Source organism: Vulpes lagopus, chromosome 1 (assembly GCF_018345385.1).
Source record: "Vulpes lagopus strain Blue_001 chromosome 1, ASM1834538v1, whole genome shotgun sequence".
Taxonomy (NCBI): Eukaryota; Metazoa; Chordata; class Mammalia; order Carnivora; family Canidae; genus Vulpes; species Vulpes lagopus.
In genome coordinates, this window is record NC_054824.1 from 170,291,815 (window position 1) to 170,417,424 (window position 125,610).

General features: G+C 39.0%; 3 protein-coding genes across 3 annotated transcripts; 1 reads left to right on the plus strand and 2 right to left on the minus strand.

Moving 5' to 3' along the window:
- Positions 1-5,111: 5,111 nt before the first annotated feature.
- Positions 5,112-77,866, minus strand: RGSL1 (regulator of G protein signaling like 1). Its single transcript, XM_041725526.1, has 22 exons — positions 77,854-77,866; positions 75,459-75,541; positions 72,052-72,126; positions 67,311-67,440; positions 64,037-64,198; positions 62,027-62,997; positions 54,909-54,971; positions 54,733-54,738; positions 54,274-54,490; positions 50,195-50,302; positions 30,546-30,651; positions 25,528-25,721; positions 24,680-24,797; positions 24,129-24,237; positions 21,966-22,095; positions 18,174-18,348; positions 14,188-14,326; positions 13,824-13,948; positions 9,697-9,806; positions 7,179-7,271; positions 6,065-6,131; positions 5,112-5,148 (listed from the first exon to the last, which is right to left on the minus strand). The coding sequence occupies exons 1-22, from the start codon at positions 77,864-77,866 to the stop codon at positions 5,112-5,114; spliced, it is 3,231 nt and encodes a 1,076-aa protein (XP_041581460.1).
- Positions 77,867-81,268: 3,402 nt separating this feature from the next.
- Positions 81,269-86,593, minus strand: LOC121487826 (transmembrane epididymal protein 1-like). Its single transcript, XM_041749861.1, has 2 exons — positions 85,819-86,593; positions 81,269-81,387 (listed from the first exon to the last, which is right to left on the minus strand). The coding sequence occupies exons 1-2, from the start codon at positions 86,591-86,593 to the stop codon at positions 81,269-81,271; spliced, it is 894 nt and encodes a 297-aa protein (XP_041605795.1).
- A 29,302-nt stretch (positions 86,594-115,895) lies between these two features.
- On the plus strand, positions 115,896-116,801 carry LOC121487831 (transmembrane epididymal protein 1-like). Its single transcript, XM_041749872.1, has one exon. It carries the CDS (start codon positions 115,896-115,898, stop codon positions 116,799-116,801), a length of 906 nt encoding a protein of 301 aa, XP_041605806.1.
- Positions 116,802-125,610: the final 8,809 nt, after the last annotated feature.

Consider the following 125,610-nt stretch of genomic DNA (forward strand, 5'->3'; position numbering starts at 1 on the left):
AACTATACTTAAGTACATTATATCCAAGTTACAGAATATCAAAGATACAGAAAAAAAATCTTGAAAGAAGTCAGAGGAATAAAATGCTTTATCTATAGAGGAGGAAAGATAAGAGTTACATCTTACCTCTCAGTAACCATCCAAACAAAAGGCAAAAAGAGACTTCTCTACAGACCTCCATTAGCTCACCTGTGAAATGTCTTGTGATTCATATCCTACCTGTCACATAGTAAATGCTCAATGAAGGGTCTTGAATGTTTTAAAGTATCTGTTAGGGGCTCAGTAGAAAATCTTTTTATCTCCTATTAATAGTAGATTCATGGAACATAAAGAAATCCTCCAAATGACTCTGTAGAAATTGCACATTAGAAATTAATGACTTTGTGGATGTCCTAGCTACTCAAAGCTCATGAATCATGTGTCTTGGTGGAAGAAAAGCATTCAGAATTTTTTTTAGAATTTAATTCTTCAACTATGTCACTCCTGGTCAATCATTTCCTTCATGTTCCAGGAAATTGAGGGAAAAGGTGGAAAGAGGGGGAGCAACTAATGTCCTCACTGCCAGCTCTGTGCCTGGCCCCATACAGTCAGTGCATTTGGCCCACAGTGTTCCAAGTTGGTCTCCAAACAACCCTAGGAGGTGGACATTAACATCTTTATTTTACACATAAAGTTTTTGGGACTAAACAAGTTTAAGTAATTTGCTAATGATCACTAAGGAGTGGGGATGGGATTTAAAACCAGCCTGCCTCACGGAAAAACAGGAGCTCATAGGGAAGGCAGGAGACCTTCTGGCCTGGGCTCTTGGTCAAGGGAGGGCCCATGTGTCAGAGCTTCTGGATGAGACTGTCTGGTCCATGGTCTTAATCCAGAATGGGAAGTAATATTTCCATTATTTCTTGACTTGAAAATGATCTTAAGAACCTCTGGAGAGCAACATATTGTTTTCCTGTGCCCTTTCCTTTAAGAAGAGGATGGGAGGCCCATCAATTGTGAATATGGACATCTTTTATTCTGGTAAATGATTTGTAGCTCTGGTTGAAATTAGTAGTGAGGACTGGCACCTCGAGGTGCTGCACACAAGTGGCCCCTTCCTCTGCAGCAACACTTGGATCAGTTGGAGGCTTTCAAAATGAAGTATCTTTTCATAGTTCTGTAAAAAGAGGGAAGATTTTATGTCATTTCCTGACACACAGAACTGGAAGGCTTCTGAAGGTGGAAGGTGGATCTCTCTATCTCTCTTGCTGTTTTCTCTTGCCTCTTTCCATCACTATTTAATCTGAATGGCTTATATGAACTTTCTTTTTTTTAGATTTATTTTTATTTTTATTTATTCATGACAGACACAGAGAGAGAGAGAGAGAGAGAGAGAGAGAGGCAGAGACACAGGCAGAGGGAGAAGCAGGCTCCATGCAGGGAACCCAACATGGGACTCGATCCTGGGTCTCCGGGATCACACCCTGGGCTGAAGGCGGTGCTAAACCGCTGAGCCACCGGGGCTGCCCTTATATGAACTTTCTAAAAAAAAAAAAAATAGAGTGTTCTTAAAGCATCAGGAGTTATTAGAATATAAAAAATTCATAAGGAAAATTTGTTATTTCTTCTTTAATGTGCTAGTCATAATTAGATTTGATTACTGATTTGACTTTTCTGGTAAACATCATGGTCTACTCCAATTGTAAAGTCAGCATAATTAACTGTAAGGTTAGGGCAGGCATAAACTGCACATTCTGATTTGTCCCCTACATTCCCAAACCTAGCACGGTTCATTTACTAATGCATCCAACATGTTTTTATGGGGCAACTATTATCCGCATGTCACTGTGCTAGGTATTGGGAGCATAAAGAAAAGCAGGATGTGGTCTCTGTCCTACAAAGATTTATAGTCTAGTAGGTAAAGGGTATATATATATGTGTGTATATACATGTATACACGTATATATATATACATATACATATGGATCTCTAAAGGGGAAAATTGTCGCAGAAACAGAGAGGAAATTGTGGGAAGAGAGAGGAGACAATCAGGAGGTGTCATTGTTGTGATATCTCTTATCACCAGGTGGAGGAAAAGGGAAAGGCATTTTACACGATCTTGTTGCTGGGGAATGGAGTGCATGAGGAAGAGAGGCAACAGATGAATCTGGAAATCCAGGTTGGGGTCAATTTGTCAGTGGTCTTGTATAATATGTCCCTAAGGAGTTGAGGCTTTTTTCGACGTGGATGGAACTGGAGGGTATTATGCTGAGTGAAATAAGTCAATCGGTAAAGGACAAACCTATGGTCTCATTCATTTGGGGAATATAAAAATTAGCGAAAGGGAATAAAGGGAAAGGAGAGAAAATTAGTGAAAATATCAGTGAGGGTGACAAAACATGAGAGACACCTAACTCTGGGAAATGAACAAGGGGTAGTGGAAGGGGAGGTGGGCTGGGGGTTGGGGTGACTGGGTGATGGGCACTGAGGGGGCACTTGGGATAGCACTGGGTGTATGCTAAGTGTTGGCAAACCATACTCTAATAAAAAAAATTTTTTTTAAAAAGGAGTCGAGGCTTTTTCTCTCAGGGAAAGAAAGTTGACAGCCAGCAAGGAAACAAAATCTCAGTGCTACAACTACAGGGACAGAATTATGTCAACCACCTGAATGAGCAAGGGAATGGATCTACCCTTAGAGCCTCCAGAAAGCAATGCACTTCTGCACACCTGACATGAACCTGATGAGTCCCAAGTCAGACTTCTGACCTACAGCGCTGTAAGCTAGTAATTTTGTGTTGTTTTAAGCCAAAAAGTATCTGGTAATTTGTTATGTTATCAATAGAACACCAGTACAGAGACTAGAGGAGGCCAGCTTCTTTCCCTGGCCTTTTCCTTTGATGCCAGTGACTCTCATGGGTCTATTGTTTGAACTTCTCTTCCTCCCTTTTAACATTTTCTTAGATCCAGGACCCAAATATAATTACAAGGGGAAAGAAAAAGTTTAAAGCAAAGATTGCAATTTGTTGGGCTGTGGGCCAATGTTGCCTACTGCCAAGTTTTGTTTGACTTGCATAGTATTATAAAAACTTTCAATTTCCTGTTCTTGTTCTCCTTTTCTTTTTACCTTTTTTTCTCTCTCTCTTCCTCTCCCCCACTTTTCTTCCTTTCTTTCTTTCCAGCTGAGTGTTACTCTCCCCTTTAAGAGGTGTTCACCAGTTCATCACAGTTTCTACCATTCCTTGTTATCTCTCATGGGTTGCTTACTCATTTATATTATCTGCTTGCATGGTAACTGATTGCCTTTGTGATGCTAGCCTAAATCTAGAGTAAGAAGATACTAGATCTGGGATCTCTGAAGTGAGAGGATCTGAAAGCAAAGGAAGTGATAAACAAGCCTCAATAAATAAGCAGGATCACTTTTTCTATTCAGGTGGTCCTAATATGTATTGTGAGATATTTTGAATAACATGCTTGTGTGTGCTTGCTTATCTGCACATGACTATACTCATGGATGAGCATAATACAGGTAGAGAATTATGAAATGGGCAAAGGTCACAGTTTCAAATGAGTTCTTTTAGTGATCTTTTTTTTCTTCAGTGGGACCTATCTACTGCCAATCTGTAGTTTCAGCTTTGCCGCAGTCCAGTGTGAGGGTATTTAGGCATATGGCCCTGAGTCAATATTTTACTAGATTCTCATAAATTGCTTTGTTGCTGGCCTGATAACCTCTCTGGTTCCATATGTTTCGACTTGTTCATCTTTGACCAAGATCATTCCTGCTACCTGATTCCAATAATAGGGCTCTTCTCCATTCTTATCCTGGTATCTTGCTTTAGTTTCTTGCCTATTTTAAAAAACTCTAATTCTGTCTCTTGCCCTCTACTCCATCTGTTAATTCAAATTCTATTTTGGGTTAGCTCCTAGCTTAGCCCATTAGGGAAGGAAATTCTCACTCCTTTCTTCTGGGCCTTCCTTAGGCTGAATGCTTGCTTCCCTGGACCCTCTCCCAGTGGCCTGAGGCTCTCTGTACCTCATTTACATTGAGAACTTTTCTAGTCACATCTGCCTATAGGCTTCCTGGCCTGTCACAATCAAAGCTCCATCCAGATGATCTCACAGTCCCAAGTATTTGTGAGCCCTGTCCTGACATCACATTTTTTAGTCTTGATAAAATTTAGGAAATAAAGGGCATCAACATAGCAGGAAACTTCATGGAAATTTGAGAGACTTCTCCAACAAGCTTTCTAGTCTTTCCTTCTGCAATTCACAGAGTTGAGCCAGTCAGTCTTTTCTCCATTATCTTAAATGGAAGATATTTAACATTTGGTCATTTATTTTACTCCTGATTTTCTTCAAAGAAAAGAAAATGGGCCTAGTGACTCTATAACTATGACCATAATTTAGGTCTTTAGGTCAAAGAGTCTCTTTATCTATTAATTGGCAAACAAACAGAACTCCAGGGAAGAACTATTCCTTTTGTATGTGAAAAGTTGTGTAGAAGGTGACCATGGAATGAGAACTAGGCAAAGATTAAGAAGTGATGTGTTCTAGTTCAGATTCTCCCTTCTGAAGATGATCTCGAGAAAGCCACTTACCTTCTCTGTGTGTCAGTTTCTTTATTTAAAAATAATTAATTTTTAACATGGTTACTTGCAGAGTTGTGAGGATTTCCTAAGATAATGGATGTGAGTTATTGTCCAAATGGGAGATGCTAGCATTAAGATCCCATCTGTTCACTGTTGATAAAAATAGTAACTTGTTTACTAGAATGTTTAATGCCATCTACACACATTTGTCATGAGATTCTTTGACAACCATAAGTCAGAGATTTGCTCAAGGCCATGCAGCACCAGAGTGAATTAAGAAGTCTGGTCTCTTGACCCCAAGAGATAGATGATTTGTTACATGTCCATTGTGGAAAGACCATCTCTGACAGAACCCCCAGGATCAAGGGGCGCAGAGGTACTTCTGTTCATGTTACCCACCGCAGTCCCATCCTACCATGTCTGGGCTGTCATTCCATTGATAATTCCAGGGCAGATGACACAGGGCATTTAATTTCTGACCAGAAATGTTTCTGTCAATGTTAGGAGGCTTCTAAGAGATGACATGCCTCTGTTAGGAGCCTGACTTGATTACTTTTTCTCCTTTTTGGTGCCAGGTAATTTTGGTCTGTAGGAAGAGAGAAGAGTGGCTAGTTATCAGAATGGCAATGAGGTAACTGGCATATTCTACTGGTTTGTTACTGTCATTCCCTTTAGGAATGGCAGTAGTCCAAACCAAAACCCTTTGACTTCAGGACAGGGAGCCTTGCATTCTTATTCTCACCTTCCTCCTCAAAACTTAAAACCTCTGAATCTTTGCATTGCCTTTCTGTGAAAAGAGATCCAAAGGTCTTGTCTTCCAGGCATCAGCATAAGCAAGTGATACTGGGGCAGCTCTAAACCCCTGTTGAACCTGTAGAAGGTCTGAGAAGGTGGGATGGCTGGTGAGGAAACTAGGCCTTCCATTTACAGAGCCTGCTATCAAGCCTCCCAGACTTTCAAGCAGCTCTTTGGCTCAGTTATGTTTTCATGACCCCATGGGGTTTTCTCAGAGCCCTAATTTAGCATTAATTCCACTTTGTTGCTTATACAAAAGTGAGTTAGGCTGAATCAGATTTTAACAGGCTCAAGTCCTTTATACTTTTATTGCCAATATCCTGCCAAGTAGAATAACTTTTCTTCTTTCCATTTTATGTACCTTATCTTGAAAGGCTGGATTATTAAGGAGACTGGTAATAAAAGACCATCTGGGACATTCTTTCTCCAGCAATAGTGCTCTCCTAGAAGGTGGGTCAGGGGATCCAACTTCCTAAAAGTGCCTGTCCTAGTTGGAGGCATGCAAGGATATCCACAGAGAAATCCTTTCCCTAACTATCTTGACTACAGGACTCTCTGGAAGAAGCAAGCTCAACTTCCTGGTTTACACATGCTAAGGAGTGTTAGGATGTGGAACTAAGTTTCTGGGAAGTTTCTCCCCTATCTCCCACTGTACACTTGGACAAAACAGCTCTGAACTAAAGAAGAATAATTCCGACTTTGCCTACCCTGGGACAGGACACAGCTGCACAGTGGAGAGCACATGTCTTGATAGCGTAAAGTTGCTAGATGAAGCTAAAGACAAATATAGAGAAAAACTGCATCATAACTCAGAGCACAGACACTCACTGGAGGGCCTCCAACCCAGGAAGGCTATCCCAGAGCAGCTTCCAGGGGAGTTGGAAATAGAAGGTGAAGCAGTGATGCTTCGGGGCCATTAGGGAGACCTGGTTTGAATGTTGCAGTTCCTTTTGTCTTAGGAGACATTTTGTCTGGATTCAAAGGTTATGCCATCCCCATAGACCCAGGGAAGATAAGGAGATTAGACCAAATGAACACTAGAATCACAAAATTTTAGGGCTGTTTGGACCCTTTGGATCATGGGCACTGTTCCATAGTAGCTCTCCCATTGAGTAACTAGGGGACATATGCAAATAGCAGAATAGGCAAGCTGGCATTTTATGCCCATAAGCAGCAGAGAGAAACAGTATCCCCAACTTGGAAATAGAAGTGAATAAATGGTACAGAAAAATAAAAAGGGCTTGTCGGGGAGACCATGTGGAAACCAAGGCAACTTTAATACTTGGGAGTGGGATTACTCCTTGAAGCTGAAGATGGGGGAGAAAAAGAATATAACATGGCTCAAATGCAGGAGGCTAGGACCAGAGTGTTTATTACAGGGATAAGATCAGTAGCAGGCACTTCCAGGAAGCAGGAAGTATGGGATGGAGGCCCTGTTCAAGCCAGCAGGTGCTATCACAGGGAGGGGAAAATAACAATTGGGATGTTATGATTGTCTCTTAATAAAAATCACACACCACACCTAGAAATGGCAGAGGAGCCAGCAGAGATACAGAGAAGTTTAAAGCACTTGTCTTCAAGGGGCTATAAAAGAATTAAGAAGATACAATTATTCAGATGAGAGCTGAGACCCAGAAAGACAGTCAGGAGACCTGCTTCTCATCCCATCCCTGCCACTCACATGATGCTGTGTGGTTTGGAGCAAATTGCTTCACAGTTTGGGTACCTCAGTCTCCTTGTGGTCAATAAGGAGATTGGCCAAATTGGGATTAGAGTCACCCTCTGAGTAATTAGATCAGTGGGATTCCAACTCCAACTCACAATTTTGGACTGGACTTGTCGTTACTTCCCGCTGTTGAGGCCGAAACCACTCAATACCTCTGAGCAAGGTGAATCTTAAGATGGCATGGTCTCCTGGAGAAGAAGGAGAGGGAGTATTAAAATCCCTTTAACATCTGACAAAATAAATCTTTATATGCAAGCAAGGAAATTCTTTTTTTTTTTTAAAGATTTTATTTATTTATTAATGAGAGACCCAGAGAGAGAGAGAGAGAGAAGCAGAGACACAGGCAGAGGGAGAAGCAGGCTCCATGCAGGGAGCCCGACGTGGGACTTGATCTCAGGTCTCCAGGATCAGGCCTTGGGTCGAAGGCGGCGCTAAACTGCTGAGCCACCTGGGCTCCCCAATATGCAAGCAAGGAAGTTCTTGATAACATTCCTTGGAGTGTACAATGTTAATGATCGACATTATCTAAATCCAAACCTCTGTATTTGAGATCAAGGGCCTGGGGTAGAAAGAAGAGAAGCAAGATGCTCCAGGTCTCTCAACTCATACACATGGACTCTTCAGGACAGGAACCCAAGTGCCCTGAACACTTAGTTTAGGGCATCCTGTTACTCTCTTCCAATTTAAGACACCAGAAAAGATTTAGGGATTTACTTCCCTAGAGCTCAGCTATAGGAAATGAGCCAAAGATGGAAGCTCTTTGGTTGCCACTAAGGGGAATGTTCTTGCTCCTTCTGAGTATCATTTGCCCACCCTGCCTGCTCACCTCCCTTTCTTTTCCCTCTTACTGTCCCCTACCGCCACCCCTCCACCCTCACCCCAAATAAGCCCTTGCACCCACAGGGACACTTTGTCCCACATATTGAAAAGATTGCTGATTTCTTTCTACTGATGTGACATTTTACAAGGCAGAGACAAGGATAATGAACAACAGTCATTGGCCATTAGGGCTGCTGCAGCCAGGGAGGTAGAGGTGACTTATTTCCTACTTAGTTGAGGAACCTCTTGGGGGGCAGGAACTGTGCTCTACAACCAGCCAGAGCTGGTTCTCCCACTGTTCACACAAGCTAGGGATAAGTTAAGTTTCAAAGGCTTCATTTGTACTCCACAAAGGGGTGGGGATGCTTGTTTGTGAGGAGGCTGGAAGGGGGGCTGGATTAAGTATCTGGGGAAAAAGATGAGAACTGCATAGGTTTGAGCTGAAACCATGGAATGCCCAGCTCTTCCACAAGACAGTTTGCTGCTGTCTTTAAGACTCCTGTCCTAACTCCATAATTTATTCTGATGTTGCTACTGTTTTCAGACTCACAGACCTGTTCTCTGGTTCCCAGAACTTTCCACTGCAGAGACATCCAGCCTTGTCCTCTCCAGGCACTTCTCAATATACCCTCCCCCCTCTCTTTAAAAATTTCCTTCTGCTTAAGTATTGATCTCAGTGCAGATATTAAGAAAAGGACTGAGTTTAACTGATCTGCTAAGAAAGCATATACGTCTGCATGTTTTCAAACACATCTATTTGCTTATTTATAAATGTATTAATATAGAACATATGAATAGCACGTATTAAGAATATATTAATATGTAAATATCTCATAATCACACCATGCAGAGATAATCTTATTAACACTTTATTGCTGAGTTTTTCCCATGCTTTCATAAAAATTTTTCTTATGCATAAAATATAGATATATATGTATATTTACCACATTAAAATCATACCCTACATCCACTTTTTAATTTTCTTTTTTTTTTTTTTTTTTTTTTTTTTTTTTTTTTTTTTAATTTTTTTTTTTAAATTTTATTTATTTATGATAGGCACACAGTGAGAGAGAGAGAGAGGCAGAGACATAGGCAGAGGGAGAAGCAGGCTCCATGCACCGGGAGCCCGACGTGGGATTCGATCCCGGGTCTCCAGGATCGCGCCCTGGGCCAAAGGCAGGCGCCAAACCGCTGCGCCACCCAGGGATCCCACTTTTTAATTTTCTTATTCAAAACTATAAAATATATGCTTTTCAAATGATAGGGTTTCTGGAGATAGTTGGAGCAGGGGGCTTCTTTTTTTTTTTAATTTTTTATTTATTTATGATAGTCACAGAGAGAGAGAGAGAGAGGCAGAGACATAGGCAGAGGGAGAAGCAGGCTCCATGCACCGGGAGCCTGATGTGGGATTCGATCCCGGGTCTCCAGGATCGCGCCCCGGGCCAAAGGCAAGCGCCAAACCACTGCGCCACCCAGGATCCCCAGGGGGCTTCTTAAATAGCAGTAAAGCAGGTCACCACTTCCATTTACCCACCACATGGGCCATGACCTACCTCCTAAGGCTACTGGGAGGTACTGCTGGGGAGTGGTACATGGGTGAGGTACTCTTTGGCTGGTACTGATATCAATAGACAAAATATACTTTAATGTTTCTCTGAGAGCCAAGTTTATAAGATGCACACCCCTCTAGCAAATACCCCCTGTGGAGTCTTATGTTGGTCCTTTGGACCCTGGCTTTCCCTTCATGAGTCTCACTTGCTAAAGAATGGGGCTATAGATCATGGTATAGCTTACCTCCACTCCAAAGAGGGTACTTAGCCATGGGCTTAGGAGAAGATTTTTTATCCTTATATGTCTTGCCCCTGTACTGGAAGTAAGAGCGGGTTGCCTTCCAGGAACAAAACCTGTGAGAAGAATGCTTCTGGTCACATGGAGAAAGATACCACCAGTTGAAGAGGCTGGAATGCTGAGCACAGGGCAACTGGATTAGGACCAGTCCTCACAGAGAGTGGAGTGTCAATAGAGAAGAGGAAAGACTTGGGCCTTGGACTGCTGCCCATCAGAGGCCCTTCTTCTGAGCCTTCTCTGTGTCCAGGCTTAGCTCCAGTGAGAACCTGGCATGAACAGTATGTTCGGATTCCCTTCTGGAACCGGTAAATGGAATCTGTAAAGAATCTGCTATATCCAGGTGTGAGGAGGGGTCAATCATTCTGATGCATGCTTGAGCTTCAGACTATGAGGTTCCCACTTAACTACACCTGCTGTAGCCAGAGCATCTGACTGGTTTCCTCTCAAGTTCCAATCCCTGGTTTCATCCTGTCCCTTACTGTAGGTCGTGACCTTGTCATCATATCCCCAGCAGTCCTTTCCCTGGAGTAGACCACTGCTCCTCACATGAAATTGGACTTATAATAGGCACAGCAATCTGAGACCTGGAATCCCTTACACCACTCTTCATCTCTCCCTGGCCAACTCCTTGCTGTTCCTCAGTCTATCCTTGCATTGGACCCCCTCAGAGTTGGTCTTGGCTAAGACTGGATTTTTTTATCCTGCCTTTGCTCTGATGGTCTTAACTGGTGTCCTCTTTCCCTGTCACAAGGGGCACTCTATTTGATCACATTCGTTTTCTCTTGTTCCACTTGCTAAAATGAGTCTCCCTCCCATTGTGGAGCTCCCAGTGAGCCACAATGCATTCTTTATGGTGCTTAAGAAAATAAGAGATCTGGTTTTTAATCCTGGTTTTACTACTCATCTATAAAATAGGGATAATAACTCTTTGTCCCACCCACCTCATAGGGCTATTGAGAGGTTCATCTGGGATAACATATGTAAACACAAGTTGTGCAATATAAAACTCTTTATGTAAGAGTATAGATGTTTCTAGCAGCAATGGCCACAATAGCCAAACTGTGGAAGGAGCCTCGGTGTCCATCGAAAGATGAATGGATAAAGAAGATGTGGTCTATGTATACAATGGAATATTACTCAGCCATTAGAAACGACAAATACCCACCATTTGCTTCAACGTGGATGGAACTGGAGGGTATTATGCTGAGTGAAGTAAGTCAATCGGAGAAGGACAAACAGTGTATGTTCTCATTCATTTGGGGAATATAAATAATAGTGAAAGGGAATATAAGGGAAGGGAGAAGAAATGTGTGGGAAATATCAGAAAGGGAGACAGAACATAAAGACTCCTAACTCTGGGAAATGAACTAGGGGTGGTGGAGGGGGAGGAGGGCAGGGGGTGGGGGTGAATGGGTGACGGGCACTGAGGTGGACACTTGACGGGATGAGCACTGGGTGTTATTCTGTATGTTGGTAAATTGAACACCAATAAAAATTAATTTATTAAAAAAAAATAAAACCTCCATTACAAAAAAAAAAAAAAAAAAAAAGAGTATATAGGAAAGCAAGGGAAGAACCAGCTGCATAAGGATTAGGGATTAAAAGCCTCCCTGAAGCACTACTCTACTTCCCGATTAGTATGAGGGAGTGCTGAGCACTGACTTAAGCCATGCATTTCCCAGGTGTTTCTGATCCTAAAGAAAGTTTCAGGACAAATTTCTATTTAATCCTGCTTAGCAGAACTAGGATCAAGTCTAGCCTTGGTGCTAGATAATAATTGGTGTTCAAAGGATAAACTGGTTATCTTGAACTTCGGTTTTTAATTCTTTCAATCCTGTATTAAGTAATTTAGTATCATAGAGATTTTATTTTTTTGATTGAACTGAATGATACTTATTTTTTCCCTAATTTTTATTTAAATTCTAATTAGTTAACATATATTGTAATATTGGTTTCAGGAGTGGAATTTAGTGATTTATCACTTACATATAATACCCAGTGCTCATCTAACAAGTGCTCTCCTTAATACCCATCACTCTCTTCGCCTATCCCCCCATCTCCCTCCATCAACCCTCAGTTTTTTTCCTATCATTAAGAGTCTCTTATGGTTTACCTCCCTCTCCTTCTCTCTTTTTCCCTCTTCCCACCATTCATCTGTTTTGTTTTCTAAATTCCACATATGAGTGAAATCACATGGTATTTGTCTTTCTCTGACTTATTTCACTTAGCATAAGGCACTCTAGATCCATCCACATCACTGCAAATGACATGATTTCATTCTTTTTGATGACTTAGTAATGGTCCAGTGTGTGTGTGTGTGTGTGTGTGTGTGTGTGTGTGCATGTGTATTACATCTTTATCCATTCGTTAGATGAGGGATACTTGGGCTCTTTCCATAGTTTGGCTGTTGTTGATAATGCTATTAATGTCGGGGTGCATGTACCCCTTTGCATCTATATTTTCATATCCTTTGGGTAAAGACTAGTAATGCAATTTCTGGAATGTAGGGTAATTCTATTTATCATAGAGATTTTAAGATAAAAGGTTGGAGATTGGTAAGCAATCCTGACACTTCTAAAAAGTAACTTTTATGTGTGTGTGTAGGGGACCCCTAAGAGCTGGAATCACATAATCTATCCTAATTAGACCTGTCTTGTAACATTTCAGCCCGTTGTCCTCTGGTCACTGTCACCCAGGGCACATGCCATTTGCTACATGGAAGGTATAGGGTGAAGCTACAATGTACCACAGGAGTAAATAACCAGCTGGGAGGACCTGGGCCAGTGTCTCAGCCCAAACCTTGACAGGCTAGGTTAGAAACCAGTGGGCCACAGGTTGCATTTGTCCTGCAGATATTTCATTTGCTTCATTTTTGTTTTTGGCCTTCGTAATTTCCTTACTATGTTTCAAATTTGAGTTAGTTGCCACATTTGCCATTTTAACTTTGGGATATATGACCTAAAAACCTAAATTTTGGAGGCACCTGGGTGGCTCTGTTGGTTGAGTGACTGACTCTTGGTTTTTGGCTCAAGTCATGATCTCATGGGTCATGAGATGGAGCCCTGTGTCAGACTCTGGGCTCAGCAGGGAGTCTGCTTGAAGATTCTCTCCCTCTCTTTGCACTCTCTCTCTCTCAAGTAAATAAGTCTTTAACAACAACAACAAAAACCCCTAAATTTCTAAGCTCCTCTTGGAAATGGAAATATCTAGCAACTGTGCCTCTACTGGTAATTATAGGATTTGGGCACAACAGGGTAAAATTCTTTTGTCCTACTGTCTCAGTGAAGCTCCTAAAAGCACAAGTACAATTGTATTAATTTTGACTTCCCAGGTAGCTATAGTACATACTCACACTTTGGTGAGGAATCTATCCTAAGAAAACTAACATCCCCCCCCCCCCAAAAAAAAGAAAGAAAAAAAAAGAAAACTAACATCCCTTTTCCTTTTTTTTTTTAAAAAAAGATTTTATTTATTTATTCATGAGAGACACACAGAGAGAGGCAGAGACAGAGGGAGAAGTAGGCTCCGTGCAGAGAGCCTGATGTGGGACTCCATCCCCGGACCAGGATCACGTCCTGAGCCAAAGGCAGATGCTCAGCCACTGAGCTACCCAGGCATCCCTAACATCCCTTTTCCAAGCAAGTACAGGGGAAATAGAAGCCAAGCACTCTGATCCCCTCCCATCCTCTGATTCAGTTTCATTGTGAGAGTGTGAGGGATGGAGTGTATCAATTAGGATAAGAATATACCATTGTAGGGATCCCTGGGTGGCGCAGCGGTTTGGCGCCTGCCTTTGGCCCAGGGCGCGATCCTGGAGACCCGGGATAGAATCCCATGTCAGGCTCCCGGTGCATGGAGCCTGCTTCTCCCTCCGCCTGTGTCTCTGCCTCTCTCTCTGTCTGTGACTATCATAAATAAATAAAAAATTAAAAAAAAAAAAAAAGAATATACCATTGTAGTTCCCAAGAGACTGGAAAGCTGTGAAGCAGAGGACTAGAGGAAACAGAAAACTCTCTAGAAAATAAAATGTGTTTTCCTGCCCTCACAGTCCTCGGGCAAAGGGAAATAGTTACCTTTTCCAGAAGTACATAATGACAGGGAAGAGAGACATGATAGGCCCGTGGAAGATGTTCCGATCTAGGTGGCCCTCTGAAATGGCAGCAAGGATGGCATCCTTCTGGGATTCAGAGATGTTTACCTACCCATAGAGTGGGAGCCTGTTACTGGGAGAGGCTCCAGGGAAGACAGAAAACCTCTTTTGATCCCCAGGACCTATAAGACCACCTCCTCCCCAGAAGGCAGCAGCTTTTCATGCAACTGCTAGGTAAAGTTTATCTGGTTGATCCAAGACTTAACAGGTGCATATCAACTTTCAGAGTTCTTGTGGAAGAAATGCTTCTTGGCAAAAGCCCAAGGAGGAGTGGGAGTCCCCTTTACCCTCAGCCTTGGAGGGATTTCAGAATGCAGGAAGAGCTTTAGGATGATGTTAATTTTGGACCTCATTAGGATCACATCATTCTCATTGTATGCCCGGTTGACTTGCAGCATGTGAGCTGAACTCACCAAATCATTAAACCTAAAAAGAAGCAGTAAGTAGGAAGTCAGCGAGGAGAAGATAAATACAGCAACTAAATAGGGCAGCCAGCTTAGACCCATTTCTGGCCTAAATAAGACAGGGCCCAATCCTGGCCAGGTTGCAACTTAATTCATTCAATCATAATGCTTCCATTGGCAAATACTAACTAATTGAGCACCTACCATATGTCAGGTGATATGCTAAGTGCTTTTTCAAGTGTATTTCTTTACCACAAACTCCCTTATGTATTTCATCTTGTCTCCATCCTGGCCTCTGTACCAGTGTTGCCTCTGAAGACTTCAAGGGCTAAGGGCTGTCTTGCTCTTTCTTTCCCCTTCTGTGCTGATGCTCTTATAATTACTACCACTCTATGAGCAACATATTCTTTTCCTTAATTTTTTTATTATAGTAAAATATATGTAACATAAAATTCACCAGTGTAATTGCTTTTATTTTTATTTATTTATTTATTTATTTTTAAATTATTATTATTTTTTTAGTGTAACTGTTTTTAAATGTACAGTCAGTGGCATTAAGTACACTGACTTTGTTGTGGAGAATGCATCTCCAGAACTTTTTTAATCTTCCTCAGCTGGAACTCTATGCCATTAAACAATAACTCCCCATTCTTCCCTTCCCCAGCCCCTGGCAACTACTTTCTATCTCCTAGGAAATATATTCTTTTACTAACCACCAAATATATCAGTTATACCTTATCTTGCTTTAAGTACACAGTTTATTTTTCTCAGGCCTCTTTAAATTTTAACCATTTAAAATTTTCCTAAGAGTAGAATACCAAGATTTTCCCATTAGAATCTTGTTTTGCATACCTATTCATTTATTTAACCAGTGGACATTTATAAAGGCTTACTCTATGCCAGGTGCAGTTCCAAGAGGCAGGGATTCAGCAGTGAACATGGTAAACAAAGTCCTGTTTTTCTTTTTAGTTGTCCAAATGCACTTCTTTCACCTACCATCCTATTTCTTAACTCTTATTTGTGTTTTGTCTGCCATCCAGATTAGTTTCTAAGATCTTAGAGAATAGAGAGCACGTCTTAATTTTCTTTTGTATCTCTAATTCCAAATCCAGTGCCCAAGAACAAGGTGCGATCAGAAAGCAATTGTGGAACTGAGTGAATGCCTTATGGGGGTGCAGTGGAAGATCTTTTAACCAAAGTACCCTAACTAGTGTGCTGAATTATCAGGCGCTCTGCACTTCTGAAAATACATTGAGTGATGCCTATGACATGCTCACTATATACACTGGTGTACCTTCTGTGATACACTCACATTTTCTCAATGAGTTGAGGCGATATATACTGAGAATTACTCATGTTTCTTTTCAAATATTTTTGCTATTGTACTTGTTACTATAATTTGAATGCATAAAGATCGATAAAATATGAACATAAAAGGAAAAAGTATTTGTTGTTTCTGTGAAAATAAATTTGAATGTGTTGGAATGTTCCAGTAAAGACAAGCTACTTTTTAAAAAGTTACTATCAAGCTAGATGTGACATAGCAATTTAAGACTTTGAAAAAACAAGTATAAAAATCCAGAAGGATTAAATTTCCTCTAAATTCTCACTCTACTTTAAAGAGAGAAAAATTAGAATTAGCAGATAGCATTTTGGATATAGTTTATGCAAGAAATATATGTGGATTTCCAACTAGAGGAATGGCTTTGACTTTATATTTGACTTTATATCAAAAGTTTGATGGTGAGTGAAAATATATTAGTATAATTTAACATAATATCTATTTAAGTATGGATGTTCTTCATAAAATTAAAAATAGATTTACCATATGATCCAGGAATCCCACTACTGGATATTACCCGAAGAATACAAAAATTCAGAAAAATATATGTACCCCTATGTTTGTTGCAGCATTATTTATAATAGCCAAATTAATGGAAGCAGCCCATGTGTCCATTGACAGATTAATGGATAAAGAAAGGTGTGGTATATTTATACAATAGAATATTGCTCAGACATAAAAAAAATGAAATCTTACCATTTTTAACAACATGGATGGAGATAGACGGTATAATGCTAAGTGAAGTAAGTCAGTCAGAGAAAGACAAATACCACATGATTTCACTCATATTTGGACTTTAAGAAACAAAACAAACAAACAAAAAAGAGACAAACTAAGAAACAGACTCTTAGCTATAAAGAACAAACTAATGGTTACCAGAGGGGAAGTGTGGGGAATGAGTTAAATAGGTGATAAGAATATACTTATCATGATGAACACTGAATGATGTATAGAATTGTTTCATCAATATATCCTAAACCTGAAACTAATATAACACTGTATGTCAACTCTACTGGAATTAAAAATTTTTTAAAAGCTAATCAATCAGAGGCAAGCAAAAACAATAATAATAATGATACACAATGAGTGAAGTAATATAGAAGATTGAGTAACCTGTATGTATGTATGTACAGGAGACTTCCAACTTACATCCATTTAAAAATCATTTATGCATTTCCATCTTTATTTCAAAATTAGTTTAGAACTTCTTATAGTTCTCAAAAAAAAAAAAAAAAACACCTACCACATTCTAAAACAAAGACTCATAAGGCTATCGAGTCATTCTACTTTATATAAGATACCTAATCATGTAGTACATTATTTCTACAGGTGAAATGTATTCCAGATTTCAAATCAGTATTCCAGGAACATGCCATTTCTGATAGTGGCAAAGATGTTCCCATTGATGAGGATGGAGAAAGAAGTGGAGACTCATTTCTCTGATAGTCACTTGTTTCTATATGCAAATATTCAAGAGAAATTTTAAGTCAATTCTTTCGGAGGGGCTAGATCCAGGTTCTCAACTGTGCTGCACATTAGAATCACATGAGCAGTTTATGAAAATACCAGTTCCCAGGCTCCATACTGGACCAGTGAAATCCAAGTCTCAGGGATGTTGGCATTGGCAGTATTCACAAGTCCCCAGTGATCCTGTACCAGGGTTGAGAACATTGACTAACTCCTCTACTCCGGTATGGTTGTTTTGCAAATTCAGGCCCTGGGCTCAGAAATTGGAGAACTGTACACATGAGACACACTTGGTTAAGAATATTTCTAAGTAGAGGGGTGCCTGGGTGGCTCCATCACTTAAGCTTTAGACTCTTGATTTTGGCTCAGGTCATGATCTCAGGGTGGTGAGATCGAGTCCCATGTTGGGCTCTGTATTGTGTGTTGAGCCTGCTCCGGATTCTCTCTCTTCCTCTTCTTCTACCCCTCCATCCCCCTCAAAAAGAAATATTTCTAAGTAGAAACCACACTGAACAACAGTAAGAATTATATGACCCAGACCAGAAAGATGTTTTGCTTCATATATTTCACCAAAAGCTGAAACAGAATGATCTCCAATTTTTTCCTACTACTTGCTTTTTCATAAGATGGATGAATAAAGCAAGGAATTTTATATAGATATAGTTATCTGTTTAATGTCATGCATACACACAGACACACACAATTTTTATTATTATAATTCTTTGCTCTAACTAAAGAACTATTGGCCCTACGGTGCTACGTAAGAGGATTTCTATCATATTAACAAATAATAGGGGGGAAATGCTCCAGTTCCTGAGTATAAGTATCATTTCAATAGTTCAATCACTTCAATATTGGCAACTCCAGGATACTGAAGAGCTTCTAGGACCTAAAGGGAAGAATGGGAGAAAGTGATACAGTGACGGAATTCAGTGAGATTTTCAGTTGGATATTCCTGCCTGGCAGGGCTGAAATCACTGCTCCACTTACAGGCCCCTCCAGTCTTTGCTGGATGGTACTAACCAGGGAAAGTCATGATCAGGAGAGATGGGAAACTTACTTCTCCATTTCAGAAAAAAAATATAAATCATTGATTGCAAAGTTGACAGTGATAATTCTGTGGCCAAATATACGGCGCTTCATAAGGATTATATCACCATTCTCAAGGTCTGCACTCCGGACATTTGTGGCATATGTGGTTGGACGTCCTGATGAATTTGGTGATGTGGAGAAATCTGAGAGAGAAAGAGGAAGGAATTAAAATCTAGTTTGAGCAAGTCCCTCTTAAACTTGAAGGCTTTGGCATGGGCATAACAAAATGAAGAAAGGAAACTATGGACCAATCTTTGGACCTATGGAAATAGTGATTTCTTACCCTTGGGCTCAACCTTTACTTTGACTTGAAGGACTGCTGAAAAAGCCGTTTGCTCAGATGGTATGACCACATACATACCAAAAAAAAAAAAAAAAAAGAAAAGAAAAAGAAAAAAATCAAATGAGTGCTGAAAAGTGTTTTCCTGGTACTTGTCTCATAGGAATATAATTGCACCGTTATGCTAATCCCTAACATTTCTGCAGAAACTGAATATGCAGATGTGACCTTCAAAATGGAGTCTGTGGTTCTGACAACACTTGTTCTAGGTTTATCAAGGTAAGTAATTTAGAAGGAAACTGGGAAAGCAGCACAACAAAAAGCCAAAACATCAAGAGTATAGAAGTTTATTAAAGAAAAAGAAAGTAGGGTGCTAGAGTAGAAAACAGACAGAAATGAGCAAAGAAAAACATTGAAGATTCAAGAAGGTTTGGATTGTGCCTCAGAAAAATATGACACTTTAGAAAGGTTCTTGACTAGGATATATATATAAAGAAATCCATTCATAGGGATTTAGGGCTAAGAAGATAAGAGTTTTGCACTGTATCAGGCAAGTAGATCCTGGTTAATTGCCTGGCCAGGTTAAGAAAATTGTCTAATTCAGCTCTAGAATTTACTATTCTTCCTATAAAATCCATTTTTCTGGATATCTGTTCAGGAATCATTGATGTGGGTGTGGTGCTTCCTGTGGTGTAAGTGGCATTCCTTTTGGAGCAGTGTTATATATTGGGTGGGAGGGTACTACAACATTGTATAAATAGCTAGAACCTATTTTATGTCCCAGACCCCATACTAGGTCCTAGGGTTACAGCATCAAATAAAGCAAAGGCTTCTTCTTTTTATCTTGCAATCTCACTTTATCTCTTAGACTTGAGTTTGAAGGGGGGAAAAAAAAGTTTGCATAGTAGTGGAAGTTGGTATGATAGGGATTTTAGGAAAACGGTGTGCTAAATCCACTCAAGAAATCTGGGAGCAGTGATACACTTGTAAACCAGCTATGACAGGGGAGCGGGAGACTTGATTTGTAGTATTTGCTGATTTCTGTAATAAATACTCCCACCATAGTTGATTTCAAGCTATCAATGGCTCACAAAATGTCCTGAATATTTAACAGTTCATTCTCAATTGGGTTAAGATTGTCAGGTTGGATTATTTTTTTAAACTAAGACCCAACTCCATGCTAGTTACAAGAGGAGCACTTTAAATGTATGTCATAAATAGGTTATAAGTAAAGGAAATGAAAAAGATAATACATACTAACATTACTAAAAAAAAGCTGGAGTGGTTATTTTAATATCAGACAAAGTAGATTTCAGAGAAAAGAATACTATCAAGGATAAACAAAGTGGGTTTTTTTTTTTTTTGTAATGATAAGTGGATTAATTGATTGAAGGACAGAAAAGTCTAAATGATAGTGATAGAAAGCAGACCACTGGTAGGTAGATCTCCCACCGAGTTACAGAAGCATTCTTCTTGGGCTATTCTCATACAATGCTAAGGATGTGGGAAGTTGAATTATGTCTGAAATTGGACTTTGTACCATTCTGGGGAATAAGGGTTTGAACTAATTTTATTTAAAAAAGGAAAAAAAAAGAGCTAGAACTATTCTAAAATCCTAAATGTTTGTGAAGCAGTTCGTAAAACAAATTAGAATTTGTTTTTACATTTTACATTTTATATTATAAAATATATTATTTATATTATATATTTTGCAAAAATATATGTAATTTTGAAAATTAGAAAATATACTATTAAAATTAAAATTCCAATAGAAAAATAGACAAAAGACATAAGCAATTCAAAAAGGAATACAACTGACCAACAAATAAAGGAGTTCAATTACTAAAGAAATATACATAAGAACAGCACATTAGTTTTCACTTACCAGATTGACAGTTTTTAAAAAGTGCATAATACTCCATGTTGGTGACCATGTGGCACTTATATTGTTGGTGAAAGTTTAATTAGTGTAGTCTTCTTGAAGGACTGAAATGTAACTTTTTAACCATTTACCCATTTCTCCCATTTTAAAGGATTTATCTCCTAGAAATACATGATTGCAAAATCTGTATGTTTTGTAGCATTATTTTTTTTAAGGATTTTATTTACTTATTTGACAGAGAGAGAGAGAGAGAGAGAGAGCTCAAGCAGGGGGAGTGCAGGCAGAGGGAGAGGGAGAAGCAGGCTCCGCGCAGAGCAGAGACCAGATGTGGGGCTCCATCCTAGGATCCTGGGATCATGACCTGAGCCGAAGGCAGACCCTTAATGGACCCAACCACTCAGGCACCTTAAGCATTATTTGTTATGGTGACAATTGGAACAACTTAAAAGTCATCAAAAGAGATGAAGGTGATGGGCATTAGGAGGGCACTTGATGTAATGAGTACTGGGTATTAAATGCAACTGATGAATCACTAAACTGTACCTCTGAAACTAACATTACATTATATGTTAATTTAAATTTAAAAGATTCAAAAAAAAGAGAGATGAGATTTATCATTATCAATTCCTTCAGTATTGTCTCAGATACTTTCACCATCTCATTAATCTTTTTTTTTTTTTCATCTCATTAATCTTAATGAATCATAATCATTAATCTCCAGTCCAACTGGCCTGATTGCAGTTCCTGGAATGTGCCACACTCTTTGTTATTTTTAGCATTCAATGCAGACTTAGAAATTGCTCCCTGCCTATTTTGCCTGTCTAACTTGCTCATTCCTGAAGGCAAATTTATGTCATTTTCTAGAAGTCTTCCCTGATCCTTCTCCTTGACTAACTAGGGTCTCCCTACAATTATCATTGGGATCACTCACCACATAATAATAGCAATAACACTGGCTAACCCTTTTATAGCAATGGGTAAAGATACTTTGTGTGTATGAACTCACTTAATCCTCACAATCTATGACATGAGCACCCATCCCATTATTATTACCATTCTACAGAGGAAAAAACTGAGGCACAAAATCACTTTGACAAAGTCCTTTAGTTCAAAAATGGCATATTCAACCCAGGAAATTTGGCTTCAACATCTGTGGCTCTTACTTTCTGTCCTGCCCTCAAAACTTAAGTGCCATGAGGACATGTCCTGTACTACATGTTTACTACTGTATCCCCAGCGCCTGGCAAAGTTCCTGCCACATAGTGGATTCTCAAAAAGTGTGTTGAATGAATAAACTGATAAGCGAGGTAGTTGAATAAATCTATACAATGGACAATAGTTTTGTGAAATGTAAGATTTTGCTGCGCTTTAGATTAGTCATTCTCTACCCTTTGCTGGTTCTGTGAGCAGAAGCCACTGGACTTACATCCTGTCTAAGCAGTCTTGAGCTTGATTTTGTACCCAGGACCTGGAGTTCTTGGTAGACCCCAGGCTAACACAGGCATGACATAAAGCAAGAGCTCTGCAGCTTCTTATGTGGACTAACCCCTGTGTCCAAAGTATCAACAGGAAAGACAGTGAATAGTGAAGTGACTTACTTTCCTTGTTATTTTGCACTTCTAGGTGAAGATATTCTTCAAATTCGTGGCACTTCCTGGGATCAGACATAAATCTGCGGTACTTGCAAAAGCTCTTAATAAAGCTAATCATTTTTATCCAGCCTCTCTTCTGGGGAAAGAGAGAGGGGTATGCCCCAATCATTAGTATAGCTGCTATTTGCTGAAAGTCTACTATATGCCATAAACTTGACATTCATTATATTTCATCCTCACCACACCTGCTCTATACGGAATAATCTTTAGTTCCAATTTAAAGGTGAGGAAAAACAGGTCAGGGAATTATATGCCTTCCCCAAATGAAGCAACTAGTGAGCAGAAGATTCTGGCTTTACCCAGGCATGGGGCCATTGGCAATGCTGTCTACCACAGTTTTTCAACAATAAGATTTAAGATGCCAAAATTAGAAAAGAGAATGTGAAAGCTAAAAATAGGGAGAAACAGAGGTAGGAGAAAAGCATAATTCACAAGAAGGGAATAATGGTTGGGGAAAATTGGAAATGTTGAAGAAATAAAGGAATGAATAATATCATTTCTAATGATTAAAAAAGTATAATTATGTGCACATACACCACACACCCACACACACATCTTATAAGTTCCTCATCTGTTTCTTAATACCCAGTGACTATTCTGTACTTCATTTATCCCTTGACAAATTGATATTTAGACTCAGAAAGAATCTTAGTGATCAACTAGTTCAGTTGTCTTATTCTACAAAGAGGGATCCTCAATGCAAGCATGAATTTAGAGAGCCAGTAGTGAAATACAAGAGTCACTGGATTTGGGATCAAAAACTTTGAGTCTGGAGTCTAGCTTCTCCCTAATTGTGTAATTTGGGTCAGTTTACTTAATCTATGTCTTGTTTTCTCCATGTGTAAGATAGAAACAACAACCTTCAGGGTTGTGGTGAGGGTTAGTGATTTTATATGTAAACTCCAATGCAGGGTTTGGTACAAAGTAGGCACTAAGTACATATAGGTTTCTTTTTATCTTTTCTTATCTAAGAGCAACTCGAAGACCTGAAATTAAAATGAAGTCTCTTGGTTCTGGGTGCAATATTCTTTTTAATGTCCCACAAGAGCATTCATGGTACCCCAACACAGAGTTGACTTAGGCATGGAGGGGAAAAGACAGGAGAAAAGAGGAAGGCATAGGCATTGTTTTCAGAAAAAGCATGATTTTTGGAGTCAGAGATGGGCTCAAATTTTTCTGATACTAACCAACTCTACAACACATTGAGCAAGTGATTATTTAAAGGAGCATGTATTTTTTTTCTCAAATCATATAAGGAGACTTTCCTAAGTAAAATTCCTATCTGAGAGAGCATGTGTCTTAGTGGATAGGGGTCTGAAGTACACTGTACCTTACTGAGAATCTTTTTTGTAAAGATGGTATTTAATTATTGCCATTTTCTTATAAAACTATATTTTGGAAAATTGTACACTATCAGTTAAAATGCTTTTCCAAGCTGGAAAAGAATTCTATCTCTTTCTTCTTTCTTCTTTCTTTCTTTTCTTTCTTTCTTTCTTTCTTTCTTTCTTTCTTTCTTTCTTTCTTTCTTTCTTTTTTTACTGTTTGCGTGGAGAAAGAAGGAGTTAAATAATTGATAAGTTTGGAAGAAGAAAATGGATGTGTTCTACTCTAAGCCCTCTATATTCCCTCTTTGGGAATGGCTTGTTTGTAGGATACCTGTGTTTAGGCCTACCCTTCGTCATTCAGTAAGGGGTTCACCCAGGTAAGTGGAGGCCTAAGTTGTTATGTTATGGCAGTGGCTGCACATGTAACTAAGTTTAATTTGGATGCAGGGAAGATTATCAAACCCATTGGGCTTTATGGCCAAATCCATGTCCTTCAAGCTAGCTTTTAGCAGTAAAAAAAAAACCTGACCTTTTGATCTCCTTGTATCTGACCCGGTGTCTATCCCTCAATGGGTTCTCATTACAGAGGAATGAAGATAAAGATTTTTCTTAAATTCCAACTGTAACAATTTTCTTTGAGCCTAAGAGTCCTTTGTAAAATGTGAGTTAAGAAGCATACCCAAAAAGCAGTTGTTTTGTGAATAAATACGCTAACAACGAAACTCTGCCTATACAGCACTTTTCCTATCCCCCATGTCATGTCTTCATTGTCTTCCTCACTGACCTGGGATTCCTGCAGGTGAGTTGTGGTTTTTGAGGGCTTCTTATAAGTTTGTACGTCAGTAAATCCTTCCTGAGGATGAGGTGGGAACAGCTCTTGGTAATCTTTAAACCTGCCAGAAGGAGATCAAGAATATCAAAGAAGGCAAACACCTGGTACATAAAAAGTAACCGTTAAGGCAAACCTATCTCAGCTTTTGGAGGTCAAAGTGGGAATTGGGGAATGGCGAAACACAAATACTCTTCTTAACATTTCAGTCCTTGGCTAATGTCCTTCCTGATCAATACTGTATTGTTCCTTGTTCAGGTAAATGAACTAAAGTGTGTATGTGTGTGTGTGTGTGTGTTTGTACATGTACACACACGCATGTATGTGCATGCACATGCATGTGCACAGGTAAGTAGGTAGAGGATTCAAGATAAATTTGGCTTTTCTCTTGTAGGGAAGCTCTGGCAGTGAACTATAACAATAAATTCGAAACTCCCTAGAGTACTATGGCTCTAAGAAGCCAATGAGCAGCTCCAGAATCATCACCTTCGCTGAGCAATACTCACCACTTTTCTTCCAGAGATTTCATGACAAAGCCCTGTAGCATAAACAATGTGGTTGTGCTGACATGACGCATGTGAGAGATTTCTTTGATAATAGGAGCATCACACTGCAGTATTTCTTCTAAAAAATGCAAGAGAGAGGAAAAAAGTCATCATTTTCTTGTCTACCTTTTCTGAGGTAGCTGGTATGTTTTTCATGGGATTATGCTTACCTCCCTTTTCCCCCTCTAGGATTATAGATTAACAATTTATTTGCAAATTCGGTTTCTGGCCATGGGTCAGATTGCTCCCCCCCCCCCCCCCCCCCCCGCCTTCACAGACAAGTAAACAAAATTTAGGACACAAAGATTTTCAAGGAGACTGTTCTTCCCAGTACAACTCTCTCTACAACCCACTCCAGGTGACCACTCCAACTTTACATACAGCTAACTTTTGCTTTTGTATTTAAATTACTGTCTAGTTGATTTAAGGGTCAAATGAATTAAGTTTGAATTCAAGTTTTCTGTGTTTCATCTTCCTCATTAGTAAAATGGAGCTATTCATTCCTACCTCTCAGAGATTAAATAAAATTCTATTTTCAGTACAAAATATAATTAAATGAGAGGATGGATATATTTCACATATAAGTACAAGTGTCTTGCACTTGGCTTCTCATACTAGTATTTATTTTAGATTTATAATTGTTGCTCTCTGCTTTTACTGACCCTCTTAATCTTTGTCTCAGTTCTGCCCATGTGGTCACTGCTCTGTTCCTATCTTACAGGGGGCACATGAGACAGGTTCTCTGCCAAACACTTCTCCTAAGAGGCTAAAGGGAAAAGGAAACCATATCTGGAGAAGAGGATGCATACCAGCAGAGACTTTGCCATGGAAGAAAGTCTTGATTATATTTTCAAAGAGAGACTTGTACGTTTTTTCATTTGTCTCAATACTGATCTTATGTATGGCTACCAGGAATTGCAAGGGGCTTTCAGCCTTCCGTTCTTTGAGAAACTCCCTGAAGAACTCCAAGTGGTGTGTATTTAGGAGGACTTCTGTTAAGTTTCTGGAAAATAAAAAAGCATCATTGTTGAAGAGAAAAGGACGGTGACCCTAGATTCTGCTACAGTTAGGGAATGGGGAAGGGCATCTCCAAGACTTTAGCCATGCGTGAAAAAGAGAGTGAATAAATTGGTTACTATGCCTGTTTCCTTGGAGATAAATTTAAACTTTTATATATCTACCCTGAGCTTTGTCCAATCATTTGACAACCCTAGTGGAAAAGAAGGAGAGGTATTTTAAAGGAGATAATGTCCCCCCACCCTGCCCCACCCAAGGAAACCCTCTTTTTACACAGCAGATTCCAAGCAAACTTTAAATGGCACTCATATCAGTGAGTCAGAGCATGAATGATCAGTTGTTACTGATAAATATTTCTAAATTTCTTTTGCTGACTTATTCTTTCACATTTCCTTAATTATAGGTGCTCCTAATGTTTTATCCTCAATCTTGTTTATTTTTGCTTTTTGACTTTTTTTTCCCTAGGTAATATCTGCATCCTCTGGGTTTCCAGTTTTCATTGATATGAAGAAGTGGTGTCATTTCATTTTGATTTTCGTTGATACCATATCTCTAATTCTCATGACCTCCCCTTCAAAATTTCAACTTCCTATTCAACCTCATCCTTGTCATAGTTATTATTTAAACCTTTATACCTACATCCACATGTTGTCCAACTTATTCTCCCTCCTTTATATAACTACCTCATTAAATATGACGTTAGCTCTAAGTTTTTTTTTAATAAATGACCTTTATTCAAATAAGAGGGTACCCTTCTATTTTAATTTTACTGAAAATTTTTATCATGAATGGGTGATGGATTTTGTAAAATGATTTTTATTCATCAATTGAAATAATCATGTGGAGTTCCCCCCTTATTTTATTAATATGGCATATTGTACTAATTGATTTTTGGGTGTTTGAGCAACTGTGCATTCCTGGGATAAATCCCACTTAGTAATGCTATAATACATTTTTTATATCTTGCTGGATACACATTCTTTTTGAGTACACATGGAACACTCTCCAGGACAGATCACACACTGGGTCACAAATCAGCTCTCAACAAGAACAAAGAGATGAGACCATACCATGAATATTTTCGGACCACAGTGCTATGAAACTTGAAGTCAACCACAAGAAAAAATTTGGAAAAAACTCAAATACGTGGAAGTTAAAGAACATCCTACTAAAGAATGAATGGGTTAACCAGAAAATTAAAGAAGAAGTAAAAAAAAATACATGGAAACAAATTAAAATGAAAACATGACAGTCCATAACCTCTGGGATTCAGGAAAGGCAGTCCTAAGAGGGGGAAATATATTGCCATATGGGCCTACCTCAAGAAGCAAGAAAAGTCTCAAATGCACATCATAACCTTACACCTAAAGGATCTAGAAAAGAAACAGCAAATAAAGCCTAAAACTAGCAGGACAAGGGAAATTATAAAGATTAGAACAGAAATAAATAATATAGAAACAAACAAAAACCCAGTAGAATGGATTAATGAAATTATGACCTGGTTCTTCAAAAGAATTAGTAATACTAATTGATAAGCCCCTAGCCAGACCTATCAGAAGGAAAAGAGAAAGGATTTAAATAGATAAAATCATGAATGAAAGAGAAGAGAGATCACAACCAATATCACAGAAATACAAACAATTATAAGACAAAACTATGAAAAATTATATGTCAACAGATGAGTCAACTTGGAAGGAATGGGCAAATTCTTAGAAACCTACAAACTACCAAAACTGAAGCAGGAAGAAATAGGAAATTTGGATAGACCCATAACCAGTAAAGAAATTGAATCGATAATCAAAAATCTCCCAACAAACAAAAGTCCTGGGTCAGATGGATTCCCAGGGGAAGTCTACCAGATATTTAAAGAAGAGTTAATACATATTTTCAAACTGTTCCAAAAAAATAGAAATGTAAGAAAAACTTCCAAACTCATTCTATGAAGCCAGCATTACCTTGATTCCAAAATCAGACAAGGACCCCACTAAAAAAGGAGAATTACAGGCCAATATCCTTGCTGAACATGGATGCAAAAATTCTCAATAAAATACTAGCCAATATAATTCAACAATACATTAAAAAATTATTCACCACAATCAAGTGGGAATTATTCCTGGGCTGCAAAGGTGGTTCAATATTCATAAGTCAATCAATGTGATACACCACATTAATAACAGAAAGGATAAGAACCATATGATCCTGTCAATAGATGCAGAAATATTTGACATAACATCCATTCTTGATAAAAACCCTCAAGAAAGTTCGGATAGATGGAACATACCTCAACATCATAAGTTCATATAAAAAGATTCACAGCTAATATAATTCTCAATGGGGAAAAACTCTGAGACTTTGCCTTATGGTCAGGTACATGACAAGGATGTCCACTCTCACCATTACTATTTAACATAGTATTGGAAATCTTAGCCTCAGTAATCAGACAACAGAAAGAAATAAAAGGCACCCAAATTAGGGAGAAAGAATTCAGACTTTTTTTTAAATGCATATGACATCATACTCTATGTAGAAAACCCAAAAGACTCCACCAAAAAAATTTCTAGAACTAATACATGAATTCAGCAATATTGTAGGATACAAGATCAAAGTACAGAAATCTGTTGTATTTCTATACACCAATAATGAAGTGGTAGAAAAAGAAATCAAGGAATCAATACCATTGCAATTGTATCAAAAACAGTAAGATACCTAGGAATAAACCTAATTAAAGAGATAAAAGATCTGTACTCTGAAAACTACAGATCACTTATAAAAGAAATTGAAAAGGACACAAAAAAATGGAAAAAAATTCCATGCTCATTGATTAGAACAAACATCGCCAAAAGGTCTATACTACCCAAAGCAGTCTACATATTTAATACAATCCTTATAAAAATATCACCAATATTTTCCACAGGGATAGAACAAACAATCCTAAAATTTGTATGGAACCACAAAACCCCAAATAGCAAAAGCAATCCTGAAAAAGAAAAACAAAACTAGAAGCATCACAATTCCAGATTTCAAGCTATATTACAAAGCTGTATGGTAGATAGTATGGTACTGGCACAAAAACGGACACATAGATCAAGGGAACTGAATAGAAAACCCAGAAATGGATCCACAACTATATGGTCACCTAATCTTTGACAATGCATGTCACCTAATCCATTGACAATATCCAATGGAAAAACACAGTCTGCTCAACAAATAGTGTTGGGAAAACTGGACAGCAACATGAAGAAGAATGAAGCTGGACCATTTCTTACACCATACATAAAGATAAATTCAAAATGGATGAAAGATCTAAATATGAGACAGGAAACCATCACAATCCTAGAGGTGAACACAGGCAGCAGCCTCTTTGACCTCAGACATAGTAATGTTTTACTAGACAAGTTGCCAGAGGCAAGGGAAACAAAATCAAAATTGAACTATTGGGACTTCATCAAGATTGTTTCCTTTTGCACTGCAAAGGAAACAATCAACAAAACTAAAAGGCAGCCTACGGAATGGTAGAAGATATTTGCAAATGACATATCTGATAAAGCGTTAGTATCCAAAAATCTATAAAGAACTTATCAAACTCAACACCCAAAAAAACAAATAATCTAGTTAAGAAATGGGAAGAAGACATAAATAGACACTTTTCCAAAGAAGACAAACAAAGGGTGGTGGAAAGGGAGGTGGGCGGGGGGTTGGGGTGACTGGGGATGGGCATTGAGGGGGGCACTTGACAGGATGAGCACTGGCTGTTATGCTATATGTTGGCAAATTTAACTCCAATAAAAAAATATACAAAAAAAAAAAAAAAGACATCCAATGGCTGACAGACACAAAAAGATGCTCAACATCAGTCATCATCAGGGAAATACATCAGGGAAATACAAATCAAAACCATGATGCGATACCACCTCACAGCTGTAGAATGGCTAAAACGAACAACATAAGAAATAACAGGTATTGGTGAGGATGAAGAGAAATGGGAATCCTCTTACACTTTTGTTGGGAACGCAAACTGGTACAGCCACTCTGGAAAACAGTATGGAGGTTCTTCAAAAAGTTAAAAATAGAGCTACCCTATGATCCAGCAATTGTAGTAGTAGGTATTTACCCAAAGGATACAGAAATACAGATTCAAATGGGATATATGCACCCTGATATGTATAGCAGCATTATTAACAACTGCCAAACTATGGAGAGAGCCCATATGTCCATCAAGTAATAAATGGATAAAGATGTGAGTATATATATATATATATATATATATATATATATATATATATTGCTTAGCATCAAAAAAAATCTTGCCTTTCACAATGATGTGGATAGAACTAGAGAGTATAATATACTCAGCGAAATAAGTCAGAGAAGGACAAATATCATATGATCTCACTCATATGTGGAATTTAAGAAAGAAAACAGATAAACAATGGGAAGGGGAAAAATAAGAGGAGAAAGGGGAAAAATAAGAGGAGAAAGAGGAGAAAGGAATCAACCCTTTGATGGAGGGAGGTGGGTGGGGGATAGGCTAGATGGGTGATGGATATTAAAGAGAGCACTTGTGATGAACACACTTATGTAAGTGATGAATCACTGAATTCTACTCCAGAAACCAATATTGCACACTATATATTCACTAAAATTAAAATAATTAAAAATAAAATACAAAGTGTGCCTGTGTGTATGTATGTGATATACGGAAAGAAGTAAAAAGCCCAAACACAGAAAGATAATTTCAGCATTAAACATGTTGAGATTAAAAAGAGCTTGTGTCTAGAGACCATTGCTGTAGCTAGATCCTATGTCTTACCTGGGTCTTAACGAGGGCTTCCTTATACCAGTCTTTCTGAAGAAAGACATTTTCCTATATGAGGGTGAAAGCACCTTTGGTTCTCTGACAATTTCCACTGCAAAATCTAATGAAAAATCATGAAGTTAACACCCTGTTATAAAGAACATTTCAGAGAATAAAAAGGCAGAAATTAAAAAGGATATTTATCAGGGGATCCCTGGGTGGCTCAGCTGTTAGGTGCCTGCCTTCGGCCTGGGGCGTGATCCTGGAGTCCCGGGATTGGGTCCCGCATTGGGGCTCCTGCATGGAGCCTGCTTCTCCCTCTGCCTGTGTCCCTGCCTCTCTCTCTCTCTCTCTCTCTCATGAATAAATGAATAAAATCTTTAAAAAAAAAGGATATTTATCAGACACTGCATGCATGTGGAAAAACCCCACAGTCCCCACAACTGCCAGCATCTTAGGCCATTACTGCTGAAAAGAGACTTAGGGATGATTTTTACCCCTGACTTCAGTCCACATTGTGTTTTTTTAAGTCTGTTGACCATTAGGCCAAGAACTCACCCTCCTCAGAAGACACCTAAGACCGAATCTATTTTATTTCTCATTTTAACACCAAATGTCATCTATCCTTCCCCTAACCAACCATTTTGACCAGATCATACTAGTCAAGTATGACATTCAGTCTGCCTTGACACCTCTAATATCCTATCCTAAGCCCTTTCACTTGCCCTCTGGAACTCCTGCTCTGTAATCAGCAAGCTCTCACATAGTTTTTAGCTCTTTGTTAAATGTTCCCTCTATCTTCTTGCTTTAACTGGAATCATTCTCTTTTTTTTTTCTTTTTTTTTTCATTCTCTTTTCTGAGAACACTGCTTCCACTGCAAGCTTCTTAAAAGATAGTCTATCACACCATATATAGTTTAGAGTGCATGTTTGGCTCCCTATTGCCATATAAAAACCATTATTTTAAAAAGTATATTCAAATAATTCTATTGAAGAATAATAGATTCCAAGGATCTCAGTATCTTCGGAAAGTCCTTTGAGATGAATATTGTAGAAGAAAATATACAACTCTCAACTAACTAAGGGAAGGATGACATATTACTTATATTACTCCTAGAAATTAGAAGATGTCCCAGTTATATAGTCAATGCTTTAAAATGTTTATTAAATAGTATATAGTCCCACAGAAAATATTTGTATGGTTTGGTAACACCTTCAGTGATAGCACACAAAAAAGATAGAAAGCTATGAAAGTAAAGTATATTCTGGTTCTAAATAAATGCAGTTGAATAGGTGAAAAAATAAAATCCAGACTATGGAAGACTAGATACTAAAAAAATATCCACACAAAAGAAACTCAAAAACTTTCCAATACAAAAACATATAAATGCTGGATAAAAAATCACACGGCTTTATTTATCTCTTTAAAAATATTTTATTTATTTATTTATTTACTTAATAAATAAATAGAAAGAGGCAGAGACATAGGCAGAGGGAGAAGTAGGCTCCACGCAAAGAGCCTGATGTGGGACTTACTCACAAGACTCCAGGATCACGCCCTGAGGTGAAGGCAGATGCTCAACCGCTGAGCCACCCAGGGATCCCAAAATAACACGTTTTTAAACTCATATGTAAACTTGTAGAAAATTATAACAAAACAAAATAAAAACATAGAAATTAGAAACAAAGAGGATATTAGAAACCAGAAAGTTGAACTGACACCAGAGGTATTTGTAGTGTTAAAACCACAATAGGGGGAAGCCTGGGTGGCACAGTGGTTTAGCACCACCTTCAGCCCAGAGTGTGATCCTGGGGACCGAGGATTGAGTCCCGCGTCGCCTGATTATCCCTCTGCCTGTGTCTCTGCCTCTCTGTGTGTGTGTCTCTCCTGAATTAAAAAAAAAAAAAAAAAAAAAAAAAAACTTAAAAAAACCCCACAACGCAATAGGTCAGAAGACAAAAGCCCTGGCCTTTAGAAAATGGACACAAAAAACTTGGCACTGCATGTATTCTCAAGACACTTGCCAATTATGACAGTTGCTACTGAAAAATTTAACAAGGCTTTTGGCAGAGTCTTGGGGCAGAAGAAGACAGAATCGCAAAACAGCAAAGTAGAAAGGGTTCTGATAAGTACCTCAGTCTTTCAGTTGTGATCCCAAAAAGTAAGGGAAACCAGAAATAGCTCATCCATCAAAAGGAATAAAAGCCAGCTATGAACCAACTCAATCCCTAAATGAATTTAAGTTATTTGGATGCTACTAACTTAGTGAACAAGATGTAAGATAAAACCCTCTCTGGAGGAAAATAACATTACCTAGAGACTCAAACTATTGCTACAATTTTTTTTAAACCAGCAATGTGACACATAAAACAGAAATAACAAGGGATTTAAAAAGACCTGACCAAAAAACAAAGGGAAAAAAATGGTAGTTGAAATAGACATAGGGAATCCAAATATGGACTTTAAAATTACAATTATTCATATAGTTCAAGGAATTAAAAGGAGGAAAATATCAACATAGACTGAATATCATACAAAGAAAAATTGAAAAATTAAAAAAATAAATTGGTTTAATGACAAATTATACACAACAAAGAATTACTGAACTAAGAGTTAGATCAAAATAAATTATGCAGGGGATCCCTGGGTGGCTCAGCACTTGGGTGCCTGTCTTTGGCCCAGGGCATGATCCTGGAGTCCCAGGATCAAATCCCACATTGGGCTCCCTGCATAGAGCCTGCTTCTCCCTCTGCCTGTGTCTCTGCCTCTCCCTCTCTCGCTCTGTGTCTCCCATGAATAAATAAATAAAATATTTTAAAAAAGAAATTATGCAGACTGAAACATATGGAGAAAAATATGGAAATAAAAAAACTCATATAAGACATAAGCATATGACTATGTTTAATGTGTAATAAAATCATTAGAAAGAGGGAAGAAATAAAATAAATGGAGCAGAACAAATATTTGAAGAGATAATTACTGAAATTTTTCTAAAACTGACAAATGATATCAAGTCAGAAATGAAAGAAGTCCTGAAACCACAAATAGCATAAATACTGAGATCCATCTTAGTAAAATCCCATAAAAGTAAAGAAAAAAAATGGGGGGAAGAGGAATGAATAAAAGAAGTATTTCCTTCTACTAAACAATGCCACTGAAGACTTCAGACTGACTCCACAAGATGAACTAAGGAAGCTAAGAGATGGTAAAATAATATCTGTAAAGTGCTAAAAGAACATAATTCCAACAAGAACTCTACAACCTAAGACTATTCTTAACAAATAAAACCAAAATAAAGATACTTTCAAAATTCACACTAAAAGAAATGCCAAAAGGCATTCTTAGAGGCAACTAAGAGGAGCAGGAAATGATGAAAAAGAAAGAAAAAATGAATATGTGTCTAATGCTATAAACATCGGGGTGCAGGTGTCCCGGCGTTTCATTGCATCTGTATCTTTGGGGTAAATCCCCAGCAGTGCTGAGTGAAATAAGTCAATTGGAGAAGGCAAACATTATATGGTCTCATTCATTTGGGGAATATAAAAAATAGTGAAAGGGAATAAAGGGGAAAGGAGAAAAAATGAGTGGGAAATATCAGAAAGGGAGACAGAACATGAGAGACTCCTAACTCTGGGAAACGAACTAGGGGTGATGGAAGGGGAGGTGGGCGGGGGGGTGGGGGTGACTGGGTGACGGGCACTGAGGGGGGCACTTGATGGGATGAACACTGGGTGTTATTTTATATGCTGGCAAATTGAACACCAATAAAAAATAAATTTATAAAAAAATGAATTTGTGAGTAAGCCCACCTAAATATCGATATATAAAACAGTAATATATATGCAATAAAAGTAGTAACTTACATTAAACTTTAATATGTCAAGGATGCATTTTGAAATCTATATGGTAACCACTGAAGGAAGAAAACATGTAAAAACAACACATTAGCAAAAAGAATATATAGAATTATTAACCAAAAAAAAATTGTTATCTTAAAGAAAGCCAAGAGGAGAGGAAAGAGAACATACAGCAAAAGGAACAAATAGAAAATAGTAAGGTAGCACTTAAAACCTAAAATATGAGAAGTTACAGTGAATGTAATCATACTAAATAATTAAAAGGCAATTCTCAAATTGAATTTAACAAAAAATGCAAATACCCCAAAAAAGAGAGATTCTGCTTAAAAGAGGTTCACCTTAGATATAAAAGAAGATGTTAAAAAAAAAAAAGAATGGAAAAGGATATAACAAGCAAACACTAGCCAGAAAGAAAGGTGATGACTATAATAATATCAGACAAAGCAAACAATAAAGTAAGAAGCATTATTAGAAATAATGATTTGCTCTACCAGGAGCTATATGATTCCAAATTTGCTTGCACCTAGAGATGTAGCCTCAAATAATGTAAAGAAAAAACTGCAAGTCTTTATTTTTTTTTTAAGAACTATTTATTTGAGGGAGACAGAGAGAGTAAGTAGGGGGAGGGACAGAGGAAGAGGGAGAGAGAATCTCAAGCAGACTTCCCGCTACATGTGGAGACCATCAGGGCTCAATGTCATGACCCTGAGATCATGATCTGAGCCAAATTGAAGAATTGAATGCTTAACTGAGTGAGCCATGCAGGGGTCCCAGAAACTACAAGTCTTAAAAAAGAAGGGAAAATCCAGAGTAGGGATTTAAAAATTTAATAAAAGATATTGAAAATTTGGGGCCTGGGTGGCTCAGCTGATTAAGGATATGTCTTCGGCTCAGGTCATGATCCCAGGGTCCTGGGATAGAGCCCCACATCAAGCTCCTGCTCAGTGGGAAACCTGCTTCTCCCTCCCTGCCACTTATGTTCTCTCTCTCTCTCTCTCTCGAATAAATAAAATCTTTAAAAAAAGTTATAGAAAATCTGAACATAGTCAAATATACCTACTTGCATATACAGAATATTGGATCCAACATTACATGCCTTATAGATAATTAATTATAATAAAGAGAGTATCACAACTTAACAAAATATTTGAAATTTCAAATGAAATAATAAATTTGTAGAAAAATAACAGCGTATTAAAATGACACAAGAATAAATACAAAGTCTGAAAAGTCCTATATATTTTAAAGAAGTTAAGTTTGTAATTAAACCTCTCCCTGAGATTGAGACAAGTGTGCTTGCCCAAACTATTTGTGGGCAAGGGGAATGGAGGACCTAGTAAGATGAAGAAATGAAAATAAATAAAAGGTATAAGTATTTTAGCACAGTAAATAAAACTTTTTATCGGCAGGGAGCACAATTTTTATTCACACAACGTTTGTATAAAAATCAAATAAATTTGTAGACAAATTATTAGAATTTATAATTTAGGAAAGTGGTGGAATACATGACCAATATGTGAAAATCAACTATATTTCTAAATGCCAAATACAATTTAAAAATGGAACTTTAAAAATTATACCATTTACAAGTGTATTAGGAAACATCAAAGGCCTAGAAACAAATGTGATGGAAGCTATAAAATAATATATAGAAAAACATAAAACATTTTTGAAAGAAATTAAACTTAAATAAGTGGAAAAATACACTAAATTCATTAATTAAAAAGTATAATAGGGAATGGCATCACAGAAAATTATAAGTAGAGAGCTCCGGGGTCCCACCCTCCATAAAAGCAGCTAAAGATGTGGCAAAAATGTTCAGAATCAGGGTTTTACAGAACTCTGGAATCTGGAACTTACAGTAACCAGGGGAAGGCTTAGTGAAGAAATAAGAGGCTGAATCTGGTAAGAAAGTATTGTGGTATTTTATTTTATTTTAATTTTTATTTATTTATGATAGTCACAGAGAGAGAGAGAGAGAGAGGCAGAGACATAGGCAGAGGGAGAAGCAGGCTCCATGCACCGGGAGCCTGATGTGGGATTCGATCCCGGGTCTCCAGGATCGCGCCCTGGGCCAAAGGCAGGCGCTAAACCACTGCACCACCCAGGATCCCTATTGTGGTATTTTAAATTGTTCACCTACCATTGCCCCATCGACATCAGTGGTGGCCATATGAAAGCAGCCTACATACAGAGGTAGCAGTATGGATCTAATTTTCAAAGAACGTGTTTGCCTCTTTTTAAATGAAGTTGTCTCTTGGCTTCCTGAAAGACTGGTACAAGGACTAGCCTTTGTTTTGCCCTATTTAGAGTGTTTTCAGGGAATGTGTGGATGGCTCAGTAGTTGAGCATCTGCCTTTGGCTCGGGTTGTCATCCTGGGGTCCTGGGATTGAATCCCACATTGGGCTCCCTGCAGGGAGCCTGCTTCTCCCTCTGCCTATGTCTCTGCCACTCTATCTGTGTCCCTCATGAATAAATAAATAAAATCTTAAAAAAAAAATAGATTGTTTTCAGGGCTGAGAGGCATCCTATGTGACATTTGTTGAGAGCATTTATAGGCACAGGTACTGGCTATAGTAGCCTGGGCCAACAGCTGGGACATCAGACAATATAAAGCTGAGGAAAGGTGAGGTTGTAAAAGTAGATACATGAGGTAATAAGGGCTTTTAAAGCTTCCACATATCCTGGGGAATCAAGAAAGCTATTCACATGCCCAGAACTGGATGTGTGCTCAGAAAAACCATGAGAAGATCCAAAACTTCCACCTCTGGCTGAAATTCAGGGTCCAGGCAAATGGAAATGAAGGTTAAGGCAGAGTTGTAAATAGCCTGGCTGAGCAATGAAAGAGTATTCTAAAACAGCGAATCTGCCAAGACCAGTAGAATAATTTTTGTTTTGTTTTGTTTTCTTTCTTTCTGCCATTTAAGGAAACTATCAAAACACTAGTTGGCCACAAGCTAACAGAACACAGACTTCAGTGGTCGCACATAACAAAGAATACAGACTTTACAAAAATAGTTGAGAAAAGTCACCAAAGGAAAAAACAACACTTACAAAAGCAGCAGCAGCAAACTTGAAGGAAAGGGGTAATCTGATTTTCAGAGTTGTCATATTATAACATCCAAAATGTCCAGTCTTCAACAACAAAAAAAATTGATAAGGCATGCCAAAAGCCATATATGGCCCATTCACAGTAAAAAAGAAATCAATAGAAACTGTCCATGAGAAGTCCAGTCATTGTACTTACTAGACAAAAATTTTAAATCAACAGTCTTAAATATGCTCAAAGAGCTAAAAGAAAGCATGGATAAAGAACTAAAGGAAGTCAAGAGAATGGAGTCTCAACAAATAGAGTATCAATAAAAGGATAGAAACGACAAAAAGAAATCAAATAGCAATTCTGGAGCTGAAAAGTACAATAATTTTGAGCTAAATGAAATAAAGAACATTACATACCAAAACGTATGAAATGTAGCAAAAGCACTGCTCAAAGAGAAATTTATTCTTATAAATGCAGATATTGAAGAAAAAACTGTCAAATCAGTAAATGAAACTTATACTTCTAGGAACTAGATAAAGAATAGTAAGCTGAACCCAAAGTTAGCAGAAAAACAGAATAAAAAAGATTAGAATGAGTGTAAACAAAATAGGGAATAGAAAACCAATGTAAAAAAAAATCACTAAGACCAACAGCTCTTTTTTGAAAAGATAAAAAAAAAAAAACCTGATATTTAGTTAGACTAGGAAATAAAAGACTTAAATGACTAAAATCAGAAATGAAAGTAGAGACATTACTACCAACCTTACAGAAATAAAAAAGAGAACATTATAAGCAATTGTATGCTGATAAATTAAATAATCTAGATAAATTGAAAAAGTCTTAAAAATGAACAACTATCAAATGGAGTCAAGAAGAAATAAAAAAATTTGAACATACTATTACAAGAGACTGAATCAGTAGTGACAAACCTCTCAACAAAAAAATCAAGGACCACATGGTTTCACTGGTGAATTCTATATTATAACAGTAAGACTGTAGATCTTAACATTAAAGATAATGCAAAGAAGCTTACAGTTTAAAAAAATGAGTATCTTTATGGAGTAAAGATACTTAAAGCAATAAATGAAATCAATTTTAATTGGATTATAATTAAAAGCTCTGTTTGTTAGAGATACCATTGAGAGAGAGAATATAATCCTTATAATACATATGGCTGATAGGTGGCTCATGTATAGAATATATAAATAACCCATACAAATCAATAAAAAAGACAGAAACCAGAAAAGTAGGCAAGAGACTTAAATAGGACTGTCATGTACACAGACACACATACAATATCCAATTGAATATTAAATGAAAAGGCACTCAACATTATTATTCTATAGGGAAATAGATGTCAAAACAACAAATGAGACATCACTATATATCCACAAGAATAGCTAAGAATAAAAATTTGGCACATCAAATATTGGTGAAGTTGTGGAGCAACTGGAATTCTCATGCCCTGTTGATAAGAGCATAAACATGTGCAAACGCTTTGCAAAAGTATTGAGAATTTTTATAAAAGTTGAATATATGCAGATATTATGACCCAGAAATTCTAGATACATGTTCAACAGAAATGTATTCATAGTGTGCATCAAATAATATGTACAAAGATGTTCATTAGGAGTATTAAAAAACTGAAACAACTCAAACATTCATCATTTTTTAAAGAATTAAAGATGATATATTCATATATTAGAATACTCTATAGCATGTACTCTCAATGGATGATATTATTTCCAACAGGTGAAAATTAGATTTTGAGGGTCAGAAAAATTGTACTCTTTTGTATGCCATGCATATATATAGTATTTCAGTGGCACCGAAATTCATGTCTAAAGAGGCTCCTTGGGGGAACAAGAAAAAAATTGAGGTGAGGGTTACACAGCTGCTCTGCATTACTAAAAATAAGTAAACAATTGCTGCCTTCAACATGACTAAATTCATAAACATAACGTTGAGTTAAAGAAGCCAGTCACGAGAGTATATTCTGCATGACTCAATTTATAAAATATCAAAAAATTATGTAAATTTTAAAAACCAGATAAAGCCAAATTACCATTACCCTTGGAAAATAGGAAAGGATTAAAAATTGGGAGGTAATATAAAAGCAACCTTTGTCCAAAAGAGCAGTTGATCAGACATATTCTTCCTTTTCCTATTCTTCTCAATTATTAGTAATTACTAGAAAAGAGGAAATGGGGATTTAGAAGAGAGCAAAGAACAGAGGCTGGGTCATTTGAAATAGAAACTTTTTAATACCATATTGGGAAAAATTTAAAAATGCCATCATGCCTTGGCTCTTCATTCCCTTCTGTCAGGGAGAGCAGAGCTGAGATATTGGGATGGGGGCAGGCTAACTGCATCAGGTCACAAGATCTGTTAAGGGACTACAAGGTATACATAGAATAAAGCTATATAAACTGTACACAGGAGTAGAGCTGGAGAAACACACTTAGAATAGACATAGAAGTTCTCCCTGTGACTGTACTAATTTAATCATGCTCATTACTGTATCCTAAGCTTTTTCTGGGTCTAGAATACTGCAGTTAATGCTATAGGATTGCAGCTCAGATCCCACTCTGCCTATCCAAGTTGAAGCACTCGTTCTCCTAACCTGCTGTGAATTTTGCCTTCTGATTGTGCACAGTTGGCCCTCAGCTGGAAGAGCTGCTCAATCGAGGGTGTGAGCCTTTCATAGGAGCAGTGAACCCAGCTAACATGTATTGGCAGAAGCTAGGAGACAATGTATGGGAATAATTCTGAGGATGCTGGCTCAAAAGGGACAGAATATAAACTTGATTAAGGGAGAGTTGATTAATATGGGAGCATTCTCCTAGGATATAGGAATTAAGAGCCTGAGAGGGATCCCGGGAAGGAGTGCAACACTGCTAGGCTGACTCTTAGAAGTTTGGGGAAAGCAATGGCTCATACTAAGTAGAAATTTTAGTGGCCAAAACAAACAGGTGAGGAAGACATCAAATGGCTCATAGAACTGAGCCTGCTACAGAAGATAAACTACATAAGACTAAAAACCCCACAGGGTAACAATGTGCCACAGAGGGCTCAATCCTTTGACTAAAGTCAAGGTGGGGGCGGAAAGTCAGAAGTGCTGATAAGAGCAGCATTAGTATCACTGAGGAGCTTTTTGGTGACTTTCTGTGATGAGAAAACATCCATTTTGAGTAGCTGCCTAACATTTTGCAGTGCAACAACTCAGAGTCTGGATGTTTAGATAAGAATCCAAGCTTAGGATTTTCACCCCAAGTTCCTGCTTTGCTTTTCCTGGGGCATCTTTTAAAATGGTCATTCAAATTTGGGTCCATGAAAAATTAGTGACAGTTGCCCTAACCTCCTTATAAGTAATAGGTAATAAGTAATTTGCTCCCCTGCTTGTGCTTTCTCTCTTGCTCACTGGTGACCTCAGATGTCAGGAATGCTTTTTCCCTGGCTCATTGCACCTCATTTTGGGACTTGAAAGTAATAAATTTTGTGACTTTACTTCTTCTGTGTGAATATATAGTGCTTTTAATCAAAATGGCCCTAGAGTTTTCTCTTTCCAAAGTGGGATCTCAGATGCCAAGGGAATTACCTGCTAACCTGTGGTAGTGGCTTGTGCCTTCTCACTCATAGTCTGCATATTCTTAACACACCAACTCTGTGTTTTCCAACACATTTTTCTCTGTAGGTCAGGGCCAACTATTATTAAATTGAGGTCTCTGATAGAAATAGAAATCAAATCCCAAAATCATAGAGATAAGGTGGGAGCACTTTGCTGCCAGAAGTAAAGAAGGTGCTACTTTTATAATGAACAATAAAGTGGCAGTAGAACAACAGAGTGGCAGCTAGGAGGACCTGATCCTCAGAAAGTTGTAGGTATGGTTAATAGAACATAGTATTCCTAGAGGCTAAATAGGCAGCCAAAAAAGTTCCTGCTTAATATATACAACTAAAAGACACCAAGGAAAAATGACTGAGAGCACTTGCACCAAAGAAAGTCACAATCTCTTGCTCAGTTTCTTTTTTTTTTTTTTATGATAGTCACAGAGAGAGAGGCAGAGACACAGGCGGAGGGAGAAGCAGGCTCCATGCACCGGGAGCCTGACGTGGGATTCGATCCCGGGTCTCCAGGATCACGCCCTGGGCCAAAGGCAGGCGCCAAACCGCTGCGCCACCCAGGGATCCCCTCTTGCTCAGTTTCTAAACCTGAGTCAATTTTTAGACTTGAGATGCACTGACTGAAGAAAGGTCTTCCATGAAGGAAGACCCTACAACATTATAGAAAGTGAATTCTAATCATACTCATAGTCCCTCTCCAATGGGGCCTTTATTTTAAAGACTATTGAACACAAGGTCCTCGTTAACACTATTTGGATCCCCAGAACGTCATCATGGAAGCCACTAGAGAAGAGACTTATGAAAATTAGGTAATAAGTGGAGTCCTGGCCCAGGTACATCTCACAGTAGGAACAGTGTGGGTCCACTGGGTCCACAGATCCATTAAGTAGTCATTTCTCCAATCTCTAAATGTGTATTGGAATGGAATTACTTGGTAGTTGACAGGATCTCCATATTATTTCCTTGGTCTAAGGAGTAAGAGCTATTATGGTGAGAAAAATCAAGTGGAAGTCTCTGAAACTCTTTCCATGCTCCTAGTCAAGATAATAAAAAACAATATCATATTCTGGGGATAATGGCAGAGATTAAAGCCACCCTTAAAAACTGAAAAGATGACTTCATATCCTAAATAATTAAGTTATAAAACCATTACTAAGGGCAGAATAAGACATTTGTCAGCATGAAAATGGAGAAAGCCACAAATTGCAGGTAGGGTAAGGGGGACTTCCCCACAGAAGTACTGCCCTACACTTGGTGCTGAAGCTCAAGCTGAGTGAGGAGAACATTCACATGAAGGGCAACTTGGATTGGAGAATTCAGAACTCAGGCAGGATGAGGAGGCATCCACATAAAGGGAGGCCCAGCATTTGGGGTTCAACTAGGGTGAGAAGGGCACCCACATTGGGGCACAAAGGAGCAGATCAGGATGAAGTGTGGAAACTTGAATAGAATGAGAAAGACAGGGACACCTGAGTGGCTCAGTCAGTTGAGAATCTGACTCTTGATTTTGGCTCAGGTTGTGATTTTGAGGTCATGGGATCAAGCCTGGCATCTACTCCATGCTCAGTGGGGAGTCTATGGCCTCTCTGTCTCTCCCCCCATGTGCACTCTCTCTCTCTCTAAAATAAATAAATAAATAAATAAATAAATAAATAAATAAATAAATCTAAAAAAATAAATGAGGAAGATATTCTCATTAGGTGTGGCCTACCACAGGGTATCAGAACCTGAGCAGATTGGAGGATGTCCATGTTAAGGGGTCACCTGGTATGGGGTGACAGAGTCCAAGCAAGATGAAGAGAGAGTCTACATAGAAAATGGGTGCAGCCTGGTATGGAGCATCAGAGCCTGAGAAAAATAAGACCAACCTCTCCATGGAAGAAGGATGGCCACGTGTAGGAAATCAGAGCCCCAGTGGCAATGAGGAATGACTACATGTAGTAGTATCCTGGCACAGGTCATCAGAACAGAGTGAGGAGATTTTCCTCAAGAAGAAGCATCCTAAAAATGGTATTACAATTCAAGCAAGGTGAGGAGGGTGCTATGCATGAAAAGGGCCTGGTGTAAGGTGCTGGGCCCAGGTAAGGGGAAGAGGGCATCAGCAAGAATGGCAGTGTAGACAAGGTATTAGTTACATAGAAAGAATTAATCAAATACGTAAATACATTTAAGGCAAAGGGAGTCAATTTTCTCATTGTCAGAGGAGACGTAAAATTATGGAAAAGGAAAAAACTAGAATAAACTCAAATGTATTGAAGTATAGATATTGGTGGGGTTTCATGGTTTTCTATATGTAGATATGGAGAAATATAGCTATAAATGTGTCTCTGTGTATACATACACACATATATTCAAACACAATGTTCTCGAGTTCTGTCCATTAAGAAGATTTGATTGCAGTGATCTCAATAGCAATGAACTAACCTAAATATCATTCTCTAAGAGAAGGAACCACACTCTTTAGAGAAATGGCTGATTCTGGGCTAGAGTAGGGAGAGTACAAGATGAGCTTGGAACAGATATCTCATATAAGAAAGTAAGACAATGCTCAAGAGACCTGTCAAGAGGAGACAGATGCTAGCTTTGAATGGTATGCCACTGACCAAATAGGAGACAATTTTAACATCAAAGTAAGTAACCATAGTAATAGATTGAAATCCATTAAATAATATCAGTAAACAATGAATCTCTCTGCCTATCTATCTATCACCTATCATTTATATATCTAAATGAATAAATTAAAAGTGTGGTAGAAAATGGGGTATTTATATAATTTCAAAGTATCCTCTCTCCTCCACACACATAATGTTTATTAATTACAAAAGGGAAAAACTAATTTACAGGGGAAGATCCTAGGAGGCACCATATAATTAAGTGATTAAAGGAAATATTACCAGTAATGGAAAAAAGCAAAATGGTGCACCACCTACTGCACTGAGAAGGACTGCAATGATATTTCTGAATGGATAATCCAAGTTTAAACATGAGAAAACACCAGACAAATTTATTGAGAGACATCTATAAAAATAACCTTGCAATTTTTAAAAATGTCAAGGATATAAGAATCAGAAAATTTGAGGAACTGTTCCAGATAATAGACATTTGGTGAGACTTGAACATAGCCTGAAAATTAAATGTAGTAATACATCATTGTTAATTTCCTGATTTTTCTTAAGTTCACAGTCTAGAGGCATAGGCTTACTAAAAGACTGAGACCCAGGACTATAGAATGCTTGCCCTCCCCCACACCTCACCACCACAGTACTAATGGCCCATTTACAGCAGTTCCTTTTACCTTGTACATCATGTCCTGATATTAGGACAAAAAAATATGAGGCATACCAAAAGGAAAAAGCCCCATAATTTAAAGAGAAGAGCAAACATAAGAAGCAAACATGACAGGGATTTTGGAATTATCAGACTAGGAATTTAAAACTATGACTAATATGCTAAGGGCTCTAATAGATAAAGTAGATAACATGCATGAACAAATGGGCAAAGTAAGCAGAGAGATGGAAACTCCAAGAAAGAACCAAAAAGAAATGCTAGAGATCAAACCACTGACAGAAATTAAGAATGTCTATGGTGGGCTCATTGATAGATTAGAAATAGCTGAGCAAACATATCTGCACTTGAAGATATCTCAATAGAAACCTTTAAAACTTAAAAACAAAGAACACAAAGAGACTGAAAAAAACCCAAAACCAAAACCAAAACACCTAAAAATTGTGTGAGAACTATATAGAAGGTGTAACACATGTATAATGTGAATCCTAGAATGAAAAGAGATAAACATAAGATATATTTGAAACAATAATGGCTGATGATTTCCTCCAAATTAATGTCAAACACCAACCCACAGATCCCTAAAGCTCAGAGAACAGAGCAGAAAAGGTGAAAAAAAAAAAGATAACAAAAAAATTCCAAAAGAAGCCAAGGGGAAATAAAACATCTAACCTAGAGAGAAGCAAACATAAGAATTACATCTGACTTCTCTTCACAAACCATGCAAGCAAGAAGAGAGTGGAATAAAAAATTTGAAGTGTTGATAAAAAATTCCCCCCACCAGCCTAAAATTCTCTATCTTGCAAAATTATTCTTCAAAAGTGAATTAGAAATAAATACTTTCTCATTCAAAAGAAAAAAAAAGGAATGAAAGAATTTCTTCGAGTAGACCTGCCTCGTAAGCAATGTTAAATTTGCTAGAGAGAAGGAAAATAATATATAGGTCGGAAACTTGGATCTACATAAAAAAAAAAAAGGAGAGGATCAAAAAGGGAATGAGTAAGAAAAGTCAAAACCCTTTATTTTTCTTCTCCTTGGTTGATCTAATGAGTAATAGTTTGTTCAAAATAAAAATAGTAATGATGTATTCAAATAATAGTAACAAGGTATTCAAATGATAGTGGCAATGTATTCAATGATAAAATGGTTGGGAGGAAGGAATTAAATTATTTTGCTATCATAAAGTACACAAAATACTTATGAGTGTTATATACTTATTTGAAAGGCGAAGGCTCTCTGCCCCAGAGCCAGGCAGCGGAAGAAGCAGGCTATCTCCGCTTCCTCTGGGAGAGATGAAGCCGCTGAATACCAAGCTGGGGAAAGCTGTCCCACCTCCTGACACCCTTCAAATTGTACGAACCAGTGCCCCCCGCCACCTACCCCCAGGAGGACCTGAGCCAGTGCGCACTAAGAGACTATAGTTTGGCACCTGCTGGGAGCTCTTGGCTCTGGGGCTGGAGATCTGGCTGCCACCATTTTTTTTCCTCCTTTCACCCTGGAGACCATTCGCCCTAGAAAGGCTCAGTCCCCAGGGAACAAAGACCTCACAGGACAAACAGCTTACACTGAACCAGTCCACCTGGCAAGGGGCACTTCCGCCCAGGCAGAGACACCTGGGAATCAGTGCAGCAGCCTCTCCCCTAGAAGACCAGCTGGAAGAACAGGGGAACACCAAGTTTACTGACCAAATAGCACTGAAAAGCTTCAGGACTGAGGGAAAATAGTGTATAGACCTCGAAGTTTTTTCCTTAAGACTCCTTTATCTTTCGAGTAAAAAATTTCCAATATTTTTTCTTTTTTCTTGCTTAACTATAATATTTTATCAACTCTTTGTTCTTAAGTTTTTTCCTTTTTGACTTTCATGTTTTTACAATTACATGTCATAGATATATTCCTCATTGTTGGCTTCCTTTCAACATATTCAATTAAATTTTTTGTATTCAATTAAATTTTTATATGTACATAAGTTTTTGGTGTTTTTGTTTTGTTTTGTTTTATAATTTTTGAATTTAGTACCTTCTAACATACAGACCAAAAATACACTCAGAACAAAGAGGATCACCATCTTGGTCCACTCTGTGAGACTATATTCTCTCTCCCTCCTCATTTCCTCCCTTCTCCCTTTTTAAATTTTTACTATTTTTTAAAATCCATTTTTCACTTTCATAGTCTTTTAAAATTTTCTGGTCCCTGACCTCTTCAGAATTGTTTATGGTATATTTTTCTCAGGTCATGGTTGATATTTTTTACTCTGCTTACTCAGACAGTCATTCTGCCCTGGACAAAATGACTAGAGGGAAGAATTCACCACAAAAGAAAGAACCAGAAGTAATACTCTCTGCCACAGATCTAATGGATATGGATTTAAGTAAAATGCCAGAGATAGAATTCAGGATTACAATCATACAATTATTGGTGGCTCTTGAAAAAAGCATAAAAGACTCTAGAGATTCTATTACTGCAGAGATGAGATCTAATCAGGCCGAAATTAAAAATGCTTTCACTGGGATGCAGTCTAGACTGGATGCTCTAACAGCTAGGCAGAAGAGAGAGTGAGTGACACAGAAGACAAGGTGAGGAAAAGAGAGAAAAACAACTAAGAGCCCAGGGGAAGAGACTCCAAGAATTAATAGTTTGAGAAAGAATAACATTCATCTTATTGGGATTCCAAAGGACATAGAGAGAGAGAGGATCAGAAAGCGTGTTTGAACAAATCATAGCTGAGAACTTCCCTAATCTGGCATTCATATCCAAGAGATAGAGAAGACTGCCCCCCCAAATCAACTAAAACTGATCAGCACCCCAACATATAATAGTAAAGCTTGCAAATTTCAGAGATAAAGAGGAAATCTGAAAGCAGCTCAGGACAAGAGATTCCTAACTTATATGGTGAGAAATTTCAAATTAACAGCAGACCTATCCCCAGAGACCTGGCAGGCCAGAAAGGGCTGGCATGATGTATGCAGGGTACTAAATGAGAAAACCATGCCAAGAATACTTTAACCAGGAAGGCTGCAGAAGGAGCCACAATATCCTTCAACAGATGAATGGATAAAGAATATGTGGTATATATATGTACAATGCCATATTACTCAGCCATCGGAAAAGATTTATACCTACCATTTCCATTGTTGTGGATAGAAATAGAGGGTATTATGCTGAAATAAGTCAACTGAAGAAAGACAGTTATCATAATGGTTTCACTCACATATGGAATATAAGAAATAGTGAAAGGGACCAAAAGGGAAAGAAAGGAAACTGAGTGGGGAAAGATTAGAGAGGAAGACAAACCATAATAGACTCTTAACTCTGGGAAACAAACAGAGGGTTGCAGAAGGGAGGTGGCAGGGAATGGGGTAAATGGGTGATGGCATCAAGGAGGGCACATGATGAGATGAGCCCTGGCTGTTATACTATATGTTGGCAAATTGAATTTAAATAAAATATTCAATTAAATAAAATATTTAAAAATAAAATAAAAGGCATAAGAAAATAAATGGAAGGAATTTTCTCTAGTGAGGGAGGTTAGAGGTTGAAATTAGGGACAGATGTAAAGGGGCTTTGATTGTTTCTATAATTTGTTATTTCTTTGAAAAATGATCAAAAGCAAATATGTCAAAATCTTAAGACATCAAACCTATGTGGTGAAAAAAAACAACTCTCATAGAAAACCAATAACCCACTTGGTGAGAAATTGATGACATTGGATCACTTCAACTCTGGAATGAGTATCAATGTATCTTGCCTGGAATTGACAAGAATTCCTGGCTACAAAGCCTCAGTAAGCATTGCTATCAGGAAGCTTACAAGAAACCTGAATGCTATCCCATGTAACATTTCCTCTGACCAAGTGATATGCTTAAAGTGAGGTTGGCAATGGACATATGATGATGGGATCCATTAGTTCTATCAACTATGATAGCTGCTGGCCCGGTACAGCAATGGAGCCATTCTTTGAAGGTGCAGCTATGAAACCAGCTTGTTTATGATCTTGGGAAATGGGACATCATCCACGAGGATAAACTGGAGACCATTATAAGATGTCCCCAATAAGAAGAATACACAGGTTATGAGGACAAGGAGTAAAAGTAGGGGTGGCCCATTTAACATCAATATCAATGATTGATTTACTTAGGGAAATTTCTTTTTTTTTTAATTTTATTTATTTTTTTGACAGAGAGAGAGAGAGAGAGAGAGAGAACATAAGCAAGGGTAACAGCATGCAGAGGGAGAGGGAGTGGGCAGGCTCCCTGTTGAGTAAGGAGCCCAATGAGGGGCTCCATCTCAGGACCCTGGGATCATGACCTGAGCTGAAGGCATATGTTTAACCAACTGAGCCACCCAGGAGCCCCATACTTATGAAAAATTTTAATCCTTACAATTTTAGGTTCTGTGGGTCTATACCAGTGCTGTCCAAAAGAAATATAACATGAATCACATATATAATTTTAAATTTTCTAGTAGTAACATTAAAAAGATAAAATAAAAGGTTGAAATTAATTTTGATAAAATGTATTTTGTGTAATTTATTAGTATCAGATACATTTCAAGTATTCAATGGCCACATGATGCTAGTGGATCCTGTACTGTACTGGACAGTGCCAGTCTGGAGATCCTGGTTCCCAGAAGGGGAATGTTTCTACTAGGGACACAGTAGGCACAGTAAGCACTTTAAGCTCCTTAGGCCAAGAGGCTAGCAGGCAAGCAAAGGAGTTACTGTACTGGCAGAGTAATTGACTCTTATCATCCCCCTTATAACATCAGTAACACAGCAGGAGCAGAGCATTAATTTGGCATTGGGAATACTCTTAGTATTCTACTGCCCAATTTTGATGATAAATTGTCAAACGCAATAACTATAGCCTGAAAAATCACGATGATCAGGAAGCTTAGGCTCCTTAGGGATGACAATGTATGTCATCCTCCCAGGTAAGTCCCCTAAGACCAGCAGAGACACTATCTAAGAATAAAGGGACTCTAGGATGGGTAGCAAGAAGGGTAAAGAAGAGTATTCGGTGTGGTCTCCAGAGAAGCTCTAGGAGTGTGAGTGAGCTCTTCTAGTATAAGTTCCCTAGGAAAAAGAAACCAACCAGAATTCTGGGGTAACTATTCCAATATGGAGTGAAGTTTCCATACAAAAAAAGTCAACAGGGTGCTGTGGTGCACGGCTGGTGCACAACTCAGATCCTCCTTTTAGGATCTAACCACACCCATTCCCAGCTACCTGGAGTATTGGATACAGATAGCTCATAGTTGAGACCCCCTCTGGGCATTGCCTCAGCCAAAGGGTGTTGCCTGACCCAAGGTTGTATCCTCCCCTTGGTCAGCCAAATCCCTTTTGAGTCAATGTAAAAGTGAAAAGAAAAAAAAAGGTCCTTTGTCTCAGTAAGGGACAACTCTGAAAGGCCATCCTAGCTTTTGAGCTTCTTCTATGGGATCTGCTGAGGTCTATTGTAACTGCCTTGCAGTTCAACATCTACCTCTGCCAATTCTGCTTTCCTCATTTCTTTAAAGGCCTTATACTAGGAACACACACCAACAAACCTCCTTCCACACATCTCCGACTCTAATGAACTCAGTAGAAGACATATCTGCATTATTTAAAACCCCAGAGTGATAACTAAGTGAGAAAGCAGGAATTAACAATTTTCATCACCACCCTCATTCATTTATAATTGCCTGTCAGTTTGAGGATGCCCTTCTATGGCTGTGTAGGAGAAAAAAGACATGGCAATTCTTCCCTGACCATCCCTCATTTCAAAAGAAGCACAGTTCCTCTCTTGGCTTATGCTTCTTGAGGTTGGAGAATCTCTTACCTGATTGTCTCCAATTTATCTTTGAGTTGTAAATACTTACCTGTTTTAGGTGCTTTTTCACAATATATTTTGTAGTCATCACTGATTCTCTGTATGGCCACCTTTGGATACTTATAGCAGAGTTCCTCAAAGGACATTTTCTCTGTGTCTATCAAGTAGGGAAAAAAAGAAAAGGAATAGAGCCTGATTGTCCACTTTGGCTCAAAGATTCATGCAATTTTATTGAGGATATTACCTTTAAAATATTATTTAACTAAGATAAGAATGTTTTAATAAAATGTTCACACAAGGAATATAAGTTCCTCAGGCCAAATCAGAAGTAAGGGAATATAGCTTTTCCTCCTCTCCAGAATGTTAGAACACTGCCCTTCTTGGGGACCCCTGACCCATGGAGATTTTCTGCCTGAAGGATGCAGGGGTAACTGAGTTATGGTTTTGAAAGAAATACTAATATTTAACACATATACAAGAAGTAATTTATCCAAATGAATATTGACCCCTTTGAAGCAGCCATCTGTTATGGGAAGGAATTGCAAATGTATTCCAAACATTCTGCTATTGCTTCAAAGAATTTGATACACTTAGGGATTGTATATGGCAAATAACATGCTAGGAACGTTCTCTCTTGCTTGGCCCTGTCTTTGGGAATTACTTTCAGAATTGACAGTTCATATATGTGAATATCATTAATAGTTGCAAATCATTGTCCTTTGAGAGAAAATTATTTTTTCTAGAAATAGCCATACGTTATGTCTAGTTATACATAATGAATTGAGAGGGAATACCTTTTTGTATCCAAAATAAGATGAGGCAGCCTTCCTTCTAGTCATATACTAGACAATAGATACAGATTAGCAGCACCTTACCTCCTACCAAGGTGAAAACACTCAATCATGTTGTGAGTTCTGGGGTTTAAAATAAGTCTAATTGCACACAGTTCTCCAGAAACTCTCCCAAGGCAGTCCAATACTTTCTGAAGATTATATTGGTGGAGTCTAGAAGGAATGCTGGGGGAGGGACCCACAAAGATTAGTTGTCCTTATGTCAGCTTTGTCATTGTTATCATTCTCCTCTCTCAGCCAGGTGAATCTGGCTGTTAAGTTATAAGAGCAGTAGATCATTCCTACAATAGATCCAGATTTCTAGTCCTGGACCAATCCCTCCCTTATTAAGCAACCTTGGCCAAGTCTTTCCACTTCTCAGAGACTCATTTTCTCCATATGAAATCTGAGAGAAGTATTCTAGCTCTGATGCTCTGTGAGTTTATGGTGCATCCTGAGTGGAGGCATCAGTCCATCTGGGAGTCAGGGCCCTGGGTTGAGCAAATATACAGGAGGACCTTATCAGGTCAGACTTGCATTCCAAAAAGGCAGTGGTTGAGGAATAATGATGTGTGTTGGGGGAGGGAAGAAGCAGCTTCATGGAAAGTAATTCCCACTCTTTCTGGTCATCCCTGGCACTCCAAGGCCACCAACCATGCCTATTGCCAAGTATGTGTGTGGTGAAATTTATCAGCCATCCTTTCTTCCACTTTTCTCTTGAACAGGTTGTGGCATGAGAAGGTGAAACTCTGATAGGAAACAGAGGACTTGTTCATGCTAGATTTAAATAACTCATGCCCAAGCATGGCTCTTGAGAGGCAAGCATTTAAGGCACCCTGTTTTATATATGGAGTGCCCATAAAAGCTTTAAAAAATAGAATGTTACATTTTTAGTGTAATCTACCAAATATATATTGAGCACCTGCTTGCAGTGTAAATGCATTGCCTTCAATACCCTCAGCAATTCTACCAAGTAGGGGCCATTATCCTCACTGTATACTTGAGGAAATGAGGCTCAAAGAGATGAGATGACTCGCTGAGGCTCACAGAGCAAGGGAGTGGTGGAATTGAATTTTCAAAGCTTTGGCTTACTCCTCCTCTGTGTTTTTAAAAGTGCAGGTCACGACTCAATAATATGTCAAAAAACTGTCATTGTCAGCTTTTACAAAATAGAATAGAGAATATTAGGGGAAATCACCTTATATAATAAGGGTAATATTGCTTTGTGAAAATGTTGTCCCATATATATGCACACACATATTTACAAGTACATGTTCCCTGAAGTCAAATGTGTTTATTGTGGGTTGAAGTTTAAGAAATGCTGCACATACACAAAGATAAACTCAAAATGGATGAAAGATCTAAATGTGAGACAAGATTCCATCAAAATCCTAGAGGAGAATACAGGCAACACCCTTTTTGAACTTGGCCACAGTAATTTCTTGCAAGATTCATCCATGAAGGTAAGAGAAACAAAAGCAAAAATGAACTATTGGGACTTCATCAAGATAAGAAGCTTTTGCACAGCAAAGGATACAGTCAACAAAACTAAAAGACAACCTACAGAATGGGAGAAGATATTTGCAAATGACCTATCAGGTAAAGGGCTAGTTTCCAAGATCTATGAAGAACTTATTAAAATCAACAGCAAAGAAACAATCCAATCATGAAATGGGCAAAAGACATGAACAGAAATCTCACAGAGGAAGACATAGACATGGCCAACACGCACATGAGAAAATGCTCTGCATCACTGGCCATCAGGGCAATACAAATCAAAACCACAATGAGATACCACCTCACACCAGTGAGAATGGGAGAAAATTAACAAGGCAGGAAACCACAAATGTTGGAGAGGATGTGGAGAAAAGGGAACCCTCTTACACTGTTGGTGGGAATGTGAACTGGTGCAGCCACTCTGGAAAACTGTGTGGAGGTTCCTCAAAGAGTTAAAAATAGGACCTGTCCCTACGACCCAGCAATTGCACTGCTGGGGATTTACCCCAAAGATATAGATGCAGTGAAACGCCGGGACACCTGCACCCCGATGTTTCTATCAGCAATGGCCGCAATAGCCAAACTGTGGAAGGAGCCTCGGTGTCCATCGAAAGAAGAATGGATAAAGAAGATGTGGTTTATGTATACAATGGAATATTACTCAGCCATTAGAAATGACAAATACCCACCATTTGCTTCGACGTGGATGGAACTGGAGGGTATTATGCTGAGTGAAATAAGTCAATCGGAGAAGGACAAACATTATATGGTCTCATTCATTTGGGGAATATAAAAGATAGTGAAAGGGAATAAAGGGGAAAGGAGAAAAAATAAGTGGGAAATATCAGAAAGGGAGACAGAACATGAAAGACTCCTAACTCTGGGAAACGAACTAGGGGTAGTGGAAGGGGAGGTGGGTGGGGGGGGGGTGGGGGTGACTGGGTGATGGGCACTGAGGTGGGCACTTGACGGGATGAGCAATGGGTGTTATGCTATATGTTGGCAAATTGAACACCAATAAAAAATAAATTTATAAAAAAAAGAAATGCTGCAGTACTCTGATTGCCTCAGTTTTTTTGGTTCAATTTGGATATTAATGCCTGACATTATGGACTTTTACTGTTGCCAAACATTGTGGTGATTGCTTTCATAGGTGACCTGGGGGCTTCTTCACAACAAATCTATTATTATTATTCCCATTTTAAGGATGAGAAAACTAGGGCTTAACGAGAGGTTAAATACATTTAAATACTTAAATACTTAAGTTTCCAGTCAGCAGGAGAACTAGGATATAACCCAGACCTCTGGGACAGCAGAGCCTTGTGCTCCCAACCACTCCTCTCTACTCCGTGAGTCAGCTACTGTGTTATGTTGGGCGAGGTCAGTAGCTATTAAAAATATATTCACAGAAATGCTTTGAACCTGACTCTGGAGGAAGTGTGGCAAGGGGGACCATGCTTATCAGATGTACAAAAGTGAATTATTCTTTAATTGAGGTGATGCTTTGGTGGACATGAGTCTGGCCAAACTTCAGTGCTCTGGCTCCCTTCAGAGCTAGAAGAGGCCAGTCAGTCAGTGAAATCCTGGCCGTGCCATTTACTGTGTGACCTTGGGAAGGTCAATTATCTTCTCTGTGCCTCAGTTACTCAGTACTTACCTCACAGGTTATTTTGAAGATCAAATGAGGTAAACTTTGCATTGCACAGTGCTGACATGTAGTAAACACTCACTAAATGTTAAATATTAATATTTCCCAGTTGCCTATATATTAGGATCAAAAAATTATGGTGACTGCCCTTACCTGCTTGGAACACTGGAGAGTTCAGTTCTACCTGGAGAGACCCGCATTGTCTCAGGTCCTCAGTAGCTATCTTTTGCCACTGCATAGAATCCATTTTCTCCATGTTAGCCAAACCCTGGCTTAACTCCAGGGATTCCTCACACCTCTTATAAAGAAGAATGTTCTCTTCTTTATTTATAGATCCTTTTTTATGCCATCTGCTGCTGCTGAACTTGGTCTAAGAGAAGAGGATGAGGGCAGAGAGCACCTGCTATAGGAGCTAGACCAGAAGCAAGATTTTTTAACAGCCCAGTCCCCTGTGCCTCCTTGTCACATGTCATTTATGCTGCTGATTGCTTTCATTTTGTTAAGAACCATTGCTCCTTTACACACCACCTCTCCACCCTCTTCTAATTAAATCCATTTCTATAAGGAAGAAATTCTATTTGAATGTGACTTCTTCAAAATCAGCTATTGCACTTGAGTCTTTTTCCTTAAGGTTTATCTTTAGAACATCAGGGACCTTGTCAACACCTAGTGGCCTCTAGGAAAAATAAAAATTTCATTTACTTTGACAAATAAGGCTTCTAAGGGAGCAGTTACTCTTTTTCTCCCCACAACCTCATGATTTCTCCCCAACTCAAGGTCCCTCCTACTGTAAAAATGAGAAACCAGTAGTCCTCTTCATCCAGGAATTCATCATACCAGGAGCTGAGCATCTGAAATCCAAAGAGGACATAAGTGTTATAAGGTGATGCTGTTTGCTGCATCTCTTGTGCCAGTGTTCATGTGGGAGAAAAGCAGGCTGCAGATTCTGGATTCTCTGATTCAACCACAAGACAATCTATGTGTCTCTGAATATGGCAGCTCGTGCAGTCTCCTTCTGAATCTCAGAGAATGGTAGTTGATATTTAAGAAAATAATAGCAATTTACTGAAAGACAATTACTTGGCATCTTTGTACTCCCTTGTTCTTTTCTAAATAAAGTACCATCTCATTTGATTCTCAAAATGGTCCTAAAAACCAAGGATCTTTCTTTCTTTCTTTCTTTCTTTCTTTCTTTCTTTCTTTCTTTCTTTCTTTCTTTCTTTCTTTCTTTCTTTCTTTTCTTTCTTTCTTTCTTTTCTTTCTTTCTTTCCTTTCTTTCTTTCTTTCTTTCTTTCTTTCTTTCTTTCTTTCTTTCTTTCTTTCTTTCTTCTTTCTTTCTTTTTTATTTTAAGGATCTTCTTTTAAAGTGTATTCTCTTAGTATCTCACACTCCAAGACCTTACTCACTTCTGAAGAATATTTTTTTAATTTTATTTTTTTAATTGGAGTTCAATTTGCCAACATATAGCATAACACCCAGTGCTCATCCCATCAAGTGCCCCCCTCAGTGCCTGTCACCCAGTCACTGCCATCCCCCGCCCACCTCCTTTTCCACCACCCCTTGTTCGTTTTCCAGAGTTAGGAGTCTCTCATGTTCTGTCTCCCTCTCTGATATTTCCCACTCATTTTCTCTCCTTTCCCCTTTATTCCCTTTCACTATTTTTTATATTCCCCAAATGAATGAGACCATATAATGTTTGTCCTTCTCCGATTGACTTATTTCACTCAGCATAATACCCTCCAGTTCCATCCACGTCGAAGCAAATGGTGGGTATTTGTCGTTTCTGATGACTGAGGAATATTCCATTGTATACATAGACCACATCTTCTTTATCCATTCATCTTTCGATGGATACCGAGGCTCCTTCCACAGTTTGGCTATTGTGGACATTGCTGCTATAAACATCGGGGTGCAGGTGTCCCGGCATTTAACTGCATCTGTATCTTTGGGGTAAATCCCCAGCAGTGCAATTGCTGGGTGGTAGGACAGACCTATTTTTAACTCTTTGAGGCACCTCCACACAGTTCTCCGGAGTGGCTGCACCAGTTCACATTCCCACCAACAGTGCAAGAGGGTTCCCTTTTCTCCACATCCTCTCCAACATTTGTTTCCTGTCTTGTTAATTTTCCCCATTCTCACTGGTGTGAGGTGGTATCTCATTGTGGTTTTGATTTGTATTTCCTTGATGGCCAGTGATGCAGAGCATTTTCTCATGTGCATGTTGGCCATGTCCATGTCTTCCTTTGTGAGATTTCTCTTCATGTCTTTTGCCCATTTAATGATTGGATTGTTTGTTTCTTTGCTGTTGATTTTAATAAGTTCTTCATAGATCTTGGAAACTAGCCCTTTATCTGATAGGTCATTTGCAAATATCTTCTCCCATTCTGTAGGTTGTCTTTTAGTTTTGTTGGTGGTATCTTCTGCACAGGTCTTATCTTGATGAAGTCCCAATAATGCACTTTTGCTTTTGTTTCTCTTGCCTTCATGAATGTATCTTGCAAGAAATTACTGTGGCCAAGTTCAAATAGAGTGTTGCCAGTGTTCTCCTCTAGGATTTTGATGGAATCTTGTCTCACATTTAGATCTTTCATCCATTTTGAGTTTATCTTTGTGTATGGTGTAAGAGAATGGTCCAGTTTCATTGTTCTGCATGTGGCTGTCCAATTTTCCCAGCACCATTTATTGAAGAGACTGTCTTTTTTCCAGTGGATAATCTTTCCTGCTTTGTCGAATATTAGTTCACCATAAAGTTGAGGGTCCACTTCTGGATTCTCTATCCTGTTCCATTGATCTATGTGTCTGTTTTTGTGCCAGTACCACACTGTCTTGATGACCACAGCTTTGTAGTACAACCTGAAATCTGGCATTGTGATGCCCCCAGCTATGGTTTTCTTTTTTAATATTCCCCTGGCTATTTGGGGTCTTTTCTGATTCCACACAAATTTTAAGATGATTTGTTCCAACTCCCTGAAGAAAGTCCATGGTATTTTGGTAGGGATTGCATTAAATGTGTAAATTGCCCTGGGTAGCATTGACATTTTCACAATATTAATTCTTCCAATCCATGAGCATGGAATATTTTTCCATCTCTTTGTGTCTTCCTCAATTTCTTTCAAAAGTGTTCTATAGTTTTGAGGGTATAGATCCTTTACTTCTTTGGTTAGGTTTATTCCTAGGTATCTTATGCTTTTGGTGCAATTGTAAATGGGATTGACTCCTTAATTTCTTTTTCTTCAGTCTCATTGTTAGTGTATAGAAATGCCACTGACTTCTGGGCATTGATTTTGTTTCCTGCCACACTGTCAAATTGCTGTATGAGTTCTAGCTATCTTGGGGTGGAGGCTTTTGGGTTTTCTATGTAGAGTATCATGTCATCGGCGAAGAGGGAAAGTTTGACTTCTTTGCCAATTTGAATGCCTTTTTTCTCTTTTTGTTGTCTGATTGCTGAGGCTAGGACTTCTAGTACTATTTTGAATAGCAGTGGTGAGAGTGGACATCCCTGTCTCGTTCCTGATCTTAGGGGAAAGGCTCCCAGTGTTTTCCCATTGAGAATGATATTTGCTGTGGGCTTTTCATAGATGGCTTTTAAGATGCTGAGGAATGTTCCCTCTATCCCTACACTCTGAAGAGTTTTGATCAGGAATGGATGCTGTATTTTGTCAAATGCTTTCTCTGCATCTATTGAGAGGATCACATGGTTCTTTCATCACATTAAAACAAACAGAAAGTAACAATAACAACAAAAAACCTAAGAGTTAGTGCTAGCTAGGTTTATTTTTTTGTACTCTCACCTTCATTCATTCATTTATTTGACAAATAGTTTCTGAGGGCCTCTTATCTGCCAAGCACATGCAAATGGCTGAGAATACACAGATCAATATGCTATAAACCTTGTTCTCAAGGAGCTCACTTTCTAGCATGATGAGCAGCACAGGAAAGCACATGCCTCCACACAAAGGTGAACAAAGTTCTCTGGGAGCAGAAACGTGGGATCATTTATTTTTGTTTTGAGTCCAGGAAATCCAGAAAGAATTAATAAAGGCAAGGAAATTTAAACCAGAATTTGCATTTTGTAGGATAAGTAGGAGCTTATTATATGGAAGTTGAGTAAAGGGCATTCCAGGCAGTAGGAATAACTTAAGCAAAAGCACAGAGGTGGAAAAGGACATGTTTGGAAATGATGGGTACTCCAGCATGGGTGAGCTGCAGCATTCTGCAAAGAGCTCAGGCGTGAGGTAGTGGCAAGGGTTGTGGCAGTGAAGGTTGGTTGGGATTTCACGAGGGACTTGAATGCTTGCTAAGTAGTCTAGGCATTATTTTGCAGGGAATGAGTCAACAACAATACTTTTTAAATAATGTAAGACTGGTTTTACAAACCACCTCAGTCATGCTGCCAGAAGGTGAGTCTAAGAGTACAAGTTTTAGAAACTTCATCAGAACTGGGGAACTGGAGTGAAGTATATTCTTAAGGAAATTCAGCTCAGTGATTGAATACTAACAATATATACTGTAATACAATATGATTGACCAATGTATAATCTCTAAATACATATATAAAATATGAATAATAAATAAACATGTGTGAAAGGGGTATCCTACTAAGGTTCCTTCTAGTTTAAAAGACTTATGACTCTAATAACTAGTGAATAAATGATCTAATTGGTATCTTAACAATGCTTAATAGAACATTTTCCGTTAGAATAGTCAGATTTGTAGCAAAATACTACTACTAATAAATATAATAAAACAATATCTTAACCTATAATTACTTTTTAAAATTTGACCTATTAACCTATAATTACTTTTTAAAATTTGACCTATTTGTAATATATATGTATTTTTTCTATAATTATTTTTCATCAGAATGTATCAGAGTTTACTTCAGAATTCAGTTCGTCCATAATTTGCTAAACTCTTCTGTCCCATCCTGAAAGCAGTGTAAAAGAGGCCAGACAGTAAATATTTTCCAGTGTTCATGGAACCCCTTACTCTCACCATTTTCAGTATCTTCTCTCAATCCTCCCCTCTTTGGTTAGAACCCAAGGAAATTTTTAAGCTGATGTTCTGTCTTCCAGATTCATACCCACTTCTCTCTACCTATTTCCTTTTATAGTATTGTTAATGTATCTATAAACATATTAAATCCAACAAATATGATCAAATATGATTTTGTCCCAATTCTCATTTTATATATGAGGACTAAAAGACCTGGGGAAATTCAAGAATTTAGACTTTGGGTTTGTTCAAGACCACATAGCCAAACAATGACACAGCCAGAATTTTTAAAACTTGTCCTCCTCCTCCATGTAGACTGTGTTTCTACATTGTTGAGCCAGAAGTCAGGAAATGAACATATCAGCGGGCATGCTATTGGCACTTTACAAAGGTTGACTGGATAATTGGAAGTTGGTTGAAGAGATGGTTGAAAATCCAAGTTCTCATAGAATCTATTTGTCTCCAACAAGCAAAAAGAGTCTTGGGCAATGCCAAAAGAGGGGCCATTGCTAACTGGGTTGATTGGTTCAACCAACATCTATTGAGTATTAATGTCTATCTGTACTATCAAGCACTGAATACCATACCCCAAGGTAGTGTTCCAGATTTGGGGGAGACAGTACTGACAAAACATGAAAATCCCCACCCTCATAAGGAGAAAGAAAATAAGCAAAATAAGTTAAACATAGATACGTAATATTATATATCTGAAAAATAATATGAGCATATGTATACATAATAGATGTATATGGTATGCACATATGCATATATGTACATTGTAAGGATTACACACGTATTATACACACCCTCACACAGAGTGTATGTATGTATGTAAGAATGGATGTTGGATCTGGATAATGATGATAAGTACTAAGAAGAAAAATAAAATGGGAGTGGGGATGAAATTTTATATAAAGTGGGTAAGGAAGGCCTCACTGAGATAACTTGAGCAAACACAGCTGAAGGAGTGGGGGCACAGCTGCATGAGCATCTGCACACTACACACAGTGGGAGCACTGCTACTGAGCTGGCAATATACCTGGCATGGCTGGAGTGATGTGTCCAGGAGAGATTATGTAGGCTTTGTCAGTTTGGGCAAGGACCTTGGATTTTACTGAAGACAGAAAGCCATCTGTTTTCAACGTCCCCAATTACTTCCTTTTACTTATTTTCAGTTAAATTACACAACTTATGCTTTTGCAAGATCACCCTGCCAGTGTGGAAATGAGCCTTCTTGTCATCTGCAAGGACAAATCCATAGGCATCAGTTAAGAGGCCACTGTAGTAACCCAGATAACACTGGATGGGGCTTGGACAAGAGTGGCTGTAACAGGGAAGGGGAAGAATGCCAGATTCTGCATATATTTTTAAGGTTGAACCAACTGGATTCAACAGGATTCACAGGACTAGACATGGGTATGAGACAAAAGGGCAAGCCATGGATGATATCAAGATTTTTAACCTGAGAAACTGTGATAACTAGTCTTACCTAATACAAATACCATCAATATCTTCGCTGAAGACCAAGGTCCAGGCAGGGGGCTTTTCTGTGTGGATCTGCTAATCCAGGAAGCACAGCCCCAGTATAAGCCTCTAATTCCAAATACTTACACAAAGAAAAGTGGGGCCTCTGGCCTTCCACTAAAGAACTATGCAAAGAAGAGCTCTGGCTGTGTACCCACTGGATTGATTTGGTCTTACACTACTCGATGTGCAGCTATGGATAACTAAGATGTACTGGAAATTGTGCTAGATTTAGAACCAAGACCTCCTGGTTTCTCCACTAACCTGCTGTGTGCTTTTGGGATAACCCACTTAACCCTCTAGGAGTCTCATTTACCTCAATTGTACAACAGAGGCAACAGAACTACTCTGCCTCTCGGAGGTTCTCAGAAGCCTAATAGAGGTAATGGGTGGGAACATGCTTTATAAGGCAAACACATTTTATTTAATGCACTAAATAAGTTGTTTATATACACCTGCCCTTCCAGATCTACTCTCTATCCTTCTTCACCCTGCTTGTGCCTTGGAAAATTAACCTGTATAGACCTCCTTGACCTCAGGTTGGACTTATCTAATTAAAAGACCTAGTAGGAGATGGGAAAGCAGGAGGAGAGTGAGCTTGGGATTAGCTATTCCCCTTGACCCTTTTTGGCCATATCACTGAAGAATGGCTATACACTTCTTCTGACAATTAGAGTTCCTGCCAAGTGTCCCATACCATATAGCTCTTTCTCTCCTGGTTCTGAAAACTGCTTCCTCTTCTCAATTCTTCAGACCTTGGAGGGAAAAAAGTGACCCAGCCTTACTGGCCCTGAAGTATTATATTATCTCCTGTGGTTTTCCCTACCCTCCTGCCCTTTCCTTTGTAAGCAGTTCCTTGTGTTGGGCTTTAATCTATTACTCAATTCGATTCTTCCATTTGTTTTCTGCCAAGATCTTGACCATACAATAGTCAGGCTATGGCCCTTATCTCCTGTGAATCTTCAGGATAGTTGCATGCTTTAATCTAATGTTTTGGGATAAGAACAAACTCCTACCAACTGGCCCATTTCCTTGATGGCTAGTCTAGGAAAGGGAGACCCTGCATTTCAATATATAATGTTTAGAACAGAATTCTTAGAACTTTCTTCAGTAGAACACTCTGAAGTTTCATAGATTTGGGAGATTCCACACAAGGGGAAATTAAGGAAGAAATAAAAAGTGGATGTTGACCACTATGCCACTTCCATTCTATTTTGGATTTTTAGCTGTTTCTTGGGAATTCACATAGTTTTTTCCTAAGAGATCAACCAACTTTTTGATATATTATATCATTAACTTAACCAGTCTAGATGACCAAATAGGGTTTTTGGTCAGTCTTGACCTAATCTTCCAGATACTAACCCATTTTTGTGGGGCTTAGCCTACCTTGCAGATCTCTCTCTGGGCTCTGGGTATCCAGGGGTTTACTTCCCCAGAAGGCAGCATCTCCTTCAGGCCTTCAATGGTTTGTGATTTGAGTGGTAGGCATGGACCAATCTGTTCATTCAGATAGAGCTCACAAATTCGGTTGCCCAGCATGTGCCGAAAGGTGGCATTCCCAGTCTTCCTGGTACTCATCAGGACACTGAGGAAATGGTGCAGCTCCTGCCAGAGGTCCAGGAGTTGGATCTCCACTTTCAAATCCTGCTTTTTCAGGTGGTCCCGGAAGGGACTCCCTGCATAGGCATCAGCACACAAGGCCCAGTGGGTGTACCCTAAGGAAATGCTTTGCTTAATGGACTTCTTGATAGTCATCTGGGGGGAGTGATTGATGATGGGGGTGACAGTCCTCAGATGTGTAGAGAATGCTGTCTCAATGAGGCCCTCCATGTGGAGGTGGCTTTTGGATTTCTTCTTCATGCTGGACTTCCTGGCACAGAGAATATCCTTTTCCAGGGAACTGATTATTCGCTCTCTTGAAGAAGTCACTTTTGGGGAAGGCATTTGTAGGTATTTGTCTATGTCCTCTTTAGAACACATCTCCTGGGGTGGAAAAATGTTGGCATCTGGCTTAGTATCCATTTCCAGAGTGAAGCCATGGTCTATCAATTGCCACATCCGCCTCTTGATCTTCCTGCTTGAGTACTGTTTCTGGGGGTGATGGCACTTCTTGATGCTCATGTTTAGAGGGAGTCCTCCTACATGAGTACAGCAAACAGTGCACAGGCGAGTCTCATATTCCTGCATCAAACCTTGGCATGATTCCTCCTTGGCCATAATCGTCCTGGCATGGATGTAAAAGTTGGGGAGCCAATAGCTCTGAAGTTTGAACAGAGACACTTTCTGCATGTGGCTCAGGATCTCCCTCCTGGTGGTTGACTGGTTGGGATGCCAGATGGAGAGGTTCAGGAGGGACTCTGGAAAGAATAGAGAGACATGAAGGATGAAAATAATGTTGGGTGTGTTTTTTTGAATTTTTCCAAATGTCATTGTGTATAGCATTTTATTTGTTCTCCATGCAATCCTGGGGTGTGGACAGTATGAATGTATAGTAAAAACATTTTTAGGGTTTTCTCAGGGAATAGTGACCCCTTTCTTTGATTACCTTCCTTCTTCCCCATAGAAATAAGCCAGTTTATGGGATTCCTTGAATTATTTCTTAGACAATTAGATGTTATTGTAAAGAAGAGCAAAAGGCACAAAAAATATATATTTAAGAAGAGACATGTATCAGAATGAGATTTCTTAGAGTCACATCTGCCTGCATGAAAGGATTTAGACCAGATAATTTGAAAAAATCATTACTAGCCCTGATTTTAATGTCATAAATTCTCAATTATCACTATAAATAGAGGAGTGTGACCAATCCCAAACAGCAAATCTTCTGGAACACAATTATATTTGGGTTAGGAATGTCTCCTTACTTAATAAATAAATAAATTTAGATGAATCTAATGTTCTGAGGAGAGGCTGGCAAACCTGTAAAAGGCCAGATAGTGAATATATTAGTATTTGAGAACTGTACGCAGGTGCTGCTGCATAGCCTTCTTCCTTAACGCTTTAAAAATATAAAAACATTTTTAGCTCATAGGCTACATGCATTATTTGGCTGATAAGCTGTAGTTTGTTCTAGGGAATCTCAATTTTGAAAAGACAAACAATACAGTCTCAGAAGATGTAGGAGCTGTTTAATTACCCTGTCCTAATTCCTCCTCCTCCTTCCAGCCAATCTTCACTGGAGAGTAATATCTCAGGAAGAAGCCCACACCAGCTTAAGGATAACTTGCCTCTTGCAAACCCTCCTTGTTAAGGGTTCCCAATGGCATCCCTGGATACAAAGAAAATGGAGAAGGTGGCAGTCTACAAAATGAGAGACTGAGAGTTATTAGACACTGATTTGATTTCTTTGTTATATCCCTCCATGATTTCACTTCAGATATGCTTTATAATTCTTACTGATGTTCATGTTGCAGAGAGTTACTACTTTTGAGCCTTCCTGCAGATGGGTAGCCTTCAGTACAAGGAGAAGGGACAGATAGTGGTCTCTCATTTCCAGGTCCATCTCATCAATGCTCAAGATCCTCTCAGCAAGGATCCAGAAATCCACCAGCTCTTCACCTACAGATTAGAAAGGGTAAGCACAGAGCTGCAGCCCAATCTTGCCCCTTCAGTGGTTGCATCTGGGTGTAGCAGCTGATACCATACCCCGCCACCAGCCTGCTCTATTTCCTCCAACATCATCATTAGTCACTTCTTTGGGTTAAGTCATCATCTCTAGTAATGTTATAATGTAGAGTCAGATGGAAGCATGGGGAAAAGGGAAAAGGGACTTAATGGGTAAGGATGTTTTGTGACTTTTGTTGCTGTTGTGAGAAAAACTGTCACTTTAGGGAAAACTGCAAGACTCTGAGAATGGATCATGAGACATCTGAGTTTTATCCAAAAAGAACATTTGCTCTATCATGGACCAAGAGCTGCTAGAAGAATAATTGAGCCTAAAGGTGCCAAGGACTACATTCTCTGTTTCACAATTTTGCCAAGCTGAAGTCTGAATGACAAAAAAGATAGTCTGTCTAGTTCTTCCCTACCTGCTTCCTGGAAATCCAGGATTTCACCCTTAAAATAGGGCTTGTCCTTAAATAAAACTTAATGCTGCTAAACTGGAGTGTCAGCCAGTGCTGGCTGCTGACCTTCCAGCACTCAACAACCACTGGATCTACCAGAAGAGAAAACAGTGGATCCCAACATTTGTGCTATAGGGATTTGTTTATTTACTTGTTCCTTGTCTGTCTCCTCACATTGTGGCAGCTTTATTTTTTTAATATTTTATTTATTTATTCATGAGAGACACAGAGAGAGGCAGAGGCATAGGCAGAGGGAGAAACAGACTCCCTGCGGGAGCTTGATGCAGGACTTGATCCTAGGATTCAGGGATCAGGTTCTGAGCCAAAGGTAGATGCTCAACCACTGAGCCAACCAGGTGTGCCTGTAGTAGCTTTATTAAGTGGGAATTTATGGATCTTGTTCATAGTGGCTGCCATACAGTAGTGTTCAACAAACACTGTTAAGTTAATGGATGGATGGATGGATGGATAAAAAAAGAAAGGGACTCTGATTACTTTTGCCCTAACCTATACTGTGGGCCTATTTTCAAAGACCTTAACCCAAACAATATAAAACATTTTATTTCCCATGCACATACATTATTATCAATAAGTGCTCTGGGGCATCCTGGAAGCTGCTAACAACTTTCAAAGTTTCCAGAAACAATTCCAAGAACCTACCTGTACTGCTGTTAAGGTAGGTACAGAAGCGCCACATCCCCCTGACTCCACCAATGCACTTCTGGAGTAGCCACTGGTCTGCTTTTCTCCATCTCATCATCTTGGCTGCCATGAAAAGTCCATGATGAGAGAGAAGAGAGAGAGAGAATGAGCTCTTCCCCCAGTACCTCTCTCAGCCTTGCAGACAGCTAGACCTCCATTCAGTCAGAGTGAGGAAAAATGGTGGCCAGTTCGATGAGTTGGGTTATCTACTTTTAAAGGTAGGAAACAGACCCAGTAGTGACATGCATAAAATGAGGGACCCACAAACACAGTACAATCCACAAATTAAAAACACCATCCAAAGCAAATGGTGGGTATTTGTCATTTCTAACGGCTGAGTAATAACTGGATGGTATTATGCTGAGTGAAATAAGTCAATTGAAGAAGGACAAACATTATATGGTCTCATTCATTTGGGGAATACAAAAAATAGTGAAAGGGAATAAAGGGGAAAGGAGAAAAAATGAGTGGGAAATATGATAAAGGGAGACGGAACATGAGAGATCCTAACTCTGGGAAACTAAAAAGGGGTGGTGGAAAGGGAGGTGGGTGGGGTGTGGGGGTGACTGGGTGATGGGCACTGAGGGGGCATTTGATGGGATGAGCACTGGGTGTTATGCTATATGTTGGCAAATTGAACTCCAGTAAAAAAAAAAGAATATGAAAAATAAATAAATAAATAAATAAAAATAAAAACACCCTCTGACCAAGACCTCTTGCCTTCTATAATCCCCACCTGACAGTGATTTTGCCAATCAAATATACATTTGTTACATTTTACTTGATGGTATCTACTGAATCTTGACTTTCCCCAGGGTAGACCATAGTTTCCTTTGGCTAGTTGAGCTGAGAGTCAAATGATCAATTCAGCCCTTGATGGAAATGTTATTAATTCATTCTTTCAACAAATATTTATTACATATTACTAAGTCTACTACTTAGTACCATTCTAGGTTTTTGGAATACATGAGCAAACAGAAAATCCCTGCCCTCAAGGAGCTCACATTCTTGTAAAGGAGACAGATAATAAACAATGAGCACAATAAATACATTATCTAGTAAGGTTGAACATTGTAAGAAGTACAAAATGAAAAAATAAGAGAGGGTAAAGGGGGTTGGGACATTAGGGTCATCAGGGTAACCTCCACCTTGGAGGTGAGATTTGCACAGAGATCTGAAGAGGTGAGAGAGGGAGCCAATGTGTATATATACAGAAAGAGAATTCCAGACAGTGAATAGTCAATGCAAAGCCTTGAAGTGAGAATGTGTACAGCATATTTGAGGAACTGCAAGCAGACCAAATATAACTGAAATGGAGTAAGTAAGCAGGGTGGGGGTCGGGGGGAGTAGGAGCAGATGAGGTCCTGAAAGTAATGGAATCACACATGTAGGGCCCTGAAGGCCATTGCAGGGGCACTGGATTTCATACTGAGACAGAAGTCATTGGTAGGGGTAGGGAGTAGCAAGCAGAGGAGTGATGATCTGAATTAAGTTTTAAAAGGTTCTCTGGCTGCTGTGAGCAGAAAAAGAGCAGAAGGAGGGAGACTAATTAAGAGATGATTTCAGTAGGCAGGTGAGAAATGATGGTGATTTAGACCAAGTGGTAGCAATGAAGGTAGTGAGCTATGTTTGATTCCAGATATATTTTAGGCAATTTCACCATGTTCTGTGTCCACCAGTAATTCTCTCATTTTTGGCTGCAGTGAGACAAATAACACATACAACCTATCTAATTCTTGCTTATTCCTTTAGGTACCAATTTTTCAGTCTAAGATTTCACCTACTGCTGCATTACAAGCTGAGCCACCGTCACATCTAAGGGTACATGGGTAGTCAGTATCTTATAGAATAGGCACAGGATCATTATGCAACCTAGTTTCCCATATTTCTCCACTCATGCTTACCTCCTTCTGGGGACTTAATGAAACTGATGAGCTCCTGACAGAGAATGTAATGGAGACACAAGTTGGTTTTACAGAAGAAGGGTAACCGGTATTTTTCCAACCAGGTCAATAATCCTTTGTACTTTGGAATCTAGAGTCCAAACAAAATGAGAACAGAAAAGAGAAATGGAACTGAACTGCTAAGTAATGAAGCTTAGCAAGGGGCAATAAAGAACTTCATACCTGCAGTATCTGGCCCACAGGATACGTATTTGATTAAAAGTAGTATCAAAGGAGAGCAAAGACTTGAGCTGAGGCTCCTAAACGAGTGAATGAATTGGTAGGAACAAAAGTCCTGGTCTTTTATCAAAAATTTTCCTTATCCCTGAGGGAAGTTGTTAAATATATAAGTCTTGGTAGGTAGAAGAGAAGCAGAAGAGATTTTGATCTATGATGTCAAGTCATAACTCTATTCAACTTGCTTCTTTGCAAGCACACTTACAATTTCTCACAAGTTCCTAACCCATATCAAATACACAACATGTACAAAAACAAAGACTTATACTTAATACTATTTAAATTTTTTTTAATTTTTATTTATTTATGATAGTCACAGAGAGAGAGAGAGGCAGAGACACAGGCGGAGGGAGAAGCAGGCTCCATGCATCGGGAGCCTGATGTGGGATTCGATCCCGGGTCTCCAAGATCGCGCCCTGGGCCAAAGGCAGGCGCCAAACCGCTGCGCCACCCAGGGATCCCTACTTAATAGTATTTAGAGTACAGGTTGGATCCTTGAGGGATTGAGCCACCAGAGAAGGGAGAAGGATATAACTTTTCTTTTTACCTGTATCTCTCACTCCTCTTCCTCCATTTTTTTTATCCTCCCATCCACTTCCTATCTGGCAACCAGCAGTTTGTTCTCTGTATTTATGGATCTGGTCTGCTTCTGCTTTTATTTGTTCACTTGTTTTGTTTTTTAGATTCCACATATAAGTGAAATCATACAGTATTTGCTTTTAAAGATTTATTTCACTTAGCATAATATCCTCTAGTCCCATCCATGTTGTCACAAATTGCAAGATCTCATTCTTTTTTATGGCTGCGTAATGTTCCATTGTATATTTATAGTACATCTTCTTTATCCATTCATCTATTGATGGACACTTAGGGTGCTTCCATATTTTGTGGTATTGTAAATAATGCATAAACATAGGTGTGCGTATCTTTTCAAATTAGTATTTTCATTTTCTTTGGGTAAATACCCAGTAGTGGAATCACTGGATTTTATGGCAGTTCTAGTTTTGATTTTTTGAGGAATCTCCATACTGTTTTCCACAGTGGTTGTACCAATTTACATCCTCACCAACATTTGTTATTTCTTGTCATTCTGACAGGTAGGAGGTGGTATCTTATTGTAGTTTTGATTTACATTTTCTTGATGATTCATGTTATTTAACATCTTTTTCATATGTATATTGGCCATCTGTACATCTTTTTTAAAAGATTTATTTATTTTAATGAGGGGGGGAGGGGCTATAGTAGGGGGAGGAGCAGAGGGAGAGTGAGAGGCAGACAATCTCAAGCAGACTCCATGCTGAGAACAGAGCCCTACATAGGGCTCAATCTCATGATCCTGAGACCCTCACCTGAGCTGAAATCATGTGTCCAACCCTTAACTGATTGAGCCACCCAGGCACCCTCATCTGTACATCTTTGTTGGAAATAATGTCTATTTGGGTCTTCTGCTCATTTTTAATTGGACTGGTTTTGGTGTTGAGTTGTATAGTTCTTTATATTTTTTGGATATTAACCCTTTATTATATATACATCACTTGCAAATATCTTCTTCTTTCATTAGCTTTTGCTGTGCAAAATGTATTTATTTTGGCATAATCTCAATGGTTTATTTTTGCTTTTGTTTCCTTTGCCTGAGGAGAAATACCCACAAATATGTTGTTAAGGCTGATATCAAAGAGATTACTGCCTATGCTTTCTTTTAGGATTTTTATGGTTTCAGGTCTCACATTTAGGTCTTTGATCCATTTTGAGTTGATTTTTGTGTATAGTATTAGAAAGTACTTTCATTCATTTGCATGTAGCTGTCCAGTTTTTTCAACATTATTTATTGAAGAGATTATCTTTTCCCTATTGTATTTTCTTCTCCCTTTTGTTATAGATTAATTGACCATACAAGTGTGGGTTTATTTCTGGGCTTTATATACTATGGATAGACCTATAGATAGATTTAGCCATAGATCTACTCACATTGATATATGTGTCCATGTTTGTGTCAGTGCCATACTGTTTTGATTGCTATAGCTTTGTAGTATATTTTATTTTATTTTTAAATTTTAAATTTATTTATTTATTTATTTATTTATTTATTTAACACAGAGAGAGGAGCACAAGTAGGCAGAGTGGTAGGCAGAGGGAGAGGGAGAAGAGAGCCCAATGTAGGGTTCCATTCCAGGACCCTGGGATCATGATCTGAGCCAAAGGCAGACATTTAACTGATGGAGCCACTCAGGTGCCCCAAATTTGTAGTATATCCTAAAATCTAGGATTCTGATACCTTCAGCTTTGTTCTTCTTTGCAAGATTGCTTTGGCTTTCTGGAGTCTTTTGTGGTTCTATATAAATTTTAGGATTATTTGTTCTAGTTCTGTAAAAATACTATTGGTGTTTTGATAGGAATTGCATTGCATCTGTAGATTGCTTTGGGTATTATGGACCTTTAAACAATATTAATTCTTCCAGTCCATGAGGGTATGTCTTTCCATTTGTTTGTGCCATCTACAATTTCTTTCATCAGTGTTTTATAGTTTTCAGAGTATAGATCTTTCACCTTCTTGGTTAAGTTTATTCCTAGGTATCTTATCCTTTTTGATAAAATTGTAAATGCAATTGCTTTCTTAATTTCTCTTTCTATTTCATTATTAGTGTATAGAAACACAACAGATTTCTGTTTATTAATTTTGTATCCTGAAACTTTACAGAATCCATTTATTTCTTCTAACATTTTTTTTTGATGGATTGGTTAAGGCTTTATATGTATCATGTCATCTTCAAATAGTGACAATTTTACTTCTTCCTTACCAATTTGGATGCTTTTTATTTTTTTATCTGATTGCTGTGGTTAGGACTTACAGTACTAAGTTAAATAAAAGTGGTTAAGAGTGGACATTCTTGTCTTGTTCTTGATCTTAGAGGAAAAACTTTCAATTTTTCACCATCAAGTATGATGTTAGCCATGGGTTTGTCACATATAGCCTTTATTATGTTGAGGTGTGTTCCTTTTAAACCAACTTTGTTGAGAGTTTTTATCATGAATGGATGTTGAATTTTGTCAAATGCCTTTTCTGCATCTATTAAGATCATCATATGATTTTTATCTGTCATTTTGTTAATATGATGTTATCATGTTGATTGATTTGCAAACACTGAACCATCCTTGCACCCACAAATAAATCTCACTTTATTACAGTAGATGATCCTTTTAATGTATTGCTGATTTCCGTTTGCTAATATTTTGTTAGAGATTTTTGCCATCTATGTTCATCAGAGATATTCGCCTGTAGTTCTCCCTTTTGGTAGGCTTTGTCTAGTTTTGGTATCAGAGTAATGCTGACTTTGTAGGAGGTATTTGGAAACTTTCCTTCCTTTTCTATTCTTTAGGAATAGAGGAGAATAGGTATTAACTCGTCTTTAAACATTTGATAGCATTCACCTGTGAATCCATCTGGTTCTGAACTTTTGTTAGAAATTTTCTGATCACCAATTCAATTTCATTACTAGTTATTGTTCTGTTCAGGTTTTCTATTTCTTTTTGATTTGGCTTTAGAAATTATATGTTTCTATGAATTTATCCATTTCTTCTGGGCTGTCCAATTTTTTGGCAGATAATTTTTCATAGTAGTCTCTTATAATTCTTTGTATTTCTGTGGTGGTGGTGGTGGTTATTTCTTCTCTCTCAATAAAATAAAGATTTTAGGTTTCAGGGTTTTCCTAGAGAAATCAAATATAAGAAGCAGAGGGGAGTATCTTTCTCAGCTCTCCAGGTCTCAGAGAAAAACAAAATCTTGTTGTGAGTATGGGTTAGAGTGGTCTTTGTGATTCTACATGCCACTGATAGAGCATGCAGAAGTCGTTGGTAAGTCTAAGGTCTACATAGTGGAAAAAGGGAACCCAAGGGAGGAAAGGAAAGGAGGAAGACAATAGACAAGGAAAACATATAAAGAGATAAAAAGATTAGGAAAAGACATGTTTCTGAAGTAGAATTGTAGGGTAGTCATTAGGAATTGCAGATTGGCACCTTACCTTAAGCTATAACTTATAGTGCAAATAATCATTAGGTGGCTCAGGGGCTGCCACTTCTATCCTGCACCCATGGAAGGCATTGCCAATCAACTCTCAGACTCCTTCTTGCTGAGGTGTAGCCCCAGAGTTCTCCAAATGGTGTTCCAAGCATTTGCCACCCAATGACCACAGTGGACATGAAAGGTGAATATCACTTGCTGACCATAGACTAGGATATAGAGGAGAGAACTCACCAGCAATTGTCTGCCCATGTGGTAAAACACAAAAAGGAGAAATGTCTACTTGGCTTGATGCTCTTTGCAAGGTCCTACTCACCTGCTTTATAGTTTCTTTCAGAGTCACCTTCTGGGCCTCCTCTTCCTTTTATCTCTCCATCTCTCAATCCACACTTCAAATTGAGCTTCCTCTCTCCCCATCCCAAACCCTCTGCCATTCAAGAATCTTACCAAGTCATAAGGTATTTCTGGCCACAAGCTCCACTGTGAATTTTCAACAGTGTAAAATGGTGTCTGACCAAAGACCTGCAAAAGAAAGCTAGGAAATAGCCAAAGAGGTAGAGTTTCTCTTCACAAATATGTCACAGTCCAACTGTAGCCACAGGGGAAGAAGGTTCCATTGATTTCCTATTTCAAGAGATATTAATTCTTAAATTCATTCCACTAAATCAACTTGCCTTACAGAAAAACACCCAGAATAGACTAAACTGTAAGATTCATCAATCTTTTCAGTCTGCCCTGCCCCAACCTGGGAGTTATTTTGTCTACATACAAAGGCCAAAGTCTATGGTATTAAAAGGCATTTACTTTTGCATTGCATTACTTATTTCTTTTTTAAAAGATTTATTTATTTATTTGAGAGAGAAAAAAAAAATATGAGCAGGAAGGAGCAGAAGGAGGGGGAGAGACGGAATCCTCAAGCAGACTCTCCACTGAGTGCAGAGCTGGCCAGGCTGGATCCCAAGATCCTGAGGTCACGACCTGAGCCAAGAATCAGACACCAAACCCCCTGAACCACCCAGGACCCCACATTATTTATTTCCACATGGATTTAGAAAGAGCAAAGACTTGAAGCCTTTTTAGAAGGACAAACAGCTTTGGATTTGTCTAAACTCTTGAACTGGGAAAAGCAGAGGGGCTTAAGGATATGAGGATTAGGGGTACAAATTACTTAGTGGGGGCATAAAGAGTGTTCAAAATTAATAGATAATTCTATGTAACTGTCTTGGAGAAGGGACTGCAACCTAGGCAACCAGCTTTGAGACTGATGGGCAAGGGCTTCTATGTTTACAGGTATCTAAGCTTATCAGTCTCACCATAGGCACCAACATGTCTCAAAATATCCCTACATCATTTGGGGATAAACTAGAGGGGCTGAAGCCCCAACTCCTCCCTGAACTCTTAGCACAGTATGTCAGCCTGACCATCTCCCCAAGACTATCAGCCCCAAATTTTGTTAGTTTTAGGCCCTCTCCTTCTCTCTCCTTTGTCTTTGACTATGAGATAGAAGAGGAAAGCAATGTCACTGGTTGTAACTTACAAATATCAGCCTGTGAAGGAGGCTCAGTTCTTAATAACCCCTATCTGCTCTGCACTTGGGGTATGACATAATGTGTTTTGCCTGGCATGTGAAGTTGCCTTCATGAGATGTGTGGTAGGACTATGGAATCATGAGGTTATGTGGGAGTAGTACATGGAAGCAGTTCCACCACATGACATTTCCACCACAGAGGGCATGGGGCTGATGTGGGAAACATGCCAGGTATAGAGCCTCAAAACCTGGTCAGGTTTCAGAACTTCTCAAGACTTGCCATGTATTCTTAGGTGAGCTATTTAACTTCTGAGATCCATCTTTAAGAAGGGAGTGGTGTCCATATCATAGGGTGATTATAGAAATTAAAGTTAAAATTTGTAAATTGACAGTGGTATCCAACATGAATTAATACTGTCTCTCTAAATAGACTATAGCTACCTAAATGGCCAAGACTTTCTTATATTCTTGTCTGGGATTTTACCTCCCACATCATTCTCACCATTTCTAGAACATTATTGTAGACTGCATAAGTTGTGTTGACGAATTAACCAACTAACATGCCTCAAGATTATTTCTGCAACCTTTCATTAAGACAGTGGCACCACCTTTCACTCAAGCATCTGACTCCTCCCTTCTTGTTACTACCTCTCCCCGATGTTCAAACAGTGACAAGTTCCAATATTTTCCTTTGTAAAAAAAATCTCTTATTTTTTCCATTCTCTTCTTCTCTTGCCTTTAGACCCCTATCACTGAATAATCTCCTAACTGGTTTCCCTGCCTCCATCATAGTCCCTCTTATAACTGAACCTATGGTCAGACTTCTGCAGAAATAATTTTCACAAATTAAAGTCTGATCATGTGACTTCTTACTTGAAACCCTTCGATGACTCTCTAGCACCTTCAGGATAATATCCAAACTCCTAAGCATGGCCTGCCTGTTCACAGAGCTTGTTTATGCAGCTTTGTCTCTTGCTATGTCTGCCTCTCACAACTTTTTCTTCAACTTGCCTTGAAGTTGCTTAGAGTTTCTCCCCAAGTACCATAGGATTGTTTTCCTTGGTGCCTTTAGTTACTCCATTCTGTTTGTAAGGTTTCTGCTTTGTAGTACTCAATCCACCACCCCCACTCAATCCACTCTCCCCCCAACACCTGCCATCTTTTTCCCATACCTAAAGAGGTAGCATAAAGATAAAGATCCACATTTTTCTCCCCTTTTTATTCCCCAGCCAGTTGTCAAATATGTTGTCTTCTTTAAAGATGGCTTGTGTCACTTATTCATTGAAGCCTTTCCTGACCTACCAGGTAGGAATGGTCTCTTCCTCTGATGCACTTGTACTCTTGCTTCCTTCTAGACACTCTTATCATGTCACCCACAACCCATTTTGCACTCACCTTAAGTATTACTCTTTCACCTTAGACTGAGGATTCCTTGAGAACAGGGATGGGATCATTAATACCTGCATCCCCAGTAATAATCCCACTGGCTGGCACAAAGTAACTACCCAATAAATGTTTGTGAAGTAGTACAAAATTGTTTTTTCCCAGTTGTATGAATTCCATCTTTTAATAGATGGTGTTCCAAGGAAAAGGACACATTGAGCTACAAATTATAAGGCACCAACCTTAAGATATAACCAAAAACTTAAACAAAAAAAAAATGGGATTAGTCTAGGTTTGGATCTAAGAATATTTTGATGTTTGACATTTGTTTTAGTTGCACAGGTTAAGAAAATACATATTTGGTTTCAGGCAATAGCTCAAAAAGTGCTAGATGCCAAACACTTAGTAAGAAAAATAGAGCAAAATAAATTATCCATGGTCCTTGTCCTGCATAAATTCACATTCTCACAGTTTAGTGAGAGAGACACATCCATTTAACACAAGAAGGATGCAAAGTGCCAAGGGGCACAGAGGCAGAGAGAAATAAGTTCTGATAAGGAGAAGCTAGGAATTTCTCAAGAACAGGATTTAAGCAGAGATTTGAAAAATGGTTAAGACTTTGGTAGGTGGAACTATAAAAATTAACCACACAGCCAAGAAGGGGTGCAGAGGTGAGAGAATGCAGACCTGGGTACCAACAAAGGGTATGATGAGAAATAACCTGGCAGGCAAAGGCAATCAAGGAAGCTGAGGATTTGGGATTTATAGTAGTGTGAAGCTCCTAGAGATTTTAAAAGATATTCTGATACCTATTTATTTGCTCAAATTTAAATAGTTTTGAGTTAGTAGTAGTTTATTATTTTTTTAAAAATGTACTCATGTCAGTGAGATTCACTATTTGGCTGTTGATGAAACATTTGAATTTAATTCTGGGAATACTTACCGGAAGAGAAAGAAATGTATTGAAAAAATCGGCAAAGATTTCATCCTCTAGCAGAATTATAAGATTTGTAGAACTGATTATCTCTATGTGGGAAGAAAAAAAAACCTTATGAACTAGAGTTACATCAGGATGAGAAAATGAAGCAATAGAATGGATTATTTCACAGGGCCAAATCTCAGCATTTGATGACCCTTAGGATCATCTATCTTGATTTTTCCCACTCTCCAGGACTTACTCTGCGAAGTCACTCTGCTTAAGCACTCCCAGCTGTGGGGAGCTCACAGCCACACAGGGCTACCCATTCCATTTATGAAGAGATGAAATTGTTATGAAGATTTTCCTACTATAAATTGCCTTCTTTTATCTTCTTTCCATTTGTAGAAGTTCTGCCCTCTGAACCTTGACAGAATTCATCTAAGTCCTCTTAAATGGGTTGCTGCTCTCATATTTATAAAAAAAAAAATCTCAACCTTCTGTTCACCTCAACCCCTCTGGCTCATCAGTCACTAAGCAATTCCTCAGCCATTCCTCAGATGGCCTCATTTCTACCTGGGTCCTCTCCCTCTGGCTAGAGTGGCTCCCACAACTCAAGAACTCTGCATGCTTCCCAGGGAAGAGCATAAAACAACTTTGCCCATATTGTATGTTCTATTAGTGTGGCCCCAAATAGGATTAGCTTTGGGAGCTCTCACATTATACTATTAACTCCATTATTCTTTATTTATTCAGTCACTTTTCAGAAACCAAGGGCAGGAATTTACATTTATTCCAGTTGAAATTCAACTGGGCCCAACAGGAGCTTTTTTGAATACTGATTTGGTCATGCAAAGTATTTATAACTTCTCTCAGCCTTGATCATTGTGCTGCCTAAGTTAATCTGAGGAGATGAATATTGAATGTCACAAAGCCAAGCACAGAGGCCATAGGTAGAGTAGGTGCCTCCTCAAAGTTTGCTCTAACTTACTGTCTATGCTTTTTAATGCACAACTAGTGAATAATCCAATTGTTTTATCAATGCCCAGGATTTTTCCATCACACCCAAAGTTTATAATGAAAGACTTGTAAAATGAGCAACATAAATACTGTATTAGTCCTATCTCTTAGTTGGGTTATATGTCTGGTGAGAATAGTAAGTGCTACTCACAATTGTTAGAGTGTAGTTATGATAATATAAGAAAACTAAACAGACCCTTCCATCATTTTTCCTGATGACTCTTGGTGGTTATTGTCTTTGTATACTAGAAATAGAACCCAGACAATCAAACACTCAAGAGACAGAGCTGATGTCAGTTTTGCCCTTTGCTAGACAGATGCCTTTGTTGTTCTTTTTAGAAGCATTCCCTGATCTATTTCATGTATTCCACACGAATTATTCCAAAAATCTGTTTTAAGTCAAGACTTCTTTCCTTGGTTCTAGTTCTAAATATCCAATGAATTATGTATGGGACATCTCTCCATGGACATCTACCAGCACTTCCATCTCAACATTTTCAAAGCTTATATGATCATTTGCTTCCTAGCTTGATCTTTTTCTGTATTCCCAATCTCAGTCACTAGAACCACCACTCTTCCAATTGTCTAAATCAGAATCCTGAAAATCATCTATGATTACTCCTTTGCTCTATTTCTCTTCTTCTCAAACACTCCCACATGTAACAGAGGACCATGCTATGTGGTTTCTCTTCCTACATATCTCTAGAATCTATCCTCTCCTCTCCATCCATGCAGTCGCTGTCTTATTTCAGGGCCCTATCTTCTCTCACCTTGAGTGTATGGCATCGGTTTCTTATAATGGTCTCCCTATCTTTCCTGTCCAAGCACTTTGCACACACTACCACCTTAATCTTCTAATGCTCTTCTTATTGATACTGTTCAAAAACTACTCAATATGCTAAAGAATCTAAGGCTTCACTAGATCTGGCTTTTGGGTTGCCTGCCAGCACCATCTCCAACTATACCATACCATGCTTCCTTCTGTTTGCCAGCCAAGACATTGCTCTTTCCTGAATATGCTATACACTCTAACTTCCAACCTACATATCTTTATTCCCACATTCCCATCACCTGAAATGTCCTCTCAACCCATTTTCTTTGCAAAACACTAGTCCTCTATCAAGAACTGGTTTACAAATAATCTACCACAATGGTAGAATCAATCACTACCCTCCTGCACCATCATTCACACCTCCTATTGTTATAATTAACAAGTCACTGTTTTCTTCCAAAGATCAGGTGGCATAAAGTGGGGGTGCAAGTTGGGGAGGAGAAGAAGAGAAAAAGAAAACCAAGGGCATGAAACATAAAAGCCACATGTGGTTTAAGGCTGGGCAGGTGAGAGATTTGCCTTATGTAGCAGTTGCTAGAAGCCTCAGAGACATCCCTTTTAGAGACTCACCAGCATTGCTCATGTTGCCATTCTTTCCCTACCACTGTGATTGATTTTAGGAGGCAGAATTAGCCCCCAGTCAACAGGACTCCACCCCTTGTGACCACACAGTGACACCCCATCTAAGGGGTTCCAGATTCTATCAGGAAGTGGTCTATTTATCTCTGGTGTAGACCTTGATCTGAAGATAAGTCTTTGTTACCTGATCTCCTAGATCTCCTGGAATGTATCAGACTCTTCCTATACTTAGGCTTTTAGTCCATAGTATTTTGTGTGCACTGAGAGTTTCCTTATAAATTTTTGTCCACTGATATAGATCTTGAGTTTTAGTTCTGTCCCTTTAACTTGACTTTATGCTTCAGGGAAGCAAGGATATGTTCACTTATTTCTAATGTGTCTTTTGTATCAATATCCTTCTAGAAATTTACGAGTACTCAATGAATTTTAATAACTTGACTTATCTTTCAGATAAGCTGGCAAATTCAACCAAATATCCAAGTGTGTTTTCCACCCTCTCTCCTTTTTCCCAGATAGTTTTTCCTCTGGTTGGCTGTGAGTTACTTCATAATCCATTGGCTTTGAAAACGGATAAAATAAACATTAGTTCAACACCTTCCATGAGGAAGAAGCTAGGCTAGGTATTTATACTTTGTTCTCATTCAATTCTTAACCTCACAAAATAGAGAGCATTGCCTCCCTTTCACTGAAAGATAGTAATTACACCACAGATTTCTGTGTTGATTCAAGACCCCATTTGATTCAAGAGCCCATGTTATTTCAAATATGCTAATAAATCATACCTACTTTTCATATGAAAAGTGTATTTGAATGGACTTAAAAATAAGCCCCTTGGACTTCCTCACAATGATCTATTTTTCTCTATCATTTCTCCTACCACTTCTTGCGTATATCCTTACATGTTTAATTAGACTTCCTTTCCTGCAGATGGCACAAAAGAAATAAACCATATTTCTATGGGGAGAAGCTATTTAGAAAAAGTCATCCCATATATCTAATAATTTACCAGAATATTGAAACAAAGCCATTTAATATTTTCATCAAATCATAGCATAGGTAACAGCTGGAGATTTTCTGTAATAAACTTTGACCCCAAAGTTTTTAATCATGATCAGTCCCCCATTCCTCTAGACCAGTCACTCCAGAAAAGATGGAAGCAAGCAAGAGGCAATATGGGAAAGAAGCTGTATTTATTTATCTTTCATTTTAACTTTTCTCAAGATGGTATAACGTTTTTCAACTGTAAACTTGGCCCACACCTACTTACACACTATCATAACCAGTTCAAAGAAAAAAACAGAAAACTTTATCCACATATAAATAGTCCTAGAAATGAAAAGAAAGAGAACAAAGAATTTTCTAGAATATTTCCAGTTTACCAAGGTTTAAAATGTTTGTTGCAAGTTGGGGTATAAGTTTACTCACAGAGAACAACTTGTGGTAAGATAAATGTTTAGAATATTTTAATATGGAAATTAGATTTTGTTACTAATTTTTATTGCCTTACATGGATTTGAAGATTAAGATCTTCACTTCAAGTGTAGGTAAGTCATTTTGGGGTCATCCAGGCTTTGGGTCTGATTCACCACATTTGGATCTCTCCTTGCAATGTCCTAGGATACCTGTAAATTAGCCCAAAGAGGGTCCTGATCACTGAGTGGGGTCAGGAGAAAGTCATTTAGTAGGGTTTTGTGCTGTTTTGTTTTGGTCACTCAGTTTCTGACCACTTGCCCCACTTGAGTGAATCCTGCCCTGGCAGCAAGGACATGACACCTGCCCTAAACTCCACCAGAACGTTTCATCTTAGAGGCATGACTCAAAATCTGAGGGGCAATGTGAGACTATGTATGATGGTGCCTATGATAACGAATGCTCAATGGTGGGGTGCCAGCAGTAGTGGCACACTGTGGATGGCCACAAATGCTGAAAGAAGATGCTCTACTTGAAAACGAGCTTTGATTTAAATGGGAGGTGGTGCTTACCACAAATGACAAAGTTTATGTGGGTATCACAATAGCAGCTATGGCAGTGTCGGTATCAGAATGATCCAATCGATAGATTCTTTGTGATGGCTACTGATCTAAGGATCCCTTGGAAAAATGTGTGGGTAGGCCACTAGGATTTTACTTCATAATATAAGTTCTATTATGATGGCAGGGATTTTTGACTGTTTTATTTAATGATGCATCCCAAACCTCTAGAGCAGTTTCTATCACATGTAAGCGCGCAATAAATATTTGTGAAGTGAATGTATTAATATCAATAGGAACCTATGTATAATTAATATAAAAATGAGCCATCAAAGTGAAATATTGAATCTCTTGTTCAATTTTCAGTCCTGAGTGAGACACAGGAGCTTTTAAGTAAAAAGAAAGCATTCTTTGCCCTTTAGGAGGAGCTTTGCAGTACTTTTGCAGAAATTACTGTGAATCTCTTTCCTAATCTTTGCTAAAGAGATGTACTGCCATTTCCAGTGTAAAGATGCCCAAGGAATGTGGGTATCTATCAATGTTATTATGTGATTCTTTTAGGAAGAGACTGAAGAGATTTTTTGTTGTTGTTGTTCAGGTTGTGATAGCTCTTTACAAAGGACATGATAAACTAAGGAATAAAATGAGATTAGTAAACCATCCAGAGCTTCATCCTGAACTCTCTTGTATCACACTAACAAATGAGGTAATTGATAATTGATTGAAGAAATATGGTAGGCTATCAACTCATCTTGGAACACATAAAACATCAAGACATAATGAATCTCTTTACTTTAAAAATCAAAATCACTTTAAGGAAGAATATCTGGCCTTTACATATACTAAAGAAACTGTAACACTTTTCCAAATCTAAATGATAAATTATTGGCGGTTCATTATTAACATTTCTTCTAACTTCCAAAGTTCTTCTGTTTTATGGGACAACAAGATTTTTAGATATGATGAGCTTCCCAAAAATCCTAGAGCTTTTCAAGTTTTTAAGCCTCTTTTGGGTATGATACTGAATGATTCTCTTCTCAGTAACTTTTGGCCAAATTAGGGCTTATAGCAGTGATGGTCCATGAGAAGAGAACCAGAGAAATGGAAGAATTGTTTAATAAGATAACCAAGTGCCTGACAGCCCTTCAGAGAAAGGGAATTCAAGCCTCTTGTAGGCTGATGTTTCAGTGGACAGAATGTCCAGGAGATATTGCTTGTCAAAATAATACCAACTAGTTTTCAAAACCCTTGGAAAGTGAGTTTAGTGATGCAAAAGTCACAAGGTTGGAGAGGATAGAGTAATCTGGAAAGGGACTTAGAAAGGTTACTAAACAAATAGAAAGTTAGATGGCAGAACATTGAAATAATGGCCCCTTTGCAATCTGTTCTCTGAAACTAATATCCTATTTTAACAGGAGAAAAATAAATCACAATAATTAGGGATTGGATGAACTCAGCTGAAAGGCAATGGCATAGAGGAAGTCGTACTCCATGTCCAACTCATCTTCATGCCTGTAGAGCCTGGCACTAGAAGGTGCTGGATAATTCAGTTCAGCTGAGAAATGAATGTGAAGGCAATATGGAAGTTTTAAGTCCTATACAAATATAAAGACCTAAAAGTTGTGATTGAGGAATTGGGACACAGAAAGAAGATGAAGGAGACAAAGCAAATAACATAGAGTCATTGTCCCAGTGTTAACTTATAAAAGTTTAGATATGAAATTGACAGACAATAGACTTCTCCTAGGCAGAACTGTGACTTCTGATTCAAAACTTTGTGTTTGTTACTGCTCCTCGTCAGCTATCTAAGGAAAAGATACAGCATGTAGAATTTAGACCTTGCTCCTAATTATTGTTAGCTTTGCTGATACAAAGATCTCAGAATGATGGTCAATACAATTCACGTAAGTTTTAAAGTTAAAGGAGGTGTAATTGTATCCTACATAAAAGGTTCCAAATGCTTTCGGTACATAATTAGGTCTTGGTGCAATTATCTACAGTAATACAGAAAATTTTTATTTTACAGAATAAAAATTGGGAAAGTCTTTCACAAAAATACCCTATATAACAATTCATTTTAAGGAAACATACTGAGTTATAAGAGGACAGTCTTTTGTACTGGTGATTAGTGAAGTCTTGGCCAAAGGTCAAAAAAAATCTCAGGGATATGATCATAAAAAGGAGTCTACCCTATAGTTCTAGGGTTAGTCTTGGTCCTTTATTCTTTGATCTAAAATACATATAAAAATTCAGACAGAGAAGCCTCAAGAAGTAGGCAACAGTAATTTTCTTTTGGTTGAGTGGAAAATCTTAAATTCTGAGTTTCATAATATGAAGTGACTGAGGAATTTTGACTAACAAAATCTGGAAATGGTGTCTGTTTAGGAAAATTTGATTTATCAAATGCGTGATTGAAAGATAATGAACAAATGATAGCAATTTCAAATCATATTATTATATTTATAAGTAAATTTATATGTGAAGTTTAAAATTTTAATTAGTATATTAATTATATACCCTGATATACTGAATATCGAGTACAGTAATTGCAAGTATTTCTGTTGTTTTGGCACAGCATTCCCCTTCAGTTAGTAAGAACTCATTAATGATCTGCTGCCTTCAAACTGAAAAGTAAATTATTAAACTTTTCATCACATAATTTTGCATGGTTCTTCCTTTGCCATCCACTCTACAGGGCAGGAACTTGGTAGTTTTCTTGTATCATTGGGCCATGAAATCCCTAGAAGTGCTCTGCTTAGCTTCTATTTGCTGAGCTTTGGTGTCTGAGCACAGGAACATACAAGACCTCAGAATTCCTGCTCTGAATGCCTCTAACAAACTCCTATTTATTTGTCAAAACCCAGATCAGAATTAAACCAACATTCCATCTATGCTACACCTGTACTAGATACTTCATTTACTCATTCACTGATTATTTGTTGCATGCCTATTATGTGATAAGCCAAACAAGAGCATTTTGGTTATATTTACATAGTTGCTGAAAGAACAGCAGCCACTTCAACTCAAAGGGCATTGTGACACTGTTTTGTTTTTTGAGATACAAACATATCATCTATCTATCTATCATCTATCTATCTATCTATCTATCTATCTATCTATCTATCTATCTATCTATCATCTATCTACATAGCTATCTATATAGCTATATACCTTATGTATCTATGTTTCCATGTATCTATCTACATATTACCTGTATCTATTGATTGAATTCTATGCTTATTCATGTCACAAATCTAACAAGAAACAAACAGATCTTCATTATGTTTACTGGATGCCTGGATGACACTTGCTTGTGTATTTTTCTGCCTTCCTCTTCATCCCTTCATTTCTTTTAAATTGATAATTCAGTAACAAATGGAGAACAATTGCCTTTTCCAGGCTCATGTAAAGATGATGCCCTCTGGTGGACAGTGGTGAAGATTACACCTTTCTCTCTAATTCGGGAGGGTATTTCGTTGTTTTTCTAAATTTATCTTCAGTTGGTTTTACATTCCGAAGTGGTTAGGATTACTTTTCAGAGTACTCATACCTACTGTGATGTGAAGAGTACAGAAAGGCCCTTTGATTGAAATATCAAGCCTGTCCATTCCACCATTAGAGCAAGCCTCAGTAATAATCCTTTGTGGCTTTGTAGGAGGCTGCTAATATTTATTATTTTACCTCAGAGGAACATATTGTGAAACATGACAATATTTGGAAGCACTATTTTATGACAAGAGATGAGTTCATCAGTATCAAGAGCTCAAAAGTCCTCAGAAATGGACAGATCTGTCAATAGATGGCTTTGGTATCTCTTCGATTTTTATCTTTTTAGAGAGATAGTATATTGAAATACTAATATATTAATATTAGGCTTTGCTTTTCCACCATTGTAAATAACTTTTCCCCCAATTAGTGACAGATACTGCCTCAAGATGAGGTCAGATTGTAATTGCAAAAAACAAGAGTCAATTTTTAGGTTAAAAAAATTGGAGGACTGAGTGAGGTAGAAAACAGGCCTTTACCATACCACTAACAAAGAGCATAGAGGAAATACAGATTCCCCACCTTCCTAGTCTTAGGACACTAGAGGAGGTTCAACTAGGCTTCAGGAAAGAGTTGCTGTGAGGCTTGGCAAGGCCTGAGAAATACTCAGAGTTGGGGGAGGTGACAGATGGGATCCAGTGGTGACAACCAGGAACAGGGCAGAAACTACAGGGAAAACTGCAGAGCTCCACTGGTCATCAGGACCAAGGTGAAGCACAGATGCTGAAACAATGCCTGAGAAATATTTTATTTCCACCCCAGGGACCATAGCTCATCTCCAGTGGAGAGCAGCATTGTTACCTGACCGGATAACCCAGTGGTGCAAGGCGTAAGCCTTCCGTGGAGAGCTGTCTGCTGGTCACATGCATGCCATCCCAACATTGCATTGCTGGTCACATGCATGCATTCCGAGACATTGCTGAACACCACCGAAATGACACTGGGAAGCACCTCCCCCTTTGCAGTAACTGAGAATGCTCAGAAGCTCCTCGAACCACAGGGTAGAAAACCTTACCAATCAGACAATAACTCACCACTGCTACATCTTAACTTTGGAACAATAAAATTAACAAGGAAGAGTAAGGCCAGAACCAAAGGAAAAGAGGTACGTCTAGTTCTAGGAACCAGAAGCAAAAGGGAAATTAGAAGGATGATCACTCCCTAGAATCCGGGCCCCAGCCTTACTCTGTCCATGACAGAGGGTAAGGGAAGCTTAACCATGACCATGACCAAGAGTAAGGGAATCTTAACAGATTCTCCATATCCTGAGGACAGCAGGGAAAGAAGCATCAAGACATTCTTTTGCAAGTTGCCAACAATTTAACTCTACTACTTAAAAATTCTACCTTCCTTGACACCCAGGTATTATGTGACATAGCTAAATCTCTGGCTATCTTAAGATATTTTTTCAACCCTTTTGAGTTTTAGATTATCATCTATAAATCTACATGATAAGATAGTTGTAGGGATTAAACTTTCATGGAATAAATAAGCCACTGAATTTTACTACACATGAGAACCAGAAAGGAGTGGTTCCAGAGGAGTCTACTACTTGGAAATTGATCAAGGTGTGTACAGAGCAATGGACTGATCTACCCAGATGGAAGAGTCTGACAGACTCTGCACTCAAGGAGACTGATAGATAAATTCCAGAAGCACATGGATCCTTTTTTGCTCTCACTATATGCAAAGTGTTGCTCTGTTCTGCTAGACCCTGCAGAGGAAATTGCCTTCAAAGACTGTGATGATGTTATCATGGTATCACATATGTCCAAACCCATCAAAATATATACATTAAATATGTGCAATGGTTTTTAAATTAAGTATACTTCAATAAAGCTAAAAATACAAGATCTCTTTGTCTGACAAATAATAATCTAAAGAAAGAATTCAACAATAGTTCTCTGAGCTCTTTATAGTTAAAATATCTGTTTAGATTGAGTATAGGCATTGAAGAGATCCAGAAAGAGAAAGAGTGAAGAAGTAATTATTATGATGGGTAAAATATTATGATGTACTAAATGTAAGTAGTGATCAGTATTCTCTGGGGTAGGTGAGGATATTTATAAAGACCCAAAGGCAGGATACAGCACATTTATTTTCATATTCTCCTAGGAGGGATGTAAAGAGTACAGAGAAGAGCAAGACAAGGAGAATGCCTCGTCTGGAATTGAGAGGTAGGAGAGGTAGGGGAAATACTTGGGGAGCTGAGAGTGAAGGTCATAACATGCTTCTTGGGTTTCATTTGCCTGTCCCAGCATACTGCGCAGCAGATGAGACTGCTCAGAAGCCAGAAGGGGAGAGGTGGATGTCCATCCCAGCAGAGTCTGTTGCCTCAGTCATCTTCCTTTCTAACACCTCCACTTCCTACAACTTCTCATCCAGGTATTCCAGAATGTGGAGGTGACAGGAACCATTCTGGGATCACCAAGATTCATACCTCTACAAATGTAATAATACCACAAAAAGGAGAAGCCATAGACCCAGATCATTAAAATGGCAATGAAAGCCACATGCCAGCAGAAGAAGGTGGTGACAAATATAATGTTGTTTTTGTCATCATCCATCCATTTATAGCCAGAAATTGGTTTGTACAGCATAAAGCCTATCTGAATCAGCCAAGAGCCTATCATCATATAAAAAAAGGCCTTCATAACCCAAAGCTGCAGCATATTGGGAGCCCACAGCTCTGCAATCACCACCAGCACCAGCACGAATATGGCCTGAGTAAGCAGGATGTGAGACTGTAGCTCCACACCTTCTGAGTCCTGCATGTGAGACATCATGAGAGGCAGAAATAGAAATATGCCCAGGGCTTGGGCACCTTGCTCCAGAGCAGCACACCTCTGGGGCAGCAGGTTCTGGCTCACTACATCCACACACCCGCTCAGGAAGAAAGTCATATACAGAGTGAGATGCTGCCACTGTTTGCGGTACAAAAAGTTTCTCTGATGATATATCTTGCTGATAAGTACAAATTGTCCATGTACGTTATGCAGCTCTTGTGCTGCTAAAATGAAGGCACTTAATATCTTCACCAGCCCAACATAGTATATTTGCTGCAGCCTTGCCCATCTTCCTTTTCTCCAGGGATGACATGGCCGATACTGGACAGGGTGGTTGCATATCAAGGCCCTTGATACTAGTTGTGCATGATAAAGTCCATAGAAGAAGAGAGACAGCCCTGGGTACAGATGACCCTCAAAGCCTCCCATAGAACTGAAGGTAGATCTGATCAAAGGTAGAAGCAAACAGCTCAGAAATGGTCACCACAGATTCTAGAGTGTGGAGGGAACCTCCTGAAGCCTACTTATATCCTCTCTCTAGCTCATTGCATTCACATACACAGGGGAAATGGTTTTGGAGGAAACCCAAACTTATGGTGGGGTGGGTGTCATGGTTTCCGTTCTGGTCTTCTGCTCTGGTTCATTGATAGCTAACCAACCATTGCCAAAGAGCAAATAAGCATATTCTCCATCACAATGCCTGGGCATCTGCAGTTCTCAGAGATTATGCTATCGACAATCCTTGCCTCTCCTACTTGTCCTTCATGCCATTGCTACCTTCCTTCCTTCCCTCTCAAATTCATAGAACATAAGGAAAAACTGAGAGAAAGCATAGAGAATACACAACGTAAGGCAGAACCCTTGAGATTCCTCACCTATAATCTCATACAAATACTAGGTACAAATGTATTCTCATGGGTATAAAGTAAACAGTCTTAAGTAATCACACACAATTCCCAATTTCTCTGATGTTGAGGTTTGCCAGAAAAATATTCACTCCTAAGAATCTGTCTTGTGCTGATCTCCAGATCAGAAATGAGGTGCCACTTCCTGAGATTCTTTCCTTTGGGCTGAAGTAATGTTTTTCCAAGTTAAAATGCAAGGGTGTAGGTTCTACTCAAAGGTACTGATGTGGACTTTCTTGAGGGTGGTGGTCTTAAAATAAGCAATAGTGAAAGGGAATATAAGGGAATATAAGGGAAGGGAGAAGAAATGTGTGGGAAATATCAGAAAGGGAGACAGAACATAAAGACTCCTAACTCTGGGAAACGAACTAGGGGTGGTGGAAGGGGAGGAGGGTGGGGGGTGGGGGTGAATGGGTGACAGGCACTGAGGGGGGCACTTGACGGGATGAGCACTAATAAAAAATAAATTTATTATTAAAAAAATAAGCATTCCAAGACACATTCCCAGGTAGTTCTTAGGCAGACTAAATTTTGAGAATCACTGAGTAAACTGTAGGTACTGGTTAGAAAGTGATCCTAAAAAAAGAAAAAAAAAAAAAAGAAAGTGATCCTATTAAGCTAAGCTTAGTGTGAATTGGCCATCGAATATTTTCTCTCATGAAATAAGCATTTAGTTAGAATGTAATGGTCATATTATTCTTCACGACAGTCAGTCAAGTACAGGAATGTCTCAAGTTAAATTTGTCTCATATTGGTCTTACAGATTTCCATTTTGGTTTATTTTTTGGTAAATTTTGTTTTGTTCTTACTACCAACGGATCTTCCATTTTATTTTATAATTTTTACTGATCAAAAACCATAATTTTATGTTGATCTTCATATTAATCATCTGTTGCATGTACCTACTGCTCTAATTTTCAAATGATTTTATATAATCATATTAACTTCAATGATGAAAAAATGATCTCCTTTTAGATATAATTTTATCTTCTCTAATTGTCTTTCCAATTGCATTACTGCGACAGAATTCTATTGTTTTAACTATGAAAGCGCCCCTCTCCTGGGAAGTGTCTCCTCAAACCATGTGGGTTAATGGGAGCTGTCATTTTCTGACAAATCCTGCTTTCCTAGTCACAGATCAGTCAAGGGATTGAGAGCCTAACCCAGTGAGGCTAATCTAAACCCTTCACCAACAATTTAACTAAAGAAAACAGCTCTCTGCCCTTTCATAGATTATAACAATTCTGTTTATAGTAGAACTAATTAGCATGTTTGGATTCTATTTCCTTCTCCATGGATCCAATAATGTATTCATTATCTGTTGCTGTGTAACAGTTTAACACAATTTAACTCAGTGGCTTAAAACAACATGCACTTATCTCACTTTCTGTGGGTCAGGTTGCAGAAAGAGTTTTGTTGGTCCTCTGCTCAGAGTCTCACAAGGCACACTCATGGTGTCAGCCAGGCTGTACTTCGTGCTGAAGCTGAGTCCTCATCCAATATCACATGGTTATAGCAGAATTCAATTCTTTGTAGCTGTAGGATTTGCTTTCTAGCTATTACTTCTCATCCACCAGATTGACAAAAAATAGCTCGACAATAGTCTGACAAAGTCAAACGAGTAGAATAATTAATACATTGCCGGCAGGAATATAAATTGATATAATCACTTTGGAAAAGAATTTGATGTTATGTGGTATTATATAGAAAATTGAAGATACACATCCTTACTTGTATATATTACACAATAATTCTCATATATCCATACAAGGATTATATGGAGCAATGTCCATACCAGCACTGTCCATAGCTGGTAGAGAGGAGGAATAATCAAAATGTCCTTCAAAATATACAGATAAGGGCAGCCCTGGTGGCCTAGCGGTTTAGCGCCGCCTTCAAGTCTCTCTGCCCCATCTCCTGGGTGTCGGCCTGGGATGACCGCCGGGCAGAAGGCACATTTCCTGGGAAGATCTGAACTGGCTCCACCCACCTCTCCTCTGTCCTCCATCCTTCTCCCAGGGTGGTGAAGGGGGACCTGGGTACATGGTGATCCCCACCCTGGGATCCTGAATCATGGCTTAACTAATAATAAATACTCGTTGGAAAAGTGTAAAAAAAAAAAAAAAGAAAGAAAGAAAAGGGTGTGATTCTGGAGTCCCAGGATCAAGTCCCATGTCGGGCTCCCTGCATGGAGCCTGCTTCTCCATCTGCCTGTGTCTCTGCCTCTCTCTCTCTCTCTCTCTCTCTCTCTGCGTCTCTCATGAATAAATACAATCTTAAAAAATAATACAGATAAATTTATAAGGTATTCATATGAGAGAGAAGTAAAAGTGAAAAATACAGCTACATTCAACAACGATGATAGTTAATTTTATGTGTTGATTTAACTGGGCCACACGGTGCCCAGATTAAACATTAGTTCTGGGTGTGTCTGTAGATTAACATTTGAATCAATGGATTTGGTAAACTAGATTATCCATCCCAATGTGGGTGGGCCTCATCTAATCTGTTGAGGCCTGAGCAGAAAAAAAAAGTCAAGGGAAGATGGAATCCATCCCCTTTTTTTCCAGCCTGTCTACTGGGCCAGGACATAAGTCTTCTTTTGCCCTTATACTGGGGCTTATACTATCAGCTCCTTTGATTCTCAGCTCTGTAGGCTCTGACTGAAATTATACTATAATGTTTCCAGCCTGGAAACAGCAGATGGTCGGATTTCTGTGCCTTCATCATCTTATGAGCCATTTCCTCATGATCAATTTCCTTTATATATATCTTTATTGGTTCTGCTTCTCTGGGGAACTCTGCTGAAACAAACATGGAACCTCAAAAATATAATCTTAGATGAAAAAAGAATGTCACAGAATAATATATACTGTATGATTCCATATACATATATAAAGTTCAAAAACACACAAAACTAAACAATGTGAACACATACAAAGAAGCATAAGCAAAATTCAGGAAAGTGATTATCTCCCAGAGGGGAAGAATAGGATAGATTTGAGAGGGACACAGGTATGGATAATATTAATGCTTTTATGTTCTTATAGTTGGTGGAGTTGATTACATCCCAACTCTATAGAGTTCACGTGTATTCTATAAATGCTATTTTGTATCCACTCAATATTAATTTTTTTTTTTACAGAGATAAGAATTCTAAGTGGAAACGCTGTGAAGTAAGTGCAACTTGATGTCTATTCAGTCTACTTTAGGGAGAGAAGGTAGGAAGATAGCTAGTTGCAATGGGCCTCTCCCAAATGCCAAAATGAGTTTTTCTCTAGGACATCAAAACTTATATGACCATTCTACTACTGGCAGTTTTTCACTCAGTCATAGAATGTATTGGAGACAGAACTATTTTGTTACATAGAGGTACTACTGATCCTTTTAATAGCATATTCTTTAACTAGTCCTCTAGTGATGGATGTGATAGTCTAGCTGGCTTACTTTTGAACAAACAATGCTCAGTAAATATTCTTCTTTAGAGGAGACAGCCATACTGGCATTTCTGAGTCACAGACGATTACTTTTTAAAAATTTAATAACTAGTGATAAATCTTCCTTTAAAATAGTGGTACCAATTTTCACTCACCCCTACAATATATTAATCAATAAGTTATCTGGATTCTTTTTTTTCTTTTAAGTTATCTGGATTCTTTATCCCCACCTATACTGCCCTTTCACAAGCATCACCAACTCTGCATTGTTGCCACATCTCTTAACTGGGTTCCAATCCTTATCTATTCCTATCCACATTGCAGCCAGAGTGCGCTTTGGGAATAGAGAGCTTATAATGCCACTAGCTAATTTAAATTCTCTAGTAGCATCTCATTGCCTTATGGATAAAATCCATGCCCTTAGACTAACCTTGAAGGTGCCTCTCGCTTTGGCCTGGCCTCATTTCTAGTCCCTTCCCACATGGGAAGCTTCCAGTTCAGCCTGGAATGGATTACTTGTTCCATATTCTTTCTTTATTTGGGAAGTTCCTCCTTTCTCCTTCAAAGCTCAACTCAAGTGCTGTCTCCTTCCAACTAGGAAGGATACCTCTCTATGCAACTTAGACACATCTCTATAGCTACACTTGTATACATATACTTAAACACATCTCTACAGTCACATGGTTTTGCCACTCCTTATTTACTAGAAAGTATTTGAAATTGGAGACCATGTTCTCTTGTCTCTTTAGAATCTAGCCCCATGCCTGGAGGTTCTCCGTGAGTGTTTGATGAATGAATAAATGAGTGAACTATCATATGAACACAGGATCTCTACCATAAAATGCTTTATAATCTAGTTATAAAGATGGAACAGATACCAGATACAAACAAGTGATGCAAGGCCACTAATGGTAAGAGCTAGATGCCAAATAAGTGAAACAAATGACCAGACCTATTCAATTAAAGGAGAGAGCTCACTGCAGCTGTAGAAGTCAGGACAAATATAATCATTCCCAGTGAACAGCTAGAAAGACTAACATATGTAAGTTCAAATTTTATCTTCAGCTCCTTTGTCCTTGGATGAGGAAGGTATGGAGGACTTGGCATAACTGTGACACAAATATTCAGCCCTCTTGGGGGCAATATTGCCCCTACGGAGAGCACAAAGTACAAACCAAGGGCACAGCATAATCCCAGCAAAGCGCTCATATTCAAAGAATATGTGTCTTTCAGTGATAGACATTGAGGTACCGGTAGACAAGATGGCCTCAAAAATTTTATGAGATTCTACATGTGTGGCTGTCAAAACCCACAGATTTCATGGTGAAAATCCTGGTATGGGAATTAGAAAACACATGTTCTATTAGAAGGACATAAATGAAAATTGCTTTCCTCCTACTCCTTTCCAGCTCCTATCCAACAGGGGGACAACTGTATGAAAGAGGGAAGTGTCATCTAAAAGGATGAAAGGAATGGGCATATCCTAATGGTTTGGGGGTTTGTGGCCAAAAAATAGGTAGAATGTAAATTAAGAGATTCTGCTTGCCCAAATGTGGCAAAAGCAAGAAGTTACCCCACATTGAGCCAGATATACCACTAATGGGGCAGACACTTGGTATGGGAAAGGAGCAAGAGCCAAACTAATTAACTGATGTTTCATAATCTACAAACAAGGCATCTATCTGAGGCAACCCTCCTGGTACTACAGCGGATACTTGGCTACTCATTGACTCACCCCTAGGGACAGGGTCTGGTGGACACAGGTCCCAATAGTAAGGTAGGAACCTTAATGTTCATCATAATCATCTCAGAAGAGATTTTTAAAATACAGAGTACTAAATTTTCACCTTGATCCTACTGAATAAAGTCTCTGGATGGGTCCTGGAATCTTCATTTTGAACTATAACCACACATTCCCTCACCGTTGGTGATTCCAATGCAGGCTATCTCTCCTGAGGCTTGGAAACCACTGCACTAGATTAGAAAACAGCACCCTCGTCATTAAGCTGTGCTTGGGCACCCTCTTCCTGACCTCACCAAACCATAGATTCATCCAGGAGTATGGAGTGACATCTTTATAAAAACAGAATCTACAGGGGCACCTGGATGGCTGAGTGGTTGAGCATCTGCTTTCAACTCAGGTTGTGATCCCAGGGTTCAGGAATCAAGTCCCACATCAGGCTTTCTCCATGGGGAGCCTGCTTCTCCCTCTGCCTATGTCTCTGCTTCTCTCTGTGTCTCTCTCATGAATAAATAAATAAATAAAATCTTTTAAAACAAAACAAAACAGAATCTACAATGTTTATCGAGATAGGCTGGCATGCAAGAGGAGAGAGATTGGCAGAGGTGGGAAGAGGCTAAATGAGGGATGGATAGGGGAGGGAAAGGGAAAGGAAGGTGGAGAGAGAAAGAGAAAACTGAGAGAGAACATAAAGAACTCAACAGAAAAGACAGAAAGGGTGAACACAACTCAGACCCTGAGAAGAGAGAGATAAGGAAAAGGGGAATCAAGGGAGCCAGAAGCTGTGCTTTCTCTCCCAAGTTTGGGGGAGAAGTAAAAGCCCGCCTTGTCCAGGCTCCAGGAGACCTTATCAAGTAGTGCTTGAGAAAATGAGGAGTCTGATCTATGTTCAAGACCTGGTTTGGCCATTTGTTAGGTGGATGCTTTAAGACAAGGTATTCATTTTCTCTAAGACTCATTCCTCTCACAGGTACATGTGGAATTGTGGGGCATCCATGAAATATTGTATTTTAAAGCAGGTTATAAATATAGAATACATTAAGTTGGTAATCTTAAGGCTGGATGAGATCATAGATCCTATTTCTTCCAAATCTCTGAAGATTCACAGAGGAAGGAAGGAACTGAAGCACAGAAAGTGACTCACAGGATGTCACATGGTTAGCAGGTTAGTTGGTAACAAAGTCTATGCTGAGGTACTTAGTCACAAACTGACTGTTACCAAGAAGTACAAGAAAAGTCCAGCTCAACATGAGACAAAGCATAAGTGTGCAAGGCTGTGAGCCCCCTTTTCACCTAGCCCCTCCACTGATCTAGGGTCTAGGGGACTAAGACCTTAGAAAGACACAGATACTTGGCAACACGAATGTATATGTCTTTACCCAGCACCACCCAAGGAGAAAGACTGTATTGGAAGGAAATAAGTATTCTGTTACAGAAGTACAGTCTTTTTAGAAAAGGGACAGTTTGTCAAGTTTTTCTTTTTTAAAGGTTTATTTATTTATTTATTTATTTATTTATTCATTCATTCATTCATTCATGAGAGACATGGAGATAGAGGCAGAGACATAGGCAGAGGGAGAAGCAGGAGGGGAGCCCAATATGAGACTTGATCCTAGGACCCTAGGATCATGACCTGAGCCAAAGGCAGATGCTAAATCACTGAGCCACCTAGGTGCCCCTGTACACTATGTTTTAAAAGATGCCTTCATGATTAATTTCTTTTGTTTGCCCCTCAAGTTTGTTTTTTACCTGCAAGTTCCTTTAGTTACCTATATTCTGAGTCAAGGTTATGAGCTAAATTATCCCTAGGGTGAAGGGGTGGGGGGTGGGCAGGAAGCATGGATGGGTGGTAGGAAACGAGAGAGAACCTCATTGGCAAGCACTGGTATTTCTGTCACTGGAAAGACATATCTTCTGATGTTAAATAATAAATTGGCCTTCTGGTTTACATATTAATGTTAATCAGTCTTTTAGAACCTAAACAGACTGATAAAATTGAGTTTCTGGATCTGTAATGTCGATTTATCCTGCCTTTCCTATGAGCCCCAAGTCCTGCCCCACCCGACTTTCTGCTACTCCAGCTACAGTTGTTTGTAATGTTGCCCAGACCACATATTTTCATTTAAAGGAGACACCTTAGAAATACCAGTGCCTTAATTTGATTCATTTCAATTTAATGAATGTGTATTAATTACATATAATCAGCCAGACACTCTGCTAGAAGCTGGTATTACAAAGATGAATAAGACATGATACCTGCCCTCAAGGAACTCAAAAGCAATACCTTGACACTCAAAGTTTTGGTCCATGGGCGATGAATGTCAGCATCACTTGGGAGCTGGTTACAAATGCAGATTCCGAGGCCCCAAATCAGACCTACCAAATCTGAATCTCTAGATGATCTGTATGCATATAAAGTTTGAGAAGCACTGATTTATCAGAAAAGACCCAACTAAAGCCATTTTTAATTAAATTTTATGTTGAATAAACCAAGTATGATGGGAACATAGAGGAGAATGTGGTTAACTCTGATGGAAGGGCAGAAATTTGCACTGAAATTTTAATTCAACAGGCCAACAACTGGGGAGTGGGGAGCAGATGAGAGAAGGTGGGAGCATTCAGGTATGCAAAATGGCATGAACAAAGCTATGAATGTGTATGGTGTCTGGGGGCAGGGGTGATGGTAGGGTAGGCCACATGCAGAGCCAGACTAGGACAGGCTGGAACAAAAGTCTTTTAAGAGTTTTTAGATCTCACCCTGGGATGGATGACACCATCCAGGTTTAGATGCTGTGCCCCACTGTGCTCTGACTTGGATCGGGAGTCCCTCCTTACCCTTGTTACCAGCCCTCCATGCTAGTTGCTGATCAGTATGTGGATAGGGAGAGGCCTTTCTCCACCTCTAGCCCTCAGTGACCCCTCAGGGATGAGGGGCTGATGTTTGCAGTCAGCAAAGGATGCCGAGTCTCAGATCTCATGCCAGGCCACCTGGTCTCTGGCAGCAACTCTGCAGAATAACCTTGGGAGGGAGTGGATGCACAGATTCCCACAGATTCTGATGGACTCCCACGAATTCCTGGCAGCCCAAACAGCCTTTAGGGAGAGGGCTTCCCTCTTACTCAGGTTGTAAAGGAAGTTGACTGTGGAGAAAGTCAAGAAAGTAATGACAAATGCTGGAAAGGGATTAAAGCAGGGTCTGGAGGATGGGTTCCAGTCCTGGCCTGGTCTCTAGACCATAAAGAAGTCTCTGGGCCTCAGCTATAAAATAAAGAAGATGCACCATATGATTTCCAGGGAGCCTCAATAGCCTGTGATTATAGCACTTGCCAATGTCAGGAAGGGTTGCCACTTTCCCATTTTTCAAACTACTTAGATTCTCTTGGAATTCACTGCCCAGTAGCAAAATAAAACATTCTTCTTGGGGACACAGCCTCCACCCAACACAAGGGTATTTGGGTTAGATTGTCCATCTGGGTTATATTTAGGGAGAAAATATATATATATTGACTAATCATGAAACATTCATTAAATACTATGTGTTTTGTTTGGTAGTTGAATTGGGCATCAAAGAAGCAGAAGCTTTGGTCCTGCCCACAAATATTCTCATATATATTTGGAGAAATATGACACATCTTAGTAAAGAAGAAAGCAGTAAATAATTCCATAATGAGGTGTTTTATCAATGATAATTGTTAACATTTCACAGGGGTAAGCACTTTATAGGAATTACCTATAATTCACATAAATCTATGAGATATTTATTCACATAAATCTATGAGATAATAAGTCACTTAAGATGTTTGGGATGTAAATAATAAAAAAAAAAAACCCTGGTTCCACTGTCTTAAACATTAAGAAATGTATTCTCTCATTTAATAAGATCTCCACATGTAGTACAGCCCCAGAGCTGGTTTTTACAGTTCCTGGGTAAAGTCATCAAGGACTCAGAGTCTCTCTAGTTTTTCTGCCATTCTCATTGGTTTTGTTTGCAGATTAATAATCATCATGGTTTCAAGCTGCTGCCACACTTCCAAATAGCATATCCTTACAGAATGTCCAGAGGCAGAGAAGAGAGCTTTTTTCTTCATTATGTATATAAAGCCACCATTATGTATATAAAGCCTGGAGATACATCTCTAAAGATATATGCATAAAGGATTTATTCGTGATGGGGACATCTCCCTGACTGGACCTGACTTTTATGCCTATACCCAGCACAAGCAAAGGAATGAACACTGGGCTCAACTTGCTTTACTCTATGCAGCTGGAGCTGGTGCTCAGGCCCATCTCCTCTATACACAGAAGAGGGAGGAGAGTAACTAGTGCACGCATGCACACACACACACAATGGGGGGGGGACAGTTTTCTTTAGGATGAAAGAAGAGGCATGGGCCTATTAAGAAGGCAAACAAATAATTGTTTCCATTTTACAGTTGGAGAAACAGAAGTTTTGAGAATTAAGTAATTAAGTCAAGGTCATACAACTTGTACACAGTAGAATTGGAATTAAAAATGGAGCCCACAGCTGCAGCAACTTTTTGCTAGACTGTCTCTAAAGGCAAGGGGAACTAAAGCAAAAAATGAACTATTGAGACTTCATTAAGATAAAAAGCTTTTGCACAGCAAAGTAAATAGTCAAGAAAACCAGAAGACAACCTGCAGAATGGGAGAAGATATTTGCAATTATCTTATCAGATAAAGGGCTAGTATCCCCAAAATCCATTAAGAACTTATCAAACTCAACACCCAAATAACAATCCAATCAATAAATGGGAAGAAGATATGAACAGACATTTCTCCAAAGAGGACATACAAATGACCAACAGACACATGAGAAAATGCTCAACATCACTTGGCATTGGGGAAATACCAATCAAAACCACAATGAGATACCACCTCACACCAGTCAGAATGGCTAAAATTAGCTACTCAAGAAATAACAGATATTGGCCAGGATTCGGAGACAGGGGAACTTTCTTACACCGTTGGTGGGAATACAAGCTGATACAGCCACTCCGGAAAACAGTATGGAGGTTCCTGAAAAAGTTAAAAATAGAGCTCCCCTACAACACAGCAATTGCAACTCCTAAGGATTTACCCCAAAGATACAAATGTAGTGATCTGAAGGGGCACCTGCACCACAATGTTTATAGCAGCAATGTTCACAATAGCCAAATTATGGAAAGAGCCCAGAAGTCCATCCACAGATGAATAAAGAAGATGTGGTACATACACACACACACACACACACACACACACACACACACACACAGCTAGACTATTACATCAGAAAGAATGAAATCTTGTCATTTGCAATGACATGGATAGGACTAGAGGGTATTATGCTAAGTGAAATAAGTCAATCAGAGAAAGACAAATACCTCAAATACCTTATAGTTTCATTCATATGTGAAATTTAAGAAACAAAACAGATGAACATAGGGAAAGAGAATGAAAAATAAAATAATATAAAAATTGAGAGGGAGGCAAACCATAAGAGATTCTGAACTCTAGGAAAAACTGAGGGTGGTGGAGGGAAAGGATAATTGGGTGATGGGCATTAAAGAGGGCACGTGACATAATTAGCACTGGGTGTTATATGCAACTGATGAGTCATTCAATTCTACCTCTGAAACTAATAAATAATAAATGTGAAAAAATAAACAAAAGAAAAGAAAATAAAGGATGAGATGGAGGTGATGTTTCCACAAGCCAGGGGACACTAAAGACTGCCAGCAAACCACCAGAAACCAGGGAAGAGGCATATAACAGACTCCTCCCAACAACCTCAGGAGGAACAGCCCTGCTGACACCTGCATCAGATTCTTCACTTCCAGAACTGTAAGACAATTTCTGTTGAAACCACTCAGTTTGTGGTAATTTGTTATGTCACCTCTAGCTAACTACTACCATCTCCTTGGGCAGGGGGCTATAAATCTGATTGTGAACCCACTTCTGCTGGGATTGCTTTTCCCTTTGGGAGTCCCATTGCTTCTGCTGGGCAGAAGCACTCCATGAGTTTTACTAGGCTGATGCTAACTACATTTTACATTAATTTCATGGCTTGAGATTCTTGCCATGAATCAAGCCTCATACTTGAATAGTGCGAATTTAGAGAGGCTTCAGAATCTCACTTGTGACTTGTTTTATTTTCTACCCTGAGCTCTTAGCATAGAGCAGTTTCTTTACTTCCTGAGTTGGTGGGAAGTTTGTTTAGTCTCTCTTATACTGACAGGACCATTTCCAAATCTAGTCTTTATGTAGAAACCGTGTTTTAATTTTCCCAATGTCTGAGTCCAAGTCCATACCTTCTGTCCCCCTATTGGCATGAAAACCTCAGCTAGTAGGTCCTCTATACTAGCAGGGACCAGTCAAACCCTGCCTGCCACAGAATCAATTCCCCATCATGATCCTGTCATCGAGCTATAGTTTATATTTTATTAAGGGAATTGAGGGTTTCTTCTTTAGATCTTGGATAAAAAATAATAATCTTGTTCCAATACTTCTTACTTATTTTATCCATCAAGTTTTTTTTTCCTGTGGAGGTGGAAGGTGGGTTACATCAGTCTGTTATATTGCCCAAACCAGAAGTCCTTGGAGTAGTTATTAAAGAGAAGCTCATCTTCTAAAGGGAGCAAAGGTATTTGAGTTGGGGCAGTTCACACATCCAGGTGGGTGCTTTGCTTTCTTCTCTCCAGAGCATGGCGTCACTGGTCTAGCCAAGCCATTTGTGAATGGGGCTGGGAGAGGGCATTCCAGTCTAGAAAGAGCCTCCTCTAGGAGCTGGTTGCTCCCAAAGGAGGGCCCCTGATGCAACTCTCTTTCCTCCCACATCCATTCCTATTAGGAGCTTTCAGTACTCCTGAGAAATCAAAGAACATTGTTGTACTGCAACTGAGTCTCAAACCATCTGAAAAGGATTTTGATTTCTCCTTTCCTTGGGAGGACAGACATACGGGAGCCAATTACAGAAAATCCCAACTACTTAAGTCAGGGTTACAGCCATCAGAAATATCCCACTAAACCCATAATCTGTGTTAATGATCATAATTAAGAGAACCTGTCCATTCTCATTAACATCTCCATCGCGAGCTTAAGAGACTCAAGTCCCCAAGAGAGCCTGATTCCTCATGTGAGGGAAGTAGATGGTCTGTTACTTTAAAGCCTTCTGAGAACCTGAAGTCCCCCCAAGTGTTCTTAGCAATTCCATCTGCATCTACTAGATTTGGCATTGTGATGCTTCAGCCAGCTTGTTAGCCAGCCAAAGATGCTGGCCAGCTTTCTGAATAACCTTAAAAACTATGACATACTCCACGCAATATGGAAGCTCTTGTTTCTCATGATGGGGAATTCAAGCAAGTTTCCTCTCCTGGAGGCACATTCAGGGCCCAGACTTGATTTTTAAGTGTTGCAACACAAGGCTATTCTGATATATCTTCAGCTGGCTAACTAGCTGGCTGAAGCATCACAGTACCAAATCTAGTAGACGCAGATGGGATTGCTAAGAAGAAGGGCATCAAAATAACTCATCTCCTTTGAATAGCCATAAGAACTGATGGTTTGGTTATGTGAACACCAGACATGAGGATATGTGGCCATTTTCCCTGGTCTCCTAACTATACAGATGTAAAAAATTACACATAAATGGTTTCACACTCTCTGCACAGAAGTAATGCCATTCACTTCTGAAATGAAAATAGAACTGGCTCTAGCCCCAATCTACCAGATTGTCAGGAGATGGACCTATCATCATCTACTACTACCTATCTCCCTCTTTTTCCAAGAACCCCATGGCTAATCCAGTCCCCTAAGTCTTTCAAACAGCCTTTCTCAGAGAGAGGAGAAACATGATAGAGTGCTCTTGCTGTTGATACAGCAACAATCTCCCTGCCCCTCTGGCTCTGGAGGGCCACTGAATCTCTGTTTCTGGTGATTTAGCCCCAGTAAAGTAGTGTTTGTCACAGTGTAGTCCCTACTCAAGCTAGCAGAGGCCTTTGAAGGAGAGCCACCCTGGACAACACTATCACTCAGAATTGCCTCAGACACCAGTGTTTGTTGCCTGGGTCCCAGGACCTTGTTTTTCTCATTCAATCCTGTTAGACCCCTAGAGTCCCCTCTGAGGCCCTACTCAGAAGAAGTCATTGCATTTACTCCCAGTTTCTGGAATTTCCTCCAGGACCAGGCTGCTGCTCACTTTTAACTTCCTGAAGCCCAAAGGCCCGTTCTGATTCTTCTGCTTCAATAGTTTGAGCACCATTAGCAAGGGTCTGCATTTTCAGGACAAAAGGAGAGACATCTACCCTTTCAAGGAGGAGGATCCAAACTTTAGGAATACAAAGGCCTATCTGCCAGCCTGGCAGTGTAGTCAGGACAATATCTTTTATTCCTTCATGGATGAGTTTCTACCTCTTTTCCCAGCACAGAAAGGGGGATGTTTACTGCAGCCGGGACACATACACAACATACCAGTGAAAAGTCCCACCAGGTCTTCCTGATACACAGAAACAGAAAATTCAAGTTGAGTTTTTAATGGCTTACTCTTTTGTAGCAGAAAATGATGTGTCATGACTTTGAGATCTGACACACTGGTTCTGTGCATTTAATAGTGTTTATACAAATGAATTACTTCTTAGTGACAATAAAATCTAAGCTTGTCTGCCATCAAATTGCCCAGGAAATTGGATTAAAAATAAGTTTTCTTTTTCTTCAGTTTTTCTTTTCTTTTTTTTTTTTTTTTAAAGATTTTATTTATTTATTCATGAGAGACACAGAGAGAGAGAGACAGAGACACAGGCAGAGGGAGAAACAGGCTCCATGCAGGGAGCCCGATGTGGGACTCGATCCCGGGTCTCCAGGATCACACCCCGGGCTGCAGGCGGCACTAAACAGCTGAGCCACCAGGGCTGCCCCTTTTTCTTCAGTTACTGCTAAAAGTTTTATTATGTTGCTAAAATGTATTAAAACATATCTGCTACCTTGATAAGATATAATGAATACATTTTACTTTTTTAATCTTTTTATGGCTCAGTTACTTATCTTGTTCTGCTATGATATAGGAAGGTACACCACAAAGCAGGGGGTGGGATATGGAGGGAGCACTGTGATTATCTACATTTAGACCCAAACTGTTAAAATCTTTTAAGTTTTATTTTGCTTGTCATAGTTTTTTCCTCTTGTCAGGCAGTAGCAAATTCTTTTCTGCCGTCAATATGTGAATTTTTCTTTTTCAGTTGCTATTTTGCTTCTAATCTATGACCTAGGGAATGAATCAGTAGGACAAATTAACACTGCATATATAGAGTGTAAATTGGTTTTGAATGAGATTTTTACATACCTCTCTCCATAACTGTCACTGCTTGAGTCTTAGAATGTTAAACTAAAATTTTAGGAGTGCTCCTTTCTTTTCTCTTGGACATTCTTCATATTCTGAATACTTGAGGTTCCTATATATGATCTTTCAAAGGTAAATTGAGTGTAATTACATATCTACTCTCAGAGATTCCAGTAGTTAACACCAAATTCCATGCACAAAAGTGTGGATTTGGGTACCCTCTCATTTTTCCTTCTGTGTGCCTTCCCATTCCCACCAAATACTGCTCTGTCCCTTTCTCTTCAAGCATTCATGCTGGCAGCACATGGCAATAAATAAAATCGGCATTTGAAGTTGGACCACCCCGTCAAATCCTAATTTTTCTTACTGCATAAACCTGAAAAGTCACATAGCTTCTCTGAACTTTAGTCATCTAATTAAAAGGAATAATGATTCTTCTTATATACTAGGGTGTTATAAAAATTGAAAGTGATAATGCTTGGGAAAGCATTTTCTAAAAATATTGTCATTATCCCAATGTAACATTCTCATGTCCTTATTGCTAACATTTATTGAGGTATTCTGTGACAGACACTGAGTTAGGCTTTATGGTTGTTGTGGGGTTTTTAAATATTTTATTTTTATTTATTTATCTGAGAGAGAGAGTGAGCATGAGTGAGGGGCAGTAGGAGAGAGAAAGATCTTAAGAAAGTTCCATGCCCAGCACAGAGCCCATCATGGGGCTCAATCCCACCACCCTGAGATCATGACCTAAACTGAAATCAAGAGTCTGAGACTTAGTGATTAAGCCACTCAGGTGCCTCTAGGCTTTATAGTTTTTATCATTTAATCTTAACAAAAATATCTGAAATTATGCAATAATACTGCTAATTATTATCCTTACTTTAAGAAGGGGAAACTAATACTGAAAAAGGTTAACCAATTAGGAGTGCCAGAGTGGCTCAGTTGGTTAAGCATCTGACTCTTGTTGTCAGCTCAGGTTTTGATCTCAGGGTCATGAGTTCAAGTCCTGTACTGGGCTCCATGCTAGGTGTGAAGCCTACTTAAAAAAAAAAAAGAAAGAAAGAAAGGCTAACTAATTGCATGAATCCACGCAGCTAAAATGCTAGAGTCTGGGTTTGAGCTCCAGACCCCATGGCCACCTTTCAAAGTTCCACTTGAAGAATAATTCAAACTCCCTTCCAGGTGGAGGGGTCAGACTCAATTCCCTGACTAGACCTGCTGAATTCCTATGGCTGCCCATATGTAGCTGGCACTGCAACTTTTCCACGGTGGAGTTGGGCAAGCCAGGCTCTCACACTCATAGAAACATATCTGGTGCTTCAGTCATCCCAGCCAGCAGTTGATAATCTAACAGAAAGCTACAGTTTAAGTTGCTTAGAGAGTCGAAGGTCACTTGTTTACATTTTCTTTGCCTGCTCATTCCCTGTAGCTATGCACCTGCCTAATCTCTCTATGTGAAAAGCCCCAGGATCACGAGGGATATTGACTCATGATCTAATAATTTTTTAAAAATCAGAAACAACCACAATCTCCTGTTTGAGCTTTCCTTATAAATGACCACAATCTCCATTTGTACCATGTGAACAAAATAGGATTGCCAAAGAGTAGACTATAATCTAAGGCTTGGGGGGGGTTATCTAAGTGGAACCACCATGTCCCAACCTGAAACTCTGCGCCTCTCCCATTGTTCTCCATTTACTCCATCATTCATTGACTAGACAGAATTTAAAAACTAATGGAAGCAATAAATATTCTTATCAGCAAATGCTGGTGATAAGTAATCCTTACAATCAGCATCATCTCTATTTGACAGATAAAGTGATCAAGGTTCAAGGATTTGCCAAGGTCACACAAGCAGGAGGTGAAAGATTGGAATTCAAACCCAGGTCCAGTGGAAACCAAAGCCTGGTACTTGATCCTGGGCCACAATGCCTCTAAGACCCATCCTCACCACTCATTCCCCTGTGTTCTGAGATTACACCAACCATACCTGGTCAGGACCTCAATATGATATGTGACAACGATGAATGACCCTGACTTTAAAATATCCAGTGAGGTCACTGTTCTTCACTGTGACTCATGGGAATGTGAGAGATGCCACTAAGAATGTCTCAGAAACCAGAGACTTCTGCTAAAGTCCAGCTGAGACCACAGTTCCTGGCTTTCTGCAGAAACATTCTATTTTTAAGCCAACATCAAATATGCTTATTCAGAGGACCCCCTTCTCCCCACCCCTCCTTAAATCACTAAAGTGAATTTCTGTTTTCTGTTAATCTTTATCCTCAGAATTTTATTTCCAGCATTGCCCTAACCTATGGAAGAAACTAAAGGTTGGAATTAGCATGAAAACATGTGTTTCTCATTAGATTGTCTGGAACATGAGTTGTAACCTGCCCAACTTCAACACTTAGAATGGAAGCACAGCATGTAGTTGAAAATACAATTAATGCTATATTCCCATTATGTCCCTGACTGCTTAGGATCTCTGGCTTCCCTACTGATTCATCAGACCCAAAATAAATGCCACAGTCTGACATTCAAGGCCTTCTGTTAGCTGTGTCTCCAGATACTTCTATTCAAGCCTCCTGTTTGGAACCCCCCAAAACTCCCTGGCTTGGCAGACAGGCTGCCTCTCCCTCAACATCTCTCCGTGTGGGTTCCTTGGCTTGTGCCTGAAACACCACCTTACCTCTACACTCCTCTAACCCATCATTTCTTGTAAAGCTCAAAAGAGGGGCGCCTGGGTGACTCAGTTAAGCACCTGCCTTCAGCTCGGGTCATGATTTCAGGGTCCTGAGATCAAGCCCTGCATTGGGCTCCCTCCTCAGTGGGGAGCCTGCTTCTTGCTTCTCCCTCTGCCTGCTGCTTTGCCTACTTGTGCACGCACTCTGTGTGTCAAATAAGTAAAACCTTTTTAAAAAAATAAAGATCAAAAGAAAAGATTCCAAGAAGCCCTTCCGGATCATCCCCTATGCCTACCTGTCTTTTTGTTAGTACTCAGTCAATAGACCATTTCCTGAGCACCTTCCATGGGTCATCATGTCCTCCTCTGACCAACATGTATTGAGCCCTTTCTATGTGCTAGGCATTGTGCCAAATGCTCTGCATATCACCCTATTGCTCTGCTCCCTGTTACAGAAAACCTTCTCAAAGAAGTTGTTTATCCTCGTGTCTCAATTCCTGTCCTCTCACGCTCTTTTGAACTGACTTCAAACAAACTCTTGTCCCCACCTCTGCACTGAAATTGCTCTTTTCAAGGCCACTAATGATTTCTATGCTGCTAAATCCAATGGTCAATTTCCAGTGCTCTTCTTCATTGATGTCTCAGCAGTATTTGTACAAGAATCTGATATTATACAATATTATACCTTCTCATAATGAATGAGTTTTAAGAGAAGTTAGATAATATTCCAAAAAAACCCTTCATATTTGACCTCATGAAATAAAAGGGGAATAAATATATATCCACATACACATAAAATCACTATATTTGTGTCAGCTATACTTGTAGTCTGACATAAGTACAGCTACTCAAATAACTTGTGTTGCTATTAGCAATGTATTTTTTTCCTCAAATGGTAACTTTGACAGAATTCTGAACAAAGCAAAGTACAATGTTCCTTTGATTTAAATAATTAAATATTGAGTATATAGTAAGCTGAAGGGGGGATATTTTGTAAAGTAGAAATAAGAGTCTAGACTCAAATCATTCAAATAATTATATATATTTTTTTCACTCAAGTGAATGCTTGACATTAAAAGTTGTATGGGACATGAGAGAAGTCTCTTTGTGTGATACTGTCCCATTTACTACAGGGTATCTAAAATCCCTGGCTCCTGCCTATGAAATGACAGTAGCCCTTCAATCATTATAAAAACAAAAAGTGCCCCTTAAAATTTCCATAGTGCTCCTTAGGGGGTGATACCCTGTGGAGAGACAATTCTCCATGGTCTCTTATGTTTCTGTAACTCATGAGCAGAGATGATGACTGACTTTATTATGAAGTATCTTTTTCAAGAATATAGCAAATAGATTTCAAACACAGAGATAGTGTGTCCCCCTCAGAGCAAAGGGTAGGCATGCTTATTTCCAGTTAACAAAAGATTTAGGTTCCTCAGCCCGGGGTTCCTCTTCTGTCATGCAACCTACTGCATTTGCAGGTTTTCTCTGGCCCTTCCACATTGCCCTGGGGAACTGAGACTCAGGGAACCAAGAAAGGAAAAGGCCTACTGTGATTACTGTAATAAAGGTCTTTATCTATGACCCCAGAAGCTCATGTCTTCTGCCAGCATCCATGGCACTGTGGTAGGCTGACTTCTTGGCTTGTAAATCGGATAAAATTCAGATCCTTTACAGTTCTTGACAATCATTTCACTAACGCTAGAAGTATATGCTCACTCCCAAATCTATATTCTAGTCTTGACCTCTCCCTTAACTCCAGGCATTTCTAATTAATCGCTATCACTATTTGAATATCAAACAGGCATTCTCAAGCTTACAGGGCTCCAGATAAACTCCTTACCTTTCCCCCAAATCCTTTTTCTCCTGAAGCCTTTGCCAACACAAAAAAAAAAATGCAAATTCATCTTTATAGTTTTTTCAGGCTGAAAATCTTGGTGTCATTCTTTTGACAAAGGTCTTAATCCTTTTGACACTACCTTCAAAAAACATGTAACATCTGACAACTTCGCATCATCTTCACTTCTCCTGGTCCACAACACCATCGTCCCCCATGTGGATAATGGCCATAGTCTTAACCAATCTCTCCTCAAATATCTGCATGACTCACCAGCTTATCACTCAAGTCTCTGCTCAAATGTCACCATGATCACACTGGCCTTCAAAGATGATCCCATTTAAAATAGTAATCTTTCACAGGCCTGGAATGTCCTATTCCTTTTCCTCATTTCATTTTTCTCTCTAGCCTTTACCAGCATCTCATATATAGATTATCATCTTCCTCTTTCCACTAAAATGTAATTACTTGTTGAATGAATGAATGAATCAATCAATATAATCTTATAACACTTCCCTATAATTCCAAAAGTAAAATTTGAAATAGTCTCTAGAACTGAACTGCTCATAACATGTGTGCAGGGTCAGGATTAAATACCATGAATCAACTAACAATACCTGAGACCAGAGAGCCTGGGTTCAAATGCTGGTTGTGTCATTGGCTAGCATGCCATACTGGGTAACAAAATAACATAGACCCACAGTTATTTCATTTGCTAAATGCACATTCCCCACCTGTCCCATGGGTTGTGATAATGATTATATGAAGTAAGATATTCAAAAGAGCCTTGCAAACTGTAAAGTGCTATGAGAATCTTTTAATCCCAACTGCCACAATTATAATCTTGATCTCCAAACATTCCTGTACATTCTTGTATGCTCATCTTGCCTGAGGCAATTCTGTCTATATTAAATGCCTTTACCCCACTCATGCCATTTGCTCCAGCTCAGATCCCTTCTACAAGGGCTCCCTTGGGGATCCTAAGATGGAATTTCTTTACCATTTCCCTATATTCCATTGGAATGATACTGCCAGACTTTTCAGGGTGTGCCTTTTACTAAAACTATTCCTGTTCTTTAGCAGCTCCTGGATTGCAGATAGTGGGCTATGTTCACCCTTTAACTCCCACAGCTCCTAACACAGTTGTGATTATAGCACAGACTCTAGTTGGTTGAATGAGCCCAATATATCCAGGGACAAGCTTGGATCAATTTATTCTTTTCTACCATGGTCCCCCTAAAACCTGCTCTGTGGAACCAATTTTCTTTGCTCCTGGGCCAAAATCTCAGTCACTCAGATAATAAAGGTCCAATCTGATGCACTCATCAAATAATCTAGCCCAAGTCATATGCATTATCTAAACCCTGAACTTTTGTCCAGTTTAAAATTCCTCATCTCCCAGCTTGGACTGCTTTAGGCTGAGAAGTCTGCAGAGGTGGTGGGGGGTGGCTGAGATGGTGTGTGGTCAACTTCTATCTCTTCCTTGCTTTACTCTGCCCACTCTCTAGCGCCCTTCCTGATCTGTCCCAGGCTGGCTTTGGGAAAAGGAGATTGGGGAAAGGAGCATAGTCTTATGAGGCCGGTATATTTGTCCATGTCCTTTGCATGATCCTCTTTCTAGAGCTACCTCTGTGGTTCCCTCAGAGATTATGCAGTGAGGTTACCTCAATGCTGGCTATACCCTTCCTCCACATGGTTACCTGCAATTCCCCCTTTCAACTTCTTAGATACCTTCATCCCTACAGGGAGCTTCCTAGGGGAAGAACCCTTGAAGAAGCCCAGTCCTACTGACTTCCACACAGTTCATATGCAGACTTTGGACACAACTACCATTGCCCTTCTTCTGCCAGTGGGCATGCCCGTCACTCCCTCTGTGCCACCTCTTACCACTTTGCACCAGGCACGTACAACCCCATGAGAGCATCTTGCCACTGGACCTCCAGGTGAGAGTCAGACAGAGGCCCTCCATCCCTCCAAGTAACACATGTCTTGCTCTACACACAGCACCTCTTGGAGTCCCTGTCACATGGCTTGAGGTAAGGGGAGTGGACTTTTAGCCCTCTCACTAGCCAGTGAGGATGGTGCAGAGAATGCATAGGACACTGACAATTCTTTGCAAAGAAATCCCCACTTTCTAATCTTTTGTCTACCTCAACTTCTTAGATGGGCTAGAGCTGGGTGGTGAGCAAAAGTCAGCAGCACGACTCCAGGCCTTTCCTTTGAGTCTTGCATAGAGGTTCCTACACCTGCCCTTGGAATGACAAAGGGACTTCCCACCAACAGTTTTATTACTAGCCTTTGAACTCAGAGACAAAAGGATGAGCTACAGTTAAGATCCTGTTTCAAACATTTGTTGAATACCAGAAATGGAAAATGACAAGATATGGGTCCAAATGAGGTCTATTACTCTTGAGACAAGTCCAAAAGACCAACTCTGTTAAGAACAGAACACCTGGTGGATTCTTAAGTTCCTTTCTGGGAAAGTCTTTAACTAGAAGCCTGGGAAGGAGTGAAGGAAAAGTCTTTGATAGAAGACTTTTCTGGTGGTGTGGCAGTGCTGGACACTTGGAAAAGAGGACCATGCCAGCCAGGATTTGTAACAAGGACAGGAATAGTGGAGATGGTTAGTCTAGGATTGGTTCTATCCAACACACTAGGGCCATTTTATGACAGGACAAAACTGCCTCTGCTGAAGACTGTGGAAATCCTAAACATCCTTATTTAAATATCAGTATTGACCTGCAGCAACCCTTTTTTTTTAACCCCCAAACTCCATATCCTCATAGAAATTCCTAGGGATATGCTTCTCACCAGTTCAAGGACTGTAATAAAAGAGAGAAACAGAAATTGGCATGAGGGACATTACCATTATTCAAGCACATACGATGATCCAGATCTTTACCTATTTTAAAACAAGTTGTTTAATCTTTACAGTTATTCTGAGGAGTAGATAGAACTAACCCCTGGGAAAACTGAGGCTTGAACTGATTAAGAGATTTTCTCATGAACACACAGATAGAAGAAACAGAGTAGGGACAACTTGCTATTACCAAAACATTCCCTGGACTTCCCTGCCAGTTCTCACAGTGTGTTCCACTGGAAAGACCACTGTCCAGATCCCACTATTCTTAAAGGGTAGCATTGATTTAACTTCCTGCATATAGCAGTCTTGGTTCTCTCTGAGGTGGAGGCAATTGCTTCTTCCCTGACTTAATGGAAATTTGTACCTCTTTTGTGACATCTCACAGTCTTCCTCCCCGCACCCCCAACATACAATGCTGCCATTTGTGTGCACCTATTTCCTCTACTAGAACATACAATCCTTGAGGGCAATGACAGTGTGTTATTCACCTTGATATTATTACCCAAAGCATATAATAAAAGCATTAGAGCACAGTTCTTGCTTACAGTAGGTATTCAACACGTGTTTGTTGAATGAGGAACACAGAGGCATTGCAAAAGATAAAATCTCAGGTATACTGATTTCTCAGAGCCCCTTGTTTGCAGCTCAAATGAACAAGATCTGAAGGTTCACTGTCATCAAAAGCAAACGTTGGCCCATCTCCAGAGGGCATCTACCCCATTCTGGCTTCTGCTTCAAAGTTTCCCCTAAGTCCCAGTCGCAGCCTCTTGATCTTTCCCTGTTTGCTCATTAAAGTTAATTTGGGACATAAAAAGATCTAGGACTGAATATTTCATTAAGGTCAGGTCTTCTTAATGCAGCAACTGCAGACAAAATGCAAACATAGGACAGGGGTTGCCAGTACAAGGCCAGTGCCTGTAGCCTGTTTAAACCCCAAACCCTCTCTGTTCACAGATTCACATCTTCGGGCAGCTTTCAGGATGCTAACAATACCAAGAGAAGTTGATTATGTCTCTTCAAGAGTCTTCAAGGAGCTCCATTGCTCTCCTCCAGGGAAGGGGAAGGGCAATAAGGAAATAGCAATTTGTATGAAAATAGTTTTGTCTTGAGTCCTGGGTATGAACTAAGATAATTGCTAACGATGTCAGGTACCATTTTCTGAGTTCTTATTGTGTATCAAAGATTGTGTCTAGTGTTTTTACATAGATTATTTTTTCTAATCCTCACAATAACCCCCTGAGGAGATACTATTATCAATCCCATATTATACTTACGGGAAATAAGTGAAATTCCAACCATGGGATAAGAGAGTCCAACCATGGCAGATTGGTACTACTGCCTCACTCTATTGTTTCTTAGGATATCTCAGAATTTTCTAGTCTTTCTTAGCAATCAAGAAAGATTCTAACCAATAACTGGTGCATCCAATAGTGTGGCTTTGAATCAATGAGGTACTGGTGAGGTGAGGCCATGATTTTTATTAAATTTCATATATAAAAATTTATTTATGAGGAATAAAGGAATAGAGGTTGTCACATCAACTGCTGGTGCTACAAGAACTCAAGGACAACTTTGCCTTATGTGACATGCCAGGTGGCACATCAGGTTTCCAAGATTCTACAGTATTGTTTATAAAGTTTAACAAAGCTGGAGACCAAAGGGTGAGGAAAGTTGGAGAACACAGAAATACAGTAATGTGTCACCAATCTCAAGTCCCAAAACCTTCAATTCCAACCAACATATGTTTATTTCAGTAGAAATTTTAATTCTAGTAAAAGTAAGTTATTTATTTCTATGAAAATATTTTTAATAAATTTATTTTTTATTGGTGTTCAATTTGCCAACATATAGAATAACACAGTGCTCATCCCATCAAGTGCCCCCCTCAGTGCCCATCACCCAGTCACCATCACCCCTGCCCACCTCCCCTTCCACCACCCCTAGTTCGTTTCCCAGAGTTAGGAGTCTCTCATGTTCTGTCTCCCTTTCTGATATTTCCCACTTATTTTTTCTCCTTCCCCCTTTATTCCCTTTCACTATTTTTTATATTCCCCAAATGAATGAGACCATATAATGTTTGTCCTTCTCTGACTGACTTTCAAAAGAAGAACCGGGGTCAGGACCAAAAAATGACCATGGAACCGTGAACTAGAAAGTTAAAAAAAAAGTCCAAATATATCAATGATCACAATAAGGGTGAGTTTCTTAAATTCCCCTGTTGAAGTAACAGATTTTTCAGAACACATTAAAATAAAAAGTTAAGCTAAATACATAGCATGCTTAAACAAAGGGCACAGGAAGGTTGAAAACATAGGCATATAAGTATACTAGAAAAATAATAAAAGAAAATAGATGTTAAAATGCTAATATCAGACAAAAGAAAACTAAAGATGAGAACCATTAATTAAAAGGAACAAATATGTTTTTCCATTATATTCAATTCACCAAGAAGATACGACAATTATGAATTTAACGTATTAATATAGGGCAGCAATATGCATAAAATAAAAACAAAGAAATAAAAAGAGGGTGAACAAACCCAGAGTCATAGTCAAGAACCATATTACAGCCATCTCAGAAGTTATCATATCAAAACAAATAGAAATATCAAATACTCAAATATCTCTCATGGGACATTTATAAAGAAAAACAACGTACTTTTAAAAAGCAGAAATAACATCAACATAAAAAGGAATTTTAAAAGGGTTCAATTTGCAAATTAAAAGATGTTTTCCTAGATAACTTTTGGATTAAGTAGAAAATAAAAATAGAAGTGTAAAAATTATTGAAAAGTGAATGGTAATGAGAGCACTCCATATATAAAAACCTGTGGGATACAGCTAGAGTGGACTTAGATAAAAAAACAAAGTGTTTTTGCCATTTCCCTGAGCCTTCAGACCTCCTACACTAGAACTGTACCATTCAATACAATGGCTACTGTCACATGTGACTTGTTATGTTTAAATAATTAAAATAAAAAATTCAGTTATCTAGTTGCACTGGCCACATTTCAAGTGCTCAATAGCCACAGGTGGCTAGAAGTTATCATATTGGCAGGACAGATTATAAAAAATCCCCATCTTTGCAGAAAGTTCTCTTTGGTAGTGCTTCTTTAGAGTTTGCCAGGGAAATGTCAATATGTCTACTTCACTGAGCGTAAGCTACCATGAAGTCCAGCTTTCAATCAGCCAATCTAGCAGACTACTTACACCATCTCCAGATGTTCAAGCTATATATTAAACCTAGAATCTCAGGAAAGTAAACTCAGCCTCACCTGTTTCCCAGTCCCATCCCAGTCCTACTTCTTCTCCTACAAGTGCCCTTGATTCAGCATCAGAGACTGGTGGGAAAGCACTTGATTGACCATGCCACTCTAGAACCCATATGCTACCCTGGTTTCTTTGCTGTATCAGCCTTATAATAAGAAGAAATGAAGGATTCCTTGAAAATTGGTATAAAGTCTTTTGAAAGAATCTGACACTAGAACCTTCCCCGACTTACTGGCAGTTTTCTAGAACATATCTAGGGATGATTCTAATTAAACTTGAACCTCCCTCATGAACAACAACTGTCACTGAAATCTTCTAAAAGGCACTCTGTACACCACTCAGCATGCCATTCTCTAATTCTAATTAATTCTGTAATTATTGTATGTTTTCTGTGTGTGTGTGTGTGTGTATCTGTGGGTACTACATAATTAATTAATTAATCGTAAGCTTGATGAGGACAAGATTATCCCACAGTATTTAGTAAATTCATGTTCACTAACTTCCTGAGGATATTCTCGCTTTACTCTGGCATTTCGTACCAGACAAGTGGCAGTGATTGTGCCAGTGGTCCCTTGAGAATGGAGGCGGGAGGGCAGGTTCGAGGGGCATCTCAGTGTGGAACAGCCAGGACATGAAGGAACTCCATGGACTCTTATGGTCAGTTGGAGTTTCCCTCATGAAACAGCTGTCCAGGCACTCGTCCACAGACTCTGGAGCTGTCTGCCAGTTCTGCTAATCATTCACCACCTTTGGCTTCCTTCTTGGCTACTTGTGGGCAGTGTCTGGGTTGGGAAGAGTGATTCCTATCTTCACAGCCTGAGATCAGGATGTTCACGTTTTAATGAACAACATGTAGTGCTGGGGTCTGGCCAGGGTGGGGGGCCTGAGCATCCCAGATGAGACCTTAAGTGGAGCTACTTGTCCTCATATGTGCCACTTTCAACCTCGCATTGCTGTTGGGTCAGTGCTGCTAATTTCTCTCTTCCCCTGACCACTGCTTCACAGCAGCCAGGAGTGGCCAAACATGGAGATAAATGTGGTGGTCAGGAGATGAATGGCATCTGCTTGTTCCTCAATGTCTACTATGTTCATTAAACCCACAGCATGGAGGTGCTGGAGATAACATTACTAGTGACCCCAAACAGTCTTTTTCTGATACTTGCAGTCCATTCTAGGTAGAACTGGGCTACTCAGAAACACACACTGGTTCTTTGCTGATGGTTAATAGTGAAGCAATGGGCTCTGCTGTACTGAGATCTAGTTCCCTCAGGGCAGCTCAGTGATTTCCCAGGACAAGACAAGAACCACAGAGAGTACCAGAGATTTTGCCTCCCTATCCTACTCTATTACAATGTCATACTCTTGGCTTCCTTCTGTACCTTCTCTCCCTGAGAATTCAGCTCCTTGAGGTTTCCTGGGTGTTTTGACCACTAGATAAAAAGGAAAAATTTGGGGGTGACAAAACACTCCTTTCTATGCAAAATCCCCAAATGTTTCCCCTCTCCCCTGTTCCCCATCTGCTTGCTCGCTCTCTCTCTCCCCCCCCCCCCAAGTTAGAGAACATAGATGCCACAGTTCTTTCTTTTCTTAAAGAAGCCAATTAGAGGGGAACTGGGACTGTGATCCTGGTCTCTTAATTTTTAGTCATTTCCCCCCGAAAAGCTAGGATTTTACAGAAAAGTGTTAACTGTAGTTATCATCAGGTTTGGAACTGCATGCAGGTGCTTATTTTTCTCTTATTTTGTTTATGAATTTGTCTAATTTTTTCTATAAAAGCTGTGTGTTAGTTTTGCATTTGGTTGGGTATTACAGCTACAATAGCAAACAGATGTGAAAATTTCCATTGCTCAAGAAAAACATTTCATTCCTTGTTTATATATAGTTAAAAAATGAGTGTTCCTGAACAACATATTGGTTTCCTAGGAGGAGTAATCCAGGCAACCTGTTCTTTCCATCCTAGGGCTCCTCCATTCTCCACATATATTAAGCTGCGAGATTCTGTATAAAGCCAGAGAAAGGAAAATAACATGGAAGAGTATGTGAGGGAGGATCTTATAGCTGAGACCAGGAAGTAATTTGTATCATTTCCATTTATACCTCATTGTCTAGAAGTCAGTTGCAAGGCTACATCTAACTGCAAGGTAGAGGTCAAAATATAGTTTATCAGTGCACAAAGGAAAAAAAAAGGAAATGAATAGAGTGAATTGCTGGCCAACGTATGCCACACTTGTGTAAGAAGGGAAAGTCGAAATTAAAATGGAATAAGGAATTCAAGTCCCTCCGTAAAGCAATCTTCAGGTCTCTTTCATACAGCACTTTCACATCCAAATCCTCATTCTCCCACTATCAAGAAATGGCCTTCATCCTCAAGGGCATGGACAGATTGGATTTTTTTTCTGATATTAAGTGGGTGTAGGAAAGAGAGAGAATAAGTGGTGAGGGTCTCAGAGTCAGTGCTGTGACCTGGGTGTAAACACTCCTCCACCCCACTATTTGGAGGTGATATCAGCATACAGATGCTGCCTCTCTGCCCCACAGCATTGCTCTACCCTGAGGACAAATGATTATGCAGAAGACTGTGATGTCAGCACCCTTCATGTTGAATGATGAACTTCCTCCTCCTCCACATACCTATCACTCTCAGGGTAACTCCTATTCCATGTACCTCCTGCAATAAACCCAGAACACTTGTGTGCCAAGGGCCTGCCTCACATTCCCTGTACCTTGTTCTCTACCATCCCCTCTAAATGAAGACTCTTGCCCTAGATGCATTGCCTCAGATCAACTGGCTGTCATCCACTGCCTAGGACTTATTCTACCTATATATATTAGACACATAGCAAATGATGATTAGAAAATAAAGTTGAGGAGCTAATTCATATGAAATATAAGTAGCTCACTGAATCTACCTGTCTAAACATATCTACATTTTAACAAATCACACCTTAACATCCCAAAATTGATCTCAAAAAGTGGCTTTTCAAGTTTATCGATTACTCACGAGAAAGAGATTTAGGGGCAGTGAGGGGTTTTCTTGGTAGTCCCCTAAGTATGTTACAGAAAAATGAAGAGGCCAGATAGATGCTCAGTGTGTGTATATGTAGCATATCCCAAAATGTTTATAAACTTCCATATCTGGGAATAATATATTTGCTTTTAAAATTTATGGCAAAAGACATGAGTATGGGTTCTTAAAAGATGAACAAATTTTGGTGAGTAAGTCAGACCTTTTCTGGGTAATCTCCAGTTCATGTACCTCTCTACGCTCCTCTAAACACTAGACAGGAGCAGAAGAAAGTAAGCTCTAGGAGAGAGGGAGAGTGTGACCAGAAGCATCTCAAAAGTCCAAAAATAGAGCCCATGAGAACACACATTCTTATAGGTGTATACTAGAAAATATTAAATATTCATCTTTTTTTTTTTTTTTTTGGCAGAAGTCAGCTTGTTCCCAGTGTCCTAGAATGGAATGGAACAATGAGACTCACATCACCAAAAGTATAGGCTCCTGTCCAGAACTTTGCATTCTCTCTGGGACCAGTGGGCAGAGGGAGATGATAAAAGTAGGTAGAAGTTAGCCGAAAACTTGAAGGGCCCTCAACGGAGAAGAGAGCAGAGAGACCCTGAGTTTTGATCCTCACCCTGTAGTAAAACAGACCTGTAATTTCATGGGAAAGTTTATAGGTCATTTATACCCAGGGCTATATCTTTTCTCTTATGGACTGTATCAGGCCGCAGTGGTCTCTAAGGCCATGATAGTCAATGACTCACCCCTCTATCTTTCACGCCCCCCCAGGAATAAGGGAAGATGGGCCGGGCTGTGGAGAATATCCTACGGAGGTTTGCTGAAGATGGTGACTGGCTCCATCTTAACAGTTTATGTGGTCTTCTGTCTTGATGATATGATGATGCTCTTGGACAAGAAGTACCCACCGAGATTTCTGTACCCCAAAGAGTGGCAGCATCTCACCATGTTCATCCTCCTCACCCTCAATGGCTGTGTAGATGTCATGAGCAGGAATTTGCTGCCTCAGAGGTGTGTGCTTCTAGAGAAAGGGACCCTGGTCCTGACCTTCTACGTGCTCCTGCTCTTGTTGGTATCACATGTCCAGGACACAACAGGGATAGAGCTTCAGATTCATTATCTGCTCATCTTGGTGGTGTTCCTATTGATGCTGGTGTTGACTATAGAGCTGTGGACTCCCGACACATTTCAACTCTTGCTGATTGAGGCTTTTCTGTTTCTGATGATGGGCTCTTGGCTGATGCAGGCTGGCTTTATTCTGTACAGGCCAGTCACTGGCTACCCATGGCAGGATGATGACATCAGTGACATCATGTTCGTCACCACCTTCTTCTGTTGGCATGTGATGATCAATGCCTTGTGTCTGCTGGGAATCTATGGCCTCTCTGCCCTCTGGCATCGTTGTCACTGCCCCAGCTTGAAGCTGATGGGATCCAAAGAAGCTCCATATCACAAGGGCACAGTAGGACCTCTGTACAAATTGCTGCAGGAAGTGGAGCAGTCAGAGAAAGATGAGCAGGCTCTTCTCCTTTCAAAGAGCTCTTCCTGACACAGGGCCTAGAATGCCTGGCACACTGTCCACCCATCTGCCTCCTTGCAGGTTCTCTCAGACATGAGCACTGCACCCTTTTTGGTCTCCAGTGAAGGTAATGGCCATGAAGGAGAGCAGCTGATCTCCATCTGCTGGTACATCTCCTCCCTTTGAACATCTAATTGCTGAGGAGATGAGGAGAGAGGAGCCTGAGAAAGGGTTGCTGATGGGACTCGTGGAGCAGTGGGCAGGGCACCAGGATGGGTAGGTAAGGGTACAAGAAGAGCTATGGGGGGCAGAAGATGTAATAGAAGGGAGGCCTTCAAAGAGAGAGCAGAGTCCAGCAGTTATGCCATCACTAGCTACTTCTCCAGGTTTTACTTGAGGAATAAAGACTTTTCACAAATCAAAACTGCAATGTGGGTATTTCTATTTTCCAACTAAAGGGACAACACCGTGTGGAACAGATGCAGTACAATTCACTTATCTCACCTGGTTGAAGTGATAAGAATCTCATGTATACTTTTAAATTTGGGTAGATTCATATTTCAGGTTTCATACAGACAGTGAGAATCAGTACTTTCATATCACAATTATACAAGTTTCCATAAGCCAAATTTTCATTAAATGCCATCACATGTCTTATCCCTGACTTCTAATCTAGCCAAAGCAAGGTGCTTAGGAGCTACTTGTTTACCACCAGTCCCACCAGCCATCTACTAGGTTATAGTTTATTATATGCTATACTTGTGCCTTTGCCAAATAATATGGTGCATGATTTAGAAAAAGTTACTGCCAGTCACATATTTAGTACACAGAGTTATTTTATACTCAGCATTAAATCTCCTTGCACTGCTATCACCAAAAATTCCATCTCCAGAGAAATTCCTTATGCTCCTTTGACCTGGAACTCCAAGAACTCATCTAATTCTGCTTTGCTATTTTTCCCAGGCAGCTGATACATTCAGTTGTGTCCTGTTTCTCATGGGGAAGTTTTGTCTCACAGAAAGGTAGGCTCCTTAGGAGTGGAAAATTTGTCATATCCTAGTTACTTAATTTGCTTTGCAAATATATCCAGGATATAACATTGCCCTCTACATGGTTGATGCTTAATAAAGTTTCACTTGCATATAGAGCCTCTCTGGCTCTTTGGGATTTGGAGAAGCTGATGGGCCCCTGAACTTCTGACTAGGGCTTATATTTCTGGGAACAGGTCAGAGCAGAGCCTGAGACAACATGTTTCTTTGAGTATTTCTAATCCTTCTTGTTTCTCCTGTTATACCTAACTCCTGAGTCCTTTGCCATTGTTTTTTTTTTGGGGTGGGGGGGTCTTCCAATTTTTTATTGCCATTTTAAATATAATCATGATAAGTGATGAAGAAATACAGAAAACACCTCATTGTTCTTAACAAGTTATGTGTGCTCCAGTTCTAAACTGCTAAGGAAATCTTTAATAGTTAAGTGAATTTCTCCTAACATAATATACCATAAAACATATCTTGCAAGTAACATACCTGTGTTTACAGAAACATAAATTAAAGGTACTTCCAATCGAAAACATTCTCCATGTGATTTTAATGGAATTCAGCAAACCTATTCTAAAATATATCTGGGAAAGAAACATAGAGAAGAGCCTAGGTCTTTTTTTTTCCTAGAAGAAAACAATGAGGAATAAACTGCTTTACTAGCTTTTAGAATACATTATAAGTATTCAATAATTATAAACCACGGTATAGGAGCAAGCAAGTATCATTATAGAACCTTAAATCAACATAGTGTCATGTAGCAGAGACTCCAGAAACAGAAATATGTAGCGGGAGAGTTAAATACATGTTAAGAATGGGCTCTTCAAATAATGTGAGGAATAACTGGCTCTCTCCACTTGGAAAAACAAAACAAAACAAACAAGCAACAATCAGCAGCTTAAGTTTCTACCTCATAAACACACACACACACAAAGAATTATAGATGGCCTGAAAAATTAAACATGAGCAACAAGACTATAAAAATTTTTGAAGGGCTTGAAGGGTGTTTTATAATAAGAGATATGAAAATTTTTCTTGAGAAAAATAAACTCTGAAAAAATTACCCATTTTATTTCCTATTACTAAAAGATGTAAGAAAAAGATAAAAGGGACACTGTGAAGAGTATTTGCAACATATTAAATAGACAAAAAAACAATTCAATGCCCAGAATATATAGAGGTGTTCAAATATTAACAAAAAAGCAACCTACTATAAAAAAAAATGGGCAGAAGATAGAAATTACTATGTCTCAGAATAAATGGCTAACAAACATTTTTTTAAATTGTTAACCTAACTAATTTTAAGAAAAAGAGGATTTTTTTAAAAGTAGGGTATTTTTTTCACTGTCAGGTTGTCAAAAATCATCAAAAGTATTAAACAATACTATCCATTGCTGGAAACATCATACACTGTCTACATTTCCTTGAAGTCAGTCTAGCATAGTGTGCCAGAATTTAGAGTGTACATAATCTTCAAACAAACAATTCCACCTCTTGCTGTTTGCAGTGGACATCTGACATAGAAGCCTAACACCATCTTTGAAAAAGACTCCCAACATTTTGAACAATTTCCACATTATCAGGCCTGTCTTTTTGGTAGATTTTTATGTTTAATCCCTAGCCTCCCTTGTAGCTAGCTAGATTTCAGGCATGTGACCAGCTAGACAACCCACTTAAGACTTCAACTCACAAGTGAGTAATGTAAGGAAATCGTCTGTGCATGGAGCTTCTATTCTGTAGAAGAGTAGTGGCAAAGACTGTAGAAGAGTAGTGGCAATAGACAGTGTCTATTTAACTTATATGCATCATTATGCTGGTCTGCCCTGTAGTTCTGGGGTCAGTGCCAAAAGCAGCAACCTAAGCCCATTTCAGTAGTGTGATTCTGGGCATTGGTCCTTTATACTTAACCTGGAATCTTTTTCTCCAGCCAACCTAATGATTATGTGAATGAACATAACCTATTAAATAAATTCCTTCTCAGGTTAGCCAGAATTGTCTGTAGCTAGGAACTCTGATACAGTATCCATTCTAAAAATACTCACATCTATACAAGGAATATATACAAGAATGATCACTGAAGCATTGTTTTTCTACCAGGAACTTTATTTATTTATTTTTTTTGCTTTTATTTTTTATTTTTTTTAAATTAATTTTTATTGGTGTTCAATTTACCAACATACAGAAAAACACCCAGTGCTCATCCCGTCAAGTGTCCACCTCAGTGCCCGTCACCCATTCCCCTCCAACACCCGCCCTCCTCCCCTTCCACCACCCCTAGTTCATTTCCCAGAGTTAGGAGTCTTTATGTTCTGTCTCCCTTCCTGATATTTCCCAACATTTCTTTTCCCTTCCTTTATATTCCCTTTCACTATTATTTATATTCCCCAAATGAATGAGAATATACACTGTTTGTCCTTCTCCGATTGACTTATTTCACTCAGCATAATACCCTCCAGTTCCATCCACGTTGAAGCAAATGGTGGGTATTTGTCGTTTCTAATTGCTGAGTAATATTCCATTGTATACATAAACCACATCTTCTTTATCCATTCTTCTTTCGATGGACACCGAGGCTCCTTCCACAGTTTGGCTATTGCGGCCATTGCTGATAGAAACATCGGGGTGCAGGTGTCCCGACGTTTCATTGCATCTGAATCTTTGGGGTAAATCCCCAGCAGTGCAATTGCTGGGTCGTAGGGCAGGTCTATTTTTAACTCTTTGAGGAACCTCCACACAGTTTTCCAGAGTGGCTGCACCAGTTCACATTCCCACCAACAGTGTAAGAGGGTTCCCTTTCTCCGCATCCTCTCCAACATTTGTTGTTTCCTGCCTTGTTAATTTTCCCCATTCTCACTGGTGTGAGGTGGTATCTCATTGTGGTTTTGATTTGTATTTCCCTGATGGCAAGTGATGCAGAGCATTTTCTCATGTGCATGTTGGCCATGTCCATGTCTTCCTCTGTGAGATTTCTCTTCATGTCTTTTGCCCATTTCATGATTTGATTGTTTGTTTCTTTGGTGTTGAGTTTATTAAGTTCTTTATAGATTTTGGAAACTAGCCCTTTATCTGATATGCCGTTTGCAAATACCTTCTCCCATTCTGTAGGTTGTCTTTTAGTTTTGTTGACTGTATCCTTTGCTGTGCAAAAGCTTCTTATCTTGATGAAGTCCCAATAGTTCATTTTTGCTTTTGTTTCTTTTGCCTTTGTGGATGTATCTTGCAAGAAGTTACTGTGGCCGAGTTCAAAAAGGGTGTTGCCTGTGTTCTCTTCTATGATTTTGATGGACTCTTGTCTCACATTTAGATCTCTCATCCATTTTGAGTTTATCTTTGTGTATGGTGAAAGAGAGTGGTCCAGTTTCATTCTTCTGCATGTGGATGTCCAATTTTCCCAGCACCATTTATTGAAGAGACTGTCTTTCTTCCAATGGATAGTCTTTCCTCCTTTATCGAATATTAGATGACCATACATTTCAGGGTCCACTTCTGGGTTCTCTATTCTGTTCCATTGATCTATGTGTCTGTTTTTGTGCCAGTACCACACTGTCTTGATGACCACAGCTTTGTAGTACAACCTGAAATCTGGCATTGTGATGCCCCAGCTATGGTTTTCTTTTTTAAAATTCCCCTGGCTATTCGGGGTCTTTTCTGATTCCACACAAATCTTAAAATAATTTGTTCTAACTCTCTGAAGAAAGTCCATGGTATTTTGATAGGGATTGCATTAAACGTGTAAATTACCCTGGGTAACATTGACATTTTTACAATATTAATTCTGCCAATCCATGAGCATGGTATATTTTTCCATCTCTTTGTGTCTTCCTCAATTTCTTTCAGAAGTGTTCTATAGTTTTTAGGGTATAGATCCTTCACCTCTTTGGTTAGGTTTATTCCTAGGTATCTTATGCTTTTGGGTGCAATTGTCAAATGGGATTGACTCCTTAATTTCTCTTTCTTCAGTCTCACTGTTAGTGTACAGAAATGCCATTGATTTCTGGGCATTGATTTTGTATCCTGCCATGCTACCAAATTGCTGTATGAGTTCTAGCAATCTTGGGGTGGAGGCTTTTGGGTTTTCTATGTAGAGTATCATGTCATCGGCGAAGAGGGAGAGTTTGACTTCTTCTTTGCCAATTTGAATGCCTTTAATGTCTTTTTGTTGTCTGATTGCTGAGGCGAGGATTTCCAGAACTATGTTGAACAGCAGTGGTGAGAGTGGACATCCCTGTCTTGTTCCTGATCTTAGGGGAAAGGCTCCCAGTGCTTCCCCATTGAAAATGATATTTGCTGTGGGCTTTTCGTAAATGGCTTTTAAGATGTCGAGGAAAGTTCCCTCTATCCCAACACTCTGAAGTGTTTTGATCAGGAATGGATGCTGTATTTTGTCAAATGCTTTCTCTGCATCTAATGAGAGGATCATATGGTTCTTGGTTTTTCTCTTGCTGATATGATGAATCACATTGATGGTTTTACGAGTGTTGAACAGCCTTGTGTCCTGGAGATAAATCCTACTTGGTCATAGTGAATAATTTTCTTAATGTGTTGTTGGATCCTATTGGCTAGTATCTTGTTGAGAATTTTTGCATCCATGTTCATCAGAGATATTGGTCTGTAATTCTCCTTTTTGGTGGGGTCTTTGTCTGGTTTCGGAATTAAGGTGATGCTGGCCTCATAGAACGAATTTGGAAGTACTCCATCTCTTTCTATCTTTCCAAACAGCTTTAGTAGAATAGGTATGGTTTCTTCTTTAAACGTTTGATAGAATTCCCCTGGGAAGACATCTGGCCCTGGACTCTTGTGTCTCAGGAGGTTTTGATGACTGCTTCAATTTCCTCCCTGGTTATTGGCCTGTTCAGGTTTTCTATTTCTTCCTGCTCCAGTTTTGGTAGTTTGTGGCTTTCCATGAATGCATCCATTTCTTCTAGATTTCCTAATTTATTGGCGTACAGCTGTTCATAATATGTTTTTAGAATCGTTTGTATTTCCTTGGTGTTGGTAGTGATCTCTCCTCTCTCATTCATGCTTTTATTAATTTGAGTCTTCTCTCTCTTCTTTTTAATAAGGTTGGCTAATGGTTTATCTATCTTATTAATTCTTTCAAAGAACCAACTCCTGGTTCTGTTGATCTGTTCCACAGTTCTTTTGGTCTCGATATCATTTAGTTCTGCTTGAATTTTAATTAACTGTCTTCTTCTGCCTGGGGTGGGGTCTATTTGTTGCTTTTTCTCTAGTTCCTTTATGTGTAAGGTGAGTTTTTGAATTTGAGTTCTTTCCAGTTTTTGAATGGATGCTTGTATTGCGACGTATTTCCCCCTCAGGACTGCTTTTGCTGCATCCCAAAGATTTTGAACGGTTGTATCTTCATTCTCATTAGTTTCCATGAATCTTCTCAATTCTTCCTTAATTTCCTGGTTGACCTTTTCATCTTTTAGCAGGATGGTCCTTAACCTCCACGTGTTTGTGGTCCTTCCAAACTTCTTGTTGTGATTAAGTTCTAATTTCAAGGCATTATGGTCTGAGAATATACAGGGGACTATCCCGATCTTTTGTCTACCAGGAACTTTAAATAATAAACTTTCACCAGTAGAGAAATGGTTAAATAAATTCTGGAGTACTATATAGGAATTAAAAAGAACAGGGGACACCTGTATGTCATGAGATCAAGATATCCAAGATGAAGTAAAAAAGACTAACTCCAAAAAATATGGGGTCTATGGTCCAGATTTTGGAGACAGGTATGTTCTTGTTAACCTCAGAAGGTCTTATTTTTCTCCTTACACTTTCAAGAATGGTCAGGACCATAGGGCAATCAGGAGGGATGGTATCTTGATGGTGTAGTGACTCACTTCACTTAACATATCTCATAGAAAACTCTATATCCATTTGGATACTAATCCAATTGGATTTTAACCTATAACTGATGTGACCATACAAAATTTATCATTCAAACCTGGACAACTGAGAAAGAAAAGACAAAATTAAGATTTGCCCTGGAACAACAGGTAAAAACCAAACTGCTACAGACACATTGGGATTTATGGTTACCCTACCTAAAAGCTAAAAAGAGATGTACTTCAGATTGCCCCTCTAAATCCACCTTTTACATCCATCCTGCTCTCTCTCAGGAGACTGCCCAGGTCTATAGCATATCACTGAGCAACTTATCCTCTGGCTTCAGGCAACATCTGGCCAATGACAAGCCCCAGGAAAATGATGGATAAGAGTGAGATTAGAGTTTAATAAGAACTTTTAGCTCCTACTTTTCTGGGGTCACCTCAGGCTGGCAGTAACCTGCCCCCCATCACACCATTGGTATCAATCTCCCAAGCTACCACAACAAATTACTACAAACTTAGTGGCTTAAAACAGAAATCTACTCTTTCACAGTTCTGGATGCCACAAGTCCAAAATCAAAGTATTGATTCCTTCTGGAAGCTCTCAGGAAGAATCTGTCCCATGTGTCTGCCCTAGCTTCTGATGACTGCTGGCATTCCTTGGCTTGCAGATATCACTCCATTTTCTTCTTCCATATTCACATTGTCTTCTCCTCTACGTGCTTCTGTCTCAAACATTCCTTAGATTTTCTCATAAGGTTACCTATCATTGGATTTAGAGCCTACCCTAAAACCAAGATGATTTCATCTCAGGGTCCTTAATTATATCTGCAAAGACTCTTTTGTCAAATAAGGTCACAGGTTCTGGGGTTTAGGACTTGGAAATATCTTTTTACAGGCCACTATTCAACCCACTATACTATCCTTGCATATTACAGAACTTCTCCTGTTCTATGTCCCTTGGGCCTAGAGTTAATAACAGCTCCGACTGTTGCTCAGCTATCTCTGTGGTCTCCTTCCATCCTGCTGATAACTGCATAGGAAGTACCTTTATTAAACCATCCTTGAACTATCCTGAATTGTGTTGCCATCTATTTCTTATTGTGACACTATCTGAAACACCAGTGGAACAATTGCACAGGAGGCCAGAATCCTTAAATACAATTCAACCCCAGATATTTAGAATAGTGACAAGAGAAAAACTACAACTGAATTTCACAAATGTGAATATACAATGGAGACTAATTTGTAAATGTGGGTAATAAATTAGTAAATGAAGGGGATCAAATTCAATCAAGACAACCAAAGAATTAAACTAATTTATTAAAAAATCCTAAACAGATACTATTGTCCAGGTACTCTGCAGGGATCAGCAATACATTAGGAGAAAGATACAAAGATGTACACAATTATATTGCAACTTAGAGTAAGGAATGGAAAGGAGGAATTCTAAGATGTCTACCATTATTCCTGCCCCCAGCATACATGCTCTATATAATCCCACCCCTTAAAAGGGATCAATGAATATAATGGATTATCATTCCCATGATTGGTTACTAATGGTTGAGTTTGAATTACTGAAAAGAGAGATTGTCCTGGATTGTCTAACTTTGTCAGGGAGGTCTTTAGAAGAAGCTAACCTTGAATCCAAGCCAACCTTGCACCTAAAGGAATTGGAGAAAGAACAGCAATTAAAGCCTAAACCAAGCAGAAGAAGAGAGATAAGAAAGATTAGAGCAGAACTCAATGAAATAGAAACCAGAAGAACTGCAGAACAGATCAATGAAACCAGGAGCTTGTTCTTTGAAAGAATTAATAAGATAGATAAGCCCCTAGCCAGTCTTATTAAAAAGAAAAAAGACTCAAATTAATAAAATCATGAATGAAAGACACTACAACCAATAACAAGGAAATACAAATGATTTTAAAAATGTATTATGAGCAACTATATGCCAACAAATTAGGCAA

Bases quoted from the DNA above. Each gene is read 5' to 3' on its own strand.
- RGSL1 (XM_041725526.1), bottom strand. The intron at 30,652-50,194 runs GTAAGTATTTAC...ATTTTTCATTAG, and splicing joins TGAAAAAGCACCTAAAACAG to ATTTTGCAGTGGAAATTGTC. The intron at 18,349-21,965 runs GTAAGTCACTTC...TTTCTCTCTCAG, and splicing joins AGTGCAAAATAACAAGGAAA to ATTTCTCCACATCACCAAAT.
- LOC121487826 (XM_041749861.1), bottom strand. From the start codon at position 86,593: ATGGGAGGCTTTGAGGGTCATCTGTACCCAGGGCTGTCTCTCTTCTTC. The intron at 81,388-85,818 runs GTATGAATCTTG...TTCATTTCTCAG, and splicing joins GTATTATTACATTTGTAGAG to CTGAACTGAATTATCCAGCA.
- LOC121487831 (XM_041749872.1), top strand. From the start codon at position 115,896: ATGGGAAAGTTTATAGGTCATTTATACCCAGGGCTATATCTTTTCTCT.